The 128,611-nt window shown below is 41.1% G+C and overlaps 1 protein-coding gene across 3 annotated transcripts; it reads left to right on the top strand.

Moving 5' to 3' along the window:
* Positions 1-10,693: 10,693 nt before the first annotated feature.
* On the top strand, positions 10,694-85,867 carry MON2 (MON2 homolog, regulator of endosome-to-Golgi trafficking; the record flags this gene model as incomplete). 3 transcript variants are annotated; one of them, XM_084268054.1, is made up of 36 exons in its annotated part: positions 10,694-10,804; positions 26,087-26,150; positions 30,433-30,560; positions 31,384-31,515; positions 34,474-34,603; positions 35,143-35,240; positions 35,913-36,038; positions 36,836-37,030; positions 37,754-37,878; positions 38,258-38,397; positions 40,519-40,672; positions 43,939-44,171; positions 45,895-45,976; positions 46,646-46,827; positions 48,058-48,170; positions 48,498-48,602; positions 48,810-48,890; positions 48,979-49,052; positions 49,132-49,222; positions 50,546-50,647; positions 52,994-53,104; positions 53,871-54,046; positions 59,133-59,295; positions 59,776-60,069; positions 60,809-61,007; positions 62,853-63,481; positions 68,669-68,812; positions 69,361-69,378; positions 69,643-69,771; positions 71,660-71,850; positions 80,302-80,362; positions 81,632-81,755; positions 82,247-82,454; positions 83,250-83,332; positions 85,027-85,169; positions 85,838-85,867. In XM_084268054.1, the coding sequence occupies 36 exons, from the start codon at positions 10,694-10,696 to the stop codon at positions 85,865-85,867; spliced, it is 5,169 nt and encodes a 1,722-aa protein (XP_084124180.1). The 3 variants fall into 3 exon arrangements, with proteins under 3 accessions (XP_084124180.1, XP_084124181.1, XP_084124179.1); XM_084268055.1 differs by lacking the exons at positions 69,361-69,378; positions 85,838-85,867 and having other exon boundaries at positions 46,646-46,790; positions 48,072-48,170; positions 85,027-85,694; XM_084268053.1 differs by lacking the exons at positions 69,361-69,378; positions 85,838-85,867 and having other exon boundaries at positions 85,027-85,694.
* Positions 85,868-128,611: the final 42,744 nt, after the last annotated feature.

Genomic DNA, 128,611 nt, shown 5'->3' with positions numbered 1-128,611 from the left:
AAAAAAGTAGAGTCCTGTGATTAAAAAAAAAAAAAAAAGCAAATAGTGCAAAGTCACTTCCAGGAAACTGAGAATTAAAATCTTTGATAGATGTGGGTTGCCTTGTAGGAAAAAAAAAAAAAAAAAGTAATTTTATTTCTAGCAACAGATTTGACTTCTTAGGGAAAGATACAAGAAATGACTAGCAAGGAAACAATCTAGAGGTGATTCTAGCACATTGTGAGGACATTTTGAAATAAGACAGTAATAGAATAGTCATACTAATTTTTGACATGGGTTCTCACCTAGTCATCATCTGGAAAACTGCTATTTATGTGTCCAAACTACAGAATTATAGAATCACATAGGTTGGATGAAACCTTTAAGATCACCGAGTCCAAGCACAACCTAACCCTGACTAGTTCACCTCTTCACCATGTCCCCAAGCACAACATCTACACACCTTTTAAACACCTTCAGGGATGGTGACTCCACCACTTCCCTGGGCAGCCTGTTCCAATGCCTGACAAACCTTTCAGTAAAGAAATTCTTCCTGATATCTAATCTAAATCTCCCCTGGTGCAATTTGAAACCATTTTCTCTCATCCTATCACTTGTTACCTCAGAGAAGAGACTGAATCCCACCTCTCTACATCCTTCTTGCTGTAGAGAGTGATAAGGTCTCCCCTCAGCCTCCTTTTCTCTAGACTATAAAGGCCCAGCTCCCTCAGCTGTTCCCCCCCAGGATTTGTGGTCCACATCCTTCACCAGATTCATTGCCCTTCTCTGGACATGCCTCAGCATCTCAACATCCTTCTTTAGTAAGGGGCCCAAAACTGAACACAGTACTCATGGTGTAGCCTCACCAGAGCTGAGTACAACAGAACTCCCCTACTCCTGCCAGTTACACTGTTCCTGATACAGGCCAGGATGCTGTTGGCCTTCTTGGCCACCTGGGCACACTGCTGGCTCATGTTCAGCTGCCTGTCAACTAACATCCCCAGGTCCTTCTCCTCCAGGGACCTCTCCAGCCACCCTGCCCCAAGCCTGTATCGTTGCCTGGGGTTATTGTAACCAAGTGTAGGACCCAGCACTTGGCCTTGTTGAACCCCATAAAGTTGGCCTCTGCCCACCAATCCAGCATGTTATTGGATAATGTCTTGAAAGCAGGAGCTGTGTTAATAATATAGAGGAACAGGCTTACAAAGGAAGGCTCCAAATGTCTTGAAGGAGAAAAATGAAGTATCAAGTTCTTTGAAGCCCTGCTGTCACTCTGCTGGTATGGCTGGCCCTGGCTTTCTATGGTCTTGCCCTCAACAAAACATGATATTGAAGCCCACCAGACATTTGTGTTTCCAAAAGAATTTGTCAATACTTAGCACACGTTAACTATTAAGTTTATAATTAAATTGCTTATCAAATCTTAGATCATGGTATGCTTTTGTTAGTTAAGACTGGAGCAGGGAAGTAAGGGCCCAAGAAATAAACAGCCATAGGAATCTACTGATGACCATGCTGCCAAAGGGAAATAAGGTCACAGACTAGCTGAACAAGTTTCATGTCCCACTTAATGATACATTCTGTAGCTCCAGGGCTTGGCTCCCAGCTGGAACAGGAGTGTTCAGACCTGGAATTTCCTATGCTCCAGCCAGCAGTCAGAAAAGAGCGTATCCACACGGTACCCGTGTGAGGAGATAGACAAGCTCATCCACAGTGCCTGGGGAGCAGGCTCCCAAGGAGCTCCCGTTTGTGAAAGACAAAATACAACATCTAGAAATGTTCCCAAAATGCCAGTAATAATTATGAAATTGACACAGGCATACATCTTTGCACGTGCTGCTTACACGTGACCCAGACTGTAGATCCATACTCCAGAATGGCCCTGCTTCACTGGGAATGCACACTCACGTGTGGAGGTGAGCTGTGTGGTCATTTTTACTACAGAGGAAAGCATTTGGCTCTTTACAGTTGGATTTCTTTGGATGTCTTGGAGATGCCCTGAGAAGTCCCTTCATTCCAGCTGTCTGATTTGACTCAACCCGAGTAATGAAGTATCATTCGGGCTGCCATTTATAAACACAGCCCCACATGCAGCCACACACACATCTCTATGGAAGGCAAAGTCTTCTGAATGAAACAAAAGGAGGTCTGTAATCTTCACAAAGTAGCAAAGACAAGTGCGACATCTAAGGCAAACCAAGGTCTCTGTGCCAAACAGCTCTTCACCAAGATCCCTTCCAAGAAATCTCTAATCCTTACAGTTTACAGAAGGAGCTGCCTGTAAAATAACGGAGTGGTCATGCTTCAGTTATCTTCAACAACAGTTGTGCTGGAGGCTCTCAGAAGAACATGGCCATGCCAAAGTCTTTTCTAGGCGGCTCTGAGTTAGCTACAAGTTAAGTTGGTCATCCCAGCATTGTAGCCCTGGCTGTGTGAGGAAAGAAGAATACCCAAGTAGTGTACTGGCCTCCATGTTACTTATGTGACTATAGAGAGTATGTGCACTTTTATAGATATTTTGTGTATTTTATAGACCTTACAGAAATGCCAGCTGTGTATACAGACACCACCCCTAAGGCAAAGGACCTAACATGTATTGAGTAGACAGAAACTCTCCCACAGTAATAGTATCTCTCAGCAGCCCCAGGGCTGCAATCTGGAATGATTATTTTAAAGAAGGATTCACCAGAGCCCAGGGAAAGCATCCAGCAGCTTCTCCTCTCTGCTGCAGCAGCCAAAAAGGAATTATTTTTCCACGGTGGAGCACCCTTCTCCTCTCTGGTGTTTCTTTGTGGTTAGCAGATTGTCTGTAGGCTACTAGGTGTCAGGAAATATTTCTGTGATTTTCATGCAAACTGAACAAGAAGTAGGAAATTATTAAAAAGATGTAGGGAGGATTTTGGCTAACAGATGAGAGAGCAGCCAAATAAACAGACCACAGCACAACACGTATTTCTGATGTTCTTGATGAGCACTTTTACATTACACATCCTGCAGTTACAGGAGGTACTTGGGAAAAGACTTCTGAGAGCCCAGCTGATCCACTGGCCACTGCAAGACGTCTGGATCAAACAACACCGCCAAGAATCACCATTACTTCACTTCAGCACATCTATGCCTTTATTTCTAAACCAAAATTCCTAATAACAGATGTAAAGATCGCAGTATATTCTGGTCAGAAGTGCAACCTCGCTGAAGTTTCTTCATCTTCTGACTGCGACCTCAGATTGGGCTAATTGTTAAGATGGTAGTGGGGACAGTCAGCGTGGGGGGTTTCAATGTAAACAACTGGCCAGTGAAATCTCCATCATGGCTTTGGTATTTCCTACACTTGGCAGAAAAAACCCAAACCCATACCATGAATGCAGTGCATTATATAGCATGTAGGGAAAAATCACAGGTGCTGCCTGAATAGATAATAATTCCATTATCTAATAAATACTGATTATTGTGGAAGGGAATGAAAGACAGCTTCAGTTTCACACACAGAGTAAGGTTTATTTCCCAGGCCAGCCACACGCTCCCTATGTGAGCTGGAAAAGTTATTTAATCTGTCCTGACTCATGCTCAGTTGTAAGTGTGAAGGGTATAGGAGTTGCTGATAAGATTTTGTGAATATTATGTGTCTGTTGGTCTGTTGTCACACTGCTAGCTCTGAGACAGCAATAAATTAATTTGAGCAGTGGACAGCAGTTCTTCCTCAGAAAAGACAGTAACAGGTTCAGCTGATTCAATTACCAGTGCTCAAAAGGGCAATGCAGGGAAAAAATCAAAACCCACCCCAAACACTGCTTGGAGAATCTGTTTCAACAAAATTTAAGCAGGAAAAATTGGGAAAAACCTGCTTTGCTGGCTGATTACACAAGAATCACAGAAGCTTCTAAGCCTCTGGTTGAGAGATTTGTGTGTAGGCCCTGAAGTGATGGTTCTGTGACTCAACAGGGAATCGTTGCCGAGTATCACGTAGCATATCATAGGTTTGACATTGTGGCATTGCCATTTAACATTTTTATCAGGGGTCTTAAAGATAATGTGACGTAATCACTGGCGAAGAGGATGCTAAAGACAAAGAGGATGATTCGCTGACAGACAGCTGCTGGGGTTGCTTTTTCAGTTGACTGAGCAATATAAAATGTATATTAGCTGTAGATATACATACAAAATGTGCACTAACACTTAAATATATGCTCACACCTATGCAGAAAGAAACACTGGCTAAATTAACAAGGAATTTACACAGGAAAACAAAGTATTTTTCAATCTGCTGGTAGATCTAACTTCCTTATAGAGCCACATTCCAGAGGAACAAGGGCTTCACTTCTATTTCGTATGAAAAAGAATATGAGCTACTAGATGGGAGGTTATTACTTCTGCTTTTAAAGAATTTGTGGCTACAACAGAAATACTCTTGCCCTATTTCTTGTGTCTGTAATTTGAGAGGGAGCTTTTGAAGTGTTCACATAGTAAAGTAAGTGTGTAGGGCATCTTTGTGCTTTCACAGAGCAATACAATCCATAGGTATTTATAAAGGGCTACAGGAAGTATTTGCTATTACTCCACCTCTTACTCTAATTTAGAACCTAAGTTTGCCTTTTGGTACCACTATCTATGTTCAATCTATTATGAGGCAAAATTTTCTCCATCATGGCTCTTAACTCCGCAGCACAAAAACCCACCAGAGATACCAGAAAACACCTTTACTTGGTCACACAGTTTATGATATTTCATATCCTGAGGTTTGTTTAGTACTGTTACTGCATGTAGATTAGGAGCATTAGGAAAGCAAACTCAGAGGAAAAACCACGAGACTTCCCATCCCCATGAAAACGATTCATTGCCACGGTGCAATGTGATCATTTTCCCTCTGTCTAACACGGCAACAGAACCTTGATCTCATGCTCAAAGCCTGCATCTGCATACATCTATCAGGATGGGCTATAAGTAGGAGTAAACACCCATAATTAATACAGCCAAGCGCTATACCATGCTTAATCTAATCAAAACGACTGACGCGCATCATTGGGAATGAACACGAGCGCTGGTAACAAGAGGTAATTTAATGAATCACAATAGGTCTCATGAGCATTTTTGTTGGTAATTAGGGCCATAAAGCTACAGGGAATGATTTCAATCACCCACTGCCCATCACAAAATAACGTATAATTTAATAATAAAGCAAATAACAATATAATAATTGTGGTGCAATACAAAGTTAGCTTAACAGCTAAACTAGCATTTTTAGCTAGGTGGTCAAAAATGTGCCCTCAGTGATGTCCAGATATGCTGCTCCACTTCCTGACTTGAAACTAAGGCATTTAAAACATAGAAAAAGATAGGCAAGCATTTTAACTTGGGGTTAGGAATATGTGCAATAGTACCTATTGCAATGAAATGCAACTACAGAAAGTCATATTCACACAATCAAAGTGGTATCACTTAAAGGGATCCTGGTTTATCTTAACTAATAAATCTTCTGTATTTAGAAAAGGTGTACCTAAGACAGCGAGAAAGATTAATTTCTGTTTAAGAGATGTGCCTGAGGTTCAGACACCTGTATAGTTCCCAATTCTGGCATTCGGCAGCTCTGAAAGAGTTTTCAGTTCTGCAACCACTTGTAAGATTCATTTCCAAGCCCACAAGCAATCCTGCTGGCAAAGCTGAGCACACTGAGTGTCGGCACTGCTAGCTAAAAAGATATATACGATAAACGTAAACAACGAAAGGTGAAGTATGCAAACAGAACAAATTTTAAACTTAGCCACTTGAGATTTAAGACATAAGTATCAACCATGGAATGACCAGGGAATATATACCAGAGATTGCACTTGATTAAAAAAAAAAGTAGAACTGTTGCTTATTAAAGTAGTTTTATAAAAAATTTCCAGAGATCCTGACAGCAGGTCTCACAAAAAAAGCATCACATTGTATAAACAGAAAATACTGGATACAAAAGAGTTACAATCATTTCAATTTTAGTAACAGATTAAATTAAACAGAATACATTGTTACAATATTCTAAGCGTATTTTACATTCCAGTCCTGTGACTTGGGTACCATTACAATTGTATGTCCATTTTTGTCTGCCATAGTGCGGTGGTTTGACCCTGGCTGGAGGCCAGATGCCCATCAAAGTCACTCTATCACTCCCCTTTTCAGCTGGACAGGGGAGAAAATACAGATTGAGAGGCTTAGGAATCAAGATAAGGACAGGGAGAGATCATTCTGCAACGGGTGTCATGGGCAAAACAGGCTCAGCACAGAACAGAGGAAAGAAAACTCTCTAATTTATTACACTGTGCTGCACACACAGTGAGACCAGAGTTGGATAATGAGAAGTGCCACCAGATCTTAAAACTGGACCCCTCACCCCTTCCTTCTTAGACAACTTCACTTTAGTCATTATCTGGCTCCCTTCCATTACCCCCACACTGTGGCACGGAGAGGGGCAGAGACTGTGGCAATGGGGGTTTTGGTTAGTTCCTCACTAAGTTGGGGCAGGGGGGTGGGAGGGGGGAGGAATGGGCATTCCTCACACCCCTCCCCTGCTGCACTGTGGGGTCCCACACACGGGAGACAGTCCTCCATGAACCTCTCCAATGTGAGTCCTTTCTCACAGGGCTTCAGCTCTTCACCAGCTGCCCCAGCGTGAGTCACTTCTATGGGGTGCAGTCATAAAGCACAGAATGTCTCTCAGTCTCTCAGGCCCAGACTGCTCCAGCCTGGTTCTCCATGGGGTCCCAAGCCACAGCAAACCTTCTCCAGTGTGGATCTCTCTCTCTCTCTCTTGCCTGCTCATCTCCATCTCTCTCCACCGGCTGCAGTGCTGGCAGCGACTTGCTCCATCACAGGTCACAGCATCTCCTGTGTGTCTCCACCTGGTCCAGCATGGGGCCTCTCCACAGGCTGCAGGTGGGGGCTCGTCCTTTTCCATGGGCTGCGGGGGGACACCCGCTCCACCATGGGAGCAAGATGCAGGGGCATCTTTCTCTCCAGCACCTGGGGTGCCTCCTCCACCCCCTGGCCTTGGTGTCTGCACAGCTCACTCCCTTCTCTGGTGGCAAAAAGTGGCTGCTTGTGGGGTTTTTTTCTCCTAAATGTCATTCCCAGAGGCACTGTGGCCGCTGCTGGTGGGCTCAGCCTTGGTCAGCAACGACTCCAGCTTTCTCACAGAAGCCACCCCGTGCAGCCTCCCTTCTCCACCAGAACCCACCCATGCAAAACTATGACACATAGATGAGTGCTGCTACCCTGCAGAGAGGACAGCAGATGACTGAAAGCTGAACACTGGGCGTTGTGATAGACAATTGAAGAGCTGCATTAAAATTTCCTTTCATGCATCTCAGCAGACTAATAAATCTAAGATTCTTTAACGTAATAAGAAGAGAAAGTTATCTTAAGAATCAAGGCAGTTAATATTTTTTACTTATGAGAGGAGCAGCGTACAGAACAGAGCACTGAGCAACCTGAAATCAGAGAAAAGGGTGGAACGCCAGCCAGAAACAGCTTAAAAAATTCTCTGTTACACTTAATAGAGATGACAGGGATGCTATCAAGGTGTTACAAATACTGAAAGCTTGTAGCATGCTCTCAGTTCTACGCCTCTTGGCACCTGGAATAAGAAAAGACGCATAATCAGCACATACAAGCTAATATGATAAAATAATTAACATCGTGAAATAATCTGCTTTTTCTCAAGAAACCACCACTTTACACAAACAGAGTAAATTCCAACACAAGCAAATGATACATAAAACACTTCTTTCTAAGAGGTGTAATAGTTTAGATTCCAAAGTATTTATCACTACTGTTCTTAAAAAAAAATTACTTTTTTTTTTTACACAATCCTTAACAAAACAAACAACAAACCAACAACATAGAGCAACAAGTTGTCAATTTACTCATATGCAGTAAATCATCTATTCCCCCAGTACTTCCGCTTCAGAAGTTGGGTTCCTCTGTGAGGAAGGGTGGATAAACGTACTGTAATGGTTTTGATTAAAGGAAACACTATCTTAGATATAAGTTAACTTACCAAGCATTCCCTATGTAAGAGTACCCCCCCCCATCCCAACTGAATGTTTGCAGCATTTTTGTTTGTTTAAAGAAAGCAGTAAGATTTGCAGGGAATTAGTCTGCACGTACAATCTAATACACACTAATTTGCTGGGTTTAAATGTGATTAATCCCAATTCTTCTTACCTGACTCACCATTGTTAAGAGGGAAATAAGGCCATATGACAGTTTTCCACATCTTCCTCATTTTGCCCTCAGGGATAATGACAGTGGGATGCTTTAACTCAAGATGTCACATTCAGACAAGTGGTACCCAAATCCTTTGCTCCCTTTTCATAAGAAAGGCAGGGTTATAACAGAGTTTATTGACCCTCACTCACTCCTCATGAAATGTCAGTTGTCTTAGTTAAGGCAAACAGATGCTGGGAATACCGATATGGTCACAGCTCACCACGTACAGTAAGTAGGTGGATACATCCAAAGAACAAAAAGGAAGTAAATCATTATAGTTTACTCAAGAAATACTTATGCACAGGCAGTAATTAATTGACTCATTGTCCTAGTGAAGCATCTGTGCTTCATATGAAGGTATTTGGACTGGCCTGTGAAATGCCATCGGGATTGGAGCCCAGGATGGAAGCATTGGTAGGGGAAAAGCCTTATGAAAATGTTTACTGGTTAAGCTTGTAAATAGTTCTAGGGAAGAGAACAGTCTCTGGTTTTTGTTTGTTTGGGTTTTTCTGAAAGTGAAAGAATGTAACAGAATCATGGGGGGGATTTTACTCAACAGGAAGGAGACCAGAGGCTGGTAGAGGCTGACCACCTGATTCAGTTGTGCCAGGATTACATGCAGCTTTTAAAAGTCTCACCCATTTGTCCAGTTCTGCCAAGTTAACCACCAGTACTTTGGAAATCATGTAAAAATAAAGGTCTTAAAATAATAAATTGCCCAGAAAGAAATCTTGCACTTTTTTGCCTCATAAAGATTTATGTCTACAGGTACAGTGTACAATGCTGTGCCAGGGAAACCTGTATGCTATATGATCTGTAATGTATATCACAGTAAATTAATCCCAAAATAGAAGTAGGGATGCTCTAATTTATGAGTTCTTTTCCCTTTTTCATGACAAGATGGATGGAAAGAAGGAAAGGAAAAAAGGAAAGAAAGAGGGAAAGAAAGAGGAAAGGAAGAGGAAGGGAAGGAAATAGAAGGGAAGGAAAGGGAAGAGGAAGGGAAGGGGAGGGGAGGGGAGGGGAGGGGAAGGGAGGGGAGGGGAGGGAAGGGAAGGGGAGGGGAGGAAAGGGAAGGGAAGGGAAGGGAAGGGAAGGGAAGGGAAGGGAAGGGAAGGGAAGGGAAGGGAAGGGAAGGGAAGGGAAGGGAAGGGAAGGGAAGGGAAGGGAAGGGAAGGGAAGGGAAGGGAAGGGAAGGGAAGGGAAGGGAAGGGAAGGGAAGGGAAGGGAAGGGAAGGGAAGGGAAGGGAAGGGAAGGGAAGGGAAGGGAAGGGAAGGGAAGGGAAGGGAAGGGAAGGGAAGGGAAGGGAAGGGAAGGGTCTTAGAACATTTTTTAAGTACGACTGAAGACTTTCAAGAATGTCTGATGCAAAGCCATCATTTGAAGTAAAGTAAAAATTTATTCAAGATTCCCAAGTTTGAAACCCATAGGCTAATAGAGACCCAAGACTGTTTTCCTTCTCCCTGGGTTTATGAAAGAGCAGGAGAATCACACTGTGTTACAGACAGGCAAGCCACCACAGCACAGGATTTACAGCATCCAGAATATGGAGAAATGGTTACTGCAACGGAGACCAAAACCTTGGTGAAACGTTGACTGTTTGGGGAGGAACAGCGTCCTCCAGGAGGAAGCTCCCAGGCGGCCTTCGGCTGTGGCTGAAGTTGACACGGGGAGCATTGCTACAAGCACGGGGTCTGGGTGGGGATGTCACGGTGGTGTTTTACTTTGGAAATGGGTAAAAAACAGTCGGTTTGGAAAACTTCCAGATTTGGGAGGGACACTGCCGAGCAGCTGCTGGGGACAAGGGGCCCGGCTGTCCCCGTCCCCGCGTTTCTGCTCAGCCTGCGTTTGTCCTCGACTTCTCCACGGGGGATCAACTCTGGCTCCGCCCGGAGACAGCCGCGGCCGGCTGAGCGCATCCCCCCACGGGGCACGGAGGGCACAAGCCTGTTTCTCCTGCGGCAGAAAGCAAAGACCTTCCCCATACACAAGGGGAACCGAACAGCCCGGTTCGACGTTCGGCTGCTTTGGTCCGGGGGTTTTTAAACCCCGCTCAGCGCCCCACCTTCCTCCGGCAGTCGGGCTCGGGGAGAGGGGGCTTCCCCAGCCGCCCGCCGCGGACCTGGTTGGTTGAAGGAGAGGACGGGACACCGCTGCCCGCTGCGGCCCGACCGGCTACGGCCGGGTGCCGCCTCCCGGCGGGCCGCCGCTCTCCCCGCCCCCGGGCCGTGTGTGCGGAAGCGGCCTGACGCGCGGCGCTGGCGGCGCCCGGGATTGTGGGAGCGCGGAGTTGAGGAGGGAGGGCGGGGGGGCGCGGCGGTGGCGGAGCGGGGGAGGGGAAGGGGCCGGGGCCGCGGCTGACGGGTTCCGGTGTCGGGAGCAGACGTGTCGGCCGGGTCCGCGGAGTAAGAGGCGCTGCCCCTGACGGCTCAGAACAGCAGCCGGGCCCGGGGCCGGCCCGGCGGCGCCATGTCCGGGACCAGCAGCCCCGAAGCTGTGAAGAAGCTGCTGGAAAACATGCAGGGAGACCTGCGGGGCCTGAGCCTGGAGTGCCGGAAAAAATTCCCCCCCGTCAAAGAGGTGAGGAGCGGGCTGAGCCGAGCCGGGCCGGGCCGGGCGGCGGGCTTTTCTCCAGAGGGGCCTCCCGCACCGCGGGGCCCGGCCGGAGCGGAGGCTCCCGACGTGCCCGTGTCGTCGCTCCCCCTCCTCCCGAGCCCTCCCGGTGCCGCTCCCGCTGAGGTCCGTCCTTCATGGCCGCGGGTTGCCGGGCGCTGTCTATGCCGAGACGTGGCTTTGCCTGTCGCCTTGGCGGGTTGTTGTTTTTAATGCGTGATCGAGGCAGGGCACGGTGGGCCGGGCTGGTTCCCCTCGGGGAGATAGCGCATCCCCTGACAGGGGGCAGCAAGGGGGCAACCCCGCTTCGCCCCCGGCGCCTTCCCTGGGAGGGGAGGGGGGCGAGGGTAAAGTTTGGCTTGGCTGTCTCGGCATCCTCTCACGGAACTCGCCTGCGGCCGGCTCGGCGCTGAGGGTTTGAGTGCACGGGCGGGCAGGTACCTGGCAGGCAGCGCTTCGCTAGCGTCTCACAGGTGGCCGAGAAGGGACAGCCCCAGCCCCGTCCCGGCGGGGCAGAGCACTCGGGAACGGGGCCGGGGCTGCCGTGAGAGGCTGGAAGCCGCGGGGCCTCCTCTGCGCCCCCTCAGCCCGTGTACCGCACGCCTACGGCAGCGTAGCTCCCGGGCCGGCGTCCGCCGTGTCTCGCTGTCGCACGGGGCTGGGTCTGCCGGTGGTGACAGCGCGGATCGGCGGTGGTTGCTAGCGAGCTCCGGGATCGCGGGGGTTATGCGGCTTCCCGGCGGTGCCTGTACAGCCCAGGAAGCCTGGGAGACGTGAAGCTGAAGCTACTTTATTTCCCCCCCCCCCCTTTTTTTAATGAGAAAACCCCCAAAACTCCATTAGTTAATGGGTTTGCGTCAGGAGGGTTGCATTGCATGTTTTGGTTTCCAAACCTCAGTTTACTTTGCTTGCAGTTGAGACTTCGGGGATCTTCAGGATTTAGTGAGAATTTCCCTTCATGTGAAGTATAGTTTTAACTGTGTGTTTCTCTCGTGTGTTTACATAGTTTAACTTCTTCCCTGTGAGTAGTTTCCTCACTTGCCATTTAAAAGGGTTTCTTCTTCTGTAGTGGTAGGAAGAACAACATTTTACTTCAGGTTATCTGAGTTAACAATCTTTTAACTCAGGTTAAGATGCAGAACCAGAAAGATGCCTGGGAAAATGGGGAAAAGACTGCCAGTAATGTGACTTTGCTTCCAGTTAAGTGATAACCGCGTTTAATGCTGTACGAACTGTTACGTGCTTTGGCAGATGAATTGAGGCTAATGACTGTGCTCGCTTCAAAAGGCATGGGGCATCACACTGTATGTAGCAGGGCATGTTGTATACAATCACAGGTTTCAGAGGAATGCTGGTGTGTGTCAGAAATTGTGTGAGGTCACAGAAAAACAAGAGAAAGTTGTGATCAGTTCTGAGAAATGGTGTGTGATCACATGTAAATAAGAGAAAGTTGTGGTTAGTTGAAGAGAAATCTATGCCTCTTTTGGAGGGAGGTGGGGGTGCTGCTTCCACTTTTTACTGTGTGCTGAGTAAGTTGGTCTTGGAACAAGTTGTCCTACTGTGTTAATGTTCACTTTCATCAGGATCTGTAAAGGAGATGGGCACTGTAATCCTTAGACTGGTGCTTTTGGTAATGCTTCGTTCTGTTAGCCATGCTAAAGGTTAGAGCAAGCACTGCATGTGTGGTTCTTGAAACTTGTTCAGCATGTTTATCCCATTCTTGTGTAAGTAGGACTTTTGTGTTGTTTCCTTTAACATCTTCGGTGGCAATTTGCATAACTTCATTGAAAGAAAAGTTTGTCACAGTTGTCTGGAGTTTGGATAGGTTTCTGGAGTAGCACTTGAAAGTGTTTATGGAGAGGTGGGACTTTTCCTGTGGGTTGTGGGCTCTTCCAGAAGAGGTCTGAAATGAGAGCAGTCCTATGGTAGGATGTAAGATACAGTCATCGGAAATGATCTTACTTCCTCAATTCTGGAAGCTTCCCCCCCCCCCCCCCCCCCCTCCAGTTTTAAAGGGAGGGGGTGGCCTTTTCAGTCAGATACTTTCATCGTGTGTGTTTGGTCTGATCATGATTGGCTTTGACTCCAGTGATCAGGAGAATGCGGTGTTCTTTCTACTGATTTGGATCAGCACCGGCTTTTAAAAACAAGTTCCTACTCCTTAGAATCTCACTTGCAGCCTTACTATTCACATCACTGCCACATGCAATGTAATGTATGAGTTTATCTTGCAGCTAATGTGTGTGCTTCCATGTCACTTAATAAACTTGTCATACTATGATAAAGCTATTGAAAAATTCCAAGTCCAAAATTAATAGTTATGAGCTGTATCATAGTTAATAGATTTGATAAGTACTGCTCCTAATAAACTCTTCTGTTTCAGACGTAGTCTGTAATTTTATTCACTGCTACTTGTTACCATCAGCCATTTCTAAAACATTTTGTCTGTTATTTTTGGGGGTTTTATTATTTTTGTGTTAATACTGTTAAACTTCTGCAAAATGAATTTAGCTGGTAGGTTTGCTGCTGACAGAAGTAGAAGTGTAGTTCTCAATTCCACTTGTTGCTCAAATGGTTAATTTGAGCAAATCCTTTTTTAATCAGCACTGTAAGGAGTTAGATCAGAAAAATTGAGCCCTTTTTTAAAACTAAATAGGTTTTTAGTTTTCACTTTTTAAAGATCTTTCTAGTGCATATGTTATTATAAACTAATGCCAAATCTGTTAGCTACAAAGAGATTGCAAAAGAAAAATTAAATGATCCTTTGAGGGGTCAGATAGATGACACAATGGAAGAGCTTGACTGAAATTTTTTTTGGGGGGGTGGATGCAGCAGCAAAGGGGACAGCTGTCTGGGGGATCTTTCAGGCCATGGGATTGAGACCTTGTCCTCAGGTAGGAGCTAGGTGTAAGGTCTTAAAGCCTTATTGGAATGGAACTTGAACTCTTCACTGTTCTAAGCACTTTTAGAAGTAGTAGAAAATTATGAGATTAGTCTCTAAGTTTTCTTGATAGATCACATTTATGTGAAAATCATGTAGTTTTAAGTCCAGTCACTTAAAACAGTGGATTCTGAGGTTTTTGTTATGAAACATTGAAATTACCGAGCTTTTCCCGATGTTAAACTTATGACACAAATATGTGGCAAACTTCCTTCCCCCGCATTAGAAAGAGCTTTTAACTAAGAAATAACAGCACGTGTTGCTGGCCCCAAAGCAGTCCACACCTTGCCTTTGCTCTGTGTGACAAATAGTACCTGAGTAGGATTTTCTTAGGTGGTGCCACTTAATCATTGAGAGTGGAGCTACAGAGGGAATCTGTGGGTTTGAGATTGCGCTGCTGACGAGGTTTGGGGCTGTGCTAGGCTTATTTTTCTTGAGAGAGTATCAGTTATTAGATTTCTGACCCATGTCTGTCTCTTGTGAGGTGGGTTTGACTGTTCCTGTTGGGTAGGTGGGTAAACCCTGTGTGATGCTTCCTCAGATCAGCTCTGACTACAGAAGAGCACTAAGCATGAAAGCTACTATGAGCAGAGAGTGATTTGCTGGTTATGTCTGCAATGTGCCAAATCTGTGTATCTTGGAAGGTGTACAAAAGAATGACATTGGTGAAAAATGTATTCTTTGCACAATATATTTCCATTTCCCAGTTACAAAAAAAGAATCAAGGCGCTGACCAGGGATGTGAAAGAATGTCTCAGGGCAAGCTTAAGTTCAACAGGGTCTTTTGGAGCTTGAAATTAGAGGGTGTAACAGTCTCTGGTACTGATGTAAGTTGTGCTTATGTTATCTTAAGGAATCTGATCCTTCTCTTAGCAAATGATGCCATTTGGCCATTATACCTTTGTTTTTGATGTGATGGGGCCGAGGCTGTGCTCTGTATTAGAGCATTGTAGTGCTTAACTTCTGACGCTGGACTGAATTGTGTGGCAGGTATGTAAAGCTTTATAGACTGTCTTAACCTGCTGGGGTCTGGAGTTCAGATATCCTGTGCTGGGTGTGTGGGAAGCTGGCAGTGGCTCTCTTTAGTGAACTGGAGTAAGAATTTTGTTTTATCACAGAACTGAAAATAGTTTAGTGTGCTCAGTAGGTCACCTGCTGATTCTTATTATGAAAATACTGTTTTGTAAGCTGCATCTGATTTGGTTTGATAACTTCGCTTGCGTAAGAAACCTTAGAAATAAAAGGGGAAAATTATTATTTCTACTAAATGGAAATAAGTTAAAAGGGGAAGTGAGCATACCCAAGGAAGTCTTCTCAGCCTGAATTCCAGTTGGATGTAACTCATTGTTGTTTACGTAGATCCAGCCCAACAGTCTCAGCTTTCTAGTGGGCTTGTTGCCTCTGTGTTGACTCAGGTTTTTTCTTGGCTTTTAAATAGTACTAAAAGCAAAAAGAACATGGTGGGGGGGACACACGACACCTTAGCTCTTACCCATCTCCCTGCAGCATTCCAGGCATGCTTGTGCTGGTGGTGGGAGAGGGGAAGGGAAAGGACAGGATGGGCAGGGGCTGCATCCTACCATGGCCAGATCAGCTTGGCCTCGCTCAGACCCGTTGGGGGATGGGGCGTGCCCTCTCTTTAGCAGTTGGGTGATGGATTGCTGGTGTCTCTGTGGTTTCTGCTGCTGTGGTAATTTGGAATAGTAGGACTGGAAAAGGAATAGTGTTCATCTTCCCTCAATCCAGAAGAGCAGCACAGGTTGAACTTTGAATACTTTGGTCAGTTGAAGTGCTCTCTTGAGACTCCTGAAAGATAGCTTTGATAGCCTCTCTCCGTGCTGTCTCTTTCCCAGACCTTTGTTTGAAGCAGCAGCATCGCTGTTTAACTATTTATCAAATTGTGCATGCCTTTGGCATACAGACCTATTTTTGAAGCTCTACTGTAAATTAATTTGCTGTATCTAGGAAAAATAATAGAATCCAATTTTGCAATCTTACTTTCCTTCTTTTGTAATTTTTTTTTGCAGGCAAATAGCCTTGCAAAATCCTTTGAGCAAAAGTTAAGGAATCCAGAGTTGAATTACTTCTGGATAAATCAAGCTGTAAATTATTGAATTACAGTAGAAGTGATGAGGGGTAGCTGAGTCCGGAGGTAGGATGTGGCCTTTCTGAGAGGCTGTCTGTTGTATTCTCTCAACACAGGTTTTATTCCACTCCTGTCTGCACTGAGTGACATAGGTGACAGTTTTATCCCCTGGGTTAAATCATTCTTGTTTCAGAATGATATGCTGATCTTATGTTATGGGGCTAATGCCAGAAAATTACTTGGGAAGCTTGCCCTTTTAGGGAACCTCTCTGGTTATCATTGGGTGGCTGTATGAAACAGAATATAAGGATGTATTTCAAAAGTTAGACATATGTTAAAGTGATACAGATCAGTTAGGTTTATAATGTTGAAGGGATCATTAGAACTCCTGATGCAACTGGAACAGTTAAAAAAAGTGTGACGATCAGCTGTTTGTTCTGTAACAGTAACAGTGTTTCAGAAAATCTGTTGAATGTAGTGTAGATCTGAGAATGTAGCGTAGAGTGTAGATCTGAGAAGGCTAAGAAAGCAAGTGGTGTACTGAAATGCCTTGTGACTTGGGTATTAGAGTCACTTGGTGAATTTATTGGTAACATTGAATAGTTTCTGAGGGCTCTGCAGTCATCCTTCTCTTGCAGTAAAACAGTGAGCCAAATGGATCTGTCAAAGAACAACCCTTTGTTATTTCTACAGAAAACGGTCTATGTGCAAAGTTTTGGGGCTTTCTGTTTATTCTTTTTGATTAAGGTGAATTAAATAATACCAGTACTACAGCCTACAGGGAACTTAACCTACGCTGAACTTTCCGTGTTGGTTAATTTTCAGGTCTTCACAGCATTAGTTCAGAAGGATGCAAATACTGTGGAATTTTTTGTTCTCTTTAATAGATATTCACTTAACTAATAATTTGAAGGTTCTTTTGAAATGTAGGAACTATGCTCTAAAATGGATGTTGCCATAATTACGCAGCTGGCACTCAAAGCATGTGTTTTGTGCATGTGACTGGAGATTATTCTGTAGCATTCTTTAGTTGCCAGCCTGTAGTTAAGCTGGTAACTTCAAACAAGTGATCCCCAATATTTCCTGCAGTTCCTTTTATAATTCTTGATCTTTACCTATTGCTGTACCTGCTTGGTTTGTGTTTGGAATCTGTTAATTTTGCAGTGGCTTCTGATCAGTATTAAACTGTGTACTGTTATTTTCAAAATTATATTTTTAAAAGTGTACTGTTATGTTTCATGGGGATTCTCAGCTACTCAAATGCACTCCAAGCTTTAATATTTGTTACAGATCCTTAATTTTATGTCATCATTTTATAGTCTGAAGTAAGAAAAGTTATGCGCTCAAAAATTATTCACATTAAGCATATAGACCAGATTTCTCCATTGTGTAATACCTTACAATTTAATGAATGACAAAAAAAAAAAAGCATAAAGCTTTCAGTATCTCAGTCTATCTGCAGACTTTTGAAGTTTGACTTCAGTGCAGGATTAAGATGCCTGACTTTGGGTGCTTAAGCTCCCTTCACTGATTGTGCAGGCTCGGTTGGTTATGGAAACACTGTCAGTAGAACATAATAGCCCTTCAGAGCCAGGGATCTGATTCAGTCTGTCACCTACACATCTTTGCCACTTGAGATCCATTAATGTTTCTTCCTTGGCTTCCAGCAGCTGGTCTAAAGGAGCATGTGGTCTTCTGCTGGCTGCACATAGCTGTCTTGGATACAGAGCTCTAGATACCTGTATTGAAGCCTTACTAGTGGGTCAGCTGAATTGGCTTAAGGAGAGGCTTTAAGAATTAAGGAACCTTCAGTAGAGACTAAATCTCCATTGCAGTGGGAGTCTAAATATTTAAATTCATGCATCTTAATCTCTGATTGAATCCCCATCTGCTTCCTGTGGCTTCTGGAAAGTTATACAGAAAATCTATAGCAGAAGTTTGAACTTATTGGTGACTCCAGTTCTCCACTGGTGCCCAAACTGTTGACTGTTGCTTCTTTTTACCAGGTGGCAGGCAAACAGGCACTGCTGCCTCTGACTGGGTGGGTCCGAATATAGTATTTGTGGTAAAGCTTCAGGAGTTTCCTGGTCCCATCTGTTCTGATCAACAAACTGAAAGCAAAATTAGTTTGAACTTCAAGTCTCTAAATCTCTCAGAGCTCTGAAACAGGGTGGTGTTTTCTTCTTTTAATCTGGAATGATGGTGGTTGTGACAAAAGTATGTCCTGGGAATTCAAGTGCTCTACTTCAGTGATTTATGACCAGTTGTGTTGTACTTGATGGATCACTTGGAAATCCATTAATGGTAAACAAAGGCTATCAAGATATCCATACACTACATTATATATGTGTGTGTGTGTGTATATATATATATACACTTTAGTATATAATATTTATATAGTGCCCATATATATTTTTTTGTATATAATAGGAAATACAGGGTGCATCCTGGTTCCGATTGTGGAAGAGAAATATTACTTAAGAATTTATTGCTAATTGGCTTTGTTTCTTCTGTATCAAGTCTTGAATAGCTTTTTTTTTCTTTATGCCTACATCAGTGCTGTTCAGGAATAAGTTGGTTTATGTTAGTCATTCTGATTTTTTTTTTTCTTTCGATTTATATGGGATGTTTTTTCTCACTGAGGTGTAATATTTTGATTGTCAAATGAAAGCTTGATATTAAATGTTTGTATTTCATTATCTGTACCTCCACATCCGTGTTAGGTAAGGTACCTCCAGAGGCAACAGCTCTGAAGCAATTTAGATAACACTGGCACCTCTCTTGGCATTATTGACGATTAACCTTCAGGATTCTGAATTGGCTTCTGATACTGCAGAGTGGCAATTTCAGAAGATTAATGGACCAGAGGAGTCACTCCTGTCAAGTGAAAGAACATTTTTCCAGCTCTAGTGCAACTCATAACAAATGTACAAGGTTGTGGGTTTTTTGGGGGGAAAAAAAAAAACCAAACCCAAACCAAAACCTGCAATATCTTAAAGCTTGGAATTGGTAGAAAAGTGTGTAATAGAATCAGTTAATGTTTCTACTTTCTCTAAAAGCATTGGAGCTCTGGTAATTGAGTATGGCACCATCCTTCAACAGTCAAGTCTAGCAGGAACTAAAGCTTGGTATCTTCAGCTGTTGTGCTTGCTGTTGGGATTTGAAATGTTCACTGTTTCTTTCCTTCATTTGGCACAAGTAGATCATGACATAGAATACCAGAGACAGAAGCGGAATACCTGACACAGAAACAAAGTTGTTCTGGTTTAAAGTAGGAATAGCTGAAGAAACTACCACAGTAGTCTCAAGTTGCACCAGGGGACATTCAGATTAGATATCATGAAAAATTTTTATGCTGAAAGAGTGATGAAGCATTGGAACAGACTGTCCAGGAAGGTGGTAGAGACACTGCCCTGGGAAGGGTTTAAAAAATGGGTAGATGTGGCACTTTGGGAGATGCTTTAGTGGTTACAGTGCTGTAGGACTGATGCTTGGACTTGATGATCTTGAAGGTCTTTTCCAGTCTTGATAATTCTGTGATTCTAGTCTGTATATGAATAGAGGCTGATGCAATTTCTTGGTTTTATATGCTAAATAAAGGCAATACAAAACCAGCAAATATATTCATTTATCGATTTATTTTTTTTTTTTAAGTTAACCAGACTGTTCAACAATTCACAAAAATCAAACATTCCAAACTTAAAAAATTGGAAAACCATAGCTGGTTTTATATAGAAGGTTTTGGTATATTGAAAGTGGTTTATTGAAATACGATTTTCAATATATAGGAAAAATAATGCTATTTTACCACAAGTGCAGACATTCTGTGGGATAAAAATTATAGTGAGGAACTTTTTGGGGGAATTAAAGTAGGAAGCAATTTGACAGCTGCATTCAGTATTCCCTGCTTTCTGTCTCTACTTGTACATATGTCCAGGATGGAGCACGCATCTGAACAGTGATTACAAACTGCTTTGTGTTGACTACAGCCTCTGTTTAGGAAGTCCTGGACATTAACAAGTCCTCCCTTTAGTTTTGTTGCCTTCAGGCTGAACAAGTGCAGCTCTCACAGCATGTCCTTATTTATTGTCGATCTGCCAGCTGTCTTGGTAGACCTCCAGTGAAGCTGCTTCATTATGTCAATGCCTTTCTTGAACTGGGGAGGCTAAAACTGGCCATATTATTCCAGCAGCAGTCCCACAAGAGCCAAAGAGACGGAAGGACTCCTTTCACTTGACCTGCTGCCTGTGCTCTTGCTACTACAGGCCACCTTTGTTGCAAGGGCTCACTTTTGGTGCTTGATTGCACTTTTGTTGTCCAACAAGACTCTGGGTTATTGACTACAAAGCCAGCCCCCTGCCTTACTATGTAAGGGGATGGACTTTGCACTTTGAACTTCATGAGCCCATTTTTCAGCCTGTGTTCCTTTTGAATACAGCACCCCTTCTGCCCCTGCCCCCTACCACCTCCAAAATACTGAACAGTACCGTGGGTTTTATACTTGTCTGCAGATACTACGCCCTTATCCAGGCTGCTCATCAAGATACTGGATGGTATTAGCCCCAGTATCATCCACCTCTGAGGAGCACCACTAGTAAATCAGTTGCCAGCTGACCCTTTTGGCCAGCCTTCTGCCCATTTTACTGTCTGCTTCTCCAGTAACTGTGACCCTGACAGAGGGTGTCCTTTCAATGACATTGGCCCTTGGGTGGATGGGCTTCTCTGTGTCTAGGTACTTGACTTGAGTACTTGGTTCACCTACTCCCTGTATCTGCCTTGGGTGGTGCTCCATTCCAGCAACTCTGCTGGTAGGCTTCGCTCCAAGCCAACAGAATACGAGCAAGCTCTGATCCAAATACATTGAATCATCCAATATAATAAACCCCTGTGAGCGCACAGAGCTCTCGGATCAGAACTGTCATTTCACCAGTTCAAATCACAGGTAGAATGAGCATATATAGAGAAGGGTCTGAGTAGGGATTGTACTCTTGGGGAGGGAGATAAAAATACAGAAGGCACGTACAGTGCTTTTTTTCACACAAATGTGGTCTACTCGAGTGCTTTCATGAGGCTGATTTAGTGTGGAGCTTTTTGTGACTGTGTCCTTTCCCAAATAATAGTTTAGCAGTGCAGTAATGGTCCAGAATGTGCTTCTGCAACGCAAGCCAGAATGACAATGAAGTGCAACTGCACTTTAGGCAGGAGGATCTCTTCTCTAAACTATGGGATATGGGATTAGTGTTCCACTTGCAAGGCAGATAATGATAGATAGAAAAAAATTGTATTTCATGTAATAGATGTGGAAGTGATAGAAGATTACTCTTATCCAATCTTAGCAAAAGGTTGCCAAACAATGTAATGTAATGTAAATACCAACACAGCCCATCACTCCTGAAAGCATTTCTGAATGTTTCTCTTTTTAGAAGAGAGAAATCAGAAGATTGTGTAGTAAGTGCTATAAACCTTACAGCAATTTTGGTATCTCTGGAAATAGCAATTTGCTCTGAGTGTACAATTGAAACATGAATGGTCAATCAAAGTGTTAGTGGTGGAAATTTTTTATTTTATTACTTTCTGGTAACAATACTATTGTATTTAGGAGTTCCACAAAGTATATCCAAACTTAGATCAAGCCTTGTGACATGTTCTGGCTAGGACAGAGTTAACTTCCCCCTGGAGCCAGCACAGGTAAGCTGAGCTGGCCAAGGCTGTTTTCCATACTGCATGATGTCAGGACCCCATGAAAGGGGCTGGTCAGGATGGGGTGGGTCCCTGCGGCTCCCAGACTGGCTGAGTACTGTTGGGCATTGGGGCGGTTGTGGGGTTGGTAAGGTGCTCTGTGCTGTCTCCATTGGTGTATTCTGTCTTGAGCCCTCTTGCTTCCCTCTCCTTGTGCTGTCCCAGCAAAAAGTCTTTCTTCCACCCTGTGGTTTGTTGTTTGCCTGTTCTCTTCCCTGTCCCACCAGGCTGGGCCTGAACCACGACACCTTAAGTAGATATTAGCATGTGTCTGGTTGTTACATTAAATATCCTTATGTGTGCATATAATTTTTGGTTTAAAAAAAAAAAAGTGGTGGTGACTTATGGCCCTAATTGTGAGGTACCGGTTTCTCTGAAGGTCAGCAAGTTGAAACTTTTTAAAAAATTGTAACTTTAAAAAAAAAAAACCCTTTTGAAACTTGTAAAACAATTGCTTATGCAGTAGAGCCAGTGGGTGTTCTCTTCTCATCCTGAAAAGGGTCTTTCCTGTGCATACATATTGCCTCATTGCAGTGGGCCTTTGCCTATGAGAAGTAAAACAAGTTACTGAAGGATACACTGTCCTCTTATTGCTTGTGGCCGTTTTTGGGCTGCCAGGTAAGATTATTATCAGGGAGATAGCTACTGTGGTATCTTTCAGTAATGTGGTCTGATCCACTGCAGACGGCTCTGAGACCCTTCCCAGTGTCCCTGAAAGACAGATTTGAGGAACCAGTGCCTTTCAGATGCACTTACTGCTCTGCTGCTCATATGGGTGGCTTGCCTTTCCATCATTCTGAAGTGTAGTTAGAATTGCATACTCCAGTTACCCTAATACCTCCATATGCTATTTACAAGATCTTTATAGTCTGTGTGCATGTATTTAATGTGGAAAATTTAGCTCTTGGATGTTACATGGATTTTGGAAGGTGTTGATTTTGCTTGAGGATAAGTTAAGTCTTTGCATTCTGAGTGCCTGAGCAGAAATGATCTCTCTCTGTTACCTAGTTGGTGCTTTTGGCCCCGCAGAAGGTTTAAAATTTCCAAAAATTTGGAAGATGTGCACAGCACATCTAATGACAGGAAGGCTCAAGTTCTTACCTGTTTCAACATAAGTTTCCCATTTGCTTTACTTTGATTTCTGTGAAGGATGACTTCCATGTAATCAGAAAATAGTGAGTTCCAAGGAAGCCGAAAGATGATGGAGCAAGTGCTTGAGCCCGGGGGGTCCCATTGAGTTTTGCTGTGAGATTAACTGTTTGATTAAAGGCAAGTTAAAATATCTAGAAGAGATTGTCTTGAGTATGTGCTGTCACGGAGAGTCAGCTTTTGTTCTTCAGTATTTCTCTTCCCCAAACTGCTGGGTGCTGTAGTTGCTTCAGGAGAAACATGAAACAAACACCAATAATGGCAAGTGTGTTTTCAAGGCACTTTCTTTCTGTTCATTTCATGGTTATTAAAGTAGCAGAACAGGAAATCCCATTAACGGAAGATTTTGGGTACACTTGAGCTTTGTTGTGTTGCAAGAATTATGTGTATTTGCTTCTTTCTAAACTTAGACTTAACTTGCTTGTTAGGGTGCCAAGGGAAACTCTTACAACGTTACTTTTAAAAGCAGTAACCACTTTAAAAATGTGGTGCCTGAAATTTCTGTGGAAGTAAATTATTACATTTGTACCCATGAATACACAGTATGATGCTGACCATCTCCTTGATTATTGTTTTTATAAGATCCTTTTCTAGTGGGACAGTGTCTTGGAGAGTGCCTTAGTAATTGATATAATTTTGTAAAATTAAAACCTATTAATAACTCTCTAACTTGCCAAGTTAAATTGATGTAATCCAAATACACTTTTATATTGATACGTACAAAATAACTGTTGGTAGTCTGATTTTTTTTCCTATTGATTATTTGTCATCAACTGAGTTTATTTTTTGTAAATGGTAATATGTGGTGTGTTTTTACATAGATGTATATAGTGGAGTGTTTTGGGGTTTTGTAGAATGTGTGCAGTGTAATTAATGGTAATTGGAATCCTAAATAGACACCAAAGCATAATGCAGACAGATAATCATAGATTTCTGATTCTCATGGAAAAAAATCTTCCTGTTATATTCAGAGCATTGAAAAAAAGTCTAATAGCTGTTGATTTGCTTTACCTTAGTTTTTTTTTTTTTTAAATATATATGCTATTTTATATAAAACCAGCAGGGAAACCACTAGCTGTGAGACATAATGTCGCAGATTTTTTCCTTCATGCAGAGAGCACAGTGTTTCCAAATGTCCTGCGTGTGAGCAGGCTCAGTAGTTACTTGATTCAGAGGGAGTTTGTCACTCCTGGCAAGAAAAAAATCGATTGCTGGTAGATGTGATGAGGTTTAGTTTGAAGATAATTGAAGTTGGACTGTGACAAATCCTTCATATTGATTAATAGGAACAATTTGTTGTGACAAGACCCCCCCTAATTAGCTGACAATTTGTAACCGAAGAAGAACGGGGCTTGACTTAAAACTTAAGACACTTGAACATGTTAATTTAATGTAATTAAAATTAATGAGAACTGCATTTGGCACTTCTCATTTTAATTATGTGAAAGATGTATTTGCATGTCACTTTGTGCTAATTTGAGCATGTTGTGTGTTAGTTTAGGCACTGTGGATGTTATTCTGTCTATATTTTTGACATACAGACACTGTTCAGCAAACCCTAAATAATTCTCTGGAATTTCACAAATGTCTTCAGTGATCTGAAGGCAGAGTTTAGTCTTCCCATTTTGTTTTGGGAAATTAATTGGGTATTTTAAAGTTTCAGTTCTACATTTCCGATTTATAAATATTTCTCAAAATAGATATCAACTCGCAGTTAAAATTAAGTCTTGTTGGAATAATGTTTTGATGAAGGGGGAATGTTACGACTTGGTAGAACTTCATGTACTGTCGCTTTGATATTTCTGCTGCCATAGCCTGTCTGCTTCTCTGGTCTGTTTTATGTAGTGATGGCACACTTCTTTAAATAGTAGTATCAGAGGAAAAACGGAAATGTTTAGTGTGAGGAAGTACACAGAAATTCAAAGCTGAAATGAAAGGGGAAATGTAACTTCAAATTTGTCAGAACAGCATTTTCTAGCAATTTGTGCCCTCTCTTTTGGGAAAGCCTGTTGCATTTATTTTGGCACACAGCCTATTGAATATGATTTCTTTAATTGTTTCCAGAGGTTTATAACATATTAAAAAATGGAAAGGTGCCATTTGCAATGTATTTTTTTTGTGCATTTGTCAGAAATAATAATTTTAAAATGCAGAGCTTCAGTGTTGTGTTTTCCCCTTGGCTTGATTTTGTTAGCAAACATGACTTCAGTGATTTATGCTGGGATGCATTTGTGGAAAATACTGCCTTGTGGCTCTGGGGCTCACAGTGCAAGAAGGACATGGACCTGTTGAAGTGAGTCTGGAGGAGGGACACATATATGATCAGAGGGCTGGAGCTTTACTATGAAGACAGGCTGAGACAGTTGGGCTTGTTCAGCATAGCAAAAAGAAGATTCTGGTGAATCCAGCAGTAAAGCAACCTTCCAGTACCTGAAGGGACCTACAAGGAAGTTGAAGAGGGGCTGGTTACAAGGGCATGTGCTGGTAGGAAATGGGGTGATGGCTTTAAATGAAAAGAGGGCAGATTTGTATTAGATATTAGGAAGATATTCTTCCCTGTGGGGGTGGTGAGGCCCTGGCACAGTTGCCTAGAGAAGCTGTGACTGCTCCCACCCTGGCAGCATTCAAGGCCAGGTTGGATGGGGCTTTGGGAAACTTGGTTGGAGCTAGATGATCTTTGCAGTCCCTTCCAACCTAAACTGTTCTATGATCTCCTTCCTCAGTGGGCTGCTCAGCTCAGTAGCACCTGTCTGGCATCCAGGCGGTCTGTGCACACACGTATCCCTGCATGCCTGCAGCCCAGTGTCCCACAGAAAGGGGATGTGAGGGAGAGGAGGATGTTCTTCATCTCATGTCATACTGACTGGGAAAGGGGAGGAACTGTTGGTGTGTATTCTATGGCATATCAGGAGAATATTGCAGAGTAGGCTTCTTCATGGCACTGGAATACAAATTCTGTGGGGAAATTGCTTTCATTCTGATTCTTGTTCTTACCAAAAGTTAGCTTTCAAACTGAAAATACTGCTGCTCAACTGGAGGCACAGTGATTAATAACAAACTTTTATGTTTACCTTCTCAGTATTCATAGACAGAAAAGTAATACAATAGGAATTGTGTTTTCTAAAAATTCTGAAGCACAGAATATACTCCTTCCTATGGAATTCTGGAAAGGAATTCCAGAACCTATAGAGATTTCAATTCTACATTAGCTCTGATTACTGAAAACTATGAAAGTATTTTTGCCCTGAGATTATATATTTTTATTTGTTGTAAGTTTCTTTCCAGATATTGATGCACAAAATACCTCTAAACTACTTATTTTTTTCTCTTACAGGCTGCTGAGTCAGGAATAATAAAAGTGAAAACAATAGCTGCACGGAACACTGATATTTTGGCAGGTAATTATTTGCAGTGCAATGGGAAAAATAAACTTGCATTACAGACCAAAATGATAAAAAGATGTCTTGGGTATATATAATAACTCTTCATGTATTTTAGTGTGTGCTGTATTGTGATGCTTTAGGTTTTGGCACCTAGAAAAAATCCAATAGCTTGGGAGTTTTTTAATACTACCACTTTTTCATGTTATTGCCATACACTGATGCAGAGGAAGGTCTTTGTTTCCAGTTGTGGCTCTAAAAAAGTAACCATCCACTTAGGGGGGGAAAAAAAAGGATAAAATGCTTAAGCTCCAAATTCTCAATATCTTGTTCAGTATCTATGTTCACCACAGCTGTTGTTGATGTTCTCTGTGTGGAGGGAGTTCTGCCCTATGATTCTCATCTGTGTGTTTAGTATGAGAGTCTAGCCTTTGGAGACTAGTACCTGGCAGGCAAAATTCCATCTTAGTCTGAGACAAGGTCATTCAATTTAAGATGTTCTGTTGCCTTGAGGGACAGGAGGTATCTTGTGAGTTGCAGCTGTGTAAGTGCTTAAAACAATATGTCTGACTTTGTTCAGCTTTATTAAATGGCATGTAAATCGATGGCCTCTTGCCAATTGCTGGTAAAGCCTTTGGCTAAGTTTGAATGTCCCTATATTAATATTTGAGTGTCTACCCCAGCTGTAGTCAAAATCCTTAAAATGCTAAATCATTTGAAAGGTCCAAATAACATAGATGAGTAACTATTTCTTGTTTTGAGGTGTGTAAATCTGATGTTGGGAAGGAGGCACTTTCTAGAATTATTTGAAATAGAAGTCCTACCCCTCAATATTTCACTGTAATGCCTCTTTTTTATTTGTTTATTTTCTCTGTTTTTACTGCTGTCATGAATGCTGACATAAGTGGGAAAACTATGCCAGGTAATGTCAGCTATGCATCAAAAATACGCAAATGAATAAGAGAAATCTCAAGTTAGCTGTTTGGGAAGCTGTCAACATTCTTCGGCAATTACTGTGTTAAGAGCTTCATAGTTCAGAAAGTTACTTTGATATCCTGAAAAGTCTTTGCTTTTCAATCTTAGTTTGAGATACAAAAGATCATTGATTTTTGGGGATGGATATAGGCAGCCTTGTCTTCTTGAGGGAATGCTTTCTGGTAGCTGGTTAAATTTGTAAGTACTTTTACTTTGGAAGGTTTAAACTAGACTGTAGTTAGCATTCATTTCATTTATCAAAAAAACCTACACAGGTTTGTTATGAGGTTTGGAAAACCAGCAGGTCCTCAAAGTTATTGTATTTGTTAATCATTGCTAATATGATAATAACTTTTTTCCCCAGTAAGAAATTGTGGAACAGAGGGGATCGTATGCTTCACCTGCACATTATCCTAACATTCCACAGTTTAAATGTGGAATGCATTATACAGTCCCAACTGTTTATGGAGTCTCATGTTTTCAGAGATATCAGTGGTAACCTAATCTAACCTAAACTTTTTTGGAGGAAAAGTATGTATACTTTAGTAATAGTAAAGCTGTGAAGGGCTACTGTAATTGTGCAGTCTGGTCAAATCTATTTATTAACTGCTAGATGATGGTAGACATTCTAGTAATACAAATAAGTATTTTGATTGGGATATGATTCTTCTTTATATTTCGATATAAACCGTTATTTAACTAAAATAGAGGAGTACACCAATATCAGATTGTTTTGAGTAAGCTGACCTGATGCTTTTTTTAAGCATTAAACTGTGTATGATTATAAGGAAAATAGATGCAATCTTAAAGTGGTGAATACACAGAGGTAATACTCTGCCAGTGAGAGGTGCTTTAATTGACAGAACTCTGAGGTCAGTGATCTCACTTCTTTCTTTCTTTTGGAAAATTTAAGTTGAGCAATTTCAAAGTCTTCAGTCCGGGCAGTCTGGATTCTTTATAATTTATTTATGATAAATGTGAGAAGTTATTTCCACATGGCTCTGAGATCTGCAATTCATAATTTTGTTTTAGAATATTTGTTTTGTTGGAGTTGTTTTAAATAGAGTTATAAACGTGCTGATGAAAGGAAGTAGTGAATTTTATTTTCCTAAGACTTCTTTTTTGATGTGGTATATTATGATAGACTTATTTTTTAATGTACTCTTACATAACTTGGGAGCAAAATGGAAGCAGAGCTGGGTATAAGGAAATTTTTATGTATTTTAAGACTGAAGCTGATACAGTAATTGATAGTAAACCAGATCCATGAAACATTAATTTTTAAGCTTCGGAAAGTAAAAAATCCTTGTACAGAACCTGTTGTGAGATTGGGGTTTTTTTTATGGTTTATAGGAAAAATACTGAAAAGTTTACATTTAAAGACTAAAAAGACTTTAAAAAGTCTTGTTATTTATTAGCTCTCATGCCATTTTTGCTATTCGGAACTTTATTACGAGTCTTATGTTAAGGATAAATGTTTTCAGGTGTCTTTTATCAGATTTTTTTATTTCTTTATGATTGGTGGTTAGAAATTCATAGCAGTTCAGGAATTTTTGTGTCCATGTTGGTCAGCTCTGTAGGCTCTATTGGCCATAAGTTGTAGGTGTTCACAGACTATAAATGCAGCTTACATGTCTGCCTCCCATGTAGAGACACAGACAATTAGGTGCCTAAATAACAAGTCTTGGTTGGGAGCAAACTTCTGTTTTTGATGAGAGAGTCAATGCTTTGTCTTTAAACTGAAAAACATTGGAGTGTTTCATAAGAGAATGGTATTGGTGGATATTGTTTTACTGCATATTTAAAAAACAGGTTTATTTGCTTTGTAGTTAAGAAAGCTCTTGAAATCAAAGCAGATTGTTAAACAGGCAGTGAATCTATGTATTAATTCACGTTTATGCTGACATTTTAATTGGTTTTGATTAAGGATTTGGTGCAAGGTTAGCCTCTGTCAACTGGACACAGAGCCTGTACTGTCTTGAGGTTGATGAAAGTATGGATTGTATATGTTAATAGCACCCTGTAAGAACTATTACCTTATAGAAAGTTGGCATCTATAATTTGAACTAGCCTGTTCTTTTCATAGAAACTTGTTATTCATGTTCATTCAGTTTAAAAATATCACTGAAATATATTTTTGTAGCTTTTACCATGATTTTGGAGGGGTTTGATTTGTGTGGTTTTGGGGTTTGTTTGTTTGTTTTTTTCTTTTTTTTTTTAAGTAAAGTAGTGAGACTTAATAATAAACCCTCTTGAGAGCTAAACTTCAAATTGCTTAACCAAAAAAAAAAATTATCATGTTTATGTTTTTACCTGAGGATGTATCTTTAGTTTGGGGTAGTATCTGTGCTGTAAAACATGTGTGAAACATTCTTCAACACGTAGACTAAAACACGGTGGATGACATCCAGTGTAAAACACAAAAAATGAACTTTCAGCTGTACAGAAATGTTTAATATCTGCAGTGGTGATGAGCAGCTAAAATCTTAAGTTTGCATGAATCAGTAGCCACACACACACAGAGAAAAGCAGAAATCAGCTGTTGGTCTGTGCCATGCTTTCTGTTCATCTTTCAGAAATATTTTGGCTTTTTTTTTTTTCATTTTATGAAGTTTAACTCAGATTTCTACAATTAATTTTATGGGTGGGGGAACTTTTTAAAATGTCAGTGCAGAATGCTGTGTGTGTTGTGAAGATTTTAGTTCTGCAACAAACAATCAGAACAAAGTTCATGAAAGTCTTTTCTCCTGACAAGGCTTCATTTTCAGAAGCTGCCCTTTCTCAGTAAAACTGGTTGAAAAATTCACAGCCGGGTGTACGTACCCAGGATACAAACAATCCAGCCCCTTTCTCCTTCTGTTTTGTTGGTGGTGTTTTGCTGTTCCCCTTCTTGCCGTGTGCTTCGATCCGTCTCTTCGTGCCATGCTTTGCGTTGCTTTGGAGTTGGGTGCTGAGATGAAGCAGAGCAGAAGGAGAAGGCTTCCAGCCTGAGTTGAGGCTGGTCACCACTGCAAGGCCAGAAGGCGGTCCTGGGTGGGCAGAGCCTTGCAGCTTCTTACTAACCAAATGGACTCAAAGTGGATCTTCTGGATTTGGAAAGAGAAGTAGCACTTGAGTGTGTGAGGGAGAAGGTGGTTGGGATTTGAGCCTCAGCCAGGATAATTGTGGAAATGAGCTGTGGCAACCCCATGTCTGTCTTCACTACTGGCTATTCCCAGATTTCCAAGACTGGAGATGGCTTTTTGTTAGTAGGTATGACTAACAAACTTTGCATTGTACTCTTCAAAGTATTAAATGTTGACTGTTGCCATATCTCTTTTGAAAGCATTGAAAGAGAACAGCTCAGAGGTAGTTCAGCCTTTTCTAATGGGTTGTGGAACAAAGGAACCAAAGATCACTCAGCTGTGTCTAGCAGCCATACAGAGGCTCATGTCCCATGAAGTTGTTTCAGAGGTAAGATCTATCTTTATATAAATACATAAATAATTCAGTGAGAGGCCTCAAACTGAAAGTGAATGGGGTTTTCTTAGGAGGCTGTATTATAATGGACATAGCCTGCAAAATAAAAAACATGTAATTTGGAAAAAAAACCCTTTTTGCCATAAAGAAAAAGAAAAAAAGAGGTGAGGAAGCATTAGTAACTTCCAAAAGGGAATTAATGAAAATTCAAACCAGCTCACTTAGTTTGTATTCTTAGACTGCGGGAACAGAACATGTAATAGTCCTTGATGAATACAGTTCTTAAGGTTGCATCCACAAAATAGGTGTGGTACTCTGTGTGATAATGTTATGTTTTTAATAATAGTATGTTATATTACTATGTTTTGTTATCTTTTTTAATAAAAGCAACATGTTAAAATGAATGAGCATTTCCTGCAACAGTGAATGTCATGGGATATTATGGTACTGCATATATAGTGTATTAAGAAGCTGGTGGAAATAATGCTTTTAAAATACACCTTCAGTTGTCCATAGTGCAAAACTACACTGTTTCTGAAATAATTTTGAGTGTAAAATGTTTTTGTACTCTCTTCTGTATTTTCAAGTAGAAAATGAAGTACACAGTTTAATTTAGATTACAAAGTAAAATATTTCTACCTTGGATTCTCAAAATTTTGGGGGGAATCTTGGGACAGTGAAATTGGCTTTGTGTTCTCAGTGTAGTCCTGTGGTATATATAATATGCATTTATGAGAGTGCTATTCTTGCATGTGTACATGTGATATACCAGTATGAAAAGATCTTAAGTGTTGACAAAAAAAACATTTCTTTGTAGGCTGCGGCAGGCAACATTATCAATATGCTTTGGCAACTGATGGAAAATAGTCTTGAAGAACTTAAATTGCTCCAGACAGTTCTTGTACTTTTAACAACCAATACGGTTGTTCATGATGATGCATTGTCCAAGGTAAGAATTTATTAGTGCAACTATAGTGCTTAAAATACCCAAGGGGAAACCCAGGGAGATGTTTTACATATGAAATGTTTGAAATAATGTAAGAGGAGGAGGAGGCCTTGCTTCATTCTGTTGTGTTCCTATTGTTTTTATGTGTAGACTCTGAAAACGGGATTTCTTTTAGCTTCCTTTTCAATCTTTTAATTCCTCCACAGTAATACGATTCTGACTCAGTGGGAACTTTAAAGAAAAACACTGGGCTAATGCCTGTCCTTCTCATTTGCTAAACTTGTCGTGTGTGTGTTTTCAAACTGAAATCAAAGCACATAGTGCTGTGTAAGCTCTCATTAATAAAGTAAATATTAGAACTACCTGCTCCCCCCTGCCCCCGGCCCCATATAACTAGACTGCTTTTGAGACTTTGCTTTTTCAGTCAGAACTGAAACAACTTTACTGTGCAATATTAAACATGTATCATTTTGGATATTATGTTTCAACTAACACAAAAAAATAAGGATTCCAATCTAGTTTAATCTTAAATCAAAAGATACTTCTCTTTGAAGGAGCAACGTTGCTTACCCATCTGTGAGTTAATGAAGTTCTGTTCAAAGTAAGTTCCTCTGCTAGATTGCATCTTATATTTTTTTATTTTTCACTTAGGAACATTTTTTTGTTTTGTTTTTAAACAAATCATTTAAAGTTGCTGTCTTTATTATACTTTGCCTTCATTAGTGTCAGAGTAATTTTTTATTATTATTGTTTTTGTTTAAAGAGAGAACAAGAATAGAATTTAATATTTTTGAAGGCATTTTGTTCCTGTAGAAGGTTTTCAGTTTTTCTTTGCTTCTGGTTTTAATGAAATAACTTCCTAGCTGGATAAATATATGCATATTAAAATCATTATTAATCTAGTTAATCAAGGGAAGGAAAATACGAAAGCAAAACAAAGCCAAGTTAAAGATCTGCTGAAGGCAGAAAGATTAATGGGAAACTTTTAAAACTGGTGAATAGCAAAATAGAAACTTGCTAAGGATTGAATGGTTTGTCAGTAGGGTTTCTTTACCTTGAGTACTCAAGTTATGTCAAAGACTCTTCATCTCTATCTTGTTTCTTTTGTTCCAAATAGTGCACATTTTCTAAAAGAGGTGTTATGTTCTTGGGCAGAAGCATGATTCTTGAAGAAAATGAAATGACTTCCTAAACTGGGATTGTCATTCATTAGCTGGGTAGCAGATCTTCTTTAACAAGAAGATGTTCTTGCCATTTTTCAAATTTGAATCTAGGCTCTAGGAGGAAACAGTTGTTGAAGTTCATTGTACCTTTCCCTTCTGCAGATGATGTATCTGCTTCTTGTCCCTTTGCTGATTTCTTCTTCTTCCTCTCTCTATACCCTTCTCTCTCTTTCCTTCCCTGCCTTGCGCTCCGCCCCCGCCCCCTCTCCCCCTTATTCTTATGTTCTTGGTATCTACATCCTATTTCACTTCTGTGTGTCTTCCAAACAGATTTTTCAGCATCCTTCATTTGTCCATCTCTCTAATATCTAGAAACTTTCTCCTTTTGGACACCAACCCACAGGAGCATGTGGGCACAGCAGGGTCAAATAAGTACAGAAGGTCTTACCCAGCATGTTTATCATGCATGTTGTATTCTGATCCAGAAGTATGTTAACATAATGCAATTACTGGAGACTCTAATTGCCATGCCTCTAACTATTTCCTTAGTGCACATCAAAATCTAGTGCATAGTCAAATTTCAGCAGACTCTGGCGGGGTAAGAAACAGTTCTGACAGTGGTATCCTGTAAAATCTCTTGCTGTTGTCCAATCCCTAAAATTACTAGACGCTTTTGGTTAACCAAATATAAATGTTACTTACCATGGGTAAAATGGTGCAGTGGCTTGATTGTTTCGTGGTTTGTTTTTGTGGGTTTTTTCCCCAAGATTATTTTGAGAAATATCTGAAAGGTTTTTTCTCATCCCCCCTCCATGTTGGAACATTTTAAGAGAAAATCAGTTTAAGCCAGGCATATATTGCATATTTATACGTAGCTTGACTGATTTAAATTAGGAAAATTGCTGGTAAGCTATCTTGAAAAGCCCCTTAATCCAGGCACTGCTGTTGGGTTAACCTAGAGTATCATGCAGCATCTTGTAAAAGTCCAGAGGTGTAGTTTAAAACCAACATGGGGATACCATCTAAGCAGAGTCCACAGATCATTTTCAAGAAAAAATGGCAAAAGAAAACTCTGAATCTTGTATCGTTTAGAGAATGTAGGACTAAGGCCAGGTGTGGGTGAGGTTCCTGCAAGTGCAGAAGCATAGAATAAAGACAAAAGAACAAGAAATACAGGTTTCATTACACATATAGGTGTTAACTTTAAAATTCATTATAAAATAAGTAAGTATTAGATTAGGCATTAGAGGTAATACGAAATCCAATGGGAAACAGTATTCAGGTCACTGCCAACACAATGACACATTAAAATACACACCTTTGAGAGGAATAATAGCAGTTGAGGCAACACAGTTGTGAAGGTATTGTAATTTAATGCAGGAGAGGAATGGGATTTTAGCTTTGGAGTTGCCTGACCTTTCTGTGATTAGCCGTGTAATCCTAGTGTCCTTTTGACATTAATAATCACACAACTTGTTTTATGTGGTTGATTATTGTGTATTCTCTGTATGATGATCTTAGTTTTATTAGCACACCATAATGTCTTCAGTTACTACCACTTCAGAATTACCTTTAGGGAGGATTATGAAAGAGGGTTTTGGCTAGGGTAATCCATAAAATTTATTCTGGTTGTTTAAATTTAAAATGATTAAAACATTTTTTTTTTTCAGGCAACCTTTTGACAAGCTGTAGTGGAAAGCATTCCTCAATCAGCTGATCTTCACTCTTAGCTAAAAGATGAAAATATGTTGTTGAAAGCTGATTCTTTTATTTTTCCTTTTCCTTTTTTTCCTTCCAGGCAATTGTACTTTGTTTTCGACTGCACTTCACAAAAGATAATATCACAAATAACACGGCGGCAGCCACAGTGCGGCAGGTAGTTACTGTTGTGTTTGAGAGAGTGGTTGCTGAAGATGAACGATACAAAGGTAGGCATGCTTCTTACTCTGCTTGCTTGTCTTAACCTGGTTTTTGGACACACATCAAATCTTTTATCTTTTTTCAGATAAAGAAGTAGTGAAAAGTCTATAAGTGTTATAAAAAAATAATCTCAGGCATTACTCATTTTTACTGGCTTTTATACATTTACTTGATTCAAAGGATCAAGACAGTCCAAGACAATACAGCCCTATATAAAACCTAGGGTTTTTTTTTTTCCCGGCTGTGAAAACTGGTCTTTAGGTTAGTGTTGTGAAGGAATGTGAAGGGATGGTGTCACTTAAGGTGAAGGCAACTTGATTGCCAAGTGTGAAACACATGAAAGCTGTAGTTTTGAAAAGGATGTTTATTGGAAAGAAGTGCTTGGGATTGATGATCTTTGGTATTCTATCTAACGTTTATCTCTGTAGAAATGTAAGTTGCAGAATTACCTAGCCATTCTCCTAGAATGCTTTCCTGAGCACACTTAATGCATACTTGATTTTGAACAGTTCCTTTGTTCACAAACCTGGGTTTTATTTTTACACAGATACTATTGACCAGCCGGTTGCAGTTCAAGGAAATAGTAACAGAAGATCTGTCAGCACACTGAAGCCATGTGCTAAAGATGCATATATGCTTTTTCAGGTAGTTGGGGAGCATACATGTATACTTTTTCAGTTTTGATTGGGTGCTTCTATATGTATTTCTGTAAGAATTTCCAAGATTTGCTGTTGGCATACTGACAAGGTCCTTAACCAGAGCCTCAGGCTTTCTTATATGCATTGATTGTAATTGGCAATGATATGCTGTATCCCAGGGGTATGATTGGAAAATGAAGACAAAGTGGCCTAGGAAAATGTTTTACTATAAATCTTAAATAATAGCTATGCGTGCATGTCTGCAGTGAATTCCAGATTCATTTTTCCATGAGCCTGACACTGCTCCTATAGATCAGTTTTATTCCTCATGCTTGGTATTGTATATTAAATTCAAGTATATATAAAAAGTAGTATTTGCGTTCATCACATCAAAAAATTCTTGACTTCCCAAATTCACTGGTCTTGAGATATTTTTGAAGGTGCGAATGAGCACAATTGCTACAAGGATACCAGCAGAGTTTAATACTTCTCTTTTAACAAGTTTGGCTTAATTTATGTAAAAAGGGTATTAGAGGAAAAATTGTGTTGAAGTTTGAAAATTATTAATTACAAAAGGAGAGAGTGTATTTGTTTTGGGTTTTTTTGGTATACTGAGAAAACTTACAGTGTGGTACAGGACTGGGCAGAGAATGTAAATGTTGTTGTATTTCTTTTTAAGGATCTTTGCCAGTTAGTTAATGCTGATGCTCCCTACTGGCTTGTGGGGATGACAGAAATGACACGGACGTTTGGCCTTGAACTTCTTGAGTCAGTCCTCAATGACTTTCCACAAGTGTTTTTACAAGTAAGTAGTTCTCAGAGGGAAAAGAGGAAGACACTTGTTCACGCGGGTGGTAAAATTTATGCTTCATTAACTTCTCTTTATTTTATCGGGAGTACTTCTTTTTGAAAGGGACTTCAGCTTTTATGTGTTGGGGTTTTATGATAAGAAAGTGCTGTGTGCTTTTTGTGTGCTTTTCTATTCCCATACACTTGGAATCATAGAATACACTGAGTTGGAAGGGACACATAAGGATCATCAAGTCCAACTCCTGGCTCCACTCAGAGTTTTGTACGGCATATTGTCCTCTGTTTCACTTTTTGTTTTGCCATTTATATCTTCTCCAGATACATGTATTCTTATCTTGCATGATTTGTGACAGCTCTGTAACTTTGTTGTGCTGTTGCTTCTATGAAAACATGAACCTCCCCCTACTCTCAAAGCAACAAGAATCACGACTAACAATTGTACAGACCTACTGCATAGGTGCACCATTTCCTACAGTAACGCATTGTAGCAGACAGTAGGTAAATTTTAAAAACATGTAATAAATTATGTGTCAGCAGTTGATTTCAATTTGCAAAATACAAGAAGGGTGCATGGTATGAACTTGACTATGTAATTTCATCATGCATTTTGCTAGCTTTGCGATGATGTCTGCCGTTCTTCCTTTCCATTTCTGGAGCATGTAATTTATACCAAGATCTACATGACTTCAGAGTGCTTGATCAAGGCAGCAGATGTGAATAGAATGCATAAGCAGAGCTACTGGTACTAATTAAAGAATACCTGGTTATAATTTGTTCTGTTTTCTTTTTCAGCATCAGGAATTCAGTTTTCTTCTTAAAGAAAGGGTATGCCCCCTTGTTATAAAGCTCTTCTCCCCAAATATCAAATTCAGGCAAGGTTCCAGCACGTCATCCTCCCCAGCACCAGTGGAAAAACCATACTTCCCCATCTGTATGCGTTTGCTGAGAGTAGTTTCTGTTTTGATTAAACAGTTCTACAGTTTGCTGGTAAGAATATGTGCAAGTTTTCTTTATTGAATTCTGGTTTTGTATGTGCACATGCCAGTACTGTGATCAATAATAGTATTAATTACTTCTTGCAAACTGTTCATGGTTTCCAAGGAAAGAAGAGTCTTAGTATTCTTGTAATGGTGTTTGCATGTATTCTACATAAATGATTTTATAAAACGTGGGCTGGTATAAATTCTCAGAGCAGATTAGCTCTTGTTTTATTCTGTACTTCGCTGCCTTTCAGTTACGGTTTGGGGAACCTTTTGATCTTCTTATGTTGTTTGCTTGTCTTTAGATAATGTTGATTGGTGTGCCTTGTTAATACTTACTAAGAAGCTTTTTGACTTGTGTTGCTAAAGCTGTTGACAGAATGTGGATAAAAACCACACATTCAGCTGTTCATATTTCCCAATTTTAGATATTTGTTAAAAAGATTTATTTCCTTTTCATGTAAGGACTTTAATGTGATGTCTGAGGAATTTAGTATAATTGCATATATGGAGTTAGCATGGCACAATGTTACTATTATTAGGTGTGGGTTTTATGTATTTCCAGTAAATGCTTGCTAAAAGAGTTTGGGGTGGTTTTTTTTTTTTCCTTTTGACCATGTGCAAAACTTGCTGGGATAGGACACATAAGATGAAACAAAAGGTCTTTGGAGAAAATATTTTGTAGGAGGCTTTTTATTTTAATTTAATGGCTATAAACTGTATCTTTCAGGTAACAGAATGTGAAATCTTTCTGTCGTTGCTGGTTAAGTTTCTGGATGCAGACAAACCACAGTGGCTAAGAGCTGTTGCAGTAGAATCTATTCACAGGCTTTGTGTGCAGCCTCAGCTATTAAGGTATGAAATACATTGAATTTCACTTTTACAAAAATATTAAATACTTTTCTTTTTCTCCAGTGGAAAATGGTTCCTGAAACATTGTAAATATGTAGAAATTTAAATGCAATAAGCACTTCGATACGATTGTTTTATTAAGCATTAGGCAATGATTATTATTGAGGAAGGGCTGAATTATGGTTATTTGAGTATTCCTAACCCTCTCTGTCTTACCAGTGTGAAAGGAATATTTACCTAAAACTAAACATTATTATTTGCCTAAGTATTTGCAGTTAAAATGTGCTTTTAGTCTATGTTTTGGAGGGGATGGGAAGTTGCTGTTAAATAATCTTATCCCTAACTTTTCAAATACTTCATATATTTATAAAATACTTTCCAGGTCCTTTTGTCAATCCTATGATATGAAGCAACATTCCACTAAAGTTTTCCGTGACATTGTGAATGCACTGGGGTCCTTCATCCAGTCACTATTTCTTGTACCAAGCACAGGGAACACATCGGTGACACCAAACCAAACTGGTAAAGCCTTGTTTTTACTAATATTTTTAACTTTCCAGCATTTTTTTGTAATAATAAATTCTGATTTGATTCAGTATGAGCATTTGGCTTAGTACAGTTCTGTACTTCCATGTTCCCTGAGGTCAAAAGCTAGCTTGAGACAACTGGTATTTTCAGGTCTGATGCAACAGGTGATTACTGAAACTAAACTTTGTCTTTTATTGCAGCCAGTGTTTTGACATTTCATTAGGTATATTTTTATTTCTGTAAGAAGACTTGACCCTCCCGTTAATGTTTATATACAAGTTAAGGCGCTCTGTTTAATCCCATGTTTTCAGAAGCAGAGGCCAGGCCTCTGCAATGAACACAAAAATTACTTCTTCATTGTCTTTTGACATTCCCTACTAAGGAATCATAGATAATCAAAGTATAACTATTATCTATCATATGTACTATTAAATTCATAAACATTAAAAAGTCAGGTTTTAGACTCATGCCTCCCACCGTTTACTCATGAAGTCTGAATTCCAAGTTGATGTTAGCATTGGTAATGTGAAGGAATTTGTGTTGGTAGCTGTTACTCAACAGTTGTCTGTACAGAAGCCGATAGAGCACTACTCTTAGTATTATTTCTGTGTTAAAGGCACTTAGGCTAAATGAGAAAAGCATCATGTAACATACATGAGAAGCCATTCTAATATACTCATTCTCCTGAAAACTTAAATTTTGCCTGTATATGAGGTAGCAGCAGGGTTATCCCCTTAGAGCTTGTTGCTTTTTCTCTGGGGTATTGTTTCAGTTTTTCTCCTTTTTGCTTCTTTCTGCATGAGTATTTCTCATGTCTCTTTCTCATGCTTTTCTCTTTCTGCCTCTCTTCCTCCTATGGCCATGTCTTAACACAGACAGAGAATATCAATGCATCCTAATTTTCAGACTGGGTCTTCCCATTACAATGATAGTGCTGTCGCAGCAGGATGTCTTAAACACCTGTAGTTGACTGAGCCTCAGTTTTGCAACACGGTAGCTTTTTCATAGGAGAAGCAGAAAGCTGCACCTACCCGAAGTTTTGTGTCACTTTTATTATACTGGTGTAATGTAAGCCTTTTTACTACTTTAAGGAGCTATGTTGATATAAAAGTAGTTTTATTTGTCTGTCTACTCAGTGGGGTCACAGAAAATGACAGCAGTGTAACTGTGTGTGTATTAGTGGCAGTGTTTGGTTAACTGCTTTTGTTTAGCAGTATGATTTTTGTTGTTTCAGTCTGTTAAGCTTTACTGTGTTGAAGTGTATATGTAGGCTTCTCCTTGTATTTATATTGCCTAAATTAGTAGTTTAGTCTCTGTATTAAAAGCAAGCACAGCAAAATAGCAGCTGTTACACTTGGGTGCCGTGAGTCATGTTCCTGGGGACTCTGTCCTTTTCTCCCATTGTCTGTACAGAGAGTCAGAATTTGTGGTACTTACTTGTAGTAAGCAGAGATCTCCTAAAAGTAGAAACTGTATATATGCAGAGTTTCTTGTCCTTTTATCTCTTTTTTTTTGGCTTCTTAAATTGGACTCAAAATTCTTTCCCTCCTAGCTCCTAGTTGGCACATTGTCAGCATTTCCCTGATGTGGTTTTTTTTTTCTTCTACCTCGGAAAAGAAAATTCATATGTTGTTGCAGTTCTTTTTGAGTTTCTTCTTGTGGCTCTTGCGTTTCTGAAATCTTGAAAGATTGGGATGTTCATTGGTTCTTGGAATGATTAACCTGTCTTCCCTACTACTGAGTTCTGGATGCAACTATATAAAAATATCTGCCCAAATCTTCACTGGAATATTTTTTTTAATCAGGGCCCCGTAAGTTTAGTTCATTCACAGAATGTTATGAATACTGCTACAGCTTTCACAGAAACATTTTGTTCTGAAAATAAGGCAGTTGACATCAATCAACGGTGCTTTTTAAACTAATTGCTTTGCACATAGAATTGTGTTTTAGACAGCAGAGGGAGCTCAAAAATAGGTGTTTTTGTGTTAGTGCTTGTTTTATTATCAGCAGGTCATCTTGGATTAATCCATATATCTCAACAAAATACAGAAGAAGGATGTTTGCTTCTCACTAAAACTAGATTGGTTACTTCTGTCGCTTTGTTTATCTCAACAGGAAGCAATGCATCAGGGAATACTGGCTCAGCACAAACTAACTCGGGAGTGCTTGGAATGGGAGGAGGTGCAACTGTATTACCTGCCTTTGAGTACAGAGGCACTTGGATACCTATCCTGAATGTAACAGTACAAGGCAGTGCTAAAGCTACCTAGTAAGTACCTCTATAGTTTTGGAAAATACATGTGACATATTTTTGTTGACAATTGGATGCTTTAAGAGTTTATTTTTTTATTAATGAATATTGAGGTCTTAATTTCAGTGGCTTGAGGTATATTATGGATTTTCATTTAATTTGTGCCATAAGGTGTTGTGATTTTTTTTTTTTTTTTGCTATTTTTTTCAAATGCTCTGGATTCTGATCCAAATATTCCCTATGGCTTTAGCATCTGTTGGATTTTTTTCCTACTCTTAGTGCTGTGTTAAGTTTTCACTTCTAGGCCTCGCTGCAGAACATAAAAATTCTAGAATTATCTTTTACTACGTTGTGTAATGGCAGACATTAGGGACTTTAAGCAAATGGGACATCAGTGGGAATAGAAAACAACTTTACTACACTAGCTTTACTGTATTTACAGGTTTTAGTGAATAGGCTGTTGTGGTGGATATTGGCCATGTCGCCTTTCCAAACAATATATTGACCTATATACACAAGTTAGCCTGTGAATTCTTCTTAGAATGAACAATTATTTTGTCATGATTTTGTATAATATAGATTGTGTTCTCAGTTTACAGCTGAGAATACCACATTATTTTGGAAATAGTGAAAGTTTTTCATGTCAGTCACTACCACTGAGAGTCAGTCTTCTCCAAATTGGAAGCTATTTGTACAGCCCATGAAATTTCAGCATATATATATTTCACATATATAGTGAAATCAGCGAATAGCCTGGATCTCAATACTTTTTTGAGGTCACTTTTTGTTCTGGCAGTGGCTGTGAATGTTTCTGGTTGCCTGACTGTCCTCAGGAAATGCAAATTTTTAACTAAAGTAGATGAAAGGAAGTTCATACTTTGGCCAGCTACTGTAACCTCATGCTTTTCTTCCTTTCTTCTCATTTCTATTCTTAACTGGCTCAAGAACCCAGGCTACACACACAGACTGAAGGATCAGGCGCTGGAGGCCAGCCATGCTGAAAGGGATTGGGGGTCTCAGTCGACAGCAAGTTAAACATGAGCCAGCAGTGTACCCAGGCAGCCAGGAGGACCAATTCTCTCCTGGGGTGCATCAAGCACAGCATTGCCAGCTGGTCCAGGGAGGTGATTGTCCTGCTCTACACTGCGTTGGTGTGGCCTCATCTCGAGTTCTGTGTGCAGTTTTGGGTGTCACACTAAGAGAGGGACACAAAACTATTGGAGAGTGTCCAGAGGAGGGTAACCAGGATGGTGAAGGGTTTGAAAGGGAAGTCTTACGAGGAGCAGCTGAAGTCCCTTGGTTTGTTCAGCCTGGAGAAAATGAGGCTGAGGGGAGACCTCATCACAGTCTATGGCTTCCTGATGAGGGGGAGCGAAGGGACTGGCACTTATCTCCTCTGTTTGGCAAGGGATCCCGAGGGAAGGATATGAGGCTGTGACAGGGGAGGTTTAGGTTGGGTATTAGGAAGAGGCTCTTTGCTGAGAGGGTGGTCGGGCAGTGGAAGCGGCTCCCCAGGGAAGTGGTTACAGCACCAAGCTTGACTGAGTTGAAGAAGCATCTGGATGATGCGCTCAGTCCCATGCTCTGACTTGTCTGGCCCTGTGGGGAGCCAGGAATTGGATTCGATGATCCTTATGGGTTCCTTCCAATTCAGTATATTCTATGATTGTATGAACATTGCAGCCACCATCATAGTCTCCTGTGCTACTCTGAACTTGCTTGTCTCAGTGACACACTGTGATTCCCTCTGAGTTTTTTTGCACTCTTTTTTTTTTTTCTTTTTGTTTTTCTTTTTTTTTTTCTTCCATGTAAGATGATGGAGTTGTTGCTGGCATGTTTTGTCAGCTGTTTTTCCCTTGTACTTTTGTCTGTAGTCCCTGCGTGTAAGGACTGTACCTACTGTAACTGCAGATTTGGGTCACACACCAGCATTGATTCTTTCCTAATGCTGCCATTAGGTTTTCATACAATGGCCACGTCTTTACAATTATTTAATTGCAGATATGAATTGTGAACAAAGCCAGCAGAGCTATTTTTGCCATTTGGGACTGTTTCCCCCCAGAACACCATGCCAAGTCTTCTGCTTTAAGAGGAATAAACAAAGATTATTCAAGGTCTTTCATGGCTATGGCCATGTAACTGTAAAGACTCACTTCCTCTATTCAGTTATTTACTTTCCAGTCTTTGAAAGTACGAGTACGTGACCATTACCTCACAGGTATTTTGTAACTAAAAAGCCCCAGTAATAATAATCTTAATTAGAGCCATATATATATATGTACATCCACTTATTTGTAGATAGATATCTGGAGTTGTAGACAGTACAGGTAAATCAACTGTTCTACATTCCACCATCTAAGGAAGCCATCTTCAGGAAGTTACAGGTCATAATGTGTTTGGGAGAAGGAAAATCCTTTGCTCAGAAAAGAGGGATGACGCTGCGGTATCAAAGTCTTTTTTGGTATATTGTAGTTGAAACGCCCAGCCTTTTTAAGAGTAGTTGGTAGAACCAATGGTGGAATAGTGGTTGTTGGGGTAGCAGGTAGTTTTTGTAACAGACTGTCTTTCCTTGTGTAGACACTGCTGCTCTGGCAGCTACAATCGGTTTCCTGTTGGATTTGTAACTCAGCAGTTCTTTATGAGCTTTTAAAATATAACATGAAGAAAAGTGGCAGTGCGGCTACAGTTGCAGCATAGTGAGGTTTTAATTGCATGCTTTTCAACAGTGAATCATGTAGGTATTTCCTTTTTGTACAAATAACGTCCATTGTTTACTTATGTGTGTAGGGAGTGAATATTCAGTCACATATTACCTAGCTGTGACAGGCTTTTCCAGTCATATGGACTGAAAGATAATGTTAATGGAATGTCTGATTTGTTCTGAGATGGTTATAACTGTATTCATGACTTTTTGACCTATTTCGTCTGTTGTTCCTATGTACTTGTGTTCTGAACAGATCTGTTGTGGTGGCTTTAGTAAAATAATAAGAGCAGAATAACTAATTCAGTGATGCTTTCTTGTATGTGTTAATTTTTAAAAAACATTGATTTGCAGATGTAAATACTATACTCTGGCTTTTGTACACTTTAATTTGTTTTTGTATTTAGTGACTCATTTACTCTTTTACTTAATTACTTCAGTTTATTTTCTTGAGTTGCTATAAATGCTGAAGGATGGTATTTGGAGCCTTTTTGTACTTGAAAATTCTTCAGAATCTTATTAGTACTGTTTTTAACCAGAGTGGTACTGTTGCACACTTACTTGTAATGCTTTGGCTTTTTAGTTTGGAAATGCTGGACAAAGTAGAGCCACCTACGATTCCTGAAGGCTACGCCATGTCAGTGGCATTTCACTGTTTACTGGATCTTGTCCGTGGTATCACTACCATGATTGAAGGCGAGTTGGGAGAAGCAGAAACAGTCAGTCAAACCACAACAGAGACAACTTCATTACCAGCACAGTCTACAGAGCAGCAAGACTTGCAGTCTGCATCTGACCAATCAGAGAAAGAACTAGGTATTTGAAAACACAAACACTATATAAAATACAGCATTTTTTCATAAAGCAGGATTAAAATAGTTCAGGCTTTGCTGCTTCAGTTTATTGCTTCTAAATCCCTTTAGTTAAGTGGGTTTGGGATTCTTTTTATAATGGTACAGCAGTATCCCTTTAAAAAACAACACTTGATTTGATGTAGTGCTTCTGTCCTATAGCACCTTACCCATAAATTCTGTATTGTCTGTTAATGCTGTTTTACATGTATGTACATTGGGGTGTGAGGGAGAGATAAGCATTCTGCTCTCTGGAACCACTGTTCTGCCTTCCTGTGTCCTTAGTTCAGCTTAACACTGAGATCCAAGCTCACGAGAGAGGGAGGGCCTGGGAGAAATGTGCCAGTTCCAACCACATGAATAGAAAAAATGTATTTCTACTGACAAGACCCAAAGATGAAAGTTTTAATGGAGAAGTTTAAAATAATATGAAAGTATTTAGGGAATAACTTCTTCAAAAGCACAAGGCCTTGTGTCCCAAGAGTGATTTTTGGGTTGTGTACCAGGAAGCCGAGCCGATGGTGTTGTACAGTTCGTTGGGAGGCTCCGAGACCGGAGAGGGGAGGGGGTTCCAGGGCCCAGCGCGGCCTGCCGCCGCTCTCCATGGTGCTGCAGGCAGTGGCGCTCAGGCTGTTGGCAGGGCCTGCCTGGAAGGTGTGGGAGCAAGGCAGGCAGATTACAGGCCTGGTAGAGCTAAGGTTATTTTCCTATTAAATTAAAGACATTTTAAAAAGTTTAAATACGGAGAATTATAAATTTCAGGGGATAGATATTTTTCCTTCATTGCATAATTTCCGTGAGTTTCTGGTTTACCTGGTGCTCCACATCTATGTGCTTCGGAACTTTTGCTTTTGTAGACAAAGATTAAAAGTATGTACACCTTTGTTAGATTTTTCTGGATGTAATTTAGAATAAACATTGGCATAGTGACATTTTTTACTTTAACAGTCTTATTTTAAAGGCACCTGTCAGAAATAGTGTGACCAGCGGGTCCAAGGAAGCAATTGTGCCCCTGTACTCGCATTGGTGAGGTTGCACCTCGAGTGCTGTATTTAGTTTTTAGCCCCTCACTGCAAGAAAGACATTGAGGTCCTGCAGTGTGTCCAGAGAAGGGCAACCAGGCTGGTGAAGGGGCTGGAGAGCAAGCTGTACAAGGATCAGCTGAGGGAACTGAGGTTGTTTAGCCTCGAGAAGAGGAAGCTGAGGGAGACCTTATCACTGCCTACCATTACCTGAAAGGATATTGTAGAGAGATGGGTGTTTGTCTTGGTCTCTTCACCCCAGTGACAGGTGATAGCACAAGGGGGAATGGACCAAAGTTGTGCCAGGGCAGGTTCAGATTAGACATTAGGAAAAAGTTCAGTCATTGGAACAGGCTTCCTGGGAAGGTGATGGAGTCACCGACCCTGGATGTATTTAGAAGACAGGTAGATGAGGTGCTCAGGGATATGGTTTAGTAGAGGACAGGTATGGTTGGACTTTGTTCTCAAAGGTCTTTCCCAACGTAGTGATTCTGTTTAAATGGTACTGGTGTGAGTGTGTTTAGTTATACTCATATTTGTGTGTCTGTAAACAAAACTAAAAACATTGTTGAATAGGTGCAATGGCAAGCATTTTGTTTGATACGTAATTTGAAGTTAAAATATGTGTTGTTTCTGCTATAAATGATAATATGTATTTCTTTCAAGTTAGCAGAGCTGTCTGGGAAGAAATGGTGAATGCTTGTTGGTGTGGTCTTCTGGCTGCTTTATCCCTCCTACTTGACGCAAGGTATTTTGGTCTTTCATTTCTTTTGTTTGGTTTTTTTTTTAATAGATGGTATTCCCAGCTATATTTTGTATTGTCTTTTGGTACTGCTTGCATTGACAGTTGTATGAGAGTGCAGTGTTCAAAAGACTGAAGCAGAGATGTTTGTGGGTTACTGATGGCTAGGCTGATGGAGGATCCACTAAGAGTAAGTGACACAGAAGTCTCCAAAAGTCTAGCATAAACATTTAATGTACTACTGTATAAAGCAATTATTTACATTTTTAATTTAAACAATTTTTATTCCTTTTTACTTTGAACATTTCAACATATTGAAGTGATTCTATTCATGTCTTCATTACCATTGATAAGAGACTAAATAATGTCTTAGTACTTGTTAATACGATTTAGTCTTTGAATTGGAAAAGCTCTTTAAAAGAGCCTTCTGTTATCAAACACCATTTTTAAAAAAATAGTGTTAAATAGATCCTTATAGGCTCCTTTGCCAAGTCATTCAAAACTGAAGACAAATTGTATAGGAAATTATTCTGAAGAACTTTGTTGATTGGTTATGCTTGCTTTTCGCTATTCATAGACTGACAGTTTTCTTAGTGTACGTACTCATTGTTTTCAGTTTTGGTTATGTCCTAAATTAAATCATCCCATATCATTACATGATGTGTGGTCTTTCAGCACTGATGAAGCTGCCACTGAAAATATTCTAAAGGCAGAATTGACAATGGCTGCACTTTGTGGAAGACTGGGTCTTGTAACGTCGAGAGATGCCTTTATCACTGCCATTTGCAAAGGGTCTTTACCTCCTCACTATGCCCTTACTGTATTAAACAGCACAACTGCAGCTCTGTCCAGCAAATGTAAGTATATAGTTTTTCATTATTGTTAAAATACGTTTAATTTTGTTCTATGTAAATCCAAATTTTCTTCAGGATGTAATTTCAAATACATGCAACTGTAGTATTTGGCTGTGCTAAACTTATTTAAAAGCCGGATCTGACTGCTTTCTGAATTGATTAGTCTGTGGCATCTGCTAGATAGTCTAGTCAACCTAAAACTTTCTGCATGCTTAGCATACGTCAGAAGTTTGTATCCTAAAGAGATACGGCTATCATCCTAAAGATCTGTTGGGATATTTAATTAAGGCATGCAAATTCTGAAAAACTCTCTGGGCAGCTCAGATACTTAGGAGTTGGCTGAAACATCCAGGGCTTGTGCTATACTGCAGCCTTGTCTACAAGCACGTAGTGATGTGTAAATTTACTGCGTAAATAGAAGGTCGTAAGTTTTGGGCTGTGTTCAGTTTATGAGGCATTGAATTGACGCTTCCCACATCCTGACAGAGTGTTGCAATTCATGGGATATGCCAGTTGAGGGTGTACCCTGTTTTTAATTTTGAAATTAATTACTGTGTACCAAGAAACACAATACTTGAAGAATATGCAGCTGGATATAACATTAGACCTCTTAATATAAAACAGAAATACCTTAGCCTGGGAACAAGGACCAGGACCTTTACTCCAGCCCAAAAGCTAAATGTATTATTAGGTTATAAGTCTGTGATCAGTATGCATGACTGAGCTATATGAATCTCTGGAAATGAAGCAGTGAACTTAAATTATCTTATATAGGTTACTCTTCTTTTAACAGATGAGTTATAAAAAGGGTGCCCTGAAGTCCTGTATTGGAAAAACATCATGATATAGCATTTATGACACCGTCATTTTCTGAATGCACTAGTACAGTGGTAGCACCCAGTGATACCATTTGCACAAAATTACCACAGAAAATGCTGTTTAAACATAATCTTATGCTTGTGTTGTAGCCCAGATATTTCAGTCACAACATAAAATGTGTTAATATACTGCAAGTGGTATCTTATAGTGAGAGGGAATAATTGCTGGCTCCTTTAACTCTGTAAGGCAATGACATAATAATCTAAATGTAACTAAAGGTCTCAAAGTAAGCCACCTTAAAGCTAATACTGTGAAAAAATTCTTGGGAGTGCATTTGCCAGAAGGCTGTCGTTTCTGCATGTAAGTGCTGGATTTTAAACTTAGATTTTTTTTTTCTTTTCAATATTTCTTTAGCATATTCCATTCAGGGACAGAATGTTCAAATGATCAGTCCCTCGAGCGAGTCTCATCAACAAGTTGTAGCAGTAGGGCAACCCTTAGCTCTTCAGCCACAGGGAACAGTAATGGTAAGTACAACTTGTAAGTGATCTCGTCCTGCTGAACTGCTTCTTTATTCATCCTGGTGTGGCAACAGATAACCATTATTCCTAAGAATGCTGTTTATCTGAAATACTATCCTAAAGTTTTAATTTGGAACAACCCCAGACAGCAAAGTTCTCTAACTGTTAACAACTAGCAATTATAACTAAATAATAGTTAGTAAATTATTACTAAATAATAGTAAATATATTAGCTATTTAGTAAAAAATGGCAAGTTTCCTAGAAACAGTATTATTGTAGAATAATATGACATGTGTGGTCACTTGAGGGTTTTTTGTTTTGTGTTGTTTTAGCTGACTTCAAAAAATATCCAGTGTATGAGGACGTTACTCAACTTAGCTCACTGCCATGGAGCTGTTCTTGGTACATCATGGCAACTTGTCCTGGCTACTCTTCAGGTATAATAGGAAATATTTATACCTTGCTTTTTGCCATAATTTGGTCTTGAGTTTTTATGTGAACTTTGAATTGCCTTGAGTAAGCACTGTAGCATCTCCCTTGAATTCTGCTTGGCCGGGAGGCTGCTGGCTAGCTCAAGTACAATGTTAGTTTCCCCTCTGCCTGAACAAGGCTTTTTTGCTGAAAATAATCCTTTTGCATTTCAGCATCTTGTGTGGATTCTGGGACTGAAGCCTGGTGTTGGGGGTGCGTTAAAACCTGGAAGAGCTGTAGAAGGGCCCAGCACAGTGAGCATGATTGTTCATTTTACAGTTAGTGATTATGGGGTGTTTTCTATTGCAATCCACAAAGACACATTTCTGTCTCTCTTTCAAGGTTCTAACTACAGCAGTTATGACTGATCTGCCAGTTATATCCAACATACTTTCAAGGCTTTTTGAAAGCTCACAGTAAGAAACTTTATCTTAATAATTAAAATAATATGTGCATATCAAACTTGGCAGTGGTATGATAGCTGTTATTTTTCAGGTACCTTGACGATGTGTCTTTACATCACTTAATAAATGCCCTTTGCTCCTTGTCTCTGGAAGCCATGGATATGGCCTATGGAAACAATAAGGTATAAAAGATTTCTCTGTTTTCTTTTAGATGCTTTTGTGAAACAGACGTAAGACTTTTGTATATTTATCCTTTAAGCTAGCTATTTCTAATATTAGGACAGTAATGTACTTGATACTCTAGCCTAAAAAATAAATTATGAACCAAAGAACGTCTTGTTTATAATGGTTCATATGGTTACTTAGTTCTCTGAACATTCTCATTGTTCTCCTCCTATGTTGATTGTTAACTAAAGAATGTCATGTGTTTCCATTAATCAGATTGTGGGTGGATAAAACTTTCAAAAAGCCCTTGTAATTTCAGAGGTTAGGGATACTGAAGAGCACTGTATGTTCTGTGAGGTGCTTGTTCTCATTTCAATTTTCTTTTATAATATATTCCAGAAAAGGCTTGACAATTGAGATACTAAAATCCCCATGATAGTTCATATTAACTTGGGAAAATGATAATATTCTTGTCTGCCTCAGTAAACAACCTTTAGCCCAGAAAGGTTAAAGACTCTGTGACTGAATAAGGTTGAGTATATATTCTCTTAGTCATTCTCTACAGAGGAGAGTTTCTGAAAGTATCCGTGATCTGTTACACTGGAGGAAATTACAAAGAAAAATGTGCTTTAGAATATTTGACAATTACAGCAAGAGAGAGTGAATTAAAATAAGGCAAAGGTTTTGTTTAAAATCAATTGAAAACAAGATTAAAAATCAGTGGAAATGGGAACAGAAAATTAATTCCAGTGTAACGGTAATTTTGACTACATGTAGGTTTAAGAAAAAAAAATTGAGGTGTATTGTAAATATTTGGCTATGTATTTGATGAATGGGAAATTCATCATCTTCCTGCAGGGCTTTTATGAAGCTGATGGAAGGTAAAACGTAAGAGGATTCTTAAATATTTTGTAATGCTTGTTCATGTGTAATTTTAACCTCCAAAGTTGCGGTGGGGAAAAAGGTGTTTTGATAGTAAAAATATGTTAAAAAAACTGGTTGGAGGGAGGACTAAGTTAAAGTGAGGGATTGAAAGGAATATCGGTGCTCTGGCTATTCAAAAAACTTGGAGAAGACTTGGGTGAAAAACTATGAAAGGAGTGTTCTTCATGGTATGCTGTTGCTACCACCTTGTGGCTTCTCAGGAAGTACTGCAGATGCTGTGGAAACTTCCCAGCCACGCAGCCTAAGCTGCTGTGACAGTGTTCGTTCATAGCCTACAACACACAGTACTTCAGTGAGATCAGATGTACCTTAATTTATAAGTTTTAGTGTAGCAAAAGGCTCTGATATTATCTGAGTTACCTCAAAGTCATGTGCTCGAATTCCATTTTATTAAGGAACCATCACTTTTTGCTGTTGCCAAATTACTGGAAACAGGACTCGTTAACATGCACAGGATTGAGATTCTTTGGAGACCTCTGACCGGTCATCTTCTGGAGGTAACACTGCTTTTATCAACTGTACTAGAACTTAGTTTGTATTAATAAAGATCTTGTGGAAATGCACTTTCAAAGCGTAATTTTAAAAAAATATTAAATTCTATTTACATATCCTTGTTTTGGCATCCCAAATGCATTGCAATTTGAATTATAAAGTGAATCTACATGTTTAAATTCTGGTATTTTAATATCTCTTACTTTGTCTTTATGGTGCCTTCAGTCTTTATACATTTACACAACCATGTTTAAATTAAGTTATACTTCGTGCATGTGTTATAATTAAGGTAACTCGAACAGATTTCACTTTGGATTCACATAGTACAAGTATCTAGGAAGATTTTTAAGGTATGTTTTTGTGTCCTTACCAGATAAATTGAAGCTATTAGATTTACTAACAGAGGGCTGGTGTGTTTTAAGAAAGTTTAAGCTAACGCTTTGAATGGTCTCTTTATGAGAACACTCTACTAAAATATAAAAGTGTCGTGATCCTATTTCAATTCTGAAGCATTTTAACTTCAATATGAAAAATGTGTTCCATCAAGGAAAAAAGAAATCTTAACTTTTGAATTTGACACTAAAACCAGGTGATGGAATGTAAGTGTAAAGTTTTAATTCTCTACCTAGATATGTGGAAGAGTGAAATACAAGAACTGGGTTTGATTTAAAGTGGGTGAAGGAGAAAGCTTTTTTTTCATTGCTTTCCAGAAAGTATTAGACACTTCCTTGGAACCAGTGCATAACTTGGAATAGTATTATGGATTAGCCATCTCTAACCTTATTTACAGAGATCATCATGTGGAAGAACTTTTTCACAGTGAGGGTAACAGAGCCCTGGGACAGGCTGCCCAGGGGGGTTGTGGACTCCTGCTCTGGAGATATCCAAGACCCGTCTGGACGCCTATCTGTGCAATATGAGCTGGGGAGCTGCTTTGGCAGGGGGGTTGGACCCGAAGGTCTCTCGAGGTCCCTTCCAACCCCTGTGATTCTGTGATCTCCACATAAATCTTGTGAAGAAATTTGGATACTTAGGAGTTTAAAGACTTAAAGCACAAGTATCCCTCTTGTCTCTCTTCCCCTCCAAGACAATAAGGTTCACCATTCACATCTTGAGACTCTCTTTTCCTGTAGTAAGCATCCTGTTTTGGTCTGTTACCCATTGTGGGTATCTGTCACTGTTTTGTAGGAAATACATAGTCTATTTTGATTATTTCTAAAGTGCTGCCTTTTAAATCTAAGTTGTCAAGGTACAATAAGGAAGGAGAAAACACAAGCTGCAAATTCAATTAAACACCTGAGGGAAGAACTCATTCCCTGTTTCTGAAATAGATTTGGAGTATCATAAAGTAGTTCTCTCTTTTTTTAATGAGGTAACAAAAGTATAAATAATTCACTTGCATTTTTCAACATTAAGCTAGTTCTTCTGTGTTGGCCTGGTTATAGGTTTAGCTAGTGAATGGTCCAACAACATAAACCATCAGCATTACTTATGGTCCTGCCTTGAACTTAGATGGTGCAAGAATCCAGAATCAAAGCTAGGGCTGGAAGTGTGGGTGGAAATAACTATGTAGAGATCAATGAAACCGTAGGCTTACCTTATTTGTTTGAGGGTAATGTATTGTATATAGGAGTACAGTTCATTCTAGGGATCTATGCAACAGATTTGCACAATGTTTTTATTTTTTTCTGTTCAAAAAAAAAGCAAAATTACTGGGCTTAGATATATAGAGACAGAGAACTGAAGACATGGGTTGAAAGCTTAAGCTTGAACTAATGTTTGCTATTGGTTTGTCAAGTTTTTGAAATAGTGGAGTGTAAGGCTTATTTTACCTTTACTATGTAGTTACCTTTTGCATTTGAGATTATAGAAAAAGCGACACTTTCTGTGTTGGCTGCTATCGTGCTTTCCCCCTTGATTATGTGAGGCTGTGCATGAAAGATGGAACTGAATTTTATAGCAGCTTAAGGCTAAGGTAAACCTGAGAGTTTCAGGCATTCATTGAAAAAATGTTTGGTGGTTTTTAATCAATCATTACCTGAATTAGCAGTTAGTGTATTCATTTTGGGAAATGTCTTGGCTTGAACTGCTGTGGTTTTCATTATGTTTCCTTCTGTGTCTTTCACTGCTTCCTGTCGCTTCCTTCTTCAGAAGGTATGTCTGTCCAAAAGATAAAAAGTTTTAAATTATTAAACCTAATTTTATTCTGTAGACAATTGATTGTATTGTCGAAAAAACATAATACTGTATGTAAATTATATTAAAAATATACTTAAATTATATAATTACATTTATATTAAAATCTTGGTTAAATAACAGTGACTTCAAACAAAACATTTCTGTGTTTTCAGGTCTGTCAGCATCCAAACTCCAGAATGAGAGAATGGGGAGCAGAAGCTTTAACTTCCCTCATTAAAGCAGGACTGACATTCAACCACGATCCTCCATTATCTCAAAATCAGGTAAAGGAAATTTAAGAGCAGCTGCTTTCTTCCTCTTTTTCTGGAACTGAAAATGAAATCAAAATCATCCCTTGAGGAAGTTTTCTATAGTTCGGTGAATAGGAGGCATTCATAAGCAACTTTGCTATTGAGTTTATAAAGCCTAGAGCTGTAATGTTCAGATGTAACTATTGAGAATCACCTCATGCATTCTAATGAACTTCCATCCTCCCTCTTTCAAATACATAACCAAGAGTGGTCATGCTTGTACATTATGTTAGAACAGATTATGGATAACCCTCCTGAGTGCCAAACAGTTCCAGAATGTTCAGAAATATGTGGTGTGGTGGCAGGTAAAAAATAAATTGCCTAACCTTCTAAGTCACAGCTATTAAATTCGTTATTAATAAAACCTTTTAATACGCTTACTGATGTTCAATGGATAGTTTTTTCAAGGTCCCTTTAGTAGGAAACTGAGTCTAACCGTGTTGGGTGAGCATAAAGTTGCTTGATGGCTTTTATGCAACTGTGACAGGATGGTATAGCTACTTCCTGAGGGACCTGGAGAAGAGGTGGGAGGAAATAAATAAAAATAAGTTTTCCTGCTGAGAACCTTTATAAACAGTTTTTTAGAAAGGCCAGTCTGACACTGAAGTTGAGCATTTAATGAGTTCCAGAATTAATTTAATGAATCTTCAATTGTACTGTATGCTTTCACTTATACATAAAAATAATTAAGGATCAATTAAATTTAGCATTGTTAATATGCTTTATTGTTTACTTCTAGAGACTGCAGTTGCTTTTATTGAATCCACTAAAGGAACTGTCAAACATTAGTCATCCTGATATCAGGATCAAGCAGTTGGAGTGTGTGTTACAGATTTTGCAAAGTCAGGGTGACAGCTTAGGACCTGGCTGGCCATTGGTGCTTGGAGTCATGGGGGCAATTCGAAGTGATCAGGGGTAAGTAGTGGAAATAAAATTTTTAAATGATATAAAATAAGAACAGTAGAACGAATTCTGCTTTTATTTTCTTTAATAACCATTTTGATAATAGCCATAACTTTCATTGTCAGTTTTAGCTTATGGACAATTTTATTCAACACTAGTACATGTTTTAATTTGTCCTGTAGCCCATTTTTATTTTCCTGAATTAATCTTTCAGAAGACCAGTTCATTGTTCCCCTCTACCCTATCCTGTGGTCAGCATGCAGCATACCCTGAGCAGTACACCTTGTGCCAATTCATTTGATCTTAAACCATCTGCTGGACACATCTCTGGTGCTCACAGATAATTCTCTGTGACATAGTTTTTGCTCAAAGTTCCTCTGTTGTTTTTTCTTCTTGAATCTTGTGTGTCATCTTCTGAATGCCTTCTCTTTTTGTTGATGCCTTCCTCTCTAAATGGTTGTTGATAGCACAAGTATGGAATACTATTGGCATGCTGTGGGTGAATCCCTTGACTGACTGTTGCCAACAAGGGGGAATATTACTGGTCTGTCCCTTTTGACCACAAGGAAAAATGAGAGGTGAAGTTGCAAGGAATTTCTTTGCAATGAGCAGTGAAATGAATAGCTGACCCTAGAACTCTAAGCACCAGGAACTGCAAACCCACAGGCTTAGGCAGTGTAATTCCTTTGGTGGTAGTTAAGACTAGCAACAGAATGGGTCATCAAATACCTCTGATATAAACCAAGGTGAATTGCTGTGATCTCTCCTTTTACTCCACCTTAGCTTCTGTCTTCTGGCCATATAAAGACCTCCTAAATCCCCTTCAAATGCTTACAAGGTTCTGCCTGTGTACCAGTATTGATTGATCCGTCAGTAGTACTCACCAAAATCCCCAAGGATCTTGGCACTCTTGATTGTGACCGTCCTCATTTTGGTAACCGTAATTCCTTTGTTACCTGCTGTTTACTCACGTAGTGCAGTGTGTTCTGGGATTCCTACATGCCTTGTGATTTTTTTCTTTTTTTTTTTTCACTGTGGTTGTCTTGAGAAGGAATCTGTGTTGGTTCTCATCCACTGGCAGTCTTCAGGTCCCTTTACATCTCTAACCCAAATGTCACTGGCAGATACCTCGAGATCTACCGAAGATCTTGTGTTACATATTAGTTTCCTCCTACAGACCACACAGAATAATCTACTTTTCTTTCAGCTGCGTAACACTGTTTGCCCACATCGTATCACCTACAGTAGGAAAAAAATTAAGCTCTTTTTCATCAGTAAACAATGGGATTCCTTGCATTACTTATCTTGAGTACAAGATGCAGGCACTATTATAATACTTCAAATATAAACTTACTGACTGTGCGACTTTCTCCACAAGTGTCTTCCCTCTGGTCTGTAGATTCCAGGACAACTTCTTGCCAGGCTGCTATAAATACAAGTTGTAGATGCTATTTTGAGAGTGGTGATATTTTGGTTACTTCTTGATTGTATGCTACTGGCTTGTAAACAAAAAGTCATCTGTCTTTGAAGAATTTTTTAATGGGATGGCCCTGTTTATTTTAAGGATAGATAAAATCCTATATGAATTAAGCTTTTGAGCTAAGCTTAAGTTTCTTGTTATAGATGGCCACCAAAAGATAAATATAAATACTTTGAAGGACAATTTTACGTTTTGAAGACCTTTCTCCAAACACATAGTAGTGTGTGATGATAATTAGGAAGTGAACTGTTTTGAATTTGTTCTAGTGGCCTTGCATGTAAGGATTAGAAAGAGTTTACTTTCCCATTAACTCAGCTCTTCAAAATGAGCCTTCTAACTAATGTTTTCTGCCTCCTTCCCTCCTCTTAGAGTCCTTGAAGGTCACATATCTCTGGAACTTTGTAGTGGAGAGGGAACTGCATCAGTTTTGTGTGTTTAACTGTATAGACTCCTTTAACGCATAGCAGGGAAAGTAGTGTGTGAGCATTTCCTCCATGAGTATAGGAAGGATAAATCCTGTGATCTTCTATGGTAGGATGGACAACTCTCTGCAGTATGCATCGTATTAGAGAACTATTAGTTCACAGAATCACATGAAATGATAGGGGTTGGAAGGAACCTCTGGAGATCATCTAGTCCAACCTATTGTAAAGCAGGGTCACCTACAGCAGGTTGTACAGTAAAGTATCCAGGTGGAATTTGAATATCTCCAGAGAAGGGGACTCCATAACCTCTCTGGACAGCCTGTTCCAGTGCTCTGTCACCCTCAAAGTGAAGAAGTTTTTTCTCATTGAGATGGAACTTCCTGTGCTCCAGTTTGTGCCTGTTTCCCCTTGTCTGGTCACTGGGCACCACTAACAAGATCCTGGCCCTGTCCTCTTGACACCTGCCCTTTAGATATTCATAAGCATTGATAAGGTCCCCTCTCAGCCTTCTCTTCTGCAGGCTAAACAGCCCCAGTCCAGTCCCCTCATTTTTGTAGCTCTTTGTTGGTCTCTCTCCAGTAGTACCTTGTCTTTCTTGAACTGGGGAGTCCAGAACTGGACATAACACTGCAGATGTGGCCTCACTAGGCCACAGTAGAGGAGGAAGGTGACGTCACTCAACCTGCTGGTTACAGTCACCTTAATGCTCCCTAGGATGCAACTGACCTTGGTCATCAGGGCACATCGATGGCACATGGAGAATTTGTTGTCCACCAGGAACCCCAGGTCCTTCTCTACAGCGCTGCTTCCCAGAAGGCCAGCCCGTAACCTGTACTGGTGCTTGGGGTTATTCCTCCCTAAGTGCAGGACTATAAGCCTGCCCTTGCTGAACTTCATTTATTCCTCTCTGACCAACTCTCCAGCCTGTCCAGATCTCACTGAATGGCAGTGCAGCCTTCTGGTGTGTCAGCCTCTCCTCCCAGTTTTGTATTATCAGCAAACTTACTGAGGGTACCCCCTATCCCCTCGTCATTGAATTAGACCTGACCAAGCAGTGACCCCTGGGGCACACCACTGGCTACAAGGCCTCCAACTAGACCCTGTACTGCTTACCACCACCCTCAGGGCTCTGCCATTCATCCAGTTCTCAAGCCATCTAACTGTCCACTCATCCAAGCCACACCTCCTAAGCTTGCTAATTAGGATGTTATGGGAGACAACATCAAAAGCCTTGCTGAAGTCAAGGTAGACAACGTCTGCTGCTTTCCTTTCATCCACCAAGCCAGTCATGCCATCATAGAAGGCTATCAGATTGGTTGGGCATGATTGCCCCTTGGTGAATGCTTGTTAATCGCACCCAATAACCACTTTTTCTGTATGCTTAATAAGCTGTTCCAGGGATGGGGGTGAGGCTGACTTGCTTCTAGTTTCCTGGGACTTCCTTCCTGCCCTTTCTGTAAACCAGGATTTCTTCCACGTGTCAGGCACCTCTTCTGTTCTCCATGATTGAGTGGCCTCGCAATAGCATCTGCCAGCTCCCTGAATACTCATGGGTGCATCCCATCAAGGCACATGGATTTGTGGATGTAGAGCTTGCCTAGATGTTCTCTAACCAAATCTTCATTTACCAAGGAAAGGCCTTCCTTTTTTTCTTGCCTCTGGGGATTGGGTTTCCTGAGGGCTGGCCTCAGCAGTAAAGACTGAAGCAAAGAAGGCATTCAGTAACTCCACCTTCTCCGTGTTTTACATCACCAAGGCACCCACCTCATTCAGCAACAGATACATGTGTTCCCTAGTCTTCCATTTGCTGCTGATGTATTTGAAAAAGCCCTTCCTGTGGTCCTTGACATTCCTGCCGGATTTAATTCCAAACTTAATTGTGTAGTTGGCTAAATCACAATTTCCTATTCTTTAGGATATGCTGATCTTGAGCCAGGAGGAAGTGGTGCTTGAATACAGACCAGCTCCCTTTGACCTTATTACCTTCTAGAGTGCTAACCCATATGGGATCTCCCAAACAGGTCTTTGAAGAGGCCAAAGTCAGCTCTCCTAAAGCCCAGGGTTGTAATCCTACTGATAGCCTTGCTTCATCCTTCCAAGCAGGAACCTGAACTCCACCATCTCCTGATAACTGCAGCCATTATTGTCTATGTGGAGTTTCTTGTGCATTCCTCTGACTTTCATATCATGTTGGTTGCAGCCCACCTGTGATTTTCATTTTGAACAAATAAAAAGTATTATTTTATTTAGGACTCTGAAATATGTAACTGGTGTTTGCATTCTGAATTGCTGCCCTGGGTTATATATTCTGAAGGCCACTAAGTTTCTGTATTGCAAACCTTTTGGTATTTTTATTTTTGTACATTAAACGTTAAAAAAACCAAACCTATAATTTGGTTTAACCAGTTTCCCTTATTTGTGTGATGTCCACTTCACCACTTCTTTTAATTCCTTCATTTTGTTTCTCACTAAACAGTGTTTTAATCCTAGATGACCTTGCCTCTTCTGAGAGCTCCTTCTCTCAAACTTTTTCCTTACTAGATTTTTATTTTATGTTTGTCTTCAGAATTCAGTTCTAAAGGCAAAGTATTTATTAAAGATCTAGTTAATGGCAAGTATTTTGAAAAGATTTTGTCTAACATAATACAGTATTGAAGCAAGTAAGATTAGCATTACATGAGCATGAATCTTCCTTAATAAGTAAAACTATCTTTTGCCCACCTTTTGGGGAGATTTTAAGTAATTTGTAATTTCTGCTACAAAAAAAAAAAATTGACAACAGTTTAATCTTTGGGGGGTTATAACGCTTAAACTGAAGCTTTGTTTTGACCATTCCTCTCTCTTGAAACATGTCAGATAAAGCATTCTAACTTACAAGTCTTAGAACTTTAGAATGGAGAAGTGGACTTTACTGTATAAAACTACCTGATGACCACTGGAGAGTCTAAACTTCAGCTTCACTAGGTAGTTGAAGCGGACGAAATACTTCATCAGAAATTGAAGCTTCAACTTAATGTCTTGAAAAAACCTCTAGTTGAAGCATTTAAAATGTTGCAAATTCATCAAAACCATTTAATTTTTTTTTATCTTTAATGCTGCCTGTTGAAGTATTAGATTCAGAATGTTTCTGTGTTCTTGAAGAAATTTGAAATGAGAGTGTGTATGTGTTTTGGTTTTGTTTTGTTTTTTTAAGAGAGTCCTTAATACGGACTGCATTCCAGTGTCTTCAGTTGGTTGTGACAGATTTTCTTCCAACGATGCCATGTACCTGTCTGCAGATAGTTGTTGAAGTTGCAGGAAGCTTTGGACTTCACAATCAAGAGCTAAATATTAGCTTAACTTCAATTGGTTTGTTGGTGAGTTTTGTATTAACCTACAGTGATGCCAATTCTGTCTTTTTATTTTCTTTTTTTTTAATAAGTGAAAATTAATCTGTAGTCAAGTCTGCAAATGAAAACCAAAACCTATTTTTAGATTACTTACTGAATTTCCATGTTGCCATTTAGAATCATACATAAATTAAGCACAAGTTATCTTTAATCTGCATGACTCCAGGGTGAGGTAGTGTTGTGTTGTAACAGTGTTCATCAGTATCTTATTTTTAATACAGTGTTTACCTTTATAGTACTTTGTGCATAATTTGGGCCTAAACATTGAAGCTAAGAGAAATACTTTCTGCACCTTGCAGTGTTTATGTATTGATCTTCTTCCATCATCAGTGTGAGGAAATTACTATCTATTGCAGAATACTTTTAAATGAGAAACAGCTGATTTTGTGATCATTAAAAGCATTATAATACTTGTATTGTACAGCACCATATGTCTTTATTTTGTAGTGGAATATTTCAGATTATTTTTTCCAAAGAGGTGAAATAATTGAAAAGGAGCTAAACAAGGAAGAAGCAGTGTTGCAGAAACAGGCAGAAGAAAAGGGAGTGATGCTGAACAGACCGTTTCATCCTGCGCCACCATTTGACTGTCTCTGGTTATGTTTGTACGCCAAACTTGGAGAACTGTGTGTGGATCCCCGACCTGCAGTTAGAAAGAGTGCTGGGCAAACGTTGTTTTCTACTATTGGTGCTCATGGAACTTTGTTGCAACATTCAACGTGGCACACAGTAATATGGAAGGTATGATTGTAAGCTTCCAGTGAATGCAATTTAAAAAAATTCCTTCATGTTTTGGTAACCATTGACATGCTATTTTAATGTCACTTTATTAGCTTATTAAGACTTTAAAGATAAGGTATAGTGATAGAAGTCTGATAAGCCTTTCACTGTTTTTGATTTTTTTCCCCCATGCTTCCTTTTCTCTGCACCTTAAAGCCTCTTATAGAGTGGTTGGGTGTTGTTTTGGGTGGGGTTTTTTTTTCATTTTGACCATTTCTTTATTACTAAGGAGTTTTATAAAAAGGCTGCTTCTTTCATATGAAGATGACTGACTCCTTTGTGTGAAAATTGGTGACATTTGAGCTTCATGTGATCTGATACTATGTTGAGCTTTAGCTTGCGCTTTTGTTTTAGCTGTTATTTGAGAGGATCTGTCAAACACCCTGTTCTAGGTCATAGTCATGTTGATTGTCCCTTATGCAAAAAGTTTGGTTATAGTTGAGTCTGTTGCCTGTTGTGCCAGTGAGATAACTGAGATCCGTTGGTGTTAGCCTTCTGTTAGTGCTAACAGTGTTCTCAGTGGGTTTGATCATGCTATTTCTAACCCTTCTCAAGTGAAGTTGTTGCAGAGGTTGTTTAAATAGGGGAATTCTCAGGGTGACACAGTGGTGGAAAACATAATGGAAATACTACTATTTTTTAGTGTTTTACCAACTATGTTATTTGAAAAATTGTTGTCTTTTTTCTTTTTGTATTACAGGTTTTATTTCACCTGTTGGATAGGGTTCGAGAATCTTCTACCACGGCTGACAAAGAGAAGATTGAATCAGGAGGAGGCAACATTCTCATCCATCATTCAAGGGATACAGCTGAGAAACAGTGGGCTGAGACATGGGTATTAACACTGGCTGGAGTTGCAAGAATATTTAATACCAGGAGATACTTACTGCAGCCTTTAGGTAAAATTTAGTTTAAAGTTACTGAAAGATAGAATAACAAATTTTCTGCTTTAGTATGTTCTTTTTAGTTAAAGTACTGGGAAAGAATCTTAATCGTAGATTAAAAGTGTGTTCTGTTGTGTCTCCCCTCAAATGTAATGAAAATTGTGGAGTGTCTAATTCATGCTCCTTAGAACCAGGAATTATAAGTACCAGGTTCATCTTCCATATTGCAGTACTTGAAATTACATCTGACTACTCACAATTCTGGGTGCCAAGTAGTTTTAATTTATAGTAGTCTGACAACAATAATAGTTTTTCTGTTCTTTTGGTTGTCAGAACATATTTTTCCTCTTGTCTTTCTAAGGTTATGCAACACTTGCTTAGAACTCTTACATGTCATCAGTGTGTCAAGTTTAACAGTGCTCTTACAACGTAAAGAGCACTCACTTGTGAAGTCAGTGAAGTATATAGCTTCAAAAAGATGGGGATCGTTAAAGATTGGACTTGTTATGAGAAAGATGTTGAGATTACCCACTCGGTCAAGTGATTATTTTTCTCCTTGCATGATTCCCCTCTACTGTTTGTATTGCACAGAGATTTCAGTTCGAGTTTACTTCACTCTTTTCCCTGATGAAGCTAACTGAAGCGAGTTCCCCTTTTCTTCTCCTTCCTTAAAATCTTACCTTTCCCATTTTGAAGTTTTTTATTTTCTTCTGTAACTCCTCTGTATCTTTCTGATCCTTTTTCTCAGGGTTTGATTTTCCCTATTTCTTTTTAGCTTACTCCACATAAGAAGTTAAACCTTAGGTCACGTACCAAGCTATTGTAAAATACTATTACATACAATTGAACAATGTAAGTGTATTGAACTAGATAATATAATTCAGCATCCATGCCTATTTTGTACAAAAAAAAGTGTCAGTTTCTAAACAGAGGTATGATATTTCAATGCTACTTTTCGTTTCCTCGTTTAGTTACCTTACTTAAATACATTACTTTTAAAAATAAAAATGTTAGCATTTATAGCTTGCAAAGAAAATTCCCTGTTACATTAGTATACCTTCAACATCCCATAGTAAGTAATTATATATCCAAATACAAATAAGCTGCATTTTGTTGCACTTTGTTTATTTATGATACAGGTATCAACATATTGATAGTTATCAAGACTATATTAGTAGCTATTAAGAGTATTATTTGCAGAAATGTAGTAAATGTTAAACTGTTACATGAGAGGTAAAACTGAATAAAAATTTAAAATAGTACAGGTCTGTTTTAATTATTCAAGCCTGATAATTACTAACATAGAAAATTGAAGGTTAAGGCTAAATTTAATGAAAAACTCAAACTGCAGAAATGAACTCTTTCTCCACAGTGCAATTATCAGAGCAGTTTAAAATAATTTTTTATTAATGCATTGTATGACTGTAGACTTGACCCTTAATTCCTTGTGTGCGCTGAACATTTTTTTCAAATCAACAGGCATCTGGTATGTGTAAAACCAAATCTGCTTCATTTTCCCAAATAAATGTAGTTTTCTGGTATGGGATGTGGTATAGGATTTTTTTTTTCCTAGCAAACTAGACATAAACACTGATATGTTGTTTTTTCATTCTTCATATTTGTGTCTGTCTGCCACCTTCCTTCTTGTTACAGTTGAACTGATACATTCTGAAAGTCATTCATACTACCATCACCTAACCTCCTGAAATTTCTCTGTATTAGTAAGAAGGACATTAATAGCCTTGTAGAGACTGGGTGGCTGCAAGGGGAACAGGAAGCTGGGTGCAAGTGGAATAGGAAGCCGCTTCCAAATGTATTTGTTTTTAACTTTCTCCTTTTTTTTTTTTTTTTTTTAAACAGGAGACTTTTCCCAAGCCTGGGATGTTCTTCTTGATCACATCCAATCAGCAGCACTCAGCAAAAATAATGAAGTTTCCTTGGCTGCTCTGAAAAGCTTCCAGGAGATCTTACAAATTGTTTCCCCTGTCCGGGACTCAGAGAAGCCTGATACACCACCTGCTATCAATGTCTCTGTACCTGTGGTGGTAGGGACAACAACTGCCACCAGCCTTGGCAGGTCGTTCATGAGAACTGACTCCATAGGAGAAAGAATAGGAAGATACAGTGGATCTGAACCACCTGTAATAACGGATGAGATCGAAGATTTGAATCTCTGGTGGGCAGCCTGGAACAGCTGGTATAGGATTGGTTCAGAAAGTACAAGGCCTCCAGTTACTTGTGATAAATTGACTTTCATTCCCAGCCAGCCTTTTCTTACAGCTTTAATTCAGATATTCCCAGCTCTTTACCAACACATCAAAACTGGTTTCAGCATGGATGATCTCCAAAAGCTGGGTGTCATTTTGCACGGTGCTGTTTCAGTTCCAATCAGTTCTGATGCCTCCCCTTTCATCCTTCCATCTTACACTGAAGCAGTTTTGACAAGTTTACAGGAAGCGGTTCTTACAGCTTTAGATGTTTTACAAAAGGTAAGAAGGTGACTTCAGGTGCATGGTGAAAGGTAAACTACGCTGTGTCTCAGTTCTTTTCAGAATTGCAGTGTGGTGACTTAAGCATTATTTTAAAAAATTATTTATAGTTATGCAGTACACTACCTTAGAACAAGATCATCTGCATTCCTGGTGCAACTTGCATTGAAAGGAATGGTGTACTTTTTTTTTTTCTTGATTGTAGAAATACTTTTATGAGTGGTGCTCTGTAGTTATTTACTTGTCTGTCTGATATTCAAGTATTGTTCTGTTACGAAGGTCTGTACATGGAATTGGGGAAATAGTCCCACAAATAATATTCCTTATGTTGATAATGACACACAGACTAGAAGAGTAATGATCGTGAGAACTCTGAGTTCATTCACATTCTTATATCTTATTAGTTGTGTAAGGACAATGCTGCATCTCTGCTTGAGAAATTCTCACACTCATCCTCAGAGACACCCATCATGTGGGTGAATCAGTAAACAGCAAACTTGGGTGCCCTTTTACTGGATAGTTAAAAAAAAAGCAAGTATTGCTTCTTTCTTTCTGGAGCTGTAAAATATCTTGCAAAATTATTCATTTACAAAACAGTGAGTGGTTGACACACTGGAGGGAAGGGTTGCCATCCAGTTGGAAATTGACTGGCTTGAGAAGTGGACCTGTGTGAACCTCATAAAGTTCGGCAATGACAAGTGCAAGGTCCTGCATGTGGGTTGGGGCAATCTCAAGCACAACTACAGGCTGGGAAGAGGATGGATTGAGAGCAGCCTTGAGGGGAAGGATTTGGGGGTGTTGGTTGATGAAATGTGAGCTGGCAGGGTGTGCTTGCAGCCTAGGAAACCAACTGTATCCTGGGCTACATCAAAACCAGCATGACCATCAGGTCAACAGAGGTGATTCTGCGCCTCTTGTGCTCTGTCAGATTCCACCTGGACTACTGCATCCAGCTCTGGGACTCCTAACATAAGAGATGGAGCTGTTGGAGTGAGTGTAGAGGAGGGCCATGTAGATACTCAAGAGGCCTGGAATACTGTTGCTGTGAAGGCTGACAGAGTTGGGGTGGTTTAGCTGTGGAGAATAGAAGGCTTTGGAAGATGTTACATCAGTGTTCCAGTACCTGATGGAACAAGGAAGTGGGAGCAGGAAACTCTTCTCTAAGAGGGTGGTGAGGCACTGGCACAGGCTGTCCAGAGAAGCTGTGGCTACCCCTTCCTTGGCAGTGTTCAAGGCCAGGTTGGATGGGGCTTTGGGCAACCTGGTATAGTGGAGGGTGTCCCTGCTCATGGCAGGATGGGGTAGAACTAGATGGTCTTTGAGGTGCCTTCCAACCCAAATCATTCTGTGATTCTGTGGAAAGAAACAAAGCTGATAATGAATGAAATTGTGTATTTATATTAAGTAAAACTTAAAAATACAAAACCATTCCTTAATACACTTCCCCCCAAAAAACACCTATTGAAAAAATGTCACAATTAATACTATTCATGTGACTTTAACTTTATTCCTTTTGGGCTTTCATGTTATGACTACTTTGCTGAACTGTGTGGTCTTACCTCTCCCTCCTCAGAGAGGATCCTGCCCCATTTAGCTCACAGAACACGATACCTACTAAATAAGTAGTAATTTTGTATTTTAACTTCTTTTAGCTTGGTGTGGGTTGACTTCTCTCATACTCATTTAAACCCCACAAACAAGGCATTATCTTTCAGTCATTCTTTTAGCATATGGACTTAAATATCCATGAGTGTATTTTTAGAAGAGGTATAAGTTTATAAGTTGCTGTTAAATCTCACTTTTGTGTATCATGATAGAAATAACACAAAGCTTTACCATCAATTTTGTCTACTAGATTGTCATAAATTTCCAGTCAGGTTTAAGCCTTTTGTACCGTTTCCAGCAGCTCAGCCCTGCTCAAGTCCTGTTTTCCCCACTTAATCACTCCATATTTTAATCAGATTTTTCTGTTTCCTCGCTGCTGTCCTTATCCAGCCATTCTTAGCTCCCAAAGGCTCCAGGCATTAGTGCTTTTCAAAGCAGGAGCTACCAGAGTTTTTAACATGAGGAAAAACTGCACATTCTTTTAACCTCTTGTCAAGATGCTAAACTATTTTAGCAGAAGTTTTCTTAATAACAAAAGCCTCCCACCTCATCTATAATAATATTGCTAACAGAACAGCACTGAAATAACCATAGTAGTACATTGCACTACATGAGCACGTTAGTAGGCTCTGCAAAGTTGTTTGACTGCTCCTCCCAGCTATATAACACAGAAAAATTCACATCACAAGGTAACCAGCCAGTGCTCGTGTGTAGCAAAGGCCATCTGTCAGATGGTTTTGCTGGAGGCCACAATGTCTTTCTTTTGAAATTAGTTAATGTTCTCAGAAGTACACACAGAAGCCAGTGGGACAGTTAAAGAGTACGCAATTAGTTCTCATGTTCTTTTAAATAAAATGTTTCTTTTATGTTTGTATGTGGGACCAGGTTAAGTTTTGTTCTTCTCTGACACAGGAAGATTTGGGTCAATTCTGGTTTTCTAAGAAATTCTGTAACAACTTTTCAGTCTTTGTTGCATGAGAAAAATGTGACATTAAGACTGAGTCCCTGACTGGTTTTATAAAGAGATTTTATGATGTGATTGCATTAGTGAAGGACACTGCAAACTGAAAAACATAGGACTGGAAGGGAACCTTGGTTATCCTTTCAGATGTCCACATGTTGAGCCTGTTTGTGTTCTGTTCTTCATTTTATTTCTCATGGAACTTGCTTTCTAGTCTTTCACTGCTGCAGTACAAGTACCTGCTTCATCATTGTAGCTCAGATAAAAAAAATCTCTTCTCAAGGCCAGATTCTCTGAATATTCTCACTCCCTATGTTGACTTTGGGTCAACTCTGCAGCAAAACTGATGGCTTGTCAGACAGGAGCACAGAAACATACCTGAAGATCAGATATGTTTGAATTCTGCCTCCGCAGGTACTATGGTTGCAAGTCTCTTGAGCTGTGAGTGTGGTAAACTCAAGGCTACATTTACATACACCAGCTGAGATGGTAGAGACTTAGATATGGAGAGGTATTAAAAAGACCCCAGTAACCCCTGACAATAGTTTCACTGGGAGCTGTTAGATCAATGTGAACTATTAAAAAATGTGAAGGTTAGTAAAAGACTGCTTTGTGGCATGGATTTCTGAAACTGAAGTACTGTGTCAACTTTTGCAACAGCAAATGATCTGCAGAGTATTTTAGGGTTTGTTTGTGTTCACTTGAGTATGTAAATAAATGCATTTAATGCATTAAATACCACTCTGTTTCATAAGCTGCTCTTAAAGATGTTTTATACCCTTTGGTAGGCTGGTTTTAAGTTGTGCATACAGTTAGATAAAAGTTACCTGTTGTCAATCAGAAGCATAAACCTCTTTGAAAAGCAATTCTAATTAGGCTGCTTATTTTTGAAAATTCATCTAATCTTTTAATCCTCTGATAATTTTTAGAGGTGAAAACACCCCAGTAGACTGGATAGAAAACACTTCTGTGTATAAAGTAAAAATTTTACAGGAGTTTTGTAAAATACTAAGAAGCTACTCGTGCACAGACCTCAAATAGGAAGTAGTTACTGCTTTGATTCACCAATGCAGAAAAAGTAGTGTCTAAAATTATTTGCCACTAATCCTGAAATTAATAATAATAATAAAAATCTCCCAACGTGGAAGGAATGGCAAACATATTTTGAATGCTCTTCTGTGGGTGACATAAATTGCATCTGTGCAAGTATGTTGCACCTATATAAAAGTTATCCAGGGATTTGTGGATGCTCTCTACCCCTTTGTAGTCCACATGGTATATAAATAATTTTATATATTTCGCCTATTAGTTATGTAACCTTGCATTAAACTGATACAATTTAGAGCAAGGACTTCAGTGTAGCAGCATATCAACTGAAATAATGTTACAAGATTTTCAGATCAGCAATTAACCTTTTAGTCTTCTGCCATGCAGGTGAGTATCAGGCATCAAAGCGTCTTTTTCAGTGTTCACTACAGTCTTGAACTTGAGCAGCAGAAGGGAAGTGTTGGCTGTTTAGGAGTGCTGCACTATGTTCATGATGCTGATTAAGCTTTTCGAGCGTTAGATGTGTGTGTTGAATCCCAGGAAGGTGAGGAGAGGGAAAGGCTGTTGATGATTCACGGAGTGCGGGTTGTAGGTTGCGTGAAGGTGCAGCTAGGTCTTAGGGTGATCCCGTGATGACAGTGCCTCTACCCCTGTCAGCATGGCATGTTCCATCCCATGGAGCCCATCAGCCGCCACAGTTCATGACACAGCCCCAGCATGGTCGTTGCACTCAAGCAGCTTTGGAGCTCTTGGCACCTTGAGTGAGTTTGGCCACAACTCATCATGGATGGTTGGTGGTTAATGGAAAGGGAGGTTGATTCCTTCCCAAAGAAAAATGACAGTAGAAGATGTTTGTGTGGAGCGATAAATAGACTGTTTCTTGAAGCTTTGAGAGGAGAGACTTAGGGAGGAAAAGAAATACGTTTAAAATGACAGAAAAAAATTGGAGTAACTTCATAGAGTCATTGTATCTGGCTTTGAAAATAAATGCCCTAAGATTGTCTTGGGATTTATATTGCAACAGGAAATCATTAGCCTTTGACAACATGATACTTCATTGACATCTTCCAAATACATCCTTCATGAAATGTTTTCCATTTTAAAGCAAGATTATGAGTTTCAGCTATACCAAAATCATACCATTCTCATTTTATGTTCCTTCCTGTAAGACACAATTTTAACTACTTATGAAAACCTTGTAGGAATTTTCTTCTAAGATTTAAAAGTTACATGAAAGAAGAACTTGCATAAGATATGGCTGAGATCAACAGACAAGACTTACCGGTCAAAGCAGAGTTGGTAAAGAAAAGATTTATTTTATTGGATGTAATGAGATAGGTTAGTAAATACAACTATATATGCTCAGCTACTTTCCTATTGCAATAAATTAAATGACATAACAAAACTCACTTTCTTGAAACTGTTAGAACTATATACTGTTCTTTATATAGCATGACTCTTGCATAGTCTTACATGGAATTTTTCTCTTGGGAAGCTTCTTGTACTGATGCGAATTTTTGAATGTTGAAACTCAGGATGATATATTAAGCTGCTTCTCCCTTCTTTTGGTATAGGCTATATGTGTGGGCTCAGAAAGTATGCAGATAATGTATCCTGCAATCTTTGACCAGCTGTTGGCCTTCGTAGAATTCTCCTGCAAGCCTCCACAGTATGGACAGCTGGAAACAAAGCACATTGCAAATGCAAAGTATAATCAGGTAATCAATTAGAAATCTCATTTGTTTGAACTGGCTGGTGAACCCAATTCAGCTTCAGGTACAGGTTGTTTAGCAAGATGCATTTATTCCATCTGGAAAAACATCACTGTGCATGTTGAGTAATAAGCTGATTTACTAGTAGCTTTTCACATGGTTGTTTTTTTTTATCTTCGTATGCTCTCTTTGAATTAAACTTTGTTTTTATACTCTGTATTCCTCTATGTAGGAAAGGTCTTGTCTGGATACCAGGCATAGTGAATGTCTGAATTTGTCCAGTAAATTAATCTAAACCAACTTGTCCTACATATGATACCAAATTTAATAGAAAGACATTATAATTTTAAAAGGATAAAATCCCCTCAAGCTGCAATTTTTTTAACTGCACGTGCTGTAGGGAAATGGGACTTATCCAATAATTCTTTTTATTTCTGTACTCTGCTGTTCACTAAGCATGAGCATCTGATTCACTATAATCCAAGAGGTAACTATTATGTATGTATTAATTCTTCTTATTCTATTTGTCCGGCAACACAATGGAATCACACTAGATACAACTATTTGCACCGGTGAGTTAAATTTCCTTAAAGATTGTCCTAATGTAGTTGTCTTGCCTAGACTGCAACATTTGTCCTACTTAAATGTACTTTACTTCAATGTAGAGTACATTTCCAGAGTCAGACTACGTTGTATTTGCAGTTTTGTTGCTTGGACTATATTCTTAGCAAACGTTGCATGCATTAAACTGAGAGCTCAGTGCAAAACATGTTTCCTGATCCTTAATTAATACATTTTCATGTATAGTTTAGTAATTCACTGATTTCTTTTCCTAGGCGGAATGGGTAGCATTGAATTATGTACCATTTGCTGAGAGGTCGTTGGAAGTTGTTGTGGACTTATACCAAAAGACAGCTTGCCATAAAGCTGTGGTAACTGAGAAAGTTCTCCAGAACATTATTAAGGTAAAAGTTTGTCCTATGTGTGAATTTAATGAGCTTATATTGAAAATCCTGTGTCTTATTTTGAGCTACTGTTGATGAACACTTTCTGGGAAGCTTAAAGCTTTACTAAACAAATTGGTATTTTATGTAGATGAGCAGCAGGTGTAATTGGTTTGAAGCTACAAGGCTATTGATAGGGCTTTATCTATCATTCTTTAGTTGGATAATGTTGTATTTCAATACTAAGGTAAGAATTAACACGTGTGTTAGGCCATGCAGTATTAATCTTTGAAAGTATCATGCACCTGGATCTAATTAACAGGCCTCTGGGTAAATGTGGTGTTGAAGGCTGGTTGGCATATGTAAACTGGGAATGTGTGCTCTAGCTATTACATTTGATTCGCTTTTAATGTCTTTGTGTGTCATTGATGTACCTATGATGTACCTTGTGCAGGCACACAAATGTGTCTTTAAAGCAAAATTGCCAAACTCTTAACTTTTTTTGACCTTGTTTCCATTTTGGCAAATAATTCTGGTAAATAGTAGGTGTTGTAGTAAAAATCTGTAAAAAAAAAAACCCCAAAAACCATATGTGACCTAGGCTTGTTTGTAACGACTTGGCTGACACAAGGTTGTTCCTATATAGAAGCTAAGAAATTAAGAAACCTGAATCTGTTTCAAACAGTTCTGTAGTATTACTTGGAATTTGTTATGAACTAAATACTTGTAATTGAAAATTATTACAATTGTTTTCTGCTTTGGTTTTAATAGGATAGGGGAAACTGATAGAAGCAGCACTTTAACAGTTGACAGTAATGTGATCATTTGCAGTAGATGCAGTAGGTTTTGAAATTATTTTTCATGTCTCTAAAGCCCATGTTGATGTTGGGATTAATTTGATCTGTATGAACAATAGCAGCAGAATAAAATATGCTTTTACCTCTAGGGTTAGATACTAGCTCTCATAATTTTTGGCAATAGAGAGATGATCACAATTGACTCACTCTTGAGAGCATGAGTGAGTCTTTCCTTTTTTCCTCAAATTGGAGACTTCACTGAAAGCATTGGGGGCATATGTGTAATATCCAAATCTAGTCAGTGGGCATTGAGGTGTAAACTGAATAACAGCTTTCCAAGATAACTTGGTGTATCAGGTTCTAGTTAGTTGAACGAAGGAATTACATGTATAAAAGGGAAACATACAGTGCAAATAATACATGAGTTTAATGTTTTTAACTCATTAATGAAGACTTTCATACATACCGAAGCAATCTTTCTATCTAAAAGACTCTAATAATTTTTTAGGTGTGTTCATCTGCTGTACATCTGAGTTGTACTGCAGCCTTTACCTTAAAATTTCACTAAATTTTTTTTCCTTTTAAACTTCATGTGGTTTAACAGTCAGCAATGACCAGATGTCTTGCCATGGTTACGTATACAATTCAATGTCTGCATATTAGGAAAAGTTTAATTTCATGAGGTTTTTTGCTATACAGTGGAAGGACTTGGGATAGCTTCCTAGGAACAGGCCTAAACTCTCCATAATACACTCATGGTAATGAACTGCCTGCAGTCTGCTAGATGTTAGGGAACCCATTTGTCAGGCTTAGCAGGTGGACAGCAATACAGAAGAAGAAAATTAGTGTGTAATTTCATAGTGTAATTGGTAATGGATCAACTTTGACTTCTAACCTTGTATTTGGCAACAGGCTTGTGCTTTAGCCAGCTGGTATATGATAAATCATCCTTACGATTATATTTTTAACAGAACATCTCATCTAACAGCAGAAGAGGTAGGGATGTGTACTATGATCTGTGACAGTGTCTGCCAAGATCTTCTGCAGAAACCAGTCACGTTCTTAAATTTGTCTGAGCAACTGTAATTCTTGTGTTAACTTTTGTTTTGCAGACACTAAGAATACCTCTTAGTCTGAAATACTCCTGTCCTTCTGAAAGCACATGGAAGCTAGCCGTTTCCTCTCTTCTCAAAGTTCTGTCCATCGGACTACCTGTTGCAAGGCAGCACGCATCTTCTGGAAAATTTGACAGTATGTGGCCAGAGCTAGCAAATACTTTTGAAGACTTTTTATTCACCAAAAGGTAAATGCAATTTCTTCTCTTCTTTTTTGTGGGTTTGTTGTTGTTTGGGGTTTTTTTGTTGTGATTGGGTTTTTTAACTGGAAAATATTTCTAAATAATTTGTTCAGTAAATGTCTTGGTAAAGTTCAGGAAAAATAGCCTTATCTCTAGAGATATTTAATAACTGAAAATTATTTTAGTGAATGAAGAAAAAGAGGTAACCAGTCTGGTTCAAAATTATTTTCCAAAAGTAGAAAAAAAAATCATTCAGAAGGTGAAATGTCAGAGCAAGAAAGAGCTCAACTGGCCTCTGAATACAAGGCGTAGCCTTTCTGACCAGGTCGAGGAATTCTCCTGAGGACATTTACTATAGATGTGATAAAGAGTTACTGACATGTACTGAATGTGTTCCTTACTCATTTTTAACAGAATTACAGCAATATTTTTTTTAGTTAAGATAAACACCATTAACTCATTTCTCTTGAGTTCTGTGTTTAAATGTTCCACTCACTATCAGTTTTGAAAATTATTTCTTGCATTGCTGTTCACTTAGTTATCTTGTGTTAAATATGAATTTGTAAATTGACTGCATGTTAATAATTAACTTTGCTTTGTTTATAATTCATTGTGAAAACTGTAGCTAAATAGTCAGATTTTAAACAGACAGATGCCTAAGTACCTGTGTAATCTCTCAAGAATGGAACACTGTAGGTGTGGATATGTCGAGAAAGTCCAGAAGTGAAGAATAATAATGGTCAGGGACTTGGACAATCTGATCTATTAGTTTGTTCAAACAAAAGAATATATCATTAGGAAGATATGGCAAGTGTTCACAGTATGGTAGAAGATTGCTCCAGTGAAGACTTTTTACTGTCCCTTGAGAATGGGGAAAAATGGATTTCAGGACAGCAAAGATTATCTAGGTTACGTGTTACAGGTCGTGTAGAAGATTACTTAGGATCAGTACAGAATGTCCATCTTCTGTGAGTGTCTGTGGGTAAGCGTCTTTTAGGAGTAGTTTAAGTATATCCAGTAGTGCCTTAGATTAAAGGATGATGTGGAATATGAAAAACTTAATTCCCTGATTTTTCTGTGTGCACTGATTTAATTAAAAGTATCTTTTTAATAGATAAGGGTAGTACGTAGTACCTTCTCTACCGAATACTATTACACTGTGTACGTGAGTGTGTGTGTGGTTTTCCACAGAAATCAGGAACCAAACACAATGTGTATGTACTAATGACAAATGCATAGCAGCTTGCCCAAAACAGATTAAATAAGTACTGATGAAACTTAGACACATCTGTTAGTGAAAATGTTTCTAATAATGAACAGGTTTGGAATTTCATCAGTAAGGTCACATGGCAATCAAATTAAAAACCTTTCTTTTGTTTTTGCATTTACTTTGAAGAAATATCAAATAGGGACCATAAGCTAAAAAAAGCTCATCAAGTCTACATAAAAGACACTTTAATAATGCAAGCCTTTGTTTTGATGCTTCATTGTTTCTATAATCTTTGCGATATCTTGTTTGTTTTTATTTTCAGCTGTGGTTAGTAGTTCTGCTTCCATTCTGAGACAGGCAGTCTAGATCAGTTAACACCTTATAATCAATATCACCTTTGGCTTTACAAAATTAAAACGAAGGTTTTTCAGGTTGTTACAGAAGTATATATGTTCACTTAGAAGTTTCTCTGAGAATAGGTACTGCTATTTTCTGTAATCGAATTATTCCCAAATATCTGCAAAACAGATGAAATTTATCCTTTTCATGTGTTTTTAGCTGACCCAGTCTGGCACTGCTACAGTTTTTGGGTATTAATCATTCAGGGAAGCAAGATTAACACAGATCTTCAACGTAATTCAAGATAATCCACTATCATCTGTGTGACCTTTTAGGCCAAATATATTGTCTGGTTTTGGCACTTACAGGGAGTGATTTATACTTTTCTTGAAAGTTCTTCCAACCATAGACATTCCATCTTAACATGTTGCTTGCTAGAAACATTGGCGTTAATTCTAATAGCTTTTGCCAGCTGTCATGCATGGGTGAATATTCTCTGGAGGTAAAGGAAAAATAGCACTTCGGTAAATATTTATAATGCCCTAAAACTTGTCTGTCTGTGCTTAAGTCTGGCTTTGTCTCTGTAGAGAGGCAAACCGCTCTTATATATACACAAGAGTGTATTCTGTAACTTTACATACAAAATATGTTTTACTGATCAGCATTTTCATCAGAGTTAATCATACAATCACAGACTGGTTTGGGTTGGAAAGGACCTTAAAGATCATCTAGTTTGAACGCTCCCTGCTATGGGCAGGGACACCCTCCACCAGACCAGGCTGCCCAAAGCCCCATCCAACCTGGCCTTGAACACTGCCAGGGAGGGGGCAGCCACAGCTTCTCTGGGCAGCCTGTGCCAGGGCCTCACCACCCTCTTAGAGAAGGTTTAAATCCATTACCCCTTGTCCTAACACTACTTGCCCTTAGAAACAGCCCCTCTCCAGCTTTCCTGTAGGTCCCCTTCAGGTACTGGAACACTGATGTAACCTCTCCCAAAGTCTTCTCTTCTCCAGGCTGAAGAACCCCATCAAAGATGTTCTCAGAAAGTTATATGAAACTTTCTCTCACTAGGAAGCTTTAAGGTTCAGAATAATTTAAAATATTAAAAATAGGCTGGTGGTTTATAGACACATATGGCTGCAGTAGGATAAGTTAGCCTGTTATTATAATTAATGGCCATTATCATTGCTCTTTCCCAGCTCATTAGGAATAGATTAATTTTGCATGTAATTGTATGGATATTGAACGTCTGGTTTGGGGTTGGAGGTTTTTTGCCCCCCTAATATCCTTCTTTTTCTAAATAGCAGTTTGTCTTCCCAAGTGTGTGGTTTTCTGGCTCACTCAGAGCCCTGTCTCAGTAGCTTTACAATAGATATGCATTCTGTTCCCTCTATCTGCTTGAGTCTTGTGGTCCTAAAAAAGTTAAGTCTAAGAAGGGGCATAAGGCAGATGTGTAGTCAGGACAATTGGTAATAACAGTCATTTCTCCTTTTCTTCATCTTGTACCTCTTCCCCACAATGATCCTGAAGAGATGTAAAGAGGGCTCTAGAGATAGCTGTGGGAGTTCCCCACGAGGAGGTAATTCTCTTCTGATTTCTTTTGGTAAGTCTTCCTGTGAAAGGTCCTGTGAAACCAGCCTTGGCAAATAGGGCAACCTGTCCCTTTTGTGTTAACATTTTCTAAGTTGTGTCTTTTTAGTGCACTGTAATTGCAGTATAGTCAGTCTCTTACATTTGTAGTTGTTCCATTTCAAAGTAAATTAAATTCAGATTTTTCAAACTTAATGTGTTCTTTCAATCTGTTTTTCTTTGTTACAGTTCTAATAGAAACAATGTTGTCTTATTCCAGTAATTTGGGAGAATCTATTCACTATTTTGAAAGTAACAGCGAACATTTATCACTGAGTTGAGGTGCATGTCAACCTTCAGATTATAGGATAAGACAATGGGAATGTACTTTCCAACTGTCATTTATTTTAGGCCAGCTCAGTGGTATAAACCCTTTTTTTGAGTCCATGCTCTGGTTTATTTATAGTAACACGTTGTCTTTCTTTAAAAAAAGAAACAACTTTTGCGAGTGTCTGAATCACCCAAATCATTTAACCAAGCCACAGATGAGACGATGAGAGCACCCAATACCCTTAGAGACTTGTAAGCTTGATTTTAGTGATGCTGCTGACCATAACTGTGGCTTACTTTGTGTCAGTCACACCTGGTGGCTTTCAATTTGCTAATAAACCATGCAGGCCAGGTATTGAAGAGCAGCGTGGATTGAAAGGGTTCTGGAGCACAAAGAATTTGGAAAATGGAATTCAGAGACACCCTGTGAGAGGCTATTGGTGAGACAGAGTACCAGCATCGTCTGGGATTTTTACCATTATCCAGCATATTGCCCCTTGACAGGAATGCAGTTAGATGAATTCAGTTAGAACTGAAAACTGACTTTGTGTTGAAATTCTGTACTTTTTACCTAAGTTCTCAGTTTCAAGGAAATGTTTTGTCACAAAGAAACTTTTCTTCCTTCAATCCTGTATACCTTTTCATACTGCACACTGCCCACTGTTTAACGTTCTACACATTCCGTGCTACCTCCTGTCCAGGCTTCACACACAGCTAGGTTGGTAATGTTGTCTTTTTGTATCTGCTCTTTATCCTTAAGCTGACTTAGTATTACTGGGATGGTTCTAAGCATGAAACATCTACATATCCATAAACTTGGTAATGTCTTATTGCGGTCAGTCCTCCTAACAACACAGCTTAGCAGAATTAGCTAGTTTTTCCAATTACCTTTGTTTGTTAATATATCCCAGTGCATACTGTCTTATCTCTGTATGCACATTCTCCAAGTCTCCACCTGTTTGAGGATAGAAAGATAAAACTCTATTTCACTGATGTTCTCCATTTTTAACCAATGTTTTAAATATTTTTTTCCAGTCTGATGTGTTCTTCTAATCACTGTGGTCCTAGAAATCGCCTGTGTAGATAGCCTGACTCACTTCCACCGGTGAAACTGAGCTGGCATTGGTTAGATAAGAGGTCACTGTGCTTAGAAACTTGAAATTAAAGCTCTGTGAATCTCTGTGTTTAAAATAGTGAACATCCGCTGCATGGTCCTGCCTCTTGTGTTTTGGGCAGGAACAGGATTTCAAGCCAGCTAAGGGGCTCTCAGTGAGAGGAGGTACTCATTGATGTTGACAATGTACAAAGCACAGCAGAAATGGTTTCTCTGCAGCTTTCTACATCAAGAAATATCAAATATAGTCAAAAGAAGCCAGGTAAATAAAAAAGGAAAATGTCACTGTCACAGGGAATTAATAACTTCCAAGCAGTGAGTTTCAGCTGGTTTTGTGTTTTGTTTTCAAAGCAAGCTACAGCTGAGGAGGCTCAATAATCTGGATTTTTATTATAAATCAAAATGTCATTTAAAAATTAATTCATTTCATGTAACTTAATTTACACAAAATCGTCTTCTAGTACGAGGCTGGTCTGTTTATTATTTCATATCATTCCTCTTTCCCAGAGGCTTTCATGGAAGCATGTCAAGCCATTAAACAAAATAAAATTCAACAAATGTGTGTGTATATAATTTACAAGAGCAGAAGCCTGTGCTCACATGAGGGAATTAAATCAATACTCTCCAAAAAGATGCTTCATAGCAGAGTGCTGCTGTGCACAGCAGGACTCTGGGTGGCTGTTAGCTCTTTGTGGGGCTGTAAAGCCTTCCCTGGACAGTGGGCAGTGGCTGGGGGCTCTGTACCTTGGAGAGCCTGCACATAGCAGCAGTCTGCATCACACTGCCTCATATCTCCCGCAGTGCAGTTTGGCTGTGCTGCATCAGACCAGCAAAGCCCATAGATAGATGTTATGTGTAGACACCTTATAAAAACCTGTTTACTGAGGAGTAATTTGCTACATGAATGAGTACGTAGCACAGTCTGTAGCGTCTATGGCAGATCAGATGTGGATGACTGGTCAGAAAGGTCTTAACACATCTTTAAAGTACAACTCAGCTTAGAAAGTCAGTTGTAAGTTGGGAAGTGTCAGAGTGAAAGCTTCCCGTGTATTTCAACATGACCCACAGTTGTATGCATCATAATCACTTACATTACTGTTTAAAGGTTTTGCATAGTTAACTTCTTTGTGTGTTGCAAAAGGTACTGACAGAACAGCTACTTAATATTTGTTTTTATTCGTGGTTCCAACATGTAACTCCAAACTTCCAACTGCCTAACACAAAACCCAGTACCAAATGCAATGTTTTGTATTTTCTATGGGTGTTTTTCCCTAGTCTTACCCTTAACACTTGAGTGTTTCACAGACAGTGGTGAAGTTATCTACATAAAGTCCCTTTGAGGAAGGGAGATACACTTGTTTTTCAAGCAGAAACATTAGTACATGCTATCATAATTGTCAGAACTGGAAATCAACTGTAGGTGTGCAGACTGAACTTCAGGTGTCTTATGCTAAATGCCCAGAAGATGGGGAAAAAAGCTTTTCTTGGAAAAAAAAAAATTGCATTGGTCAGCATCATACAGGAACACTGGGGCAGGGAGAAAAACCCCAAACAAACAAAACACAAACCTGTTAGCTAAGCTAACCAGATTTGAATGAGATTTTGACACCTCTAAAGTTCTTAAACCTTTCATTAAAATTGGCAGTGGGATGGAGAAGACAGGCCCAAACATGAGTACCCTTATGAGGGCAAGGCTGGCACAGGTCCACAGTCGTATATTTGGCAGCTGCCCTACCAGGGAGCGTGTGCTTAGCTCTGAACTACCCACCACATGTCTCTTGTTTCCTGGGGAGGCACATGGAGTGGTGAGGGAGTTTGGAAATAAGCCAAAAGATGCCAGTCTGCTTGTCACTACAATACCTCACCAATTCCACTGCTACGGAACAGCTTGCTGCTTTGTTCAGTCCAGAGCTCTGTTTTCCTTGCATCTGCCTATTCTGCCATAAATTAGGCAGGGAATGCTGTGGCAGATTGACCTCATCATTTTCCTTCCTTCTGAGCAGTGACTGTCCTCTGTACTTAATCAGATGGAGAAAAATAAAAAAAAAAACCCATAGTCTAATGTAAGATTCATCATAACACACAAGCATATGTAAGGCACGAGACAATCTTAATTCCAATATTTCTAACCATTCCTTTCAAGTGGTCAAATTTCAAAACTGTTCCTCATCTTGAAGATGTTACATTGTTATTTTTAAAAGACAAAAAATAAAATTATGGGGAGAGAATTTAATACATGAAATTATATTGAGCTTTCACAGTACCTTATCCCTCATTTTTGTTGTTAATCCTACTAGTTGTTCCATTAAATCCAGTAACAGGTTACCTTCAGGGCAAATCAGACACCGTGGAGCAGCTGAACATGCAATCCACTGGGTTTCACAACTGCCTTTGAATTTCAGAGGTAGGCCTGAGGATTCCAACGTCTGCTCTATGTCTGAAAGACGAGAACAGTGTAACTAGGTCACAACAGACACACCTCTAGACCTATCTGCTGTTTCTGTTGGATTAGCAGGATACCCGAGGAAGAGTGCAAGGTGACCATACAGTGATATCTTCATGATATGCTCCTTCAGCCTCCCACTTCACATAGCTGAGAAATTTCTTGTACCATGGGTTGTCATTGCCTCATAATCGATTTATCCTCTCATCATTTTGCTCTGTTGAATCTGTGTGGGTTTTTATCAGGCAGTACTATGCATACGGGATTATAAGCAAGGTATTTCGGAGTTATTGTGTGAAGTACCTTCTTTGATTCCTCCAGCCCCCAAAGTGCAGTAGAAGCAGATCTGTAATGCACAAGAGTTTATGATGAGGACCCATCACATGCAAAGTGCTCACTTTAAGTGGTTTTTACTTTTCAGAGTAACTCTAGTCTGGCTTCCTGTCATGGAAGCGTCTATGAGGGCTTGGAGTACATTTTTTTTGTTGGGTTTCATTGAAAATTAATCCAGTTCTGTGCACTATAAACTAGACATAAACCAAGATGTATAAACGAGGGTGTCTAGAAGTTTAACTTGAAAAGCACATGTCTGATCCAAACTAAACCACTGATGTAGGCACAGTAGTTGATTGCTGTCTGAGTAGGAGGCCTTGAGGAATTTGGCCCCATAACTCCACAGAAGCATAATCCAGCAAAGGAAGTGAATCTGAATTCCCTGAATGGCTAGTCCGGTAAGTACTAGGAAGGACTCAGTAAATGAGAAACAACTTCACCAGAGAAAACTGTATGACTGATGGTGGGCATTTAATTTCCAAGAAAATTATACAAGATTTCCAAATTCATTAGCAGGTAAGGTAGGATCTTGTAAAGTATTGGTAATTTTCTTGATTGAATCACTTCTGGACATTTCATCTTTAAATGAAGTTTTATATACAACAGAAGTACTGCAGAATAATTTTGAATTTCTTCAAAAGTATTGTTTGTTAAATGAGTTTGTCTCTTCATAAAACCAGTTAAGAATGAGAACAAACACATCATTTCAGTTACCAAGGAAAAAGACAAAATGATGTCCCGTTGATGAAAAGTGTGTTTCATTAATGCAAAAGAAAACGTTATGTTCAAATTAAGTTGTTTACACACATACTGCTGTAAATCAAGTCTTTAATCTTGCATAGGTGAGACTAAAGCTAACATGTAATAAACTCTGATCCCCTGATGAGTCCCCTTCGCAGACTTGTCTAAACAGATACGTGTTCTGTCAGTTGTAACCCTTCAGTTTTAGTGTTTCACTCCTTTTTTTTTTTTCCTTTGAATAATTATTATAATTATTCATGAGGTTTTATTCTAAAATAAACTTGTTGCATGCAGGAACTTTAATCATAATGCGTTTTCCCATGCTTACCATCTTACACACATGCCGTTAGAAGTGTAACGCAGTGTGTTTATTTTCAGCACACCTCCTGATAATCTCTCCATTCAAGAATTTCAGAAGAATGAGAGTATTGATGTTGAGGTAAGGAGACTACAAGAAATACACAGTTGAATGTAACAGGACAGTGACACTGCCTGATTTGCATTTAGTTCCGAAATAATTTCGTGAGAAGTTCCTCATTATTTTCTCTGTGCTACCGTTCTCCTTTCTGAAAACAAGACAGGGAATTCACAGGCTTTGGGATTCATCTGCTGCAGTTGTGCAAAAAGAAGGAAAGCAGCAGGACAAAACCTACTTCTTGTCCACTCGTGTTCAAAGCTAAACCAGAATGGGTTTCTGCCTCTATCCCATTACCCCATTCTTACTTATTATGTTATTGGCAAGCAATTACACAGGTAATTGTAAACCCTGGAGGAAGCTGACAATTAAACCTAAAGTGAGTGCTTTCAGTGTTGAGGGGGAGCACGCAGTCAGCAATGACACTGTTGCCCTCCAGATGTGTTCACAGTACTGAAAAGGTTGTGCGTAAATGAAGAAGTGAAGTCATGGAGACTGCTGTAATTGTAAAAGAGATCCTTGGTTGGATATGGTCAAAGAAAATGAAGATGATTGGAACGAAGAGGGGCTAGTCCCCTGTCACTCCGGGACAAAGAGATGTGGCTGACCAGGAATTAGGGAAAAGACCAGGGAAAAGGAGCTGCAGAGAAGGCATGGAAATATCTGTGGGTTTGATCGCGTGTCACCTCTACAAAGTGGCAGCTGGCACACAAAGCTTCATGGAGGAAAAGTGGGAGAGGTTCTGTCTGCAGTGAGCAGAACTCTGAGATCTAATGCATTAATTTGTGGAGATGTAAACCCCCTTTGTTCCTGAATGGGAGCATGGAGATCAAGGATAGAAAGTGCTTCAGTTAATGTGCATTGCCATAAGCTGTTGTAGATAATTATTTCACACTGTAAGCATGTGCTGTATGGGTTAACGTCTTAATGAGGATACTGGGTTGAACGAGAGGGGGCTTCCTAATGTTAGATGTCCTCTTTGTAAAACCGTAACTTTGATTTGAAGAATATATTTCAAATGTCAGTGGAAATCTGAGTGATAACTGCTAACTGCTTCAGAAACTCTGACAAAAGCTGGGGGGCGGGGTGTGTGCAGTTTATCTCAAGTTTAATATTACATGCAAGACACACATGTCCACAATTTTTGGACATATGTGAAATTTCCAAAATCAGTGGAAGACTTTTTGAAGTTTCCTTAGGCATGTGTCTCTTGTTTAATGCTTGCCTTCTTCATACTAGAATTACAACTTCAATATTCAGAACATCAATATAAATGTATCTAATTTATTTTAGGTGGTGCAGCTCATCAGCACAGAGATCCTGCCATATGCTAATTTTATTCCAAAGGAATTTGTTGGTCAGATAATGACTATGCTCAATAAAGGCTCGATACATTCTCAGTCGTCCTCTTTTACAGGTATGGTACCTGAATGACACAAGATATGGTGTTTAAGTTTGCTATAAAGTAATGAAAATATTGTGAATGCTTATTCTTTTAAAGAGTTGGAAGTTCCATGACATGCATTCAGTATAGACTGTTTGACAGACAGCTTGTTTTTATACAGGATATTTTATTTCATGGACGGTGCTGAACACTCCTAGCAATTTAAAAAAATAACTCTTTCCTTATCTCTTGTTAAGTATCATCTATAATATTGTGTTATTTATACCTTCTGCATCGATTGTATTGCATTGCACCGGGTGAGAGAGTTCTAACAACAATTCCAAACAGTTTTAAGACGAGACAGGATGCGTTGCACATTTTATCTTTTAACTGTTGTGTTTGCTGCACAGTCACCTTTCTTTTTAGAATGTATTCTTAGTATTTGTTCTTACTACTGATAATTGTTAATGCTAGAGGAGCAATAATTAGAATCCATGTTTAAATACCACGTTTTACTTTGACAGAAGCCGAAATAGATATCCGAATGAGAGAGGAGTTTTCTAAGGTGTGTTTTGAAACACTGCTCCAGTTTTCATTCAGTAATAAAGTCACAACCCCTCAGGAGGGCTACATCTCTAGAATGGCACTTTCTGTGCTGTTGAAAAGGTCACAGGATGTATTGCATCGCTATATAGAAGATGAGAGATTGAGTGGCAAATGTCCTCTTCCACGGTATGTACATTGCCTTTAGGAAATGAAAGGTATTACCAGTTCTTTATGAGAAGAAAGTTGCATTCAAAATATCACTCAACCATTAAAAAAACATTGTGGGGGAGGGGGAGTGGGGTGTTGGAAACTTAAAGCCAGGGAAATGTTTCTGGGGAAGACATTTCAAAGGAAAGGTTGATGCTTTTTTTGTTGTTGTTGAAAAAGCTTGAAATAATAATGGTCATATGGGGTTACATAGACAACAGGTATGTGACTTAGTAACAGAAACTTAATAATGGGAACAGTGGTTCTGATGTTTGTAACAGTATTTCTGAGATCTGATTTCCCGTTATTGACTGTAGAGTTAGGTATAGTTTCTAAACTGAGAAGTGTAGAGTCTCCTTGGGAAGAAGTAAAAACATTGTGAATTATTACTGAAGTAATTTTTCTTGAAACAGAAAAAATGACCACAGTACCAGGAGATCCTTTAAAATAGAACTTAAGTATCACTAAACTTTTGAAGGCTTTCATAAGCAATTAATTTTTTTCATGTTACAGTTAATCATATACATGAGTATTTTCTAATTGAGATGTGTATGCTCTTACTGTTTCCATTAAGATATCCTAGCTCAGACAACAGCAGTGATGGTGGAAAGTTAAAGTGATAATCTTGAAAGAGCCTTTTTTTTTGTAGGCTTTGTTGCAGCTGTTTCCATTACATGTTTGGGGTTTTCTTTAATGTTGTATAAGTTTCAAAGAAAAAAAATGTGTTATTGAGAAAAAATGAGTAGTTGACTGTTTCCATTTTTTCCTTTGTAGGCAACAAGTAACAGAAATCATATTTGTTTTAAAAGCAGTCAGTACTCTCATAGATTCACTTAAAAAAACTCAACCTGAAAATGGTAAGTTATTGTTTTAACAACATGGTTCTAAACAAGGTAATATCTGCCACAAATTGATATTTGTTCTTTCTTCTGCTGATTTTCACACAAACATGAAAGAAAAATGTAATATTTGGTATTTTGTAATTCTGTGTATATGTAGGTGGCAGGCAGACTGAAGAAAACCCTAAAACAATAATAAAGGCCATGCATATTTAAAAATTCTGTTATTTTTATGTGTGTGTAGCCTTGGTAGAGCTTTTTTGTTCTCATGATGCCACTGCAGGTTGCTGTGGATCACGTTCCCATAGGTGCACTCTGCAGTTAAAGGGGTACACAAGTAAAACAGATTGTTAGACACTTAAACTTGCAGTCTTGCCTTCCCTCTCTTTCTGCTCTGGTATCTCCCACTCCCTGTACTCAGAAAGATGCCCAACTAAATAGCTGACATGTATCTGAAGGGCTGAATTAGAGGGGAGACCTCAGCTTCATTTATAATCAGGCGCCCCATTCTTCCTGTTAGCTGCACCTACTGTATGCTTAGAGAGTCCCCACTAGAAAACTTAGCCAGGAGTTTGAGTTAAACCATCAGTATTGGACTCTGTAGCTGTGACAGGATTGCATGTATGCCACTTCCCTCTACCTCCCTGCTTCTGATGTCATGCAGAACAGAAAAAAACTTAGTCAGTCCTGAAACAAACCAGCCTTTCTAGAAAGACACAGGTGGGAGGGTTTCCCAAAGGAGGCAGCATCTCACTTGCAGCCTCATTGAGCAGCCAGGTTTATGATACTGAGAGCAGAACTATGCCAGGGTACACAAAGGCTTTTGGTGAGCCCTGAAGTGCTGCTTGGTGTGGGAAATCTACCTCTCTTAGTGGGGTAGAGTTGCCAACTCAGCTGGACTGCTCCCCACATCCCTCTTCCTGCACAGAGAAAGTCTTGATCTGGTCCATATGTAGCAGTGACTGCCAAACCTCCTGCATTCTGTCTTATGAGGAGAACCACTGGACAAAGCAGAGAATCACTTTACTCCTATTTCTTCCAGCTTCTCATAATTTTATTTCTTTAAGAAAACAATAAATGATGCCTGGAATTGGGGTTTTGCTCTCTTTTGAAAACAAAGCTGAACCAGAGATAGGTAAAGAAGTGGCATAATAACTAATATTCACACTACCATATTTAATTTTAGTTGTTGGACTAACAAACTTTACCATGGATATTTTTGAGTCTTGGTCCAGTGCTGCTCCTTCTGCTTTCTATAACTCTTGTATTCTGGAATGATTTGAAATTAATAAAGGACTCATTGCTGACAAATTTCCAACAGTGAAATCTGCATCCAGTTGAATTCTGTGTCAATAGCTGTGAAAAGCAGGCACAAAATATGTGTGTGTGTGTGTTATGGTCTTAATAAAAGTAGTATCTTCAGTTTGTCAGTTTTTCATCCAGAAAGCACAGGGAACAACTCCTGTGTAGGACCACAGGTGTGTAGCGCCACGTTACAGGTACCCCATCTGGCAACCAGTTGCTGCCACAAAAGTGTGGGTGTCCTGCAAAAATCCTTCTTTGCCTCTGAGGGTGCTGCACAGATGTTGCTGCGGCTGTATAGCACTATAGATACCTATGCTTAGGCACCTGAACGTGCCCCTGTTTATACAGGTATTGCAAAACATCTGGGCAGGAGTCAGTGATTCAGCCTGTTCTGTTCTTCATTGCAGTTGATGCCAACACATGGGCGCAAGTTATTGCCTTGTACCCGACTTTAGTAGAATGTATCACCTGCTCGTCCTCAGAAGTGTGCTCTGCTCTGAAAGAGGCTCTCGTGCCCTTTAAGGACTTCATGCATCCACCAGCATCCAAGGTACAGAACGGAGAGTCTTGACCCTGTAAAACTTTTTTTTTTAATTATTTTTGAAGGAAAAAAAAAAGTATCCAAAAATGTTTGTTCCTGGGTGAAGTTTCTCTGAGGAGATCTCTTGTGACTAGTACTTTGGCAGCCAGGGCTGACTGCCTTTTAACTGTACTAACAGGAGCTCGGTAATTGGTGAATACAGGCTATATCTCAGAAGGTTCCAGCGTGGGTAGCAGTGCAAACCTTTAATAAATTTAACTGAATAGTTGGAATCGTTTATAATCTAATGTACTTGCTACAGTATCTTGAAGTGGTGATTGAAAAGTGGGCTTATGTACAGCTTGTTGTGTATGTGTTAATGATGTAATTAAAAATATTTCAATTCAGTCAGATTTATTAGGCTGGTGTTTTGCACCCTTTTTTTGAAGTACGAATTGTACTAAAATTTTATGCAAGATGGTACTGTAACATTCCATATATCTGTAACCAGCCTTTGTAAACAAAGGGAACTGATATACTTGTGTGTATAATAAATGGTACAGTTCTGTATAAAATAGTTGCATTTATTATTTAAATTCTTTTAAAATATTGATAATGTTAAATGCTTGAAAATGTATTTATTATGAATAAGTTGTATGCCTGCGTTTTTACTTACATTTTGCCTTCTAAATTGCCAGATATGCTCATTCATATCTGATCATGTTTAGTTTTTGCTTAATTGAATGTATCTTCTCTGCGGCCACCGGGCATCTAACAAAGGGTCATACAACAAAAGACTGCAGCAAGCAGTCAGTAGTCTGCAGATCTCAAGGTAGTTGACCTGAAGTAAGCTGGAATATGCAGAAATCCACTGTAGCACTTCAACACTACCATACCTCACTTCATAATATATTTGTTTCAAGATGTTTGTTCTACTCAACTCTGCTTTTTGTAGCTGCAGCCTTGCTAAAAAAAAAAAAACCAAAACACAACAACAAACCTATTTGAGGGTTGTTAGCCTTTTTTGACCTTCTTGGCAGGTGTCACAGTCTTTGAATCGTGACCCAAGAAAGGTGGTTTCAGATATCTGAAATACTTGGCTGTAATAATTTGTTCAATAATTTTAAGTGCTTTGTTTTGTACTGTCTTTTCAACCCAAACAAATTGTTCTAATCTTTTAATTATAAACTCTGTCTGATATAAAACCATGAAAAGTGTATTTTTGAAGATAGTTACTGATTTAGAAGTGCAGTAAAATTTGTCATGAAGTAAAATGAATTGGTTTCACATAATATACAATTGAAGCAAAACACTTTTAACAGTATTGTTTTTAAAGTTTGCGACTTAAGACTTAAACTCTTCATTAGTTATGATTTCAATAATGTTTCACCTGTAGTCATATATTTTTAACCTGTGATGCAAAAGCACAAAGGCCAAATGTAAAAGGAGGACAAAAAAAAAAGAGGAGACAGGTGCCTTTCAGAATTTCAGAGCTTACATTTAGGTTTTTGTTTCTTCAAGTCTTTTGTAGATATTAAAAGAAATCATAATGCATAAGAAATTGTATTCTATCTGTTTGTTTTACACTTTCCTGGCTAATGGACGTTGATTGGTACATGTGAATAGCTGTGGAAGATGCAGGAGCTTCAAGTTGAAGTTGATGACCTGGACAAGTTAAAAATACCATGCATGAGCAGCACTGCACAAGCACAACTTTGAACAGCTGGCTCCCATAAGGCTGCAGTTTATGGTCCTCTTTTAAAAGGTTTCTGTTTCAAAGTACAGTCAATATTAAAGAGGCTTCAAGATCTTGCACATTTCTCTGTGACCAAAGTTGCAGGAACTTAATCGTCAAGCATGAATAGTTTTTACAGATCACACAGTTTATATGAAGGAAACAAATGCTTTACATTAATGGGTTTATATCAAAACAGCTTCTCTGAAGGAGCCCATCCAGTATAACGCAGCACTGAGTCCCACATACGGATAACAATATTACCCGTAATCTGAAAGGGAAAACCTGGCAACTGCTCTTGTAATTAGTGGGAGATAAGTCAAGGTCTGTGAGGTCATTAAAGAAACAGAGTGTAGGACAGGGAAGAAGGGTATTAATTTGGTTTATAATAGATTATCTTAACAGGATTTCTGGAAAGAGAAGTGCAAGCCAAACTCTGGGTGAGTTTGTTTATCAGTGATAATACAGATGCATTCGTTCCAGTGAAGCAAACCTGCAGGTTTTTCTGTATTGTAAAAAGCAGGTGTGTAGGTCTTTCCTGACTCTAGACCTTAGAATACTTACTTTACTACCTATAGACATTGATCTTCAAAAGGTTTTGAAATAAACTACCAAAGAGCCGATTTTCCTTCCTTTCCTCTTAACCACAAAATTAATATCTGTGCTATTTGAGGCATGTTTTGGATGTGCAAGCTGAGGCTGACCATATTCAAATTGCTTTCTTGTCCTTCATATAGTTTGAGAACTAAAACCAAAGCTACTTTAGTTTAGAAGAGATTTGTTCATTACTTTTGTCTGTGAATAAGAACTACTCCCTTTACTCTTACCTCCCTATGCCCTCTTGTCCGGCAGTCAAAACTTGAAGTACCATTTTTTCTATTTGTACTTTTTGCTAAATATTCTTAGGGTTTCTTTGATGCAAAGTTTTTAATATTTAAATGTTGCATTTTTACGTGTTTCCAGCAAGGTAAATCTTGTTCCTGAGGAAATTTAATTTTACATTACCTATTGAGTAGACCCATGTCCAAGTTCTTTTCAAGTCTGTAGGGTTGCGTAGTCATGAGAAGTAAAACACGTGGACGTTTTCAGGATGAGGGTCTGCAATGTGTCACTGAAATCAGACAGAAAAGGGGTACAGAAACATGTCAGCTGGAAGTTAGAAGATAATTGCTTATTGAATGTCATGACTATCTTCACGTTTTCCTTTTTACTTCTCCCTAACTTTAAAAAAAAACCTGGATTGAGAATCCAAAGAGAAAATGTGAGGGTCTTACAGATTATTAGGAGGCTCATACCAAGATTTTGGAGTACTTGGGAAAACTTGCAAGTTTCCATGCCTTAATGCACACAAGGATTTAAATTACATAATAACTCTGATTTAAGAAAAAGGACCAGCTGCCTCAAGCTGGGAACTTCTTATTAAAAAGTCTTACTCTTTGAAGGGAATCTACAGTAGTTGTTTATCATCAGAGATGCTTTATCAAACTGGATATCCGTTCTGTTCCCTTGTGCGTGTGCCTGCTTCCCTCCCTGTTTTAGTGGTGAACTGTGGAATATTACTGGACATTAAGCCACATGAAATACATGGTCACTGTTAGTTATTTACAAGAGCAAGTAGGCATGTGTCTGAGGTTCGAGGAGCTCACCGTCACGTTCTGCTGATCTCTGGGTTTTTCTCCCCCAGGTCTAGTTGTTTCTTCTTGCCAAACAGCAATCCTCCTTACAGCTGGCCTTGAACTCTTCAGGCAAGATACTTTTAGTGAGGTTAATGCCTTTCTTTCCCTCAGCACATGGCAAATATAAGTACCTAGTCATCCATTTATTCTACAGAAATTCCTTTAGATGTTCAGGATACTGCTGTTCTTGGGGGAAGAAAACCCAACTTGTGTTTTCCTCGTGTGCTTCTGTACAGCTCAGTTCTGTGCCATTCGCTTGTTGTTTACCTTAGCTTGCTGCTCACAACCTATGTGGGGAAGCATCTTCTACAACATCTTCCAAATTACTGTTGGCAGAAATGCCTCTAATTTCCAGGCTTGCAGAAATTCCAGAAAATAAAATATACTATATGTATTTTCTGTTCATCTGTTCTGATCTTTCATTCTGTCGCTACTCTCCCTGTCACTTTTCAAGGGGTAAGGGGAACATCACAAAATGCTATTGTTTGTGTACTTGTACATAGTGTTGTGAAGTTGCCTATGAAAATGTGACTTGTGTGGTACCACTTAGTAACATTTTTCTATCCCCTTTAGCATAGTGAACTGAGATAGCGTTGCTTTAAGTGTTGTCAGGAATGTATTCCATGGTAATACAGAGTGCTCCATTATGAGCCTGGTTTGGGAGAAACCCACTCTCTCTTAATGATTAGTGTTTGCACATGCAGGTGAGATTCATAGTTTTCATCTCTAGCATCTTTGAGGTAAAAACGCTTAGGTAGGGATGTAAACTGTTTGAGGCCTCACTGAGTCTTGCAGCTTACTAAATAACGCTATTAGAAGGCTAACAGGATATGGACAGTTCTTCCTGACTGCAGGTTATGAATAAATTTAGTGAGTAAGGCCTGTGCAGTATTTAGTTTCTCAAGCCTCAGGAATAAGCTCAAACAGGAAGCTTCAGTAGGACTTGTGCACCAGCAAGGCACACTTTCTGGATAAGAATGTTTTCCTTATGTGAAGGTCACATCATAATTTAAGAGCTCATCAAATGTTGTAGTATCTGACTACTGTCTAATTTAGGACAAGGTTACATCTATAGGAGCCAGAGTGAATATATCAGCTGCAAGTGAGGGGAAAAAAAACCTGGTGGTTTAAGACAACTTGTGTAAGAAATATAGCGAAATAAAATATTTGTGATTCTTAGGGTGGAGAGAGAACATGAAAATAAAAATCAGTGAACTCCAAAAAGGCAGACTTCAGAGAAATTCATAGGTAAGATCTCTCAGAAGACAGGTCTGAGGTAAGAGGAGAATTGGGGCGATAAGACTGAAGGATGTCCCAGTGCAAGGAAGGAGAGGAGCTGTGTTAAGAGACCAACTCAGTGAAAAGAGCAACTTCCTGGACTTCAAACTCAAGGAGGGGAGGCCTGCAGAAGGTGGAAATTCACGTGTTAAGAGGGGGAATGAAAATTGATGAGATACAGCTGTCAACTGTCAGAAAATAAATACACAAGTAGTAAAAGATTTGTGCTAACAAAAGTGCTGACTACTTAAAAGAGAATGCCTGTTGACATAGCGAGTGATGATGTGTTTGGTTCAGATTTGCAGTTTGTGTTGAATTTTTTTGGTTTATTGTAATCATGACTGATCCAAAAAGTCAAAATACAACTGCTAGTGGGTTGCTCATGCAGTTGATTTGAGTGACAAATATTGAAGAAGCTTACCTAGAAAAAGGAAAACAGGATAGAAAATAGTTACATATTGGCAAATTGACTGGACTTGTAGAATTTGTTCCTGGTATTTAAAGAACTAATCTAAGGAACTTCTGCATTTGTAAGGTCATCTTTGGCAACTCATGTAAAATGAGAGGTATACCAGATGACTGGAAAAAAGCTAAAACAGGGCTTTAACTTTTTAAGGACAAAATGGAGGAAAAGATGGAAATTATAGATCAACTGGCCTGCTATTGTTTCTTGTTTCTTTTCCTGACAAAATTAAAATCAGTTGCTAGCGTCAGCAAGATACCCATGATGTGTAACAACTGACAAGTATTTGCTATGTTTAAGTCACATAAACCCTAATTTCTTTATCTGCAAAAGTAATAGATCTTGTGGATGGAGATGAGAACTAGTTGCTAAATCTAGAATTGTTAGTAAGGCTTTGGACACTGTTTCACATGACTCATAAGCCAACCAGGGAAACCAAGTCTACCCAAGCAGACAGGACCCCAAAAGCAAGTATGAGTTGATCAGAGTTGTGCCAATTGGGATTCTATGTGTGGCTTCTCTGAATACAATGTAAGGATAAGAGATCATGCTTGCTAAACTGGTAGCAAATGGACAGATAAACAAGTGTGCTAGAAAACAGGATTATAACTCAACATCTCATTTGGCAAAACAGTCTCCCAAAAACCAGGATGCAATTCATCAACATAGCTGCAAGATGCTGCTGTTAAGCAGCAGTCAGCTTTTTCCATTTTAATTTTGCCAGCTTGCTTGAATAGGAGACTTGAATTTTGAAACAGTTTTGATGGTTTTCCTTGGAAAATTGCTCCAGTGTTAAAATGGCTGTCCGTGCAAACAGCTGTCATTAACACCATCAAGAGCTAGATCTGAAAACATGTTTTTCATCGTTTTTTAATAATAGAGTATAAAACAAGTATTCACATCTTATAAGCAATTGGAAAAAAATTGTATCAACTTTTAAAGTGGATACATTTCTGTATGCAATTCATGATTTTATAACACTTAATCTATACAGTGATTATGCATTGTTTATAAAATGTCCAGATAAAACTTTTATTTACATAAATATTCTTTTTTCAGTTATGCATCAAATATCTGATCTCTACTTGCCCTTTTTCAAAAGATTTCTACCAACAATGTATGTTACATCTTAAAGAACTGAGGTGTGTATTACAGACAGGATGGAGTTCTTGCAGTAAAAATAGTACTAGGTGGCACTACCAGCAGGGGTTTTGCATTGCACTGAGGAATGCATCAAATGGAATTACCATGCATTAGTTACCACCCAGCTGAGGATTCAGAATGCAATAGTGCTTATGTCCTAAGAGTTAGACAGTAACAGGCTAAAAACTTATCTCTGTATTTGAAGTCCTTATTTAAGCTTTTATGTCTTGATTATGAAGCAGATTTGATAAAAAGGATATCTGTGTGTTTGGTGTGTTAACTGCAGCGTTTTATAGCAAGAGATGAGTGTTCATTGCACAAGGTTCCTTTATAATCTGTGTTTAGAGGAGTTCTCAGATAAGCATATCACACTCATTTTAACAATAAGCTTTTCTCTCATCTTACCATGTTTATTCTCACTGGTGGTCCACATGCCTACATTAAGAACTTCGTAAGGAATCTCTTTTTTAGCACTGTAATTCTCTCTTCACCTGAAGCGTGTTCCTTATGGAAAGGACGGGTAAATACAGCTTCCATCTACTACTTCAATCAAAAACGCTGCAATGTTGAAACACACTCAAAGGCCTTGGTCCATCCTGCCTGTCAGTTTAATGCTGCTGAGGGGTTTTGGGCCTTGTTTTCAGAAGGGACTGCCAATACATAATTAAGCAAGGAAATCCCTTGTAAGTCAGGTATCTGTTTGGCATCTTCACAGTTTTGTTACTGAAGACCCCGACTGTGAAACCAGAATCAGAACTGCTGCTCTCCAGGTACAGAATATCTGCCTTAGACTTGGAATGAGTTTCCATGGCCAGTTGCGTTGCCGAAGTTGACAGCCTCAAGACTGCAGAGGTTGGTGAGGATGAGAGACTGTTGGAAGCCTGAGACTTGACATCACCTGACATCGTTTGCTATTTCTTACTTGGAACTATTAAAGTTGCCAGGGATTTGCTGATTTTTCTGGCTTCCTTGCTAGAAGACTCTCGCTTTTCTCTAACATCACATCACAGACTAATGCCTGGCCACAAGGGGAGGGACTGAGAGTCTCCATAGAAATATGGCAGCCACAACTGGATTGCCACCATCAGAGAGGGCCTGTAAAAAGCACAGGGAACAGTCTGGTTTTGATGAACCTTTCCTATGAAGAAACAGGGCAGGGGACAGGAATACTGTGTGCCTAGTACTGCTGGCATGTACATGTACAAAGAACTGGATTCTACAGTACGTTGTAACTATTACTTGCAGATCTACTTACTGAACATCTGTTCATGCCTCAGGGCTTGGCGTCGTAGCATAATACGGTTCTACCTTACCACTAAAATGAGCCCCAGAGTCTGCACATAGTACAGCCCGAGAACAAATGAGGAAAGATAAATATTTATTTTAGAAAAGACTGATTTCATTTAAATATTTTCTCTTAAAATATTAAATCAGTAACCTCTATTATAGCTGTACGTGCTATAATCGCTTAAAATTTTAAGTGGTTATGTGTTGCCAAAGTCTTAAAGAGACTGAACTGATGAATGGCATAGCACAAACCCTTCCTCTGCATAGAGGGAGAAGAAGGTAGCAGGTTTTTGAAGTGCTAAACCACAGTCTGATAGTAGTAGCTGCTGCTTGCAATTTGATTTCATTTTAACCAGCTCAATTCAAACAACTTGATCAAACCTGGAAACAGATGAGGGATTGAAAAAGCTTGAGGTTTTTTTTCCCCTTCCATACATAGGATAGATCTGTGAAGGTGAAATCTGCTGTATCTGAAAGCTGAAGGCAGTGCCATCCACAATCAGTTCCATCCTCTTTGTTAACAAGATGTATTGGATACATTAACAAAATACATTTTAAAGAGTTCAATCTAAGACAGAATTATTTTAAATGTAATTTTTCGTATTATTCTACTTTGCATCCAAATAGAGCACTATGGAAACTAATGAAGTGTTAAATAATCAAGAAAAATTGTACTCAACTATTTTCTGGTATAATAAAATGTAGCATCTAATAAGCTATAGAATTGTTAATTATGTTAAATGTATTCTGTAGTTATAAAAGGTTGCCAATCTTAATGCAACGACTATATTTAATTGCAAACAAACATTTAAATAATTGCTAATGAAGTAATAAACATAATCCTTTTTAGGAGCGATAAATACAGATGCAAAATAACATTTAAAGATAGTTCCTTGCTTACTAAAATCCTTATTAAAAACAAGTCACTTTTGACAGAAATCATTCCTCCTGTAATCAGACTTAGGAGAGGCAGTATGGAGCATTTGGGTTGAGAGGCACAAGTTGGATTCTTCTGAGATTTAGGTGACTAAATTGTTGAGGTCTAGCCACGGTTAAGTAGCCAGGATTTCGCGTGCAGTTAGGGAAGGCAGATAGGCAGGCCTAGGAGGAGATCCATTCCATCCTAAAAGAGTTTGCCTAAGCTGCTATGGGCTAGCGCTGGTTCTTGCTACAGGAGCACAGGGCAACTACTCTAGGCTTAGGCATCTGGTGGTTTGTGGGGGTTTTGTCAGTTTACACATCTCAGAAAGGGGAAGGTGCATCTGTCAGTGGCTCAGCCAGCCACAGTAAATGCAACTGGCTTTGCTACTGGAATGTGTTTTGATGGTGCTGTAGGGTGTTGTTGAGCTCTTCAGCAAGCATTTGCATCGGATGTTGTTTGGTTTTCTGTTGTTTGTTTGCACTTTGGTTTTTACATGCACTTTGCAGGGGCCCACTCTGAGGCTTGGCTGGGTTTTTTCCCCCTTGTTGAGACCATATTCAAGTATTTATTGGTCGTATCCTGTCTCTGCAAGAAACAACACGCTATGACTTCTTGTAGTCATAGCATTAATCCAAATACATGATGAAGACTCAGGAGCTCAGCAGTTACTGGTAGCATAGAAAACAGAGCTCTCTGAACCTTAAATTCTTGCTGCTGCTCTCTTTTTATTCCATAGGTTCACTGATTTGCATGAGTACATAACGTTATTGTCTTCATGAACCAAGTTATCTCATCTAAACATTTCCAGACCTGCTGCACTTTTTTTGTACACTTCTTATCAGAGATTTTTTGTTTGGTTTTTATATAACAGAATTATGGCTTTCTGCATAGTTGTTTCGGGGCAGCAAGGTTACAGTTGCTTCTGATACCTATAACTGGGTGCCTGGATGCTTATTTTTGGCATTTGAATTTGTCATCTATGAGACAAAAAGAGAAAATGTTTGCTAGTAAACTTCTTTGAAAGTCATTGCACATTCACAGCCTCAGTAAAGGACTTAAGTTACTTCCAGTACTTGGTGACACTAATCCTCCGAATCTTTCAGAGCTCTGCACTAACACAGTGAGGGGGAGTGTGAGGGAAGCACCAAGGTGGGTGGTTCCAACAAATATGAGGGTCTGGGAGCTTCCAGATCAGTACCTGCACCCTAACCTTGCAGTTCCTCATTTGATTGCTTTTCAGGATCTACATATGCTGAGAATCTGCCATTAGTTTTTAGTGATATTTGATAATTTAAAAAGTAACAATTCCTGCCTATACATGACAGACTACAAGTATTTCATGTTTATAAACTTACCAAACTTCCAGAAAAAACAGTATTCTACTGGGTTTTATTTGCCCTTTACACAGAATCACAGACTGGTAGGGGTTGGAAGGGACCTCAAAAGATCATTTCGTCCAACACCCCCCCACCCCCCCGCCACAACAGGATCACCTAGATTAGGTCACATAGGAACATGTTCAGGCAGTTTAATTTTACATTTCCCTTTCCCACAGAAGTGATGATTTTCCTCATAAAAATCAGAAATTATGTCTAAGACTTCTACATGTATTCATCATGTTAAGATGGGTTTCAGTCTGTTAATGAATATGAGACCTTCAGGAAAACAAGTCACTGAGACATGAACTACTTGATAGCCTTGTGTAAAAGTTACTTTATGTTAAATAATTGAAGTGGCTTTTGAAGAGAAGGAAACACAGGGGAAAAAAAGGGTTAAAATTCACCAAAAATTAACTAAAAACTTTGATACTCTAAGTATGGGGGATTTTTTTCCACTATTTGTAATACAGCCTCAGTTTAAACAAATCCAGCTTAGGTTTTTGTTAGGAAAAAAGGTGTGAAAATATCTGTCTTTTGCTTTTTTAACAGTTAAGCTTTCCCCTTTTTAAGGTTGTGTGTCTTTTTCAGAATTGGGTTTTCATGGATGTGCAAACTTAGAGTAGGAATGGAGCATACATTTCCTTGCTGCATCCGTCTCTCTCTGTAATACTCTGCCTCTCCTGAGCTGACCTCAAATTGCAGAACAATTAAGTCTTACTGTCCCTGTGAGAAATTGTATTACCCGGCTGTAGAGGAAAACAGGAATTGGGAGGAAGTGGTCTGAAGGAGATCAAGCAGTCAGTCCCTTCTGGAACCAGCAGCAAAGGAATCACGAGTTACCGGATGCTTCCATTTTCTCAGCTGTAGAAAGTTCAACTTCTCGGTATCAAAAACATATGTACTTTATTAGCATGTAGAAACACTTTGTCACTGGTTTAAAGGTCTTTTAAACACACAGGGATCTAATTGTGCCTGATGCTTCATATAAGTAGCAAAAAGGGAAAGGGAACTACATGATCATAAGATATTTTTCATCTCTTCAAGGTGGCAGTGTTTTGGCTGCTTTCTAGCATGAATTTCTCAACTACAACTATCTCACTCAAGTTGTCACTAAAGGCATTGTATTTTATTCTCAACCCATGCTGTAGATGGAATTTCAGTGCAAAACTGAGACTATGGTTTCATTTGAAGTCTTGGTGCAATTTGGGTTCCTTCCACTCTGCATCCCTGGTGTTAATACGCTTTTTGTAAATGGAACTATATATTTTTTCAACTCTTGCAGCCTAATTCCTCTTGTGTACCGGTAGCTGGGTTTTTCAACAGCTGTGTTCATATTATCTGTTGTTGGCAAAGGACAAAACAAACTTGATGAAAATGCAGGTGCAACTTTTGTGAATTTGTGAGGAGGGTCGGAGTCTTTGAGGCGATTCACGGGTACCGGGTAGTCACCCTGGGGGCCACTTCCATTTAGGAAGAAAATAGCTTTGTGGTTTTTTTTTAAAATAAAAAACCCAACAAACAAATCAACAACTCTCTAGACTGTAGAACTAATTAATTTTAAAAGTCAAAGCCCGGCCCCCGAGCCTCCGCTGTCCTGCTGAAGCGGTGCCCCTGCGCTCTAGGAGGGGCGGTGGCTCCGCCGCCCAGCCCAGCCGCGGTGCCCCGCGCTCACGGGGAGACCCTCAGGCTGAACGCACGGCAGAGCTGGTGCGAGCTCCATCTTTCCGCCTCTGACTGCAGGACGCGTGTAGCCAGAAAGCAGGCTGCCCTTTCAGAGCCGCCCCTGCGGGTTTTCAGCGCCTTCTTCGGGCGGCGAAACCGCCCCGCCCGCAGCCACTGAGGCCTGGGGTTAAAAAAGAAAACCCTTGTTCGGGGGTGAGTAACCCGTCCCCAGCGCTGCGCGGCTCTCAGAGCGTGTTCCCAGCGATAAAGCCCCACTCCCAGCGTGCCTGCCCACCCCCACCTTTACCGCCCCGCCTACACTTCCCGTGGGCCCCCACAGCGGCGGTTATGGAGCCCCGGATCGAGAGCGGGAGACTCTCCCCCTCCCGACATCCCCCGGACGAGCGTAACTCCCTCCTGCGCAGTCCGGCGGGAATCGAAGGGAGAGCCGCAGAGGAGTAGCGCAGCGTCCGTCTGTGAATAGCGCCCGCCGGCCCTCCCGCGCCATCTTGACTACTAGCTGGGGGCAGCGTTCCCCCTCCCTCTTCAAGATGGCGCCGGCCGGGTGAGTGACATGTCCAATCACGTGGGCAGCGGATGAGCCCCTCTCTCCCCCCGCCTTAAATGATCTCTATGGTTCGGCCGGACACACAGGCGGCGGTGGCGGCGGCGAGGGACGGAGCCGCGGCGGGAGCGGGGCTGCGGTGCCTGCCCGGCGCCTCCTTTGTCTGCGGCCTCGGCAAGGCGAGCGCTTCCCCCTCCCCGACCCTCCGGGGTGCTCCCCGATGCCCTCGCTGGAGGGCTCAGCTCCCTCCTCCTCGCCGGGAGTAAGCGGCGGGGGCTCCCCGCTGGGGCGGCCGGGGCGGGGGGTCCTTCCCTGGCCCCTTCGCCCCGCACGGCGGCACGAGGCGCGCTCTGGCGAGCGGGGCTGGATCCGGGGTGCCCCGGCCCATCGCCTCCGCCTCTCCGGGGAGCGGGCGGACCGGCCTGCCGGGGCCCGGCGGGTGGGGTTGGCGGGAGGTCGGCGGCAGGAAGGACGGGCTGCATTCCCGCCCCGCACCCTCCCTTTCTCCGCCAGCTGCCCGGGGCCGGGTCTGGCGGGGCCGCCGTGCTGCAGGCAGGGAGGGGCGGCGCGGGCAGGTTCCAGCCGATGGCGGCGAGCAGGGCGGCGGGAGCGGGCTGGGGGGGTCGGGGGATGTGTGTGTGTGTGTGTGGGTGGATGTGTGCGCGGAGGGGGGGCGGGGGGGTGCCTGTCTGCTGTGCCTCTCTCTTCTTCCCCACCCCGTTTCTCTCCTTTCTTCCCTCCCTCCCTCCTTCCCTCCCTCCTTCCCCTCCCCGCCCCATCTGTTATAGGCTTGCGGAACTGTGGCTGTTTGAAATTAAACGTGATCTTTACTGTACCAGCTGGGGTCTGTAATGTATCTGATAAATGGAGCTCTTCCCGTCGGTTTCAGGTCATGCAAGGAAAAGGGCAAAGCTGGGGAGGGAGCTGGGCGGGGTTTCCCTTCGCCTTTCACAGTCAGGCGAGAGGAGTCTGGTTGATGTCTGCAGCAGATAAAGGAGACAAGAGGATCATCAAAAGACCCCAGAGCCCTTTTATCTTTCTGCTGGCTTTCCCTCTTAACTTCATTTTTCGTTGCTCTGTTGTCCGTCTGCTTGTTTCCCCCCCTTGAGAAGGGGTCGGGTGCACCAGGGCCCTGGCTGAGGTAGTAGTTTGTGCTGTTGGTCGGGTTGTGACATTGCCCGCTGTGGAGATAACTGCGCAAGCTACTGCCTTGCTAGTGCTGGTGATGATCAGCTGCAGATGAAGACAATGACAATGGGAATCCCCTTTGTTTTGCCGGGATTGCATGCTGCTGAGGTGGCAACAAATACTTCTCCTCCTACTTCTGCAGAAGGAGTCTAGCCTTGGCCACTGAGATGTGTGGGGTTCGACCCCGTCAGTAGGATGCTGCTGCTGCTTTCGCGGAGCTGGATGAAAAACCATTAGTTTCACGCTGTTCGGAGGGCGCTTGAATTTGGGCTGAAGAGCAAGTGTCTGCATTTCTTCTCAAGCTTAGACCTTATTATTTACATGGCACCCTCGAAAGAGGTGGATTTTCTATTCTGTGAAGACAGAGATCAATGACCGACTTGTATTTTCTGTGTTCTGAGTATGCAAAACTTGTATGTGTGATACTAAGTGTTCTTGTTTGAATGGTAAAAAAATCCTGAATATTTATCTAACGAAAGCAAAACCATGTAATTACCGCTTCTCTTAATTTGATAAAAATAGTCTTTTTATGGTGTAGCTCACTAATTGTACTGCTTGGTGCTAACGGCTTTTAGGTGAACTTCTGGGGTATTTTCCTGTCTTTTGAGTTACTGTGGAGAAGGAAACCCAGGAATCTGCTACTGTGAATTAACTAAAATTGCTGATATATTTATAGTGATGGCTAAAGGTATTATTTTAATGTGAATTTTATTATTGCAATGACTTAAACGTGGAAAATATTAAAACATTTACAATAAATGTGCATAACTGTCTCATGTTTTTAAAAATTAGAGTTAATTTTTCAGTCTTTACCTAAATATCAATAGGTTGCAGTTAATCTCTTGAGTTCATAGTGAAAGTTAAAGCTCCGGCTAAACACTTGAAAATAAGTTGCTGTCTCAGTACTGCTTCTAATTCACAGGTCTAATGTATTTATAATATTGGGAAGAGTTGGGTGGACTTACATACATTTAACTCTACTTATTTACAAATTGTTTGAACTCATGTGTTCATTGTTCTTGCACCTCTGCTGAATATGAAGTGCCTTGCAGAACATAGGGAACATCATATTTGCTGACAAGTTTAGTCTGATGATCCTCATTTCTACACTATGTAACGTGTGATTTTGGTAATTCAATTCAAGGTCTGTCATAAACTAAACTTTTAAAAAGCTGGGTATTCTCATGCTCACTAATAAACTAACATATCAAGGGTTCTTCCTGGTAGATTTTCTTTGAAGTAGAATAGTGATTATAGTTGTTGTCTGTCCATGAATTTAGAACATACTCTCTTTTTTTTCCCCCACCTTAATTGAAAGGGGCAAAAAGGATGCTGTAGCAGCCTGCTTTTCACATCCTAACAAATTGTGCCTCTCAAACAGGGACCCTTGAGATTTTATCTGGAACTTAGGGTGATATTTTCTCTACCTACCCTTAGGCATCTATTTTAGCTGTCTAATCCACTGTTCCCTCCCAGTGGAGGAGGCAGAGTGAGATCCCTGATGTAAATCATGCTTTCAAGTGCCTTGGTATTATTTGCTCTGAATTACCCTTTCAAGGAGCTCGTTTCTGTGTGTTGATGGTAAGGGAGGTGAAGGAGCTTCAGCTAAGCTAAGTGCCTGTGGGTGGGTGGTGTGAAATTGTCCTCTCCGTTGCTTTCCCTTCTTATGCTCAGGGAACTTGGGTGGAAGCAGAACTTGGCTCCCTTTGGAGCTTTTTGGGTTTGTGGGAGAGAACCAATAGGAGAAGATGTGTTCAAGTATTCTACCATTAAGCACTTAAGTTTATCTGCTGCGTAAAATGCCTCTCTTTAAGCTTCACATGGCACCAGTTCTTTCTGCTCTGGATGGTGACTTCAGGAGCATGGTTAAGGTCGTGCTACCGCGATAATGTGGGTTGTGGGGACTCCTGGTGAGATGTGTAAAGCAGGGGGTGTTTTGTCCTCATGTCCATAAAGGTCTCAGTTACATATTTCTCAGTAAGATTCAGGTGGATACATGTGAATTATTTCCTTGAAGAGTTGCATTCAAGACACTTAGCTTTGGTTTAGGGATATCCATACTTTTCTTAGTTCAGAACAGTCATCAGTTTTCCATTTAGAGTACTGACATTAGTCCAGGCAAGTTTCATCCTTGCTGCTGAACTTGGATAGGTTACTTACATGAAGGCAGCTGTAACATCACTCTTTGAGATGAGTTCTTCAGTAGGAAGGAGAGCCTTATCTCAGTGAGGCTGTAAAAGTCAAAGCTGGTAATTCTGAAAATACTGTGAAAACCTAAAATGGAAAAAAAGAGTAGCTCATATCTTGCAGATCCACTGATCCTTTATTGTGATTTGATTAATTAGTTTGGAAAGAAAAATTGCATCATGCCAATTAAAAAGCTGTACTGCTGGCACATTGTCTACGGCGTTGTCTCTTGTTAAATTTTCCCCCCCCTCCTTTATTCTTCAGAGGTTTGACTCAGACTTCTTGTGTGAATTTGTTGTAGGAACATTAAAACAGGCACATGGCTGAGCTGATGGAATTTCTGTGCAAAGTTATTTAGTTTATAGTATCCCTATTGTGTATTGTTTGCTGTGCTGGGTGAGAAAGTGCTGCAAGAAATGTTCCTCTGCAGCTTCTCTGAGCAATTCTTTTGACTCATGGAATAATAACAGTGCATTGAGATGCACGGCATAGTCGGTGAAGCTTCAGATGCTCTTATTCCCTGGTTTGATGTCTTTTTGCACTATTGTCTTACCTATTTTGTGAAGAACAGTCACCAGCTGCTCACCCCTCCAGCTACTGTCTGTCAATGCCGCTTCTAAAGACGCTGGCACGCATCAGCCTAAAATCTTAGATTGAAGATAGTGGCTTCCCTGCGGGGTGCAGTTGCCCTCTCAGTCACCAAGGAGAGCGCCGTGTTCCCATGCGAACACAACTGAGACTGGAAAACTTGTCTGCACTGGGGGCTGCCTTGGTGGTTCTGCTGTAATAGATCCTGGGCTGTGCACGGAACGCCCGAGACCTCCCACTTCTCCAGGGAAGCAGCTTAAGACAGTGAGAGGAAATGCTGGTTTCTAGAGAGCCACATCTATAAATACACAAGTGCTTACTTAAAATACATCGATGCGTTTAACAGGTTACACGTGCAGCTTCTCCTTGGATGCTTTGCTCTTTGTAAGCACCAGTACTGAACTAACACAGGGCAATGCTTACACTGGTCATTGTGAAGGAAAGGGGACCACAGTCTTCATGTTCAAGTAGTTTACTTGCATCCTCTGCTGTCCTGAGCTTGTGCTACACAAGGACATGACAGAAATTGGCTTTAGAAGAGCATTGCTTCTGGAGTAGTGCTTATGTATGTTACACACATATTCATGCTATATACCTCTAGAGAGAGACTTTCTGCAACAGAAATAAGTTCTGAATGACACTAAGTGTGAATGTTTCCAGGAAACTCTTAAATACCTAAACTACAGTTAAGTAGAGTACCTTTAATATTAGTCTTCTAATACATATTTTTAGATGACAATTTATACAAATTTACAGTTTGGGGTTTTTTTTTTTTGGAGAAAGTGCTCAACCTTTTTAGCTGAACTGGTTGAGGCTTTTAGCCAAGTCTTTTAGCCTCTCAGCTATGTCATTGTACAGGTTTTGTGAATTTCTATCAAAGAATGCACCACCACCACAAGCATGAGAGGTGGGGAAGGATGAGAAATGCAACAGGAAGAGTTACCTTTACTGGGGGCTTAGTGGAATCACTGAAGTGAAAGGCTCACGTTTAATGGGATGGGAGTGTGCTCTGGGGCACAGGAAGTGCTACATCCTTGTGAAGAGACACAGTATGTTCATTATGAAGAGAGTTTCTTAGTACCTGAAGTTCTCACTTTCGCCCTGTTTATGTACCCTGCTTGCCTCTGCACCCCCGGCAAAACTGCCCCTACCTCTGCAGTTCACACATTTTGAAGTTTGCTGCTGGTTCTAGGCATCTGGTGAATTTGGGATGGGTGCAACTTAGTGATGGTGATGTTTCAGTATGTAAATAGAAAAAAAAATCCACTCTTGTAGCTTCTCTTATAAATGCTGTAAGTCTCTTGTTCTAGGCCAGCTAAGAAAATAGCATCTATGATGCTTGATTATCAGATCCCTTCCTGGTCCTTGATCACCTTATTCCTTCTTTCCACGCTACAGTAATGTTTGAAGCCAAGAACTGTCTTCAGCCACTTGAAAGAAAGCTGAAGTTTTAAAAGAAAATTACGTTGTTATACCTTGCATGAAAACACGCTGAAACCTCTCCTTACTCCTGTGGTGTGGTACTTCACAATTGCCCCTTACGCCCCAAGACAGCTCAAAGCAATGCCTTACCCCGTTCTGAAGTGTGCTTTTAATTCTGCTCCTCATCCTTTGCAAGGAGCGAGGGTTTTGTCTTACATGTGTCTCAAGTCTTCCCACACAAAACATGAGATGGAGTTGGTATGAAAATGCTGGCATTGAAGGAGGCAAGGTCATACTTACCCCACCTTCTGTGTGAGGGTTTGTGAGTGTCAGAGGAGAAGGGGTGCCATTGGTTAACTTTCGAAGTGCCACATTAGGAGGCACTGTTCAAGTGATAGCCCAGTGACCTAGAATTACCTGTAGCACGTGTTCCTTGAGGGATGTTATTTTGATGCCAAGGCTTGTGACCAGAAAGGTAAAAGCATCCTTCATGTGCCACCTGCAAAGAAAAATAGTAGGTGTGGAAGCAAAGAAAAAAGTCCTGTGACAGACTTCCAACTGCTTTGACATCTTTTTCTTTTTTTTTTTCTTTTTTTTAACGTGGTTTCTGGTTTATCTGGCAAAAATCAGTGTGGGTTGTGTCTGTGGTTTTTGCTGAGGCCTTGTGTTTCAGACTGAAGCTTAGTTTACAATCTAAACCAGAAGGGAAGTTGGTCCATTTGAGGAGCTACCAGAAGCTTCTGTAAGAGTAAAAACAAACAAAAAAATACTTTTTAATTGCCATTAAAAGTTTTGATTATGATAATGAGTTACATTTCAGTATTTGATGTATGAAGCAGAGCCTTTTTTCTGAGGTCAACACAGAGGGCCAGAAGTCAACTCAAAACCTGAGAGATTTCTTTTGAGAGGCTCTGTGGCATTTCCTCTCCTGGTATTGGAGCATGGGACCTTCAGAACCTTCTGATAGCTATTGCTATGTCAGTGACCTATGTAGTAGGTATTAAGGTAAGAAAGCTACCAGCTGGATCCACTTCTTATGTTCCCCTTATGTTGACAGGAGAAACCCCACTAGCTGTGTTTCCTTGGGTGATTTTTTCATGTCTCGTGGTTGAACCCTGAGCTATGCCAGGAGGACGATGAGGCCAGGGAGGTAGATGTAGCATGTGTTCTTCTTGTTCTCTGTATTCCTAAACTGAACACCTGTATTAGAAGCTGAGGAAGGTGTAGGGCTGAAGTAAAGTCCTCAGAAGCGCTGGGTGTGCAGTGGGTGCACATGCTGAATGGTGCAGTGTGACTCCTGCTCACGAAGCTTCGTCCAGATGAACAGGGCACCTCTGTACTGCAAGTCAGCAGCTGCTACAGCAAGGAGACTGTTCATCTATTGCACACCTAAGGGCTGTACCAGCATGCCTGATTTGTGTAAGGGTCTTGTATCAACTACAGCCCTTCAGCGTGTCCTGCACGGTTGATTGATTGCTGTACTGCACCTAGTTCATGCTGCTTGCATCTAGCTAGGACTGCTTCAAGGCCATCTGTGTCACCCAGGACGGAACAAGGATGTCTGCAATGATCTGGTTGGAGTGTGGATATTAGATTTTCTGCCATCGTAGCTTTCAAAAACTTTTCTGTCTGGAAAGCTGACTGCAGCTCCTTAGAGGTCGAGGTCAAACTCAAATTTACCCTCATTGAGGAGAGGTTTTGGCTTAGGTGAACAAGGAGGAAATTGCCAGCAGATCCAGGACAATTGCATGAGTAGTCTAGTTTTCAGGACTGTGGGTGAAGAGCTGCTACTTCCCCAACTGCCTCAGTGTGCCCATTGTCAGGAGGGTAACTACCCTCTATAGAGCCTTGCTGCATCCTGTCCTCATCACTGGGTGGATAATTACTTCAGAATGAATAAATCTGATGCCTGAATCTGTGTTACTGCGTGGTTGGTATCGTGGTGATGCAAAAACTTACTGTATGTTGCCTTCTCTAGACTTCCCAGGATAAGCACAAAATAAATCAGTTCCATACCTCCACTTACCTACCTGCCTTACCTCATTAGGGGCACGTATCTGTATATAGAGTGGGCTGTACTGAATAGGTGATATCTCTGCCTTCTGAGGTCTTGTTTCCCAAGATAACGAGTGTGAGCGTTATCAGGATGTAGACATGCGTTGCCACTGTCCATATCTATCTTGTGCTGCTCAGTGTCATGCATCCCTATCTGATTTACACAGTGATTTCAGTCAGATACTGGGATTCAGCATCCTAGCTGAATTCTAGCGTGGCCGTGGAATAGTGATCCCTTGAGCTGGGGTCACTGCCTGTGCAATCAGTGTCGTGGTGGCCTTTCTTGCTGCAGAACTTGGATATGGACCCAAGGATCACTTCTGTCAGAAAGGGTGCAGTAGATTACTTCCATGCAACCTCACAGGGGTTTTGGTGGAATGCCTAGAGATCTAAGTCTGAGATGGTACCTACAAACGTACGCTGTGAGAGCCAGCAGTGCTGTACACCTTCGGTGTTTGTAGGTGCGCCAGGCTGCCAGCTGCAATATTGTTATTCTCCCGTTCCCTCAGGTTTCTTCCCTCTCTTGTGACCTGGCTTTTCCACTACTCCCCAGCCTCGTGGGCGCCTGTCTTGTTCCCAGCACTCGAAAGATTGCTTTCTAGTCATGTTAGTCCCTGATGTTGTACGCAGTCTGTCGTGCACCCTGCAGCCAGCTGCTCTCTTTGGCTACTTTAGTACATGGTTATAAGCTAGTGTAGGAAAGAAAATGGGGAATGATGGCAGAGGAAGGAAGTGCTTAAGTTTACCAACCCTTTTTAATCCCTGAAAAATAAAAATGGTCTAATGAGGCAGCAAAGTGCAAGGCTTAAAGGGGATAAACAGTAGTGCTACTAACCAAAGCCTAAATAACATGATTGGTGCAAGGTCCAGTGGGAAGAGAGGTCCTTAAATACTTATGTGACACTCCCTTCCTTTCCCCAGGCTTGTGCTACGGATGGCTCTGCCATTGTAACAACATCATGGTGGACTAGTTAGGATATCATGTGGCTCCCCACAACTCCCAGCAGCCACCACATGAGCTGCAACTAGCTGAAATTTAATCTGGAGGCAGCGTGCAAACAGTTCAGGTGCCATTAGGATCTTCTGCTGCAGGAAGCCTTAATGCAGGTGGCTCAGCTGGTCACAGCGATCACGTGCAAGCCTGGCCAGATGGCTATGGTCAGCCTATGCCAGGGCTGGGCTTGGCATCTGCCCAGAAAAGCCTTTATGGTAATTCTGAGGTCTTTGTGGTACCCTCCACAGGCTGCTGTTGGCTTGTGTGGCAGGAGGGGCTGCAGGCAGCTGTGGAGCAGCAGGGCCCACCCTCAGGAGAGCTGACAGAGGCAGAGAGTGCAAACCGCTGGAACCGAGCCGTGAGCCGGGCTGTTTCCCAGGGCACATCTACTCTGGCACATGCATCCCAAGGCCAGCAGTTTTAATTCTGTGTATGGATGCCAGCATTGTTCAGCGCTGGAGGAGGCGCAGTGCCATCCATAATGATAGCTGCAGATGACAGTGATTGATAGAACAGGACACGTGGAGCATTTACTGTTACAAAGCAATCCAAAATGTTTTGTTAGTCACAGTCCAACGTACTTAATACTGTCAATCATGAAGTACCATATCTACCAGCAAAGAAGTAGGCTACATCCACAGGATGTGTTGTATAGAGACCTAAAAGTAGTTTGAGGTAACAGATGGCAACTCTTGGTCTGTTATATAAAATTATTTGTAAACGTCAGGAAAAAAAATAAAAATAGAATTAATTCAGTCAGAAATTCCTGCTGGTTTAAAGAGCATATTGAGATTAGATCTGATGGATAATGGGAGTGTTGGACAGGAAAATTATTGTAGTGTGGACCCGCTGTTTTGAAAATTAAGGTAGAGGAGGAGAGGGCTTCCCCTCTCCATGTTTCTTTTAGAATTCATTTTTTGAGTAAAAAGATGTGCAGCTTTTACCTGCAGGTAACACCAGTGTGGGTCATCACTCTCTCAGACTTCTGGGTTCAATCATGATGCACTGAAATCCCGAGGTTCTTGGACTAAGCCAAAAGCAGCAAGGACTGAGGGGATCTTACCATCCTTACTGGCTCTGCTGTAGTTCCAACTGTTACCCAAAATACCCAGATCTGGCTACTTATGATTGGCCCTCTGGTCTTCACTTGCTCCCTCTTGCTTTTCTAGTCCTTCTGATCTTTGCCTTTTTGCTAATCAAGTCTTGTTTAATTAGTCAAAAGCTTGTCTTCTGCAGCCTTCTGACAGTGTAAAAAGCAGTGTCTTTGATGTGGTAATAGTTTTGGCAGAACTTGAAGTGACTGAAAGAGGATACTTACCTTTTCATTAGTACTGGCTGGTGTGGAAGAAACTGGCAAGACCAAATTGCATTTTCATATTTGTTTAGCATTTAGATACTTTTTCCCCTTCCTTTTCTCTCCTGTTATGTTTCAGCCTCCCCCATCAGCTTCACAACATGAATCTCTAGGCTACTCCAATTTCTTTTCCTATCCCTAAAACCACCATTAACACTATTATCAACGTTTTGGTGTGTCAAAACTGTCAAAACAGGAGTATTTCTTCCATATTTTGTATATGTAAAATACACAAAAATGGGAAAGGAGTACAGCTGAAGACTTGGGTTACCCTTCAATTTATTTAACTGTGTGGGGTTTCTTACTGCCTTCCCTACATCCTTTTTAAAGGGCTTGTACATTCCTGGTGTGAGTGTCTGTGACAGGATGAAGCAGGATGAGACTGCTGGTCTCACAGCCCTGACAATGCAGCAGGAGACAGCATCACATTCACCACTCTGTGCCGATGCTGGCAGTGCACGTGGATCAAGGTAATCAACACAGTGACTACATCTTGCTAAGCCAAGATTGAGGCAAGGGGCTGGTGTCACTATAGTCTTCCTGAAGAAGACTTGTGTTGCAGTGCTTCACCATACAGAAAGCAAGCTCTTAGGCTGAACAAAGCGATCTTCCTCTCCTAGAGCCCTTTATTGTTTTAAATTGATGGACCGGTTGTCTTAATTCAGAAAGAAAATGGGACTATTGGAGAGAATTCAAAGGATGAAGTGTTTGAGGGGGAAGTCTCAAGACACAAGCTGTGTACGTGTTCAGCGGATCAAAGGAAAGGATGGAAGGTAACGTAGCACTTGCAAATGGGAAAGTAAACCGATTGGGGGGCTTTTAATAATGCATATTACAGAGGCAGGGAAGATGCAGTTGCATCTTACTCCATCAATTTCCACAGTTTGAGCGTTAGGAGTAATTAAGCATTTCAACAATTGACAGGGAAAAGTGGCAAAACTGAAGTGTGCAATAGCTCCCACAGCTGTCTCTAACCAGCACAGACTGATCCATGTTTGAAAAAATCATATGGCTACTGTCTAGAGCACGTGATGACACTGGTACTGCTGGGCCCAAATGGTACCTGGGAATGGCTGTCTTCTGTGTCTGCTCAATGGCTAAGCTTTTGCAGTGCCTTCGAAGCAGGTTTCAAAAATGTGTCATCCAAACAGTCAGCCTTTTTGACTTGGTGCTGGACCTCTCTTTCTTAGGAGTAAATAATTCTGCAATTCTTACTTTACTTAAATTCCTCAGCTCCATTTTGTCCAGAAGGACAGTGGCCATGATAATGATCCTTCTCACCTTTCTGTGGTGCAAAAATCTGCAGAATTCCTATGGCTATTAATTTAAAATTAGCATTTTCCTTCCTATCCTCCTGTGGTCTAGAAAATAAAATCATGACCACTGCACTGTTGCACTATTGCACACCAGCATGTTGTCTGTGAAATACAGCTATCACATGCCTGTCACTAGTGTTTCCTGGCTTCTTTTGCAGCCTTTACCCTTCCCAGAAGTCGTGTGAAGCTTATGTTCTGGTTCTGGCTCAGAAGGCACATGTCCACCACTAGTCTGGGGACATTGTTCTGGCCTTTGGAATGAGTCACTTCTTTCTCAAACTATAGTAAGTCATCTTTGCATCCTTTCTGCTGGATATAACTCTTCTGATGGTCATTTTAACATGTCTGACAGAGTGTCATGGAGTGTGCCCAAAGCTGTTCAACCACCAAACCCACTTCTGGGTCCTGTCTTTCTTCCCAGCCTTCTGTCCTCCTCCTGGCAGCAGCACCCCACCATAGCTTTGTCTGCAGAAGCCCAGGGTCCTTTAGTTTCTTTTGCTTCTAGCTGTAGCAACATCTGCCCATCCTGACCTGCAGAGAGGGAGGTATTTTCTTCATTAACACCTACTAAACTAATTTTCTTCTGCCTGTTACCAAAAGCCAGGCTTGGCCCGTACTAATAATGTGGTAGGGGGTGAAACCCACTACCCCCCATGCTTGGCCCATTGCTGCAAACTAACCAAAGAGGTGAGAGAACTGCTGCTGTAGTAGCCTGGGAAGGATGAGGAGCAGTGGCTGTGGCTGAAGGGCATTCCTCCAGTGCATTCTTACACAACCCTGCAGCTCCTTCTGTCTGATGTTATATACTGGAATGTGAATAGGCTCCAGAGTTGCTGTGCTGCCAGCTTAAAGGCAAAGGGCTACTCAGAAAAACCCTGCAAGCCACAGTCTTTGCACCACTAATTGATCTGCAGGTGGTGTGGATTTGGGTTTTTTTAAGCAGTCAGTGGCAAATACCTTGTGTAAATACTTGTTGATGATATAAATACTTACAAAGTTGTATGCTGTAAGTAAAACTTGCTTGCCTGGCAGGGGAACTGTTTTCACAAGTAGGTTACCAGCATTTTAGTTTTATGATGTGGCTGTCACAGCACACTAAGCTTCCTTTGCTTTCACTGGAGCTCAGCTTCCTTTTCTACCATCACCAGCACCGGTCGTGGATACCACGTTGCTTCTCTCTGGGTGCTTATTCAAGCACTGCTGCTGCAAGGGGTTGAGTTTTAAAACTTTGGTTGGAAAAACAACAGCAAAACTGAGATCTCTACACCAAAAAAAGTCAGCTTTCTCAAACACATTTCTTTAAAGAAAATAAATCTTAATTCCAGCAGGTTTGGTTTTCCACATTCCTGGAATTGTTAGAAACATGTTAGAAACGTGCTTCATTCAACAGCATGTATCCCACGTGAGTCTTTTGGCCTGTTTTGGCTGCAGAAGGCAACTGGGGAACTGCTGGATCCACTGGAATGGCCAGTGTCCCTTTGAAGTATTGCAGATCATGTGCTCCGTTTACGGAAGCAAGAAGCTATCATCACTTACTGTGGGCCATCAGACCAGTCCACGTTCTGCCCTGCTTCTCCTCAAGAAAAGATCAGAAAGGTGGTGATAAAGCCTAATTTTCTTGGATCCCTCTTTTTTTTTTTTTTTCACATGGATGACATACTTACTTTTAAGCCTCAGTGTTTGTGCCAACAGCTTCTTCTCTTAAGCTGGTGATGAGAAATTGCTCTTTCTCTCCAAGGACACTCCTCTGCAGTCTACTGCAGCATAACCAGCTCAACTTAATCTCTGCCTTGTTCAACACTTGAGAGGACCTATTTACAGATTTTTTTTTCCAGGAAACATGGATTGAGATTTTTCAGTTGCCCTGAGTGAACTTGGGCAATCAGTGAGAGAAGTAGGGCTCAAACAAGATGGCACACAGGTGAGCCTGGTGGGTTGGAGTAGCCTGAAGCTGTAGCAAAAATTACTAACCTTTTTGTACTGAACCTGTTGTAAGTACTCATTTAAGGAGACTGCAGTCACCTGTCACAGTGTGCTCACCTAAACCACAACCTGCTGCAGCGTCTGTATTGCTGGGCAGTAATCTAAAACAATCCTGATATTGAGCCTGACCCAAAACATGGTCTCCTATTGCAGTCTACCACAAGTTTAGCTGCCTCTGTAGTTCTAATAAGTGCCTGCAAAGCTCTACTTGTCTTAAAACCTACAGGGAAAAGACAATGGAGCAAAGTAACTCTCTCTCACTGTCACACCTGAGGTTACCAGAAACGTCTGTGCTTCTACCTAGAACAACAAAAGAAGGAACTGCCTGAAAAGCGACACATCTGTAGTGGGTTGACCCTGGCTGGAGGCCAGGTGTGCACCACAGCTGCCCTGTCACCCCTCCTTCTGAGCTGGACAGGGAGAAAAAAACATAACAAAAGGCTCAAGGTCGAGATAAGGACAGGGAGAGATCACTCACCAATTACCCTCATGAGCAAAGCAGACTTGAATCAGGGAAATTAGTTTATTTCCAATCAAATCAGAGGTAAGTAATGAGAAATAAAACCAAATCTTAACATCACCTTTTCCCACCTCTCCCTTCTTCCCAGGATCAACTTTATTCCTGATTTCTCTCCCTCCTCCTCCCAAGTGGCACAGGGAGATGGGAAACGTGGTGAGTTCATCACATGTTGTCTCTGCTGCTCCTTCCTCCCCAGGGGGAAGACTGTCACTCTTCTCCTGCTCCAGCGTGGGGTGCCTCCATGGGAGACAGCCCTCCAGGAACTTTTCCAATGTGAGTCCTTCCAATGGCCTGCAGTTCTTCATGAACTGCCCCTGACAGAAAACCTGCTCCAGCATGGGCTTCCCATGGGGTCACACCCTCCTTTGGGTGTATCCCCCTGATGCACTGTGGGGTCCTCCACAGTCTGCAGGGGGATATCTGTTCCAACATCAACCTAAAATGGGCTGCAGGGGGGTATCTGTTCCAACATCAACCTTCATGGGCTGCAGGTGGATATCTGTTCCAACATCAACCTCCGTGGGCTGCAGGGGGACAGCCTGTCTCACCATGGTCTTCTCCATGGGCTGCAGTGGCATCACTGCTCCAATGTCTGGAGCAGCTCCTCCCCTTCCTTCTTCACTGACCTTGGTGTCTTCTCTCTCCTCTCTCTGCCTGCAAATGCACAGGTGTTTTTTCTCACCCCTTTCATAATTGTGTTCTCTCCAAGGCACTAATCATCATCACTGATGGGCTCGGCCTTGTTCAGCAGCAGATCCATCTTGGAGTCACCTACTATTGGCATGGGGGAACCTTCTAGCAGCTTCTCACAGAAGCCATCTCTGTAGTCCCCCATGTTATATTTTCTCCCCCTCTCACCTCCCTTTTTTTATCCAGTACAACCTGAGTGTGGCAGTCTGCAAAATAGGGTGTAAATCATGGCATTTATGTTGATATTTGCAAACAAGCAATGGAAAGAAATGGGAATATTTACAGTTTGAGTTGATAGTGTTGCTGCATGTGAGAACATGTTATTTCATATCAAGAGGTTTGTAAATAACCAACTCTTTAATAGCTACACAAATGTAATGTGAAAGTATGATGATTCTCTCCAGCCATAATTCCACTTCTTTATTGAGTTTCCATTTGGGCTGTTTTTTTCTTTTTGTATTTACAAAGTAACTTCCATTCTCCTTCAAGTGATTTTGCAGTTTGAAAGAAAAAAAAAAAGGACAGATCTTTACATAAATGTGGAAAATAATTCTCTCCCAATGAATACATCTATTAAAGCACTTCTTCATGACTTTGCCTGATGGGTCTCACTCTCCATTTTACGATGATTGTTTTGCCCATTCCCATGTGACTGCTTTCATTAGCCTTTTCAAAAAATGCACTGCACTAGAGAGAATCCCACGTCTGTGACTGAAATCAGACCAGTTTCAAACATAAACTAATGACCTCATTTGTCTTGCATAAAATACAGGCTTTTTATTTTTGTTGGAACAGTGTTACCTTACTATGTAATGAACGTGAAATATATCTCCTGATTCAATGCTCCTATAACTTAACCCCTTCCTCCTTTTCTGAATTTGGCTACTTCTTCCTCTCATCAGAACTACTCCACATGTCTCACAATGCTTCTGTTTACCTAAGCTGACCTCTGTATTTATCAGCATGATTTTGAGTTTACGGTGACGAGACTTTTGCTCTTTTCCATTTCAAATAACGCTGGTGAGAATCTTGCTTTCCCTACACCAGCCCACATTTGTTATTGAACACTTGGAGAACTGCATTGCAGGAATGAATTCTAGTAGAACACATTTCTAAATCTTCTTCCAGCTAATACTAACACCGCTGTGTTTCTTCTCTCCATTCGGTCTATTTCCCTATCAAAGAAAGCAAGTTTAGTTGGTTGCACCTGAATTCTGGTGGTCAAGTCGACTACTGATTAAGTGTTGTCCTACTGGTGCTTGAAGATCATAGAATCATAGAATGGTCTGTGTTGGAAGAGACCCCAAGGATCATAGAGTTCCAACCCCCCTGCCACAGGCAGGGACACCAACCTCAGGCCTGGATCTACACAAGGCTGCCCAGGACCCCATCCAACCTGGCCTTGAACACTTCCAGGGACGGGGCATCCACCACCTCTCTGGGCAGCCTGTTCCAGCACCTCACCACTCTCTCTGTAAAAAACTTCCCCCTAATATCTAATCTAAACCTTCCCTCTTTTAGCTTCAATCCACTCCCACTTGTCCTGCCATTATCCTATGAATGCCACCACTGGGTGCCCCTGCATGGCAGGAGCTTGGAAGGATCTGAGGACCTGAAGCAGTAAAGCCTGGTTTCCTGTGGATTTGTGCCTATAGCATGTGTGCTCATGTGGATTTTAAGGTTACATAAGAGTGAGTTCTTACAGTCTTTCCATTAGCAGGTTCTCTTCTTTATCCAGCTGCCTAAATAAAGGCATAATTTTGCATAATTTTTCCAGAAAAAGTAATATTTTTTATTTCTCTTCCTGTTGGTCAAATCTGGATCAAATAGCCCAATGGATTCAAAATTCATAAGGAAGGAATAGCACTTGCACAATCACATAAACCTTGTTTTCTTAGAAAGTTGAGTTAAAAGTGTTCAGACATAGAAAAACAATTGGCAAAAAAGTAAGTGAAATTACCTTATAAAGCAGAACAAGCCTTTGAGAAAGAAAGAACAAGAAAAGGGCATGCAACTATGGATTTGTTTTTACCTTCCTCTTTCAAGATACATGGGGAAGGCTGAATTACTTAAAAACTACCTGTCTGCGATGTTAAGTGTAGAACAGTGGCATGACACTACAAAACAATGGGGAACAGAAAGAAGTCATAAGACAGGATCAAGACAAGATGAGAACATCTAGACAAACATTTAAAGGCATACAATAGGAAGGGGCTCTTGGAACCCCCTATTTTATTCCTTGTTGCTTTTGTAACTCTCTCACGTAAGCCATGAGTTTACAAAACGCTTTCTTAAAATGAGTTGTTGGGTTTTTTTACCCCTGAACCCAGAAGTCTGCCTAGGATGACTATTGCTGTGATAAGCCTTCATATCCTATGGCCTTTCTCCCTCTTTCTGTTCATGTAGGCATGGATTGTATTTAAATATAGCTCTATCTCAACTTAATTTCCCCCTGCATAGGTCTAAATTGAATCTCAGAAAGTACCCATAATACAAGTATATCCATTAAGAAATGTTCTCTTTCTGCACTGTTCTTGGTGATCGATCAATCTCAGCACCAGCTCCTGAGTCAGCTGTTGATGACCACACCTTTGCCCTTCCTTCTTCAGGAGATGGGAAAATTCCACTGAAGTTTCTAGGAAATCTGTACTTCTGTTCACTGGATCATTATCATATTCAGATCCAAGTCTGTAATTTTTATCTTGCCAGACATACTTCTGGATCCATTCCCATGACAGCCTACCCATTTTTCTTCAGGAGGGAATACCAGTTACATACATGCCCCTTTCCTGGTGCTAACTGCATCTTCCTTAGATTCCCCATCTTTCCTTTCTTTTGTCTGCAGACCATTCCATCACCTGTTCTCTGCCACAGCCCATTTATCATGTTCACTGTTCCTTGGGCACCAGACACTACTATCACAGTTTTTTCCTCTTTTCTGCTGATGCTGCCTTCTCTCTCTCCTCACCTGCTACTCTGTTTTCTTCCTTCTCTCTTTTCTCTCCTTCAGTAAAGGAAACTTGATCTGCAACTTTACTTGTCCTTCACTGGCCAGTCTGGTCAATTGGAACTGTGCATCAGTTATTCAAAAGGTTGCTTTCACTAGTTGCTTGTCTTTTTTTCCCAAGTGATCTCTTTTGGTAAATACCTACAAAAAGTTACCCATCCAAGCTCCTCCTTCACTCCCATCTTGCAGTTGTCTTCAAGAACCTATCTAAACTTACGTTGTTGTCACCAGCTATAGCTAGAATTTCTCTTAGAAGAGATCTGTGCTTACAGAGGAGTAGTGGTATTTAACTGGAATTATCCACCATTAGTCCTAGGTAATCAGGTTAGGTGAGGTGAGGTGAGAGAGCTGTGGGAAGTGGCAAGTACAGAAACTCTTTCAAAATGTGGGTATAAGGACCTGCAGTTCAGTGTCTCTCATGAAATACTGAACTTACTGCCAGATCTGGAGTCCTGTGTCCAGGTCTGGGACCTGCAATACAAGAAAGATGTGGAACTGTTGGAGAGGGTTCAGAGGAGCCACAAGGATGATTAGAGGGCTGGAGCACCTCCCCTACAAAGAGAGGCTGAGGGAACTGGGCTTGTTCAGCCTGGAGAAGAGAAGGCTGTGGGGGGAACTCATTGCAGCCTTCCAGTACCTGAAGGGAGCTTATAGGCAGGAGGGGATTCAACTTTTTAAAAGAGCAGATAATGGCAGGACAAGGGGGAATGGACTAAAGCTAAAGGAGGGAAGGTTTAGATTAGATATTAGGTGGAAGCTTTTTACAGAAAGAGTGGTGAGGTGCTGGAACAGGCTGCCCAGAGAAGTAGTAGATTCTCCATCCCTGGAGGTGTTGAAGGCCAGGTTGGATGGGGCCCTGGGCAGCCTTGTGTAGATCCAGGCCTGGGGGTTGGTGTCCCTGCCTGTGGCAGGGGGGTTGGAGCTCTGTGATCCTTGGGGTCCCTTCCAACCCAGACCATTCTATGATTCTGTGATTTTATGACTTTAGCCTAGGAGCACCAGTTCTCCAAAGACATGGTTGAGAAACCTCAGCTGGCAGCCAGGTGTCTGGCTTAACTGTTACTGTAATGCTAGTGTAGATAGATAATTGATGCAATGGTGGGACAGGGAATGAAAATGGCTGGTGTAAACGAAGTCTCTGTGATTGGGCTTTGGAGTGTCCGTTACTTTCTTCAGCTGTTCTGCCATTTTCTGTTGTTCCCCAGATTCTGGTGGTTTTCATTTCTTGGTTTCAGAAATGTTGCTGGTATAACAGTACCCTTATTTCCTGTTCTTTCATGTCCTGGCAAATCCTGGTTTCACTGTTCTGTAGTTTCCAAATCTAGTTAGTCTGATGGGACAGAAAACATGATGAAGACCGAAAAAAGCAATGTCAGAAAAACATATGAAGCCAATGGGATATATGCACAGCTCATTCTTGGGCTCTGGTTTAAAGGACCACTGGTTACCCCCACCTAAGGGAGTATCTACAGAAGGAATGTTAAAAAAGCCAGCACAGGGGTTCTCAGCAGTACTGAGTGATGAACATATATCCACACGGTCTCTGCTCAGAAATAAAGCTGCTGCTGTTAGTAGAAAAGAGAACACAGTGAGGATCAAGGTATTTCTTTCATGAAGTGCAATTTTTAAGAACACCTGGTAATTGTGTTGAAGTTATGACTCTGGGAATTTTACTCTTCTGAGTAATTTCTTGCAAAGCTGGTGTGTCTACCTTGGCCTGTCAGTGCAGGTGACAGAAGGTGGCCTAATGCTAGCCATAAGAAATGACTGTGGAAGCGATGAGGGAAGGAGCAATGACATTACAGATGAAGCATGTTTCCATTAAAGGCTGAAGTTTAAGTTAAATAGCTCTGACTATATTTATCACTGATGATAACGAGCACTTAGTGCTCTTCCATGGGAAGGAGACTGAAAGCAGCAAACACAGTATTCAGCATTTTTCTGTTGCACGAATGCATTCAGTGTAAACAATCTAGTTCCTTCTGCCCATCTGAAAGACAGCTTTTCTGCATAGCTCATATTTTCTGCAACACATTTACACCTGTAGGTAATAGCTGTAATCCAGAGGATGTTGCTTTGCATATGAGGTGGAGTCAGCACCTTCATCCTAAAGATTGATCATGCATCTTTGATCTCACAACCCCCCACTTTGTTTCCCAATCCCCAGCCAGTTGTGTGCTGCTTTCCAGCTGCTGCAGCGTCGTGCATTTGCACGCTGGCAACTGACCACTTACACACACTCCCTCCAGCCCAACTCCTACTCTGATGTGTCTACCGATGGCGTCGCTCAGTGCTGAGCGGAGTCGCCACTGGCTGTGTGATGCATTCTGTGGGAGCAAAGTGGAGATTCACAACTGACATCCTTACCGCGGTCTTGAAGCTTCAAGACTCTACTTGGAGGCTTTCTCTTGCCTCTGAATTTATAAGCAATATGCTGTACACCTGACTTAGTAATTAACAGCTTCTTTACGAGGACCAAATCAGGCTGAGCACGCTATTGGAACTGATCCTTTCCAGAGGAGTGTTAAATCTTCTGCAAAGGTAAACAAACGAACACAAAAACCCCTGTCTGTCTTAACTCAGGTTCCTCCTAGTGAATTTCCTAGCATTGGAGCAACTAATCTAATCTGCCAGAGTTCGATCTGGAGCTTGGTATGCAGAACAGTTATCAGAGTCTCCTACAGTCTCCAAAGAGTGCTCTAGGGAACGCCGCTACGATGGCAAGAAGATGCAGGGGCTGACATACAGCTTTTTGTATTCTTCAGGCCCAAAATGGGGGCTTCAGCTTTGTTTCATTTGTATAGGGCTTTGGGGTTCTTTTTGTAGCCACAGCTGCTCCCCAAACTCCTCACAGCCGTTTATGCATTTTCTCTTGCTGACATGTGTGGCATTTTATGGGGCCTCTGCTACGTATTTTATAATTTATTCTATAGTCTTATGTAGTTTTTTCACTTTTTAAAGTAACTGTTATAATTCCACATTTTGGAGGGCTGAAATACTGTTTTCTGCTTCCCCCCACCACTGCATGGAGATGAAGTAAGTGGACTGCCTCAGTTTAAGGTCAGATAGCATTTCATTGGGATGGCAGAATGACTGCAAGCGTTCATCCCCCGTGGCTGAAAGCCGAGCCTGCAGCATTTCTGTCTCCCACCTTGCAAAGTGGTGAGCCAATTACTGAGGTCCCTGCAGATGGGCTTTAAGGTTGGGTGTAATCCAGTGAGGAATGAAACTCAGGACCATCCGTATCAATGACATTTAACCAACCACACCTCAGTCTAGGTGGGAAGATGAATCAGCACTCAACTCTTTCCAGCCCGCTTTCCCGCTTACCGCTCTAAAATGGTGTTGGCTCCTCCCCTGGGATTTTTGTACATGTGCAGACGGTCCTATAAACACGTTTTTATCCTGTAGTCAAATTCTGTGGTGTGTGGGAACTTCTAAAGCGTCTGTATTTCATTTCATGGTCCTCTTAAACCCAGTTGTTCTTCCTGGAGAAAGAGCACTCACCTTTCCCTTCGCCTTTCGCCCTTCCTCCTCCTGATCCGCGCAAAGAGATTGCGTCGCTCGCGTGTGACATGCCTGTAGCTGGATGCTGCCCTCATGCTAACCAAAAGCATATTCATCTGAAACAAAACCTGGAGGTATTTACCCCTGAAAAGATACACTCTGTGACTTCCATACTGAATGATAAAAATAGTAAAATACACAAAGCATTGAGGTGTTTCTGAAATCTGCCCTTAAAAAGAGAAAGAGCCCCTTTTTCTCTCTTCCAAGGCTCTTTCTCATTTACTGTAATGCTTAAAAATTCCAGTTCAGAGCGGGCTTTAGATTCACAACAACATCAACAACAACAACAACAACAAAGAAATTACTTAAGCAAAAAAACCCCAAACCCAATAACCAAACCCTCAAGCCCAACCCAAACCCCAACTTGCAAATCCAAGACCAGGGCATCTGTTTGTGTGCAGATCTAAGTGAAGCTTTACCGCTTCTTAACTAATGAGGATCTTTTCCATGTGGAATAAATTCTTAGTACTCAGCAGCATTAGTAATGCTTCAAAAAAAAAAAAAAAAAAAGTATTTAAAGCGTTTCAGTTGCCAACTGCCTTTGCCTGTCTCAGTAAGACACTGAAACAGACCTTCTGCTCTAAATTAATAAGGCCAATCACAGCCACACAAAGCCCAGAATGACCGATCATTCTTCTGGTGTCCCCGCTATCTTCACTGAGGTCGGATAAATCACTTTCAAGCTGTTAAATCAATGATCGTAAATTAGGGCTCTGTTTTTACAGTGCCTTGTGGGAAATTCTCATGGTTAAATTAATCTAACAGCTGCAGCGAAGAGCACCTCCCACAAGATCATGTCAAAAGTTCTCCCCCCCGCCCCCCCTTTTATTTTTTTTGAAGGGGAAAAAGGGCTGAATTATTTGGTTTTTACCTCACAGACAAAATGGGATCCCTCTGTCTATCCCCACTGATTCGTGTTTCAGTTGTACCCAGCTGTTTAAATTGCACCGCGCGGAGATTGCCTTGATCCCCAGGTGCTGGTACTCCATCTGCGCTGCTCCGAGAGACTATTTACAGCAGAGGTTAGGCCAGCGATTGCCGGGATGGAAAACTCATTTCTCAGCCTGGCTTTTATTTACACTCTTATTAAAGATCCTTTCACTCACGTTGGAATGGCAGCTCGTGGCTGCAGTGAGCGCTTGGCACGGCGCCAAGCAGCGAAATTACCATGCCGATGAAAGATAGCCCGCTTCCATTTTAACCTTTCACTGTGCTCCCCTTCCCATCTATATTTGCATGAAGAAGGATGATTATTGAGAGAGATAGGAGGACAAAGGGATGAGCGAATCCTTGTCAGCTGAGCTTTTCAAGGGATAAACCAATGGTTTGTGACCAATTTGGAAAAAAATCTTTCCTGCCTTATTAATTTCCTACTCCTTTCCCTTAATTGCTATTAGAGTCTGTTTTCACGTGGAGCAACAGAGCTGCTCGTGCTTTGCTCGTGTCCTTCCCCCACCGCTTCCCCGCGCCTCCTGAACGCGACGCTGGGATATGGCTGCAATGTTGAGGTTTCTACTTCATCCCCGATGCAGGTCACACAGAGCCACAGCATCACCCTCAAAGCATTTTTTTTTTTCCCCCTGCAAATACGCCTCTCAGAAATGAATCACCTTCCTGGGAGCAAGTGGCTCGCTGCACATCGCGTGTTATGTTACTGGGGGAGGGCAAGGGAGAGGCTGAACAGTTGCTGGGGGAGGCTGGCACACAGTCACTGTGCCATGGCCCTGGATGTACTTAAAAAATACCATTAGCAACTGTTTCTCCAGAAATCTTGGCACATTTGGCTTTAGGAGCAAAACAGGATTGGGGACAAGGATCAACCTCAGCTGTTGTGAGACAATAACCAACATGGCTGAGTGCCTGCTACAGCCCAACACTGCACTGAAGAGATGCCAGAATGTCAAGCCTCCCACCAAGTTCTACCTATGAGGTGGACCATGACCTTAAGTGCAGCAGCAGTGCAGGTTCTTGACTGCTAGCAGAGCCACACTTTTCTTCCTGTTTGCCTTCTTCCAGGGCACAAGGAGAGAAACGTCCATTTATTGCCAGGGCAGGTTTAGATACGATATTAGAAAAAGGTTTTCACTGAAAGAGTTGTCAGGGCCTGGAACAGGCTGCCCAGGGAAGTGGTTGAGTCACCGTCCCTGGATGTGTTTAAAAAAAGGGTAGATGAGGTACTTAGGGACATGGTTTAGCTTAGGATGGGAATGGTTGGATTTGATGATCTTAAAGGTCTTTTCCAACCCAGTGATTCTGTGATTTCCCATTTTCCTGAGCAGGGGAGCAGTGACTCTACTGAGAGAACTGGTGCTCTTGCTCCTGAGCCGTGTTTTGGGCAGTGTGCAAGTATCAGCTTTCATCCAACCAAAAAAACCCCAAACCAAACCAAAAGGTTATGCCCTGAAGGATTTATCATAGAATATCTATCCTGAGTTGGGAGGGACCCACAAGGATCACCAAGTCCAACTCCTGGCTCCACACAAGACCAGACAAGTCAGAGCATCGTCCAGATGCTTCTTGAGCTCAGTCAAGCTCAGTGCTGTGTTCAGACCCCTACTTCGATGCTGTGTCCTACTGTTGTTCAGCCACTGCTTCACCTTGCAGCTCCCCAGGGTGTTGTCCCCACTAATGACCAGGAGGCTCAGAGGCCTGCTGCTGGCTGGGGGCAGGTGGCTTCACGGGACCAAGCAGTCTGATGGCTGCAGGCTGGTGTTCCCAGGCCTTGCAGACAGAGGAAACTTTCCAATACAGAGGTAGCTGTTGAATTCTCTAAAGAAAGAGCAAGGTTGAGTTATTTCCAGTTCACATTTTAAAACTCTATCTTTCTTCCCTTGAGGATGAGGCAGCTGGAGAAAGGGGTGTCTTACCAGTTCTCCCCCATTAGCCCTCCGAAAAGGCAGAGGGCCCATTAGCAGGAGCACAAACATATACTTAGCTGTGCTCCAGGTAACTGACAGCTAAAGCAGGTGCATTTACAGACCACCTCTCAGCACAGGCACAAGCAGGATCATGTCTTCCAACATCTTAGTAGCTCCTCAAAGTTCCTCACTGCTTTTTCCCTATATGCATACATATAGTCATCAATTTCAATATTCTGTAAGATCCTACTAGAACCCAGTCTGTGCCATACAGCTACTGCAGGACTTTCAGTTAGCTGCCTTCCCCTTGTCCTCAGTGACCAAGTGCCCGAGTCCCACACTGCCGGCTCTCCTAGGGAAGCCAGCACCAGGGAAGTCCTGCAGGAGCAGTAGCAGAGAAGCACAACTGGGAAATTTTATGTAACAATAAATCTTCTCCCCCCCCCCCCCCCCCCCCGCCCCCCGCTTTTTCCCCCACCCTCTGTCTTTGTTTTGCACTAAACAGACCTTCCCTAAAACCCCATTCTTAGAAAAAATGTAACCACAGGAAGATTTATTGTCTGAGCAATGTGTTTAATATTTTTCCCATTCATAAAATACTTGTGTGTCTGGACATGAGACTCAGCTTGCAGGGTGTGTGTTTTGATTCTTGTCTGGCTCATTTAAACCGCTTCTATGCTCGTGCTCAAGCAGAGAAGGGCAAAGAATGATGTGCCAGCTCTTCTAAAATCTTCTACATCCCCAGGTGTAAAATTAGATTGCATGAGTGCCAGTGAGGAACAAGCACTAAGGGGGGGGGGTGTGGGAGGGTGTGTGTGTGGGGTGCAAAGCCCAGCAAAGTAAATGTTTTTTTAATTGGAAGCACAGCAAAAGCAAACCTCAGGAAGTGCAGTGTAAGAAGTTTGTATTAGGAGCTCGCTCCTGGAGTGCCTCGGTCGCCACTAGATGAGATGCGGTCGCCGTCTGGCTGACGAAGCTCTGGGGAACGCTGGAGGAGGGTTAGCAGTAAGACATTTGGTGCAGGTAGCTGCAGTTCCAACCCAGGAACGCAAGCGAAGGGGTGCAGTGTGGGGCTGAGACGGCTCGCTCAGAATCAAGGTCCGAACCGCTTGAGGATGCAGCAGCTCCCTGCTCTCTGTATGTTCTCTGGCAACTCCCTGTTTGAGTAACTGCTTCTAGATCCCAGAGATCTGCGGCTGGATTTGGTGGCTTCCCACGTCCCCTTCCACATCCCAGGACCTGCTGGGACACTGCACTGTACCGTGAAACCCCCACCTCAGCCTTCAGCTGCTTAGGTGCTCCAGCTGCCAAGGGCTGAGGGGCTGCAAACTAAACGGGGACACGTTTCAGAGCCCTGGGTGGGCAGACTGAGCCTGTGCCCTTGAAGAGAGACAAAGGACCACAGGTCTATCAGCTGCTTTTACACCCCGTGAGCTTTACTGAGCCTTACACGGGGCAGGGAAAGGGTCTCTGTTCAGGAACATTAGTGCTGCTTGATGAGGTCACTGTCTAGTCACTTGTCTTCAAGAGCTGCTCTCATGGGAGAACAGGATCTTTCCTCGAACTTTTACTTGCAGGTCTCTTGCAGACTCTCCCTGTTCCTTGCCCTTCTTACCTTTCTATAGCAAAACCAGCAAAGTTTGCTTGCTTATCCCCCAGAACTTGTAGCAGTAACTCCAGGCACAAGCAGAGCCTACCACACCAGCAGCCAAATGCTGCACCTGAGCTGGTGCAATAACCTTTGGACCTTCCAGCCAGCTCCTCACTTGCGGTGCAGCAGTTACCCTGGAGCCAAAGTTGATCCCTCTAAAATCAACTTTAAGCCATTGAAGTTTCCCATTCTGAACAGGAGAATTCACATCCTATGTGCATGTAAGTTGTCATTTTGAAGTAATGAGCAACGTCAGGTTAATGATGAAATCACTTCCCTTTGGCTGCCAGTGACTCCCATGTTGGTGGTGCCACGGTGACAGTGCCTGTACCAGCACTGGTGGGTGGCCAAGGGCTCAGTGGCACATCTGAAACAGCAGAAAACTCCTCCAAAACGTTTGAAGTCAGCAAGGAGCGTGGTAACGAGAAGGAATAACAACACCCAGCGCGTAAGTGAACCGGAAGGATGCTCTGCTGGGGTGGAGCCTCTGGGGAAAGGCCGTGATTTACCACAGGCAAGGGGAAAACTGTAACCGACAGACTGGGAAAGGCAGGGATGTCTGTGGAGCCCAGGGAGGACAGCAAACCACTACAGCTGGTTGCAGTGCTGTGGTGGCAGAACAGCAGCATGAGGGACTGTCCCCGGTTGCTTATAGGAATAAGCGCTCAGGGGTAAAGATAAGATCCCGACTCTTTGGAGCCTGAGAATACACTATACACACAAGGAAAAGGCTGCAATTCTCACCTTAGGTGGCCTAAAATTCACGAAGGCTCAGAGGTCTCCTCTTGCTCTGCATCAAAATAATCAGCCTTAAATTAGCTGCAGTGAAGAACTGATTATTTTTTCTGCTGCAGCCTCCTTCCTCTCCCTTTGCATTTTGTGGCAGAGCGCTGTAGACCCTTTCTACAGCTTCAAATTTGTGACTAATTCTTTAAATTATTAAAAAGAAGTCTCTGAATCACCTGCTCTTCATCTACCTGTAGACACAACTTGCCTGCTTCGATCACCCTTTTTCATTAACCTTGTCCTCAAAGCACAATTTCTCCTGAAATCGTTTCTTATGTCCCCAGAACACGAGGGCATCCTTTGTTTTCCAAAGTGGAGGACTTTAAAAAAAGCCTTCGTCCTCTTCCTTCTAACAAGAACAGGATGTGCAATAACTTTGGTTTATATAAGCCTTCCTGGAAAGCACGAGAGAAACTCTGGAATCAATAAAAGCTGCAGTGTAAGAGTAGAGAAGTAGTAAACTGTTTGTGAAGGTACGTTGTTGCGCAGGGACGCACAGGGAAGGTGAAACTCTGGGCCTTGGCTTTACAGTCACTGTAGGAAATGCAGTACATTACTGGGGCTGTTCCCTTGCACTGCTTCAGGTAATGGAGCACGTTCAGTGGAACGAGGTGAATACAGGATTTGGCCAAGCACTGATTTGTCGTGAGCAGGAACTGCAGAAACCGATGCCCAAGTGTGAAAAGCCGTATCTCTTACCCAAAAGAAAGGAAAATAACAAGCCCTACTTGGCCAACAGTCTTGCAGAATTAGGGGCATAAGGGATGCAAAAGCAACAGGACAACGTGGAACGAGCTCCTTTGGGTTCCACTGACGTGCCACAGCTCCCACCTCCGCAGGCCACCAACGCTTACCTGTTCAGCTGACACCAGTGAGCCAGGCAGAGCTGCACCACCCTTTATTTGCACAGCGATTCTAAACCTGACTCAGTGGTCGGGCTGCAGCAATAAACTGTGAGATGTAACAGGGGAGAGAGAGGAGCCAGCCTGAAAGCCAGAGACAGCATCCCTCTGCGCCCCCGTTACGCGCAGGGGACACAACGGGCACACCAGGGTAAGGCTCCAACAAATGTTTTCACTGCTCTTCCAGGAAGTGTGAGGTGAAAGAGCGATCAGGAGAGCTGCCCACACTCCAGTGCAGCGCTGCAAAGCCACAGAGAGCAGATAAATAATGCCTAATGCTCATTCTCTTGCTGGCGACCCGGGTGGGTATCACCCGTGGCCCCGGGAGGTACAATGCAAAGCGGCTGGTGCCGGTTCCTGCACCTTTGGTACTTTCAAACGCATCTTTGGTCACTAAACAGCCATGACACCTCACTTCCCTAGAACCCACCCCCGTTTTTTTTCTAAACAGAGCAGAATTTGAGACTGTGATTCCTAAAAAACCAGGGAGGAGGGAAAGCTTACTCCAACTGTGCTGTCATTCCAAAAATTACACCCCATTTCTCGTGCCACAGTGAGCAGATAGCTGATAGCATTGCACAGCTCTTCACTGAGTCAGAACATGGCAGCTGGCAGTCAGAGCAATGAATCATCATCTGATGGCAGCACACACCTCTCCTGGTTATCCTACAGCTGAACTCTTCCAGATCAGCCCGTACGCTACTGCACCTCTCAGGGATTTACTTCATTACATCAAGAGTGAGACCTTTTGTCAGTGATTCACCCGCTCCCCCTTGTAACGCAGAGTGTGCTACTCATCTGTGCTGCACAATCAGCAATACACACACACACACAGACATAGGTACGCTTCAGGACAGAGGCAGAACAACAACAATTACAGATATTGATGGATAAATATATATATAATTTAAAATTTTATTTTAAAACTTTGCGCATACACTTCTTCAGCATCCTCCTCTTTCGCTCATTGCACTGAAAAGTTTCAAAAAACACAAAATATATCCCTTTACTAAACATTTTTTTGTTCTTAGGTTACAAAAAAAAGATTAACATTTCACAGTCACAAAGCAGAAGTACATTGGTCCAAAACCTCTTCCTCCAGCAGGTCGTCCATTCTTCAGGACATACAAAACCTAGACAGTTGCACAGATCTCAAAACAAGATGACTTGTCCAATGAAGGAGAGAAAAAGGTGGCAGCTATCGAAAACAAAAAGAATAATCCCAAACCAGAAGACGACACCTATGAAAGAACACCACCAGCAATGGTTAAAAACAACACCCAAACCCCACCCAAACGACAAGAGAAAGGAAAATGCAGAGTGGAGGTGGACAAGGGCATCCTCCTTCAAGTACATCACAGGTAGAAATACAGCAGCACGGTTACAGCATCGTTTGGTCACTCTCTCTCTCCACGGCAGCCGCAGCACCGCGTCTTCATCTAAGACACACAGAGGAAAACTATTTACAGGCCAAAAAAGCCCGGGAGGAACAGCAGTTCCACAGGCCTGTGGCTCACGTTCCAAGCAGAAACGTTCAAAGCATTTGTACATAAGATGTCAATGGGAAGCAAAAGGCTGAGGCACGAGGAAACAGCAAGTTTGCTTGGAGCACGTAGTGTTCTTTAAAACCCAGTGAAAAGTTCAAAGCCCAAATCTGCCCAACCACCATGTGCAGTTCTTCAGAAATATCCTGGAGGTACAGTCATCTCCCCCTTGCAGACCTCTCCTGTCATATTTTAACACCCAAGTAACTTTCACAGGGGCAATCCACTGCTAACAGCGGGCTCTGACCGCTCCTCCCGCAGCTCATCAGCCCCCATGGTGTTTAGATTTTAGGAAAAAATTCTCTCTTTCCCCAACATGAAGCAAGTGAACACCAGCCCTCCCACACAGCACGCCTCTGTTCCTGAGGAAGCATCACTGCATTGAGGAACCACAAGACGGTTCTGTGCCTCGCTGGCAGCATACCTGATACGCCCACCTACACTGCATCCAATTACACAGAATTGGGCTGCAGGGCAAGAGAAAACGCTCCGAAACGGCCGTACTACCTCCTGCAACAGCATCCACAGGAGAATGGTAAAAGCTTCTCAGGTTTGAGTTCCCAGAAATTGGACTGGGCTAGGCAGCAGAAGACCGCGTTACATCACGCTGTCAGCTAACCCAAACTACAGCATGCTGCTGCCTGCCCTTGCCAAGGGAAGGGCAAGAACCTGCCTGACTCCGAGCATGGGCGAGGGCACAGCCCCGTGCCACGGCCACACAGACGTAACTCAGGGCTGAGGTTCCTTCCTGCTGACCCTTTGGCCAATTTTGGATACTAAGGGAACTTCACTGGCAAAACTCTGCAGCGCTGCTGGCATCAGGCAGTAACTAAGACAGGCCAGGGATCTAGAATGTGAAGTCAATGCCCAGCTTCCTGCAGTTTGAGGAGAGCTGTCTTCTCCTAACTCTGGAGCATCACTGAGCCTGGGAGCAGCTGCACATCTGAACAGGGCAATGCCCATCCCACACCTGCCTGAAGCAGATGTCCATGGTGTCCTGCACCCACACCATGGATCCTCCCTGCCACCAGCAGTTTCTAACACTGCGACTCCCAGAATGATTCAACCTATGAAAGGAACTGGGAATGCTTTTCATTACTTTTGCATTTCCCACAATACCTTCCCAGAAAATGACCCCACCTCCTATTTACAGGGTGCTTTGGTGTGTGCATGAACTTACACCCCACACCCTGGAGCGGAGCGCAGTTGCGGCGCAGGGCACGTAAGCAGCTCCACGTGAAAGCAGACAGGAGAGAAAGCAGCATGTCAGACACGTACCAGAGACACCCTGGTGCAAGGCAAGCATGTCAGTGTAAGACAGGGGCTTCACAAAAGCAAAAAGAACCCACACCACCGCAGAGCTTCAGTCACATACAGCTGAGTAGGAAGCGTTTGATAATTCTTTCAAGTTCTCAATTTATTAACTGATGCTGGCTGATGTCAGTTGTTGCTACTGTGCTTCTGCCCTTCCCAGCAGAGGGGCTGACAGCTCGCACACCTCTGCCTGTGCACAGCCACTGCAGAGGGGCAGGCTGACTGACACCAACAACAAACTACTTGGAGCTGACTGTCGAGGCCGCCGCAGCGCCCGTGAGATTCTGCTCTGAGAAGCCAGAGTCAGTTTGCTCCCACCCATCCCTCCAGGCGGACGTTTGAAGACCCCTGAAGGAGAAGGTGCATTTTCCATTGACTTGAAAGTTCAGTTTTAAACCTCAGCTGCTCTGGAAATGTATTGCCACCACATCGCACGCGGTGGCTGTATGGCTGGTACGTGCGTTGACACCGTGTTGCCAAATAACAAAGACTAAAGAATGCATGGGCACTGAAATATTTGACTCAGGCTTGTAGTTGGTACCAGCAAGCACCCTTTTCCTTGCCATTCAGATGAACCCACTGGAACTGCCAGCATTAGTTTCTTTGTGAAAGGACCTGAACTGCTAGAGGACTACACAACTGCGTTTGCGAAGAGACAACAGGAGTTACACAGAGCATGAAAAGCATGTTCATAAGTTTATTAGACCAAAAAAAAAAAAAGAGAAAAAATAAACTGCAAGGAAAGATCTCTTGCTTAAAACTTTAAAACATATCAGGGGCCATGGGAAAAGTATTGTGGACTCCAAACCTCTCTCTTCACCCAGCTGCACACAGAAAAAGAGGCAAAGGGAAAAAGAAAACAAGGAAAGAAGAGAGAAAGCATGACAACACATAATCAGATACGCTGTTGATTTATACTGAAGCTCTAGAATATAAAAGTTCTGTTCTGCACAGCTTTATCACCTGCAGGCACTGGGGAACGCACGGAACAGTGTCCAGGCCAAGCCCATGCAGCCCGCTGCATGTTTGAGTCGTTACACCCTCAGCATTGTCTCCTCTCAACCCCAAACTCCTGCTGGCCCTGGACGCTTTGGGCAGGGGTGGTTTGAACCCACCGGAACTGCTGCGTGCGCCCTTGGGATGCAGGGAAACAAAGCGCCTGGGCAGCGGCACCGCGCACGCGCTGCGCGGGCTTACACAGCGCACTGTACGTCACAGGACCAGCAAGGTCTAGGCCATGCCTGTTCAGGACAAAGCCCACCAAGGGCAGAGCATCCTCCTCCTCCTCCTCCTCTCCCTCCTTCAGAAAAGACACAACATTTGCAAGCTGCCTACTCATTGCCCTACATCAGCCCCCATCTTTCGGCTATCCAAGAAGTACAAACCAAAGCAGCAGCAGCTCCAAAAGAAAGTGGTCTGGGGGCAAACCAGGTTGG

This window comes from Gallinula chloropus (assembly GCF_964237585.1).
Source record: "Gallinula chloropus genome assembly, chromosome: 1".
In the NCBI taxonomy this organism is placed as follows: Eukaryota; Metazoa; Chordata; class Aves; order Gruiformes; family Rallidae; genus Gallinula; species Gallinula chloropus.
The sequence above is the reverse complement of the archived record's forward strand: the minus strand, read 5'-3'. Positions and strand labels throughout refer to the sequence as shown.